The sequence below is a fragment of the Lampetra fluviatilis genome, chromosome 47, assembly GCF_964198595.1.
Source record: "Lampetra fluviatilis chromosome 47, kcLamFluv1.1, whole genome shotgun sequence".
NCBI classification, from domain to species: Eukaryota; Metazoa; Chordata; class Hyperoartia; order Petromyzontiformes; family Petromyzontidae; genus Lampetra; species Lampetra fluviatilis.
The window spans coordinates 2,132,445-2,276,623 of record NC_136321.1 but is presented as its reverse complement, the minus strand read 5'-3'; the positions used below and the strand labels follow the sequence as shown (position 1 = coordinate 2,276,623).

The 144,179-nt window shown below is 47.0% G+C and overlaps 1 protein-coding gene across 1 annotated transcript; it reads right to left on the bottom strand.

Annotated features, from left to right (window-relative positions):
• Positions 1–33,789: 33,789 nt before the first annotated feature.
• Positions 33,790–121,405, bottom strand: ARFGEF3 (ARFGEF family member 3). The gene is made up of 43 exons (XM_078877229.1): positions 121,053–121,405; positions 120,694–120,907; positions 117,211–117,262; positions 111,406–111,487; positions 109,829–109,963; positions 105,279–105,347; positions 102,029–102,151; positions 94,688–94,733; positions 94,081–94,165; positions 93,251–93,355; positions 91,003–91,405; positions 89,878–89,984; positions 89,231–89,630; positions 84,785–84,970; positions 82,148–82,658; positions 80,516–80,682; positions 79,475–79,640; positions 78,222–78,338; positions 75,549–75,764; positions 73,869–73,979; positions 73,054–73,204; positions 72,053–72,269; positions 71,197–71,333; positions 70,179–70,312; positions 65,812–65,975; positions 64,981–65,160; positions 63,947–64,088; positions 62,242–62,364; positions 61,586–61,692; positions 60,135–60,288; positions 59,564–59,692; positions 59,094–59,270; positions 58,284–58,398; positions 57,128–57,230; positions 55,743–55,874; positions 55,030–55,160; positions 52,400–52,571; positions 50,141–50,428; positions 47,553–48,181; positions 46,450–46,625; positions 45,816–45,935; positions 45,003–45,229; positions 33,790–43,245 (listed from the first exon to the last, which is right to left on the bottom strand). Exons 2-43 carry the CDS (start codon positions 120,776–120,778, stop codon positions 43,054–43,056), a joined length of 7,266 nt encoding a protein of 2,421 aa, XP_078733355.1. The 5' UTR covers positions 120,779–120,907; positions 121,053–121,405; the 3' UTR covers positions 33,790–43,053.
• Positions 121,406–144,179: the final 22,774 nt, after the last annotated feature.

The following is a 144,179-nucleotide window of genomic DNA, read 5'->3' as shown; positions in this document are numbered from 1 at the left end:
TATTTGTATGGCTTCGTGTACAAACCTTTGATGGTAGCCCGGAGGTTTGCAGAGAACCTTGGTCTCGGAAAAGACAATTTCATGAGAGCCCGCCGAGTTGTAGCAATGATCGGCAACGGCCGAAGAATCAGTTCTGCCGTGTTTCAGATCTGACTTGTGCTCGCGGACACGATCAGCAACATGACGTTTTGTTTCTCCAATGTAGCAATCACCACAAATGCAACTCAATTTGTAGACTCCAGGATACTGTAAGTCAGGAACGACATCCTTCACAGATGGAATCAGATCACGGATTTTATGCACTGTACTGAATCGGACTTGGATCTTATGTTTGTTTAGAATTTTGGAGATCTTTTTGGTCACGCCTGCTATGTATGGTAACGTGATAGTTTTGGTCAGAGTTTCATGTGGTTGTTTCTGTGTGGTGGGAGAGACAGCTTGGCGGATAGTGCGGTCAGAGTATCCGTTCATCCTGAGGGCCCGATGTACATGTCTTAATTCATCAGTCAGGTGGTGTTGGTCAGAAAAAGCTTCAAATCTAGAATTGATGTAGGTCTCCGTTCGTCCTTTATTGGGTTCTTGTCTCACACCCCGCGGTGTCCATGGTCGGACCCGCACCTCTTCTGCCGTGCACCCCATGCACGCTTCGTGTGCCCCGCACACCCCGCAGCCACACCGCTGCTCCGTGTGCCCCGCACACTCCACTAACTCCTCACACTCCGCTAGCTCCTTACACTCCGCTAGCTATGGCCACCCCACGTACACCGCTGGCCGATGGTGCCGTGGACTCCGACCACGTCGCAAATGGCGCCACTCCTCCGCCACCGCCCAGCGTGGCTTTCCCCGATTTCCACTCTCTTCCAACTCCCAGATCACTTCCGGCTCTCTCCCTATATCCTCCCTATCACGTGACCCTGACCCCTCCTTCCTGTACTGCCCCCGTTTCCACCCCCCGTTCGCCCCGACTCTCATTGGAGCCGAGGTGTGCGGTGGCTCCTCCCACACGCTCCGTCAACCAGGCTCCCCCCCCCCAATACTCCGGCCCGCGTGAGTGGCGCGGAGGCCAGCACCCACCCTGTTCTTGCTCGCATTACACAGTTTACCCGTATTCTTGTACAGGGAAATTGAGTTTTCAGATCTATAGGGCGTGCAGCCGTTTCAATACGGGCAACATTTTTTTCGTCTATTTTTGTATCTCCCTTGTGATGAGACTTTGTAAGATGAATGTTGATATTCATAACGGCACGGGGTGACCAACAAGGTCTGAATTGGTCTGTAATAAGGTAGGCACTAATAAGGGGTTGACAGGTATGATATTCAGTGTTTGGGACATTCATCACCGAGCCAAGTTGGTACACAGATGGTGGTTCAGTAGCTCGCTTGCAATTACCGAAGGACATTGTTTATTGGCGCAATGTGTCATAGACAATGTGTCTTCTTTAAAACTGCTTTTTGTGTTTACTTTGTTATCCTTTCACCTCCGATTTGCACGGTTGGATACGTACAGTCGTGCAAAACAAGTTCAACATACATACAGTATGGATGTATGAACTAACAGAAGTGTAACACATTCATCAATAACACCGTGTGGCCTTAAAGGAAAAATATCAAATAGGCGAGACATGTCCACATTGGCTTTCATCATAGCACATTAACAGAGAGGCAAGAGAGATAGAGTGGACGATAGGAGGTGTCAGTCATGGCTCGGCTTCGCGAACGAAGATCTAGGAAGGACATCCATGTCTTCTGCAGGCACGCTGGTGGCTGACGAGGCCTATGCGGGACAGGCAGGTCCTGCCACAATGGCTGCAAGTATAGGTCTGATCTGGGATGGGTGCTGAGGGGTCACGGTTCTTCCTCCTTCTCCTTTTGTCCTACATACAGGCCCTGCGGGTATCTTCGAAGAAGGAGGTGGCCTGGTGGACTGTATGCCGCCAGGAGTTGCGATCAGCTGCTTGTGTTGCCCACTGACGGTGATCGATGCAGCAAGCAGTGAGGGACTTCTTCAGGGAGTCTTTGTATCGCTTTCGTGGTGCCCCTATGTCGCGATAGCCAGAGGACAGTTCCCCATACAGCACAATCTTAGGTAGGCAGTGGTTCTCCATCTTGGCGATGTGCCTTGCCCAGTGAAGCTGTATCTTAAGGACCATGGCCTCGATGCTGGTAACCTCCACTGCCTCGAGGACTTCAGTGTTGGCAACGAAGTCACTCCAGTGAATATTGAGGATTGTGCGGAGGCAGCGCTGATGGAAACGCTCCAGGAGACTTAGGTGACGACGGTACGTGACCCAGGACTCCGTGCCATACAGGAGAGTGGTCAGCACAACAGCTTTGTAGACGTTGACCTTCGCGTCTCTTTTTAGGTTGCTGTTGTTCCAGACACGTTTGTATAGTCTGCCGAATGCACTGGTTGCCTTGGCCAGCCTGTTGTCGACTTCGTTGTCGATCTTGGCGTCAGACGAGATCACGCACCCCAAGTAGCTGAACTGGTGGAAAGCTTTCAGTTCTGTTTGTTCAATGAAGATGCTTGGTGGATGGTGCTCCTCATGGGGTGCGGGCTGATGAAGAACTTCAGTCTTCTTCAGGCTGACTTCAAGACCGAAGATCTGAGCAGTTTTCGCGAAACAGGACGTAATTAGCTGCATAGCTGCCTCTGTGTGAGCAAGGAGGGCGGCATTGTCAGCAAACAGCAGCTCCCTGATCAGTTGCTCCATGGTATTTGTGTGGGCCTGCAAACGCCTCAGGTTGAACACGCTCCCGTCGAGACGAAAACGGATGTATACGCCATCAGCGTCGTCGAGGTCCTCTGTAGCCTGCTGGAGCATCATGCTGAACAAAATGGTGAACAGCGTGGGAGCAAGAACACAGCCCTGTTTCACGCCGTTTGCAATAGGGAAGGGCTGCGAGAGGTCGTTGCTATGTCTGACTTGTCCAAGCTAGTCTTCATGAAGCTGGACGATCATGGTGAGGAACTTCAGTGGGCAGCCTAGCTTTTCCAGGATTTTCCAAAGTCCCTGCCTGCTCACGGTATCAAACTTTTTTGTCAGGTCCACAAAGGTGACGTGCAGCACTTTGTTTTGCTCCTGGCACTTCTCCTGAATCTGCCTCAGGACAAACACCATGTCTGTGGTTCCCCGGTTGGCTCTAAAGCCACACTGGGTCTCTGGGAAGTGATCTTCAGCTATTGCGGGTACCAGTCTATTTAGCAGTACTCTTGCGAGGATTTTGCCAGCGACGGACAGAAGTGTTATGCCACGATAATTGGAACGATCTGATGTCTCCCCTTTGTTCTTGTACAGGGTGATGATGACTGCATCTTTGAGGTCTTGAGGGAGTTTACCCTGCTCCCAGCAGCAGACGAAGAATTCATGGAGTTTGGTGTGCAGTGCTGGGCCTCCGTTCTTCCATACTTCAGGAGGGATGCCATCAACTCCTGCAGCTTTACCACTCTTCAGCTGTTTAATGGCTTCCTCAGTCTCTTGTAATGTTGGTGCCACATCCAGTTCAGTTTTCACTGGTTGTTGTGGGATGCGGTCAATTGCTGGTTCTTGGACTGAGCGGCTAGCATTGAAGAGTGTGTAGAAGTGCTCAGACCAGCAGTTCAGGTTTGATTCCTTTTTGGTGAGCAGTTCTTTCCCGTATGCACTCCGCAGAGGGCTCAGGATTTGGTTCGAGGGGCCATATATCGCTTTTAAAGCTTGGTAGAATCCCCTGTAGTCGCCAGTATCAGCGCAAACCAGCGTTCTTACTGCGAGGTTGGTCCACCACTCGTTCTGAATCTCTCGAAGCTTGCACTGGAGGGTGCTGCATTCCAGGCAGAAGGCTGCTTTTTTATGCGGGCAGGATGATTGGGCCAGGTGCGCCTGGTGTGCTGATCTCTTCTTTGACAGCAGCTCCTGGACTTCTAAGTTGTTCTCATCGAACCAATCTCTGTTTTTCTTCGTGGATAATTCGAGGGTATCTTCAGATGTTTGCAGAACAGTTCTGATGCGGTCCCACAGCACTTCAGGAACCGGAGGCGAGTCTGCTAGGCAGCTCGGTTCCTCTAGCCTAGATCATAGGCTTTTCTGGAAAACTGCTTTGACTGCGGCAGACTGAAGGCTGCAGACTTTGAGCTTCTTCCTCGGGGCGCCACCTTTCCTTGGTCTGGGCTTAAAGTGGAAGCTGAGTTTGAGTTTGCAGCGGACAAGGCGGTGGTCTGTGTGACACTCGGCGCTGTGCATTACCCTGGTGTGAAAGACATATTTTAGGTCACGCTGGCGCACTAGGATGTAGTCTATGAGATGCCAATGTTTTGACCGAGGGTGCATCCAGGTTGTCTTCAGACTGTCTTTCTGCTGGAAGATGGTGTTGGTAATGGAAAGCTGCTGTTCCGCTCAGAGTTCAAGTAACAAGCGTCCATTGTTGTTGAAGCTGCCCACACCGTGCCTTCCAAGTACGCCTTTCTAGGTTTCCGAGTCTCTGCCCACTCTGGTGTTGAAGTCGCCAAGGATGACAATCTTGTCGTCAGCTGGGACATCCTGCAGAAGGCTGCGTAGGTCGAAGTAAAACTTGTCTTTGTCAGCAGGATCTGCCTGGAGAGTTGGAGCGTACACACTGAGCAGTGTTGCATGTTGCTGGTCACGAAGTGGTAGACGCATTGAGATGATGCGGTCAGAGTGGCCAGTTGGCAGGCATGCAAGCTTGGTAGCGATAGAGTCCTTGATCATGAAGCCGACACCTGAACGGCGTCTCTCTGTCACTGGTTTGCCTGACCAGTAGAGAGTGTAACCTGCGCCATGCTCCCTTAGACTGCCTTCCTCTGAAAAGCAGATTTCGCTGAGGGCGCCAATGTCAACATCCAGCCTAGCGAGTTCGTGTGCAATTACAGCAGATCGTCGCTCAGGTCGAGTGCTGTCAGCTGAGTCTAGCATGGTTCTGATGTTCCAGCATGCCAGTTTGAGTCCTTTCCCACCTTTTAAGGCGAGTGGGATGCGCCGTTGATTCTTTGATATAGTTCGACCACATATGAAGATGCCCGTTGACCGCGGTAAGCCAACTGAGGGAGGAGGAGACGAGCTTTGTTTAGGCCACCTCTTCGAGGCCCCTCTCCGTGTGGAGCAAGCAGTGCTGTCCCTAGAAAAGGCTGCTTGGTCGCTCAGGGTGCTGCCGGGTGATGATGTCGTCTCCAGGTCATTATCAGACAACCACTAGCGCCTGAGCCGCCTGCATGCAGGATTGAGACGGCAGCTGTCAGTGTCATCTTACACCTGCCGAGTTCGCCCCTTTCCCATCGCTACAGGGCTTAGTGAGACCGGGGGGGAGTAGACGTGAGGATTTTCTTCCTGCCTGCGCAAAGGATCTTTCAAGTGGAGTGCAGTGTGTACAGAACTGGCCCCACCCTTTAAACCCGGGGTTCATCTGCCATGGCCTAGCAAGCTGGGACGGTGACAGCGAGGTCCTCGGGCCGTAGGTTTTACATCAGAGTTTCCTTCTCCTAGACCTAGGGAGACGGCCTTCCAAGGCTGACGAGATCCACCTTCCCTGCTATTTCAAACCATAGCTGGTAGGCCACAGCCGCAGTCCACAGTAACGAAGTGGCGCGCCTTGGTCCCGAACACTTGGCCGTTGGGTCCTAACGAGACCCTTCCACCCTGGCCGGTTACTTCGTCGTGGGAGTTCATTCGCCCAGTGATGCAGTGTTGACATCACCCCCTCACATCGTTTAGCCCGTCAGCTGAAGCGGTTTACCGGGGTGGGGCACTAGGAGCCAGACGTGAGAGATTTAGGAGATGGATGAGGACCAGTGTTTCCGTCCACTCAAAAATTGAGTGCAGCTACCAGAAAACAAAGGTACTACCTCTATCTTCTTGGTTCTTTCGGTAAAGTCACGTAGAAGGGAAGTAATAAAATAATATTATGTTTTATTTTTATTATTTTATTACTTCCCTTCTACGTGACTTTACCGAAAGAACCAAGAAGATGAATCCCTGCAGTCACGAAAGCTTTAAATCGAAATGTACTACCTCTACCCAGAGTTCCCTACACCCCTTGGTGGACACTGCACTCATCACCATGGGACCTGATAAGAATAACGTTTCAATAACAATGTTTCTGATGACCCGTTTTCAAATTGGCATGTACATAGATATATAATAGTAGTAGGCTTTGGGTAACAGGCAAACCTTTCAATAAACATATTAAAACATTACTACTAGATAATCTGATTTATATTGTAAGGAAAATTATAAATGTTGCTGGTACACTGCATTGTGGGAGGATTTATTCTGGTGAGGAACATGAGGCGCGATCCACTTAGCGAAGCATTTATGGGGCCCAATCGCCAACCTCAATAAAAGGAAATTAACTGCGCTGCATTTCTGAGCCGCGGAAACGTGAGGAATAAAAGGTGAGGAACGATTTTTTTGTGAAATAGGGATAAGGTTTTGTTGAGCGCTCAATAATATAGAAATTTTTAACTTAACTAAAATTAAGCTATTATGTATTTTTATTTTACCAGGTAAGGTCCACTGAGCTACATTGTTCTTTTTCAGAAGCGACCTGGCCACAATTGATAGCCCAACGAAGTAGCCTATCACATGGACATTTATTGCGGCCAAATGCTCTAAAGGCATGTTGATTCTAAATGTGGAGGGAAAAACCGGAGAACCCGGAGAAAAATACCCGCGACCACGGGGAGAGGGACATGCAAACTCAAAATATACAGGCACCAGGGTCAGGATCGAACCCACGACCTCCTGCATACCAGGCAAGGGAGTTAACATTTCGCCACCGTGGCACCTGTCATATGAAGCTACAGTGTTATTGACGAATGTGTTGACTTTTTTGTTGTTGTTGTGCTCATGCACCACTTCCAACGCAGCATCACCAAACAAACAGTATCAACTCGGGTTATTAAACTTTTTTTTCTGGCAGGCCACAGTAAGTACATTTTTGTGTCAGGGAATCGTGAAGCCATAACGCTTGCACATCATCAGCCACAAACCATGCTGCCGGATATAGGCCACCCCAAGGATGCCACAATCCATCTTCCACCTGCACGTGAGCCGATCTCATCGCTTCAGCTAAGGTGTTTGATCCTCGGACACATCCTCGCAATTGGTGGCATTGTTATTTACGACTAATGGCTACCATCCGTTCTTATGACGTGTCCTATCACGGGTTATTTTATTTGCATGGTCGAGTCAGTCAGAATGCTTTACCGCAAAACACCCGACCTGTCATGTGATTAAATTACCTTGGCTTGTAATTGACTCGTTCCTTGGATGATGTCATGAACTTGACATTTACTGAAGTATTTTTTCTCTCATGTTGCCTTCACCTGTTTTGATACCTTTTGTCATTACCTGGACAAGGCAATGCAAGTGTTCTCAAGCCACCACATCCTGGATTTTTCTGTTTGCGCATAGTCACTTTAAGATGTTTTCTTGTTCATGTTTTTGTTTTTTGTTTCATGTTTTAGTTTTTTTGTTTGTTGCGGTTGCACCCGATTCAAGAGCCGAATGGCTAACAGGGCTATACCAAATAAATGAAACTGAAAAGCCACTTACAATTCCAAATCAAACTTAAATTTCCTCTCTGCTAAAATTGGGCTTTTGCAGAGTTAAACTATGTCAGTAGGCCTGAGCACAGTGGTGTAAAGTCTACATTTACCATAAGCTGGTGTCACTGTTTTGAAAGCTCAGCCACCGGTGACTCTTCACAAAGCGGGTAAACAAAGAATAGAGAGACCTTGGAAGACAAGAGATACGGGATGGATAGGAAACATGGAAAATTACAAAAAGGCAAGCTGGCAGATGCGCAAAGAAGCGTAGAAATATGCACGCTTGGAATGATGCTGAGAAACAGAAGGAGAAGCGAATGGATCAGAGAGGAGACGCAAGTTAAAGACGTCATGTTGACTGTGAAGCAAAAACAGATCTGTTCAAGAGAACACCTGTAAGGTATGTTCTACCTATAAAACGCGGTAGTGGCATTCCTTGATAACGCGTGAGATGCGTACACAGGACAAACAAAGACTTGAGGCGCGTGGGTAGCATCAAGAAGCATCCAGCTGCATGTTTTTACGTATAGTTTGAATTAACAGCGGGAAATGGGTTTACGAATGGAAAATGGAAGTTTGGTTTCGCGTAAATACCCGCAAAACAAATGTCACGGACAACAAGTTCACTTAAAAAGTTGGCGATATCTTTCTAGAGGGACACAACTGGGAAACGCAGGACACCCACTGAAGGTTGAACCGAAGTCAAAAACGATGAAGAGATTAAATAACGAGTACTTTCAGGAAAGCTTATCTTGACAATAAACATAGCAATGTCAGAAAGAAGCAGTGGTTCATCAGTGCATACCATCTACCATGACAATACATCGAATCATTTTTCAGAAACCGAAACTGAAAATTGCACAAAGCAACGTGCGGACGAGATGCACGCTTGGAATAAAAAAAATGCACGGGGTTAGGCAAAGTTAAAACTGTTAAGAAAAAGTCGTGCTCGCTGGGGCGGGACGCGTTGCCGGAATGAACGATGGCGATGGTCAAGCATGGTGACGAGAGTGACGGCCTGGAATGGAACGAGGAAACGAAGCAATGAAGTCCGCTGGGTGTGCAGGTGCCAAGTTGATTTGTTGCACCACAGGTGCATGAGAGGTGGCGGTGACTTGGGGGAGGCCTTCATTCAGCAGCGGATCGATCATGGCTAATGAACGAAGACGACAAAGTTGTTGAGAGAGTTCCTCACCGGCATGAGGGATCACGTGCTACGTGATCTATGTGCTGAAGACGTTCCACATGTAATTAATTCGTTACAATAGGTATCCATTTGTTGTTTGAACATTTGAACACCTCCTCTTTTATACTTTTTGGTTCTTTTGGTAAAGTCACGTAGGTATAAAATAAATGAAATCACGACGTTTCGGGCGCAACAAAAGCGTCCGTCATCAGGTGGGACAACCACAACAAGAAACAACTGCTGTTCCATTCCTGGCCGTCACTCTCGTGTGACCATGCCTGACCATCGGCTGTTGCAGTTGTTTCTTGCTGCGGTTGTCCCACCTGATGACGGACGCTTGTGTTGCGCCCGAAACGTCGTGATTTAATTTATTTGATTTTATACCTACGTGACTTTACCGAAAGAACCAAAGAGTATGGATCCCTGCAGTCACAAAAACGTCAAACCTCCTGTTTTGTTGCCAGGTACGGTAATACCTATTCTTATTTTTAATACTTTGATACTGGCAAAAAGTTCCCATTATATAGCTGCTCACCCCGAGCTATAAATCATCTGATACGTGCATTGTCTTTGTACTGTTCACAGTTTGACGTTCTCTGGGCAGACACTGGTGGTGATGCTGGGCAATGAAGGAGGCTGTCTCGGGTGTAGGCCAATCAGTTTCTAGGACAATTCAAGTATATTATCAGAGCTTGTTTGCATGTTTTGCTACGTGAGGTTAATACAGACTTGATGCCTTGCACAATATATCTATTTGGTGTTTGAATAGCTTAACACCTGTTTGATTGCGAGACAGGGTAAAACCTAATCTTACTTTTCGTAATAAAAGACTGATTTAGATGGTAGGAGCGTGCAAGGGCTGAGGAGTGAGGGACGGCTATGGGGAGAATACTCGTAGGTTACAAAAGGGACAGGGGATGGGCAATAGAGAATAGGGGGCTTTGTCTGGTAGGATGGAGATGGTTTAGTTACATGTGTCTGTGTTTGGGTGACTTATTTGCCTTGTACGTTGCACTGCTATCGTGTTTTCGTATTGTTTGTTGTAACGTTCTTACCCGCCCCGACTGGACATCTGTGAAAAAGATCTTTGTAGTTAATCGTATTTCTCCAGTATGAATAAACATTCTGATTCTAAATTCCTAACTTGGGCGTTTTTCTAAGCAGGGTCTGTATGTTCTCTCTCAGGTTTCCCACAGGTTTCAACAGTATCATCCCATAACCAAAAAAATACTCCATACAGTATAAATATGCTCTTTTAAATTTAGATTGAAATCTAATTTGTTTAAAACGTTTTTGTTTAGTTTGTTGTCACCCCCCCCGCATCTCCGATTAGCACCGTTGGGCTACGTACGGTGTACGGTGCGAAAGAAGTTCAACATACATTTCTTTTTTAGTATAAGCCAAACATCCCATTGTTTAAATATTGGCATTGCCGATTACAACACCATTATACTGTGAAAATAAATATTGGCCGGACCCACCTAAAAAAAGAGAATGGTGAATAAGTTAGACTTTCCTGGGTAACTAAGTGTAGTAATATAAATTAAGCTGCGAAGTAGCATGAATTAAACAAGCGTAGTAACATACATTAAACTAGTGTAATAGCATAAATAAAAAAGTGTCATGACATAAATTAAACAAATGTAGTAACATAAATTAAACAAGTGTAGTAATATTACTTAAACAAATCCAAGGCTCCACAATGCAGTGCATGGTGTTTGACACAGGTGTGGATTGCAGTACTTGTGGGGCTTGGTACGGCCAGCTTTTCCAGTGGTGTCAAATATCAAACATCAAATGGGACACGACGGTGTCACCTCTCATACACAGAGCATACAAAAGGCTTATCACAATTGCCTTCATGGCATTCAACATCGTCCCCCTGCGGTTCACAAGATTGAGTTACAATTCGTCGGTGGTTGTCCGAAGGAGACTGTGTCTTCTGTAAGAGGGCTGTGAAAGGATAAAGAGTAAGAACAAACATACAAAGAGGCCCAGGCTTGTGGAGACCTGGGCCGGCTATGTAAATAACATCTGAATTGTCACGCAAAACGACGAGTCTGTGTACAAAATTTCAGCTCGTTAGGCTTCGTAGATCCTAAGATATTAAGCACCAAAGATTTGAAAGAATTTGTTTCAATGCCTTGCACTGTCTGCTACTATGAAACATAAACCCATTACGTTTAGGCCACTCCTTTGCCTCGGTTCCCTCCCCTTACTCGAGATCCTTCCGAAGGTCACGTCGAATTTAAACTATAAACTCAACTATTTTTTTTATTTTACCATGTAATGCCCACTGAGCTGCATAGCTCTTGTTTCAGAAGCGAGCTGGCTATCACAAATGATAGATCAACGAAGTGGGCTTATCGTGTGGAAATTTACAGCAAGACAATTGATCTAAATAAACTAAAAAACTACGATAAACCATTTTTATTTTACCAGGTAACGCCCATTGAGCTCACGTTTGTTTTTCTTTAAATTTGCCACCCGAAGCAAAGTGTGGCTGTCAACATTCGTGCCCACTCACTTCGTGCCAGCGCTCGGTCACGACGTCAAGTCACCTGCCACAGGCTTGCCCGAAGCTATTGGCACACGGTAGTGGGGTTCTTGCTCTGCTCATATTGCAAAGTGATGGGGGAAAAATGGAGATGCCAAATATTGCAAACCTCTAAATGCAAGCGTGCATCACGACTTTTTCATGATTTGTCAATATTCTTGCCTTGAATTTGAATAACTGATTTTGACACAATACAGTTAATGTATTCATAATGTCTCCCTAATCAAATGAGACATTATCAGTATTCATTTGCAGTGGTGGAAATTCGATATTCCTATGATGAGCTAGTATTTTTTCCATGACACAAACACCGCTGACCGTCCTGAAGGGATGGAAGTTGTCTTAGTTGACATCTGAGAAATCGAGAATTTGACTCAAAACATTTCGATTGTGAATGATGGGAAGGTAATGGAATGTGTCAAGTTTCGTTCATTCCTGGTCTCTTATAACTCTATAGACGAGGATAGTCTTATTTGCAAGAGTGACCTGAGGCATTATTCTGCCAGTAGGAGGTGATGATTGATATGTGTATATTTTTTAGCAAATGTAGACCCTATTGCTGGCACACAATAGCCTACTCTGGCGAATTACATCAGGAAACAATGAATCTGTCTCCCTCATTAACCTCCTTTCATTACTCTCTTAAAGCCTCACCTCTTGTCTGTTGCCCATTCTCTTCCTCTTATCTCGCCCCTCCACTCCTTCTCGTCCTTCCCCTACCCTCTTGTAATCCCTAAGCACGCTCTGCCACTGTCACTCATTCCTCAATCCTTGTAGCACGCCCCTGTAAACTACTGTACATCATTCCATTCTGTCATCGTTGTGTAAGCTCACGTCAGGCACCGTAGGGGCCGTCCATAAATGACGTCTCGCGATTTTGGACGATTTTTGACCCCCCCCCCCTCGTCACACGGCGTCACAAAAAGTCAGACCCCCCCCCCTCAAATATGCCGTCACAAAACTCTGCCCCCCCCCCCAAAATATATATAAAGCATGCTTCAAATCGCTTTAAACTATTGTCATTGTAGTGCGTATTAAATGTGGCGCTGCACTCTGATGTTGTAGGAGAAAACATTTATTAAAAAGTATATTTAATTAAGAAGAACGTGTTGTCTATATTTATATGAAGTTGCGCATTTGATGTGACGTCACATTTATCAAACCCCCGGTGATGAGATGTTAACTACCTCGCCTGATCATCCAGCGGCCACCCTTGGTAACATTTTCTCCGGGTCCTCCGGTTTGTTCCCCTCATTTAGAATCTTTAGAGTATTTGGCTGCTGTTATATATTTCCACGTGATGATAAGCCACTTCGTTAAGCTATCATTTGTGGCTGCCAGGTGGGCCTAACCTGGTAAAATAAAAAAAGTTTAGATTAACATCCACTGTGGAGTAGACCGCGCATATTACGGCTACTACACCCACAGCAATTACCAAGGGTGGCCGCTGGATTCGAACCGTGAACCTCTTCAACGAGCGGTGAACGCAGCGCCACCCCACCGCTGGGACTCGTGAGTGAAGTTAACACGGCACAGCGGTTGAGGATGTCGTAGCGTGCAAAGGGGTCACGGAGGCAGCAAATGAAAACATGTAGATTGTCAGTGAAATGTTCCACGCGAACAATTTCACGTTTGTACGCGTGTACGTTTAACTTCTTTCGTATCGTACGTAGCCAACCGTGCTCATCGGACGCTCGGACGTGTTGTGAATATAAAGCAGCTATTTAATACACACACATTCGCGTGAATGTCATACTAATCTGCTTGCGGGTGAATATAAGTCGTGTTTCAGGTTTTTTTTCATTTGATATCAGAGAGTTGTTTGAGAAACCTAGCCAGTTTGTTCGCCACTCTACGTTTTAGATAAATTTGTAGATAAAGTGGAGTGTGTAGCAATGTGTAGCAATGTGTGGCATGTGTGTACGCGTTTGTTAACCTTCCCCCCACACCAATAATTGGCAAATTACGACATCCACGGTGCAAACCCCATATTATTATTTTTTACAAAGGGTTAAGGTCAGTGATTAATCACCTATAGAATATATATAAATAAAACCAAGTTAGCAAACAGGATTCATCACAATTCAAACGAGGAAACTTGAAGCCGCTGTATTCGCAGGGCCCCCTATTTGCGAGGTGAAAACCAGTCAGGTGGGGTTCTGGGTATGGCACAGCTTGAGTAAAGAAACGACTTGCGCAATAAAACAAATTGCATAACCTCAGAATCAGAATATTTATTTATATTGGAGGAATCTGATGAGATATAAAGCTCGTTTTCACAGATGTCTAGTAGTGTCACAGATGTACAGTAATCATTAAACCTGAAAAGATTGCTCATTACAGCAGCTAAATTGTTTCCTTATTCCCTTTCCCTGTTTACCGGATACCTTAAGACGTATCGTTACCATCGTAAAAACCTTTTCGAGTACTTGATATAAGATACAGTCTGTCATTAAATTGTGCGTGTTTTCCAATGTGTGTATTTATCTGTCTCACTTTGTAATTTAAAGAAAAGTGGGCACGGTATAGGACCCATCGTAAAGGGAAATAAAGGCAGATATTCAACAAAATATATTCATATTCTTGGGTCTTTCGGTAAAGTCACGTAGATAGGTTCAAAGAAATACAATTTACAAAACACTACTATTACTTAGGTTCAAAGAAAACTGTTATTCTCTTTGAACCTATTTACGTGACTTTACCGAAAGACCCAAGAATATGAATTCCTGCAGTCACGAAAGCTTTGAGTCAATAATGATTCATAATAAAGGTTTTTTGGGTTAGATCGCGTGAGTATGTGTGTCATTAACCCGCCACCACCCAACACAGCCAATTAGTAAGGTTTGTCTCGTAAAAAATATGTGCCAATTAGTTTATAGTACAGCACACCGGTGTGTTGGAATGTAAATCCACAACATTTACAATTTGAGTACTGTGACGTTTCGCTGGTAATTACATCCAGCATCATGGGGCGAAATCGCATTTATATTAACGCAATCTAACCCAAAAAAAACCTTTATGATGAATAAGAATGCTCGCCAAAGTCTCCACGTCAAACACTAATTAAGGTAGCACCTCCGATTTGCACGGTTGGCTACGTACGGTATGAAAGAAGTTCAACGTACAGGACATACAAACAAATAAGATATGCCTCTTAAAGTGGGACAGCACTTTGGGTTGATCGGTACCACTCTCACTGATGTAGCTTCATGGCAGGTTGGTTGATCAGTACCACTCTCACTGATTTGGCCCCATGGCAGGTGGGTTGACCGAGACAGCTCAGATGAGTGCTCCTGTAATTGTAGTAGTGCTTGTGAATGATGCTGTTGTTTGTTGTTGTGCCTGTTGTTGTGTGTGTATTTGAGCATTTGTTGTGAGTTGTTTTTATTGTGTGCTCGTGTACGCTTGTTTGAGAGGTTGGAACGTATGGCTCTTGTATTTGTGGTTGATGGAGTTGCGTATATGTTTTTGTAAGGGTCAGGTTGGGGTTTATTGCCTCTAAAAGGCGAAACAAGCATAAACTTGTAAATGCCGAAAGCCAAAACTTAATCTAAAGGGAGTCCACCAGTGCAGACAAACCCAACAGCCACCGATGCACACACGAGTCCAGTCACGGCTTCATTTTCCTGCAGATCTATTCTCAACCTTGGTTCCTGAATTGTCACAGTCCAAATTCTAAATAAACCACGAAGAAAATTGTAAAAAGTCTCGGTTGCTTTTTTAGCGTGGACTGCTCGATCTATCAAGATAATAAAATTCCAGGTCTGTGGGTGAAGGCAAAGAGACAAAATAGGAGAATATGCAATGCATACCAGGGGTTACATTGCAATGAGATAACAAGTCAGATAAACAAGAGCAGTGCTGTCATCAGGCTAGATTCCTTGGTCAGGTTATAACAAGGTCAAGGCAGTCCTACCAGCAAGCGATGATGAATTTCCAGATTCCATTGCTCAAGTCACGGAAGCAGGGGTGTGACCCTAAACTGATGGGGTTCGGCTGCATATGTTTAGGGCTCGCTGGCTGTCGGCCTGCAACAACTGTTAAACTATAAACGAATTTTTTTTTATTTGACCAGGAAAGGCCCACTTAAGCGATGTAGCTCTTTTTTTGATAGCTCATCGAAGTGACTTATCACGTGGAAATCTACAGCACGTCGATTCTAAATGTGTGGGGGGGGGGGACAAGCAAACTCCAAATCTACAGCAGGCGTTAGGGTTGAGATCGAAGCCACGACCTGCTGTATACCAGGCGAGCTAGTTAACATCTCGTCACCGTGGCGCTTGCAGTCGCAACTAATATCTGATGCAACTGACCATAGCTGAACACTCAATGGATTGACAGTGTGAGCGGGAGGTGTGGGATAAGGGGTAGGAGCTCGTAAGGGCAGGAGCCCGAGGGAGAGAGAGTTTGGAAAACCCAGGGGGGGGGGGGGGATTGAAAGTTGGAAGGAACGATGATCACATAATGTTGGGGGAAGGTTGGAGAAGGTACGAGAAAAGGGTGGGTGGGGCATAGACAAGGAGAGGGAACAGAGGGGGAAACCGACTGTGTACGCCACGAGGATCGAAATAAAGACAGCCCTTACAAGACGTCATGGGTCCTTTACATAGGAACAAGTGGAGGCTGCTGTTATTGCAAACTCACGTGTCAGGTCAGGGCTTCTGTACATGTTGCCGACCAGCAGGTGTTAGCATAAGCCGAGCAAGGTGCAGGGGTCGCAAAGTCGCAGACGCAGGTCAAACAGAGGTCGCCGTAGGTAGCAGACTCGTGTGTCTTGGAACAAGCCGAGCAGAGGGTAGTAAGGTCATGAGTCCACAGGGTACAAATAAACGAAACTATTTTTTTACAAAACTATTTTGTATTTTACCAGGTAAGGCCCACTGAGCTATGTAGCTCTTTGACAGCAGCGACTTGGCTATCACAAATGATAGCTCAACGAAGCGGTTTATCAAGTGGAAATTTCCAGAAGTTAAATACTCTAAACGCACGTTGATTCTAAGTGTGTAGGGAAAACCCGGAGGACCTGGAGAAAAATACAAACAATCACGGGGAAAACATGCAAATCCCAAATATACAAGCGTCAGGGCCGGGATCGAACCCACGACCTCCTGTATACCAGGTGATGTAGTTAACATCTCGCCACCGCAGCGCCTGCAGTCTCGGGTACGTACCAAGCAAAGTTTCAGAGGTGACAAGGTTACAAAGCTGAGTTGCACTCGGGGATAGGTCCCCAGGTGTATCCTATTCCTGGCACTGTAACAACACTTTAACATTGAGTTTTATTCTCAGGATATTTGCAGTCACTGACACTGTAATGCTATACTGAGATCTATTCTCAGCGGTATCCAGTCTGACACTGGAGACGCCTGAGAATAACATCTCAGTACGTGTGTGCGTCAGTGGCTGGAGATGCCTGAGAGTAGATCTCAGTGGAGTGTTAGAGTGGCTGGAGATGCCTGAGTGTAGATCTCAGTGGAGTGTTAGAGTGGCTGGAGATGCCTGAGAGTAGATCTCAGTGGAGTGTTAGAGTGGCTGGAGATGCCTGAGTGTAGATCTCAGTGGAGTGTTAGAGTGGCTGGAGATGCCTGAGAGTAGATCTCAGTGGAGTGTTAGAGTGGCTGGAGATGCCTGAGAGTAGATCTCAGTGGAGTGTTAGAGTGGCTGGAGATGCCTGAGAGTAGATCTCAGTGGAGTGTTAGAGTGGCTGGAGATGCCTGAGTGTAGATCTCAGTAGAGTGTTAGAGTGGCTGGAGATGCCTGAGAGTAGATCTCAGTGGAGTGTTAGAGTGGCTGGAGATGCCTGAGAGTAGATCTCAGTGGAGTGTTAGAGTGGCTGGAGATGCCTGAGAGTAGATCTCAGTGGAGTGTTAGAGTGGCTGGAGATGCCTGAGTGTAGATCTCAGTGGAGTGTTAGAGTGGCTGGAGATGCCTGAGAGTAGATCTCAGTGGAGTGTTAGAGTGGCTGGAGATGCCTGAGAGTAGATCTCAGTGGAGTGTTAGAGTGGCTGGAGATGCCTGAGAGTAGATCTCAGTGGAGTGTTAGAGTGGCTGGAGATGCCTGAGAGTAGATCTCAGTGGAGTGTTAGAGTGGCTGGAGATGCCTGAGAGTAGATCTCAGTGGAGTGTTAGAGTGGCTGGAGATGCCTGAGTGTAGATCTCAGTGGAGTGTTAGAGTGGCTGGAGATGCCTGAGAGTAGATCTCAGTGGAGTGTTAGAGTGGCTGGAGATGCCTGAGAGTAGATCTCAGTGGAGTGTTAGAGTGGCTGGAGATGCCTGAGTGTAGATCTCAGTGGAGTGTTAGAGTGGCTGGAAATGCCTGAGTGTAGATCTCAGTGGAGTGTTAGAGTGGCTGGAGATGCCTGAGAGTAGATCTCAGTGGAGTGTTAGAGTGGCTGGAGATGCCTGAGTGTAGATCTCAGTGGAGTGTTAGAGTGGCTGGAGATGCCTGAGAGTAGATCTCAGTGGAGTGTTAGAGTGGCTGGAGATGCCTGAGAGTAGATCTCAGTGGAGTGTTAGAGTGGCTGGAGATGCCTGAGAGTAGATCTCAGTGGAGTGTTAGAGTGGCTGGAGATGCCTGAGAGTAGATCTCAGTGGAGTGTTAGAGTGGCTGGAGATGCCTGAGAGTAGATCTCAGTGGAGTGTTAGAGTGGCTGGAGATGCCTGAGAGTAGATCTCAGTGGAGTGTTAGAGTGGCTGGAGATGCCTGAGAGTAGATCTCAGTGGAGTGTTAGAGTGGCTGGAGATGCCTGAGAGTAGATCTCAGTGGAGTGTTAGAGTGGCTGGAGATGCCTGAGAGTAGATCTCAGTGGAGTGTTAGAGTGGCTGGAGATGCCTGAGTGTAGATCTCAGTGGAGTGTTAGAGTGGCTGGAGATGCCTGAGAGTAGATCTCAGTGGAGTGTTAGAGTGGCTGGAGATGCCTGAGAGTAGATCTCAGTGGAGTGTTAGAGTGGCTGGAGATGCCTGAGAGTAGATCTCAGTGGAGTGTTAGAGTGGCTGGAGATGCCTGAGAGTAGATCTCAGTGGAGTGTTAGAGTGGCTGGAGATGCCTGAGAGTAGATCTCAGTGGAGTGTTAGAGTGGCTGGAGATGCCTGAGTGTAGATCTCAGTGGAGTGTTAGAGTGGCTGGAGATGCCTGAGAGTAGATCTCAGTGGAGTGTTAGAGTGGCTGGAGATGCCTGAGAGTAGATCTCAGTGGAGTGTTAGAGTGGCTGGAGATGCCTGAGTGTAGATCTCAGTGGAGTGTTAGAGTGGCTGGAAATGCCTGAGTGTAGATCTCAGTGGAGTGTTAGAGTGGCTGGAGATGCCTGAGAGTAGATCTCAGTGGAGTGTTAGAGTGGCTGGAGATGCCTGAGTGTAGATCTCAGTGGAGTGTTAGAGTGGCTGGAAATGCCTGAGTGTAGATCTCAGTGGAGTGTTAGAGTGGCTGGAGATGCCTGAGAGTAGATCTCAGTGGAGTGTTAGAGTGGCTGGAGATGCCTGAGTGTAGATCTCAGTGGAGTGTTAGAGTGGCTGGAGATGCCTGAGAGTAGATCTCAGTGGAGTGTTAGAGTGGCTGGAGATGCCTGAGAGTAGATCTCAGTGGAGTGTTAGAGTGGCTGGAGATGCCTGAGAGTAGATCTCAGTGGAGTGTTAGAGTGGCTGGAGATGCCTGAGAGTAGATCTCAGTGGAGTGTTAGAGTGGCTGGAGATGCCTGAGAGTAGATCTCAGTGGAGTGTTAGAGTGGCTGGAGATGCCTGAGAGTAGATCTCAGTGGAGTGTTAGAGTGGCTGGAGATGCCTGAGAGTAGATCTCAGTGGAGTGTTAGAGTGGCTGGAGATGCCTGAGAGTAGATCTCAGTGGAGTGTTAGAGTGGCTGGAGATGCCTGAGAGTAGATCTCAGTGGAGTGTTAGAGTGGCTGGAGATGCCTGAGAGTAGATCTCAGTGGAGTGTTAGAGTGGCTGGAGATGCCTGAGAGTAGATCTCAGTGGAGTGTTAGAGTGGCTGGAGATGCCTGAGAGTAGATCTCGCAGAAAGCCCACCTAACTAGTTTCAGAAAAGTGCAAGGATGACCGCTAGGCATAAGGCCATCCGCAGTCTTTACCAAAAATAAGGTTAGGAAGGAGGCACACACACACATACTCAAAAACAAGATTCATCCGCGGCTCCATAGTTGTCAGTTTCTCTCGATGAAGGTCTCCTTGGTGTCTCTTGACAATTGTCCACGTCGTTTTTCGAGGTCCGTCTTTGGCGACGTCTCGGGGCACAATACTTCCCGCGGGTCATGGACACAGCGGGGTTTCCCGCTCACTGCCAGTGCCGGATGAAGCTCTTGTGGGGCCTGTAGTATATGTTATAAAGTGGCCCTGAATTTTAAAAATCCACGTAAAAATTAAAACACAACTTTTTTTACTCGCATAGCAAAGTAATTGTATTTTTTAATTTGATATACGGCCAGATAATACGACAAATCGCTAACCTTAAACACCCGGTCGTTCATACACGTTTAAGGCGGTATAGTACTATAGTAATATAGCAAGTGCAGAATCACTGAACCGGAACTGATAGCTTGAAAGCCTTTAGTGCGGGGCCCTTGAAAGTGCAGGGCCCGTAGCATTATGATACCTTTGCTACGATGATAATCCGGCACTGCTCACTGCACCACATGGACTTGGTGAACTATATTATGTCATTCTGCTCCCCCACCCGCCATTCATTAACCCACGTTGATCAGCGTGGTGAAGTGTGGTAAATATTCCTCATGGCCACCAAGGTATGGGGAGGTATTCATCCAGCAGTGAAATGACAAGGATGCAGATAAATGACAAAGGTAAACATATTTTGGGGTCATTATTTGATTCAACGATCGTTTTTTCACTTGTTCTTACTTTCTCAGTTATATTATTTATCTCCCAATGCTATTGCCTTGTTTTTATGTTCTATTATCATTAAGACACCTTGCCATATAATTTGCTCTGCTCACTGCACCACATGGACTTGGTTAATGCAATTAAAGCTCTGGTTATTAATGATTGCCGTGTGTGTATGTACTGTATGTTGAATTTCTTTTGCACCGTACGTATCCAAGCGTACTAATATTGCCGTTTCAAATTGATGTATATATGTAGAAAGGATAACGCACGTATACATATTTATATTTTAAATGCATATGTATAAATAATATTAACATTTCTTTGTATTACCTGTCATTGCTTTCGATTGCAAAAAATTAAGTATATTTAATTAAAATAGTGTCATAATTGTTGCGAAATCACAACTCGGTGACCTGTAATCCCCCACACCACTCCGCTACAGAGACGTGACGTGATGGTTATCAGTTTCATACTCGGGAATCTGAGCTCTTATTTTCAGGCATTTGTGATCCCCAATGTGTGTGGTGCGAATTTGTATTTCGCACCATCCGAGCAGTGGCTGGTTGCATGAATAATGTAGGGTTGGGTGTTGTCTTCTTGAGTTACATGCTGTGGGCATGGTCGTTCGTTTTTTCTTCTTCTAATTAAGTGGTCGGTGTGTGAAAGTGGGCGAGTGGTGTGTGAATGGTGGGCAGTAATTGCGCAGGATGGTGGTCGTGTGTGATGGTTCTGGTTGGTGTGGGGGGGGGATTGTGGGTGCTGTATGGAGGTGAGTGGTGGTGTCGTGAGGAGCCAGTGGTGTGGAGGTGAATGGTGGTGTTGTAAGGAGCCAGTGGTTTAGAGGTGAGTGGTGGTGTTGTGAGGAGACAGACCGTGGGGTGGAGGTGAGTGGTGGTGTTGTGAGGAGCCAGTGGTGTGGAGGTAAGTGGTCGTGTGTGATGGGGAACGAAACGTCTCAAAAACAATTATGGATCACTCTATTTGGCCAATGGTGATGTTCATGTTTTGTAATAAAGCCATCGGTCAGATTAAAGCATTTGTGTGTCAGTCAGATTTGAAGCGTCTGTCTGACTTTCGACACCTACTTTCTTCAAACAGGGCACTTTCCTTATGACAGGCAGAGGGGTTACCTGGCGGAAGTGGGAATCGAACCTTCACGTCTTTAAAAGCCGGTCGAGTGGAACTCGCTGATGAAAGGTCATTCGTCTCTGCCTGTATAATTTGCATAAGAGAAAACCAATGACGTGTCCAGCCTGGGGGACAATGTTGCTCAACTTGCTGATGGAAGGACTTGCAACCGTTCACGCGTCTTTGTCACCTTTCTCTCTGACACAACACACAAACTACGTGATGTGACATTCAGACGGTGCAGTCGTGCAGTGGTTCGCGGCACTGCGATTTAAGTTCAAATCCGGGCCGTGGCTAAAATCAATATTTTAACTATATTCTGTCATTCTGCTCCCCCACCCGCCATTCATTAACCCACGTTGATCAGCGTGGTGAAGTGTGGTAAAACAATCCCCATGGCCACCAAGGTATGGGGAGGTATTCATCCAGCAGTGAAATGACAAGGATGTAGATAAATGACAAAGGTAAACATATTTTGGGGTCATTATTTGATTCAACGATCGTTTTCTCACTTGTTCGTACTTTCTCAGTTATATTATTTATCTCCCAATGCTATTGCCTTGTTTTTATGTTCTATTACCATTAAGACACATTGCCATATAATTTGCTCTGCTCACTGCACCACATGGACTTGGTGAATGCAATTAAAGCTCTGGTTATTAATGATTGCCTTGTGTGTATGTACTGTATGTTGAATTTCTTTTGCACCGTACGTATCCAAGCGTACTAATATTGCCGTTTCAAATTGATGTATATATGTAGAAAGGATAACGCACGTATACATATTTATATTTTAAATGCATATGTATAAATAATATTAACATTTCTTTGTATTACCTGTCATTGCTTTCGATTGCAAAAAATTAAGTATATTTAATTAAAATAGTGTCATAATTGTTGCGAAATCACAACTCGGTGACCTGTAATCCCCCACACCACTCCGCTACAGAGACGTGACGTGATGGTTATCAGTTTCATACTCGGGAATCTGAGCTCTTATTTTCAGGCATTTGTGATCCCCAATGTGTGTGGTGCGAATTTGTATTTCGCACCATCCGAGCAGTGGCTGGTTGCATGAATAATGTAGGGTTGGGTGTTGTCTTCTTGAGTTACATGCTGTGGGCATGGTCGTTCGTTTTTTCTTCTTCTAATTAAGTGGTAGGTGTGTGAAAGTGGGCGAGTGGTGTGTGAATGGTGGGCAGTAATTGCGCAGGATGGTGGTCGTGTGTGATGGTTCTGGTTGGTGTGGGGGGGGGGATTGTGGGTGCTGTATGGAGGTGAGTGGTGGTGTCGTGAGGAGCCAGTGGTGTGGAGGTGAATGGTGGTGTTGTAAGGAGCCAGTGGTTTAGAGGTGAGTGGTGGTGTTGTGAGGAGACAGACCGTGGGGTGGAGGTGAGTGGTGGTGTTGTGAGGAGCCAGTCGTGTGGAGGTAAGTGGTCGTGTGTGATGGGGAACGAAACGTCTCAAAAACAATTATGGATCACTCTATTTGGCCAATGGTGATGTTCATGTTTTGTAATAAAGCCATCGGTCAGATTAAAGCATTTGTGTGTCAGTCAGATTTGAAGCGTCTGTCTGACTTTCGACACCTACTTTCTTCAAACAGGGCACTTTCCTTATGACAGGCAGAGGGGTTACCTGGCGGAAGTGGGAATCGAACCTTCACGTCTTTAAAAGCCGGTCGAGTGGAACTCGCTGATGAAAGGTCATTCGTCTCTGCCTGTATAATTTGCATAAGAGAAAACCAATGACGTGTCCAGCCTGGGGGACAATGTTGCTCAACTTGCTGATGGAAGGACTTGCAACCGTTCACGCGTCTTTGTCACCTTTCTCTCTGACACAACACACAAACTACGTGATGTGACATTCAGACGGTGCAGTCGTGCAGTGGTTCGCGGCACTGCGATTTAAGTTCAAATCCGGGCCGTGGCTAAAATCAATATTTTAACTATATTCTGTCATTCTGCTCCCCCACCCGCCATTCATTAACCCACGTTGATCAGCGTGGTGAAGTGTGGTAAAACAATCCCCATGGCCACAAGGTATGGGGAGGTATTCATCCAGCAGTGAAATGACAAGGATGTAGATAAATGACAAAGGTAAACATATTTTGGGGTCATTATTTGATTCAACGATCGTTTTCTCACTTGTTCGTACTTTCTCAGTTATATTATTTATCTCCCAATGCTATTGCCTTGTTTTTATGTTCTATTACCATTAAGACACATTGCCATATAATTTGCTCTGCTCACTGCACCACATGGACTTGGTGAATGCAATTAAAGCTCTGGTTATTAATGATTGCCTTGTGTGTATGTACTGTATGTTGAATTTCTTTTGCACCGTACGTATCTAAGCGTACTAATATTGCCGTTTCAAATTGATGTATATATGTAGAAAGGATAACGCACGTATACATATTTCTATTTTAAATGCATATGTATAAATAATATTAACATTTCTTTGTATTATCTGTCATTGCTTTCGATTGCAAAAAATTAAGTATATTAAATGAAAAGTGTCATTGTTGTGAAATCACAACTCGATGACATGTAATCCCCCACTCCACTCCGCTACAGAGACGTGATGGTTATCAGTTTCATACTCGGGAATCTGAGCTCTAATTTTCAGGCATTTGTGATCCCCAATATGTGCGGCACGATTTTTTTTATTTCGCACCATCCGAGCAGTGGCTGGTGCATGGATAATGTAGGATTGGGTGTTGTCTTCTTGAGTTACATGCTGTGGGCATGGTCGTTCGTTTTTTCTTCTTCTAATTAAGTGGGAGGTGTGAGACAGTGGCCGAGTGGTGTGTGAATGGTGGGCAGTGATTGTGCAGGATGGTGGTCGTGTGTGGTGGCTCTGGTTGGTGTGGAGGGGATTGTGGGCGCTGTATGGGGGTGGGTGGGTGAGTGGCGTGGAGGTGAGTGGTGGTGTTGTCAGGAGCCAGTGGGGTGGAGGTGAGTGGTGGTGTTGTGAGGAGACAGTGTTGTGGAGGTGGGTGGTGGTGTTGTAAGGAGCCAGTGGTGTGGAGGTGGGTGGTGGTGTTGTGCGGGGCCAGTGGTGTGGAGGTGGGTGGTGGTGTTGTGAGGAGCCAGTGTTGTGGAGGTGGGTGGTGGTGTTGTGAGGAGACAGTGGGGTGGAGGTGAGTGGTGGTGTTGTGAGGAGACAGTGTTGTGGAGGTGGGTGGTGGTGTTGTAAGGAGCCAGTGGTGTGGAGGTGGGTGGTGGTGTTGTGCGGGGCAAGTGGTGTGGAGGTGAGTGGTGGTGTTGTGAGGAGCCAGTGTTGTGGAGGTGGGTGGTGGTGTTGTAAGGAGCCAGTGGTGTGGAGGTGGGTGGTGGTGTTGTGAGGAGCCAGTGGTGTAGAGGTGGGTGGTGGTGTTGTAAGGAGCCAGTGGTGTGGAGGTGAGTGGTGGTGTTGTGAGGAGCCAGTGGTGTGGAGGTGGGTGGTGGTGTTGTGAGGAGCCAGTGGTGTGGAGGTGAGTGGTGGTGTTGTAAGGAGCCAGTGGTGTGGAGGTGGGTGGTGGTGTTGTGAGGAGCCAGTGGTGTGGAGGTGAGTGGTGGTGTTGTAAGGAAACAGTGGGGTGGAGGTGAGTGGTGGTGTTGTGAAGAGCCAGTGGTGTGGAGGTGGGTGGTGGTGTTGTGAGGAGCCAGTGGTGTGGAGGTGGGTGGTGGTGTTGTAAGGAGCCAGTGGTGTGGAGGTGAGTGGTGGTGTTGTGAGGAGCCAGTGGTGTGGAGGTAGTGGTGGTGTTGTGAGGAGCCAATGTTGTGGAGGTGAGTGGTGGTGTTGTGCGGGGCCAGTGGTATGGAGGTGAGTGGTGGTGTTGTGAAGAGCCAGTGGGGTGGAGGTGAGTGGTCGTGTGTGATGGGGAAAAACACGTCTCAGAACAATTATGGATCACTCTATTTGGCCAATGGTGATGTTCGTGTTTTGTAATAAAGCCATCGGTCAGATTAAAGCATTTGTGTGTCAGACAGATTTGGAGCGTCTTTCTGACTTTCGATACCTGCTTTTTTCAAACGTGGAACTTTCCTTATGACAGGCAGAGGGGTTACCTGGCGGAAGTGGGAATCGAACCTTCACGTCTTTAAAAGCCGGTCGAGTGGAACTCGCTGATGAAAGGTCATTCGTCTTTGCCTGTATAATTTGCATAAGAGCAAAAGAATGACGTGTCCAGCCTGGGGGACAATGTTGCTCAACTTGCTGATGGAAGGACTTGCAACCGTTCACGCGTCTTTGTCACCTTTTTCTGACACAACACACAAACTACGTGATGTGACATTCAGACGGTGCAGTCGTGCAGTCGTGCAGTGGCGCAGTTGTTCGCGGCACTGCGATTTAAGTTCAAATCCGGGCCGTGGCTAAAATCAATATTTTAACTATATTCTGTCATTCTGCTCCCCCACCCGCCATTCATTAACCCACATTGACCAGCGTGGTGAAGTGTGGTAAAACAATCCCCATGGCCACCAAGGTATGGGGAGGTATTCATCCATCAGAGAAATGACAAGGATGTAGAAGAATGACAAAGGTAAACATATTTTGGGGTCATTATTTGATTCAACGATCGTTTGCTCACTTGTTCGTACTTTCTCAGTTATATTGTTTATCTCCCATTTTTCTTGCCTTGTTTTTATGTTCTATTATCATCAAGACACATTGTCATATAATTTGCACAGTAAATCGTGGATTCTCAGAGACACAATCTTTGTGTGTGTTTAGTTTGTTGTCCTTACCCAACACCTCCGATTAGCAGGGCTGGCTAAGTACGGTGTGAAAGAAGTTCAATATACAGTACATACATGGACGGGTGAAGTGTGGGTTCCCTTCCCCTTCCTGCTCATTAGGCCAAGTGCTGTTCACGAAATATTCACAGCTTTGCCAATAAATTGCTGGATGAAAACCTCCTTATTATCACGTCGGTAATGGGGCCTGTTTGATCACAATTTACTCTGTGGTCGTTAGAGGTTGGTGGTTGGAGGGCATCCAGGACTGGTTTAGATATCGCTTACCAGTGCTGTAACCGTGACAAGGAATCGGACTCACGTTTATCGGGTTGATAACACAACGCGCTAACCACTACACACATCACCGCTTGCCTCTTCATAGCAGGGTGTACTAACCACATGTTCCTTAATAAAATAAAAACCTGATCTCCAGCCCAGTGGCGGCTGGTGATATTTATTTTTGGGGGGGCGCATTTTTTTTATTTTATTGAGGGGGGCAAATAAATATAAAGCAGTACCAAAAACCATTTTGACTACTTGAATATAAATTTTGATGATCTTTATTTACATTTCAGACCAAAAGAAGTACCAAAAAGCATGTTTCCTACTTGAACATAAATGTTTCTCTTTTATATACATTTCAGACCAAAGTACCAAAAAGCATGTTTCCTACTTGAACATAAATGTTTCTCTTTTATATACATTTCAGACCAAAGTACCAAAAAGCATGTTTCCTACTTGAACATAAAAACGTTAGTTTCATGCTATTATCAATATGGCTGCGGCTACTTTCATGACGTTTGCATTTGTCAGAGAGATGTTTGAGGTCTCTTACCCCCGTCGTTGTCCACAAAATTTCAGTGCCGACACTTTGAAATAAAAGACAGGGAAAACAAAAAAGAGAATTGCTAACATCACATCCAGCCAGCCACCTCCGTTTCTCATAACAAGCGCGGGTGAAGCTTCGTGTGTAGCTTCGTCCTCTGTCACTGGCCTGCTGCTGGATTTGTAAATCGGGTTGGTCCGGTCCGAGATCCTTTATCTTTTTTATTTCTTCCAGCGAAAGCCTTGTGAAAGGGTTTTTTTGTAAATAAATTACAGAATTTGGATGAACTGCTGCCATTGTTTACACAAAAAATTTGATCAGCCTAGCAAGTGTCAAAGTGGTGTCGCCTGCGCACTCGCAGTAGTGGCCCAGAGCGTAAATTTGAATGACAGGTGACGAGAACCAATCAGATTGGATAAAATAACATGTATCCAATTCTGATTGGCCAGGGATGCAACGACTTGCGCCCCGAGGAGAATCTTTAAGAAACCAATTAGAGACCAGCTTCAGGTCACATGCTGTCCGAAAATTTAAAGTCTCACATAGACATCCATTTGTCCGGCGCCCCGCATGAAACACATTGAAAACATAGAAAATAGTTGACCGATTAAAGCCAGTTTGTATTAAATGCTGATGCTTTTCTTACTACCAGCCGGCAGATCGTATGAAAAAAATATTTTATTTATGTATTTTTATATAATTTTTGTATATGTATAATCTTGATGGGGGCGGCGCCCCTGCGCCCTCTATTGACGAGCCGCCACTGCTCCAGCGAGATGTTGTTTCACGGGTTTTTCAGAATGTTAAATACTCCCACGCCATTTGTTTGCATCGGTCCGGTTGTCTGCTTGTTTGCGTGCGGTGTGTGAATGTGATAGGGAGTTATGCCCCGTGGTCCCGTGGATTTTTCTCCAGGTCCTCCGGTTTTTTCCTGCACATTTATTAACAAAATATGCGTTTAGAGCATTTAGCTGCTATACATTTCCACATGATGAGCCACTTCGTTGAGCTATCATTTGTGATAGCCAGGTCGCTTCTGAAAAATAGCTATATAGCTCAGGAGGCCTTACCTGGTTAGAATAAAAAAAAGAGCTCAGTTAAATGCGAGAATAGGTTTTCCCCTTTTTTTCTGGCAACAAAACAGGTGTTAAGGTGTTAAACCATCAAACTGAAACCTTTTACAAGGAATCATGTCTGCATTAACCACAATACTTGTGGTCAGAATGCAAACAAAAACATACTCTGATAATATATGCATTGTCTTTGAAACTGATTGGTCCACACCAGAGACAGCTTTCTTTTGAGCCTAGTCTCAAATGCCTTTGCCCTATGGGCATTGGGCATCTCATTTGCACTGTTGCTTACATTTAGCGTATTTCAGGGTTTGTTTCCGAACAGAGATACACCTAAAGATTCGAGTGTGATTTTTCTTTGTCGAAGTGACAGCAGAGTTGGTTATATGTTCTCTAAAAGCATTTGTACTCTCTTGAAAGAATACACATCTTAAGAGGCCACCATCTACCGAGTAGTTTATTGCACAAGGAGACGATGAACTAAAGTTATACATTTGTCCTAATATGAAGGATTCACAGTACACATTTTTGGCTGTTTAAATTTTTTTATTGGTTTCCCTACTCTATAGTAAGAGATAGTCTTGGTGAAGATGGTCTGGTAGCATGAAATATCCTGGAGTTTACAAACTGAGTTGTACCTGCGGTAGCAGTTACATTGGGGAAACGAAACGACATGTCTCGGACCGTGTTCGCGAACACAAGGCAGATCTGAAACATGGCAGAACCAATACCTCTATCGTGGCTGACCATTGTTAGAATGCTGTGGGCTCGCATGATATAGTTTTTTTCCGAGACCAAGATACTCTGCAAACCTTCGGGCTACTATCAAAGGTTTGTTCATGAAGCCATCCAGATATATAAACATAACTTCAACCGAGTAGATGGATACAAATTGAGCAATCATTGGAAGGATGTTATTAACCAGGTAAAACCTTAACTGTTTATGGATGTTCCATCATATCTGCCGGGTACTAGTCTATGTTTCAGAGTGAATTTCCCCCCGCATCCCCATCGTCCCCAGCCTCCCACTTTCAGCCCCGATCACTTCCCCCCCACTTCCCCCCCCACTCCCCCCCCCCCCCGCTTCACGTCCTCTCTCCCCCTAGCGCTCATGCCCCCCCCATCCCCCTGCCCCACACCCCTCCCCTCTCTCTCTCCCCCTTGCTCCTCCCCCCCTCTCTTACCTGTATAACCTCTTGCCACGGCAGCTCCCTCGCCCACTGCATTGGCATTGTTGCTGCATTGGCATTGTTGCTGCATTGGCATTGCTGCTGCATTGGCATTGTTGCTGCATTGGCATTGTTGCTGCATTGGCATTGCTGCTGTATTGGAATTGTTGCTGCTTTGGCATTGTTGCTGCATTGGCATTGCTGCTGCATTGGCATTGTTGCTGCATTGGCATTGTTGCTGCATTGGCATTGTTGCTGCATTGGCATTGTTGCTGCATTGGCATTGCTGCTGTATTGGAATTGTTGCTGCTTTGGCATTGTTGCTGCATTGGCGTTGTTGCTGCATTGGCATTGTTGCTGCATTGGCATTGTTGCTGCATTGGCATTGCTGCTGCATTGGCATTGTTGCTGCATTGGCATTGTTGCTGCATTGGCATTGTTGCTGCATTGGCACTCGTGCACCGCCCATGCTCCTGGTGCTGTTGATACACTTGGGCTATGCCCATCCCCAAACCTTTATAAACAGTTTGCCTTTAGAGGCTGACTCCTTTTCCTGATGATGACTGCTTGCGTTGCGATCGAAACGTCGTGATTTGTTTTATTTTATTTCTAACTAGCGGTAAGTACCCTGCGTTGCTCGGGCGAAAAAGGCAGACACACACATGGACTTACACACAGACATCGACCCACACACATCACCTAAATGTTTGTAACCGGCGAAGATGGTCCATTAGGGGGGTGCACGCTTCGCAAGCGTAGAGAAGGGAGGGAATTATCCCCCACTCCTCCTGATATCAAGGGGAAATGGGCGAGGTTTAGGACTGTGGCAGCTGCAATGGCTGCTTTGGGTACACGGTCCAGACCTCCCCAGAGACCTTGGCTCACAAAGGAGGTGTTCAAGCTGGCTGAGAAAAAGCGACAGGCCCACTATAATCGGCTACAGCATCCCACGTCGGAGAATGAGGAGGCTTACCGCAGCCTTCGCTCGGAGGTTCGGAGAGCTGTGAGGCGCTGCAAGGATGGGTGGTAGTCGCGGGTTGCTGAGGAGATGGAGTCTGCCTCAATGGCCCGCGATCACAAATCCCTCTTTAATTACATAAAAAGTAAGCTGCAGCACCACACCTATTACCATAATTAGGGGAAAGAACGATGATCCAATCTCAAACCCCAGGAACAGGTTTGCAGATTTGCTTAGCATTTCTGTAAGGTCCTAGTGGAGGGGACATACCTCAGCCTGGATAACAAAGTTGGACAAAGTGGGGATGAACCTGCTGAGGCTGCGGTGTCTCAAATATTGGAAGAGGAAGTCACCCCATTGAGTGGCTGGCTGAGGTGCCATCTGTTGAGGAAGAGATGATCTCCCAAGTGAAATGTTGAGGGAGGGTGGCGTTTGTGCACAGTCTGCCCTACATGACATCATAACAACAGTTTGGACTACTGGACGGGTTCCACAGGATTGGAAGGAAGCCCTGGTGGTCCCCCATTGTAAGAAGGGGGACCGCACAGACTGTAACAACTACAGGGGCATCTCACTCCTCAGTGTGCCGGGAAAGGTTCTGGCGAGGATTATTCAACATCGCCTGGCTAGGCACGCTGAGGAGAGGCTTGCGGAGCCCCAATGTGGTTTCAGGAAAGGGCGGTCCTGGCCAGATGCCATATTTTCCGTCCGTCTGCTACGGCAGAGGTATAGGGAATTCCAACAAGACCTGCATCTCTGTTTAATTGACCTGGTCAAGGCCTATGATACCATCAGTAGGCCTGGGCTCTGGGTTGTTCTTTGTTCTTTCAGAGTCCCTGACCCTCTGCTCATGATCATTAAGGACCTTCATGATGGTGAGTGGGCCCGGGTAAAACTACGTGGACGGGAGTCGGAGCCATTCCCTGTACACATTTGGCTGCGACAGGGATGTCCTCTGGCTCCCGCATTATTTAACATATATTTCGACCACGTAGTTCGTGAAGCCTTCAATAGCTGTGCCGGAGAAATTTCCATCTGGTACAGATACAATAGGAGGCTGATCGATGCCCGGGTGCGGTCAAGTGATGGCTCCCTATTGCTCAACCATGTTATGTATGCCAATGATCTGGTAATTGCTGCTCACTCAGAGGACGAGTTGGAGGCGCTACTGCTGAACCTGGAGCTTGCCACTAAGAGGTGGGGACTTACCATCAGCCCCACCAAAACTAAGCACCTGCCTGGGTATTTTCTACCATCGGACACTCCACCCCCACAACTCCCAATTGGTGATAGGGCAGTTGTGGAGAGGGTAGAGATTTTCCCATACCTGGGCAGTGTGCTCAGCTCATGACCGGCTCCGGTTTAACAGCAGAGGGTTCTCACTCCGAATCAGTCGAGCGGCATTATCTTTTGATCGGTTGCGTAATGCTGTGTGGAAGCTACCTGGTCTGTCGCTCCACACGACGCTTCAGGTCTTCTCGGCCACAGTCATTCCCTCCCTTCTCTACGCTTGCGAAACGTGGACCCCCCTAATGGAACATATTCGCCGGTTAGAAATATTTAGGCTGGCCTGCCTACGATCCATCCTGGGTTTAACCAGGCTGGATTGTGTGAGGAGCTCACAAATCCATCGTTGAGCTCCTCCATCGGGCAAAGCTGCGTTGGCTGGGCCATGTAGCCCACATGCCCAGCCACCGCATGCCGAAACAGCTTTTGTTCGGCCGGATCGAGGGGGCTAAATGGGCGCGGCATGGGCTAGAGAAGAAATGGAGCTGAGTGGGCTTGCCGATGACTGGTACCAGCGGTGTCAAGATCGGTCTCTGTGGAGGAGGCTCGTGAAGGACGCTACTGGGCAGTTGGAGGCAGGCGCCCTCCAATAACAACGGAGGGCAGAGGAGCGACGATCACAAGAACGAGCCGAGCGCCAGGTGGCTAAAGCACAGCAAGTTGGCACAGTAGGGGGCACAGGTGGTGTGTCAGCCAGTCGTCTCAGTCAGTCGACCTCTGGCATCTGTGTCTGCCCCATTACCACGTGGCCTCAAGGTGCACATAGCCTGGCACAAGCGACGTGGTGACGTCACCACCACTTAGCGGCGAATGGCGGTTGTTGTTGTTGTGTGTGACAACCGCTGTGTTTGTTTGTGTATGTCCATGTGTGTGTGTGCGGTGTGTGTCTGGAGTCGATGTGTGTGTGCGTAAGTCCATAAGTCTGTGTGTGAGTTGCTGTGTCTGTACATTGATATGTGCGTGTGTAAGTCGATGCGTGTGTTAGTCCATGTGTGTGTGTTAGTCTGTGTGTGTGTGCGTCCACGTGTTTGTGTAAGTCCATATGTGTGTGTGTATGTCGATTTGTGCGTGCCTTTTACGCCCGGGCAACGCCGGGTACTTCCCGCTAGGAATAAAATAAAACATTAAGATTTTTACACTGATCTGTGTTATAACTGTAATTTCTGTATGATTCCAATCATTTTTATAGTCAAAATCGCCAAATTTGCGGAGCTCCGCTGCAAATACAGGGAGGTGAGGAAGCGACGAGTTCAGCCTCCCTTCTGATTGCGTAACCCCTCAGAAACTGAATGGAGCGTGGGCAATAAGCGCGTGCCTTTTACTATCTCCGTATGTCACCAATGTAATGTTTGTAGACCCCTTCATTTCATGTCCTCGCCTTCCATTGTCCAGGTAACTTATTTAATGTATGTGTATAAAGATATTGAGGCTCGCTGGTCTCGTCATAAAACTGCATGCAAAAGCACCAGGGGAGGCAGCTATCACATCTGCCTCAGAGGGGGGCGTGTCAGACACGCCCCCGTCAGTAGCCAGTGCCTCCCAAGCCATTGACCTCACTGCACGTCCTTGGATCTAAATGCCCCACCCCCATAAAAAAACGTATAGCTGCGTAAAAAAAAAATGTATGTTCCACTAATATGAATAATTGTGTATTTCTGTTATTTAGAGATAAGTTGAATGCGTTTAATCGTGGAATGTTTTCATCGGCTGAGTGGTCCGCGGGCCCAAAAAGTTTGAGGAACACCAGTCTAAAATATGCAGTGATAAAAGGTCCTATGTGTGGGTCCCCGGAAATCAGAAACAATGAGGGACGCTGGGAAGGGAGCCCGAGGTTCCATTGCACGGAGTGACGATACCAAATTGTCTCAGGGAGCGTTTTGTATTTTGTAGGTTTCTGTGGTGGCAAAAAAACTGACTGGAGTTTGAGAATCAGAATTCGGAGTGTGCTGATATCTGCCACGAGATTATTGAAATATTTTCCAATTATTCGGTTTCCACCAAAAATCAAGGGTAACTGCCTATCCACCAGCATGTTAAAGTAAAGTAAACTATTTTTTTTTTATCAGGTAAGGCCCACTGAGATATATATATATCTTTTTCAGAAGTGACCTGGGTATCACAAATGATAGATCAACTAAGTAGCTTATCGTCATGTGGAAATGCATAGCAGCCAAATATACTAAACGCATGTTGATTCTAAATTTGGAGAGAAAAACCGGAGGACCCAGAGAAAAATCCACGTGACCAAGCAACTCCAAATATACAGCAGGCATCAGGTCGGAATTGAACCCACGATCTCCTGCATACCAGGCGAGGTGGTTAACATCTTGCCATCTCGTAATTAGTGGTTCTATTGCTCTGCCACATGACCTCCAAGCCAGCCTAATTGATCGTGTAAGTGGTGGATATCAAATGGTCCATGGAGAGTATTACTAGAATGATGAAAGAGGCTTTGAATCAAGAACAAAGTAAACCTTTTGACATGCCCACATATCTTTATTTCATAAATAGCAATAAATAAACTCCGCTGGGAGTACACATAGCCACCAAATAAATACAGCAAATCATTACAATCTATGACACTAAAACCACTTACAAAGCATATAGAGGACAGCACATTGTTAGTCACATGCCATAGAGTACAAGACAATGGCTCGAACACTGTAGGATATCTACAGCATATACAATGTGCGCTCGCACACACACGATGGGCTTCCCTGCTCCGATGATCACAAATGAGAGCGAAGCAAGCAAGCACTTACCACTGTACAACGCTGTGCTTATCCTAGGATACACTCCCGACTAAACGGCAAATTCTAAACACGGCGGTGTTAGATTTAACACAGACACGATCAACAACACCTTAGACTCAGATTGAGGCAATATTTTGGTTTTCAAGGCCTTGTTTTAAAGATAGCATTTTTTTTTCTATATCGGTCACGTACCTTGTGGCGCATTTTAGCGCGTAAGAACTTGCAATGCATTGTTATGCAAACGCACACAAAATGTGCAAAAGAAAACACTTAAGATTGCTCCGTACGATGGGAAACAGCCAGAGTATTGTGGGAAAAGCTTGATCCCACAGATGGTGTATGCATGCAAAGCAGTCTGAACTAACCTGCAGCGTGCCATTAGACACTTGATGTTAGTGAAGCTAATCTGCCCCGGTCTCACTCTGTCAAGGTTCACCAGTGCCACCACCCATTTTATTTGCAAGGTATTTTTGCCGTCGTTCGTCGTGACCTAACGTATTTCTACATTCAGTGCATTGAATATTTAAGTCTAGGAATGCACACGTTATTTTCTCGCCGATTCTTACCAACATTAAGCTCGTTCATGTAAACAATGTCACTTCAAGGTCCTTGAAATTGTTTCAAATGTGCCACGTGATCCAGGTAAATGTTTGCACAAGCAGTGAACATTGGCAGTAAAAAACAGAAGGGGAAAAACCTATTATCATTGGTAGTAGACTTAAGGTTGAGGACTTGAGGAGACTGTCAGTATAAACGGGTACGTATTAGGACGGACTGTGTTTCCATTTAGTATTTTTCTTTAAGCTAAAGCAATGCACTATGTTCATGAAAGTTAAAGGTGCAGCCGTGCAATTTCTTATTCGTGCCATTGCTGCCGGAAAGGCCTCCACTAAAGGGAGCTCTAGAAAAGCCCCAACGGTGGCCAAACGTCCTGGGAAAGAGCAAGGTCTAACATTACAATTGTCAGTCCCAACTCTTATACTAAACAATCCCTTCCACCTCTTTCACAATGCAGGTAACCGTAGTCCAACATATTTGCTAAGAATACTAAAATTCATGCCATGAAAAAGTTTGTCAGGTGAAATTTAAGAAAAATGGCAGTTTCTTCCATAACACCTGGGCCATATGATAAGGAAATACGCCGTGCTCTGGTGTGCCCCCCCACCCCGCAAATCCTGAAAGGCCTCCGCAACATTCGGCTCAATTTGTGTCCGGAAGCGTGTTTCCCCTAACACGATGCAGCAAAAAGGGGGGAAAAAAAGAGTGCATCAAAAACACAAGGCCACAGCAGACTAAACAGAGCATTAAGGACCAGCAGGCACAAGCACTTCATGCGAATACAATCAACGGCAGTGAAGTGTTCAGGAACCTGAGGAATACGATCCCATGACCGAGAAGAGCCAATTAGAAATTCTGCTAGCTGACTGTATATGAAGTCTCGATTTAAAACGTCCGATTCCTTTCTACATATTAAAAAAAACTGCTTTGTGGAATCAAAAGTGGTTTGGAAGCAACGAAGCAGCACTGCCGATCGGGGAAAACGTAAATCCACACACGTAAATACGGTCTCACGTATTAAGACTGTAAAAGTGCCACTTGCCAGTCAGACAAAAAAATAAGGCACTGGCGCTCCAGTTTCTGTTTTAGTTTGCCAAGCCGTATAAAAGTCGACAAAAGTTACGATTGTTAACGAATAGATGTGTTCTAAATAGTTTTTTTCATCAAAAGGCCATTCGTAACCCTTTCACAAAGCACGACGACCACGTAAGCACGTGGACATTGTTAGACCAATTGTAAGAGAACAGAACGTGGCAGTTGTTGAATCAAGGACGTCTTTTCTTGCTGTATTTGTTGTAGGAAATGTAGAACATGGCAGTGCACCGCCTCATAATGTCTTTTCTCCGTGGTCAATGTTGGGATTAGGGGCATCTGTAGGTGGATTTATTCCAGCACTTGATTTTATCGTTTTTATTCATTTGACGCACGTTACATAATTTTTTTAAAAGCAAAAAAAGAATAACCGGTCGAACCTGTCGCTGGAAAAACTGAGTAAATCAGATATATATATTCTTACTTGGCAATCCACTTCATCGATAACATTCATGAACATGATGTAAAGCGTGCCAATAAAATGTTTAGCGTTGCAACGCACGACAAACAAACCAGCGTATGGCACAATTGCCAGAGGAAACCCATGACGATCATGGGCCTTGCAGGAGCTGGCATTATCCACGTGCTGTGACTCAGCTGGGTCTGTCAGCTTGGGAACTGAACTTGTGACCTAAACACGCTTGGGAGGGCGAGTGAACAAACAGCCCACCTTTGTGACAGTCCTCAAAAGGAACACTACACGGACCTGCAGGTCAGCACCACGCTCTGTTGCCGTCACAGGACATTGTTAACATAATTCTCGGTCGGGTAACTCACAACTCTCATATCCCACGGAGCACGGGCGGCAGCATTCAGGTGCAACCACAAGGACGAGATGGCCGGATGTGTGACTGTGGACGCACAAGACGAGTGGCTTATGCCAGCCAGTCAGCCTCTGCTCACAAACCCTACAATTTCATTCACAGCTCCAAATTTCATAATGATTTCATTGATCATGAACACATTCACTGCATTCCCATCATGTTAATAAACATGATGGGAATGCATTGCCATCATGTTAATAAACATGTATCATGGTAATAAACATTTACAGGAATGCAGGGGCAGGTGGCACTGGTCACCTTTTCAGCAGTGGGGGGAGGTCATGTTCCGTACCACCTCACATTATTATACATGGGTCCCCGTGGCTACCCGGTTTTCGAACATAAAAATAATTCCCACGTACCGGATCAACACTGATGAAGTATGGAATCCATGGTCACCGGATGAAGACAGTTATGTAAACCGCAGTTTGATATACATCGCGGTTTGATGTCCGTAAAGGTGTGGCAGTGAAGTACGTTTTGGTATTCGCACCGTTCCTATGGCACTAATGCCATCACTCGAAAGCGCTACGTTTGTGCCTTGCGAGCTGCCATAGATCAGGCTGACAATCTATTAACAGTGAACCGGCAGCAGAGCTCCGTGTAGATTTTGCCGAACGGCGCAAACCTACGGAGGCCGTGGCCTCGAAGTCTCGGCGCCTGGGAACGATCGGGGACACTCTGCGCTGGCGACAACCGGAATTGCCGTAAACTCCGGTTATCGTCAACTCGGGTTGCCAGTTTGAGCGAAGTCATTTAAAACTAAACACACACACAACTTGTGTAAAGATTTTATGACTTATAATTGAATTCTTCTACACCTGCCCATGTCCGTCACCATGGCGATGGCTTCGTGGATCGTGCATCGCCCCAGGTAGTTCGTTTGCCAACATCTCGGCTGGAGTTCGCTTTCAATGCTTCCGTGCGTTTGCGTTCCCAAAGGCCGCGCAAGATTTTCTGTTTTGGAAACGTAATGATATCACGGACGTGTTGCCGAGATTCCAACCGGTCACTATTGCCATCTATGCCATTCAGAGACGGATGATACACCTCCGTGCATGCCTCGTAAGCTTTGTCTTGTGTTTTGACAACTGTATAAGTTATGTAGGATAGGATATTGTCGTCTGGGAAACGTTGTCATCAACAGGAAGAAGAGGAGTATCGACATGCCTTAAATCATTGAACGTATTGGTTGTCATAATAGCAATAAATTAATGTAATGTTAAAACTCAACTTCATGTCTTTCTGTAGCACTGCTTTTACCAACAACCATGGACAATACAAACAAAATGACTGTTCACTTATGTACATACAGTAACGCTATTTAATAATAGGATGTGACGGAGTAAAAAGGGAACCTAACAGCATACAGTACATTATTTAAACTAAATTAGTTGATTGTCCTTCCCCCACACCTCCGATTATCACAGTTGACTTCGTAAGGTGCGAAAGAATTTCAACGTACATACAGTTATGCTTTTAAATCTTAACCCAGCAGAGCCTCACCGAATTCTCAATGCTGTTTGGGGAGGGGTTTGTTGGAGATATTTAGTTTGTTTTACCACAGTAATATAGTGCATGGGGAAAACAGGGTGCATGGAGATAACCCACGTATGAGTGGTCAACTTTTTTCTTAAAAAAAAAACAATTTGGACGCATTGGCAGTACACCGGTGCAGCATAACAACACACCGGTCCTCATAAAACAGTCTCGACGATGTCGCTGTTGCCCTTGAGCAAGCTCCAGGACTCTCCATCAGAAGTTGCACTCAGATTCAGCAGCTGCTGTCCCCATTCCAACGTGACACTACGAGTCATCATCTTTTGATGCCACCGTCCGCACAAAAAGAGATGATTCCGGAAATTAATCGAGGAATCGTCCGACCAAGTCTAGGGCACCAGGAGTCAAATCTTGCCTTTGGAACACCGATCCGATAATCACCAGGCTGGGTGCTGCTGTACGGCGACAGACTGGACCTTCGCGTTCTTCTGACTGCTTCGACATCACGAGAACTGATTTTGACGCACCATCCCGCAAGATTTTATGACCGGGGTTGCGAATCACGGAAAAATAATTATTACGAAAAATTAGCTTCTTTGTTTTTTTAATACCGACGCACTAGCGGTGTACCACTACTACGTTAATTTACCGAAACCTGGAGCCGATATTTCCATCAAATCAAAACTTTTTGGTCCCATAATTTCCAACTCTGCACCCATATCGCTGTCTGCCCCTACCCACCCCCCTACCTTTTGCGGCAGAGCGTGCAAGCCAGGCATGGTGCACCCTCTTCTGGCCAGAAATCTTGGCAAGGTCAGGGTGGGGGTAGCGGGTGAAGAAATGGGAACATAAACATTTTTCCTAAAACGATATTTGTGCAGGGTGAAAATTATTAAAGTAACAATCGTTACAAAGCTAGGCATTGGTTGACACCATCAATACTGATTAATTATAATGGTCTACATACTCAACATTAATAACCACAAGTTCCCCTGGACTATATAAACACTGCCAGCTCAGAAAATGAATGTAATTGATTTCGAGACATTTTCCTTTTGTTTCTGCTGCAGTAAAATCTGTCTTAAAAATAAGTTATCAGATGATGGAACGTGCACATTTAAGGTTCGCATAAAACATTATTTAAATACAAAGCTGTAAATAAAACACACAAACCAAAATGACCTTGCACATTAAAAAAAGACAAGCCAATGAATTATTCAACAACATTGAAACTCATGAAATGGCTAAATCAGCTTAGCCAATTGAAATTACCTCCGATGAAAAAAAAACATCGATACAAAAATAATTTTAAAGACAAAGCCGAATCCGTCACATATATCCGCTTAAGCACGAAAAGTAAAGATGCGCGACCAAAACATTACAAATGCAAAAAAATTAAAAGCAAAAGTTCATCCAAATAATGATGAGATACCAAACGCTGCCAAACAAGAAAAAAACACCGAAAAACCGGGGCCGACTTGGCACCGTTCTAAAATGTGGGCAAATGCTCGGCACTGCTGCCCTTTTCAAGCGCTGTCCGACTATGGGAAGGCTCCTTCCATTGGCACCGCTGGACAAGCAATCGGTAAGAAAGGTTAAACGACGGAATACATACCCCAACGACAAGAGCCAAAATATGTAATAATTATTATGTACGGCATTCACGTATGAAAGGAAAGCATCGCTAAGCCTCAAGACTTTTCAGGAGCATCTTTACGAGAGGATGTTTGTCGATTTCCACGGTTAGGAGTGTTTGAATGTATGTTATGTATGCGAGAAAGCCTGAGTACCCAGAAGACAAAAAAACCCCACGTTTACAAGAAGATAACGGCAAAAAGATCTGAACGGGCAAGTTAACGACCCATTTGCTGTACTGCCGTTGCCTGGCCATACCCAAATGGGATTTGGGAGTTTCACAGCTTTTTATTGCGCATTTAAGTCATATTCTTTGGGTCTTTCGGTCTTGTTTTAAATGGATTAGATTACAGGAAATGACCCCAGTGTAACTTGTAAGCCTAATGGTTTAAGAATATGCGTGCACACTTCCCGATTTAAAGCCACCAGCTTCAAAAGGCACAGGAAGCTCCGTTGGGTTTATATTCCTTGGCAGTAGTAACTCAACACGGCACATGTATACTACCTTCACACTCACTAGGGATTATCGGCGCAGCGTAAGCTCGTGCAAGCTCGAACGGTATAGTTTGTGCTTTGTGTTTTTTTCCAATGTAGCTATGTTTTCACATTCGTATGCCTCATTGCGATCCATGGGAGATAGCTCCGGAGGTGTCCACTGCACATTTCGTCACTGGTTTCCACTTTCCTCTGTCTTGTGCCAATATGCTCAAGTAGTGGCCACATCTTTCTGACACCGACCCCTCTTGTGTCGTCAAGCCATTCTCTCGTATGCATTCGTATGCACTGATATCAAATAAATTCCATGTTTTTTCCTGGCTGCGATTGCCAATGACCTGTAACCAAATCAATGGTTTGACTATATCAATGAAAATCTGTTGCTTTGATGTTAACTTATACTTCATACAGTGGTAAGAATCTACTTAAGGGACACCGCAGTACAGAGAGTACTTGATATTAAGGGATCTTCAGCATCTTTAACGACCGTTTTACAGCAGAAGACACCCTGGTAATTAAGATAACACCGATTTTTGCATTGTCATGGGAAAACACACTCGTGCACACACTCACAGGATATAGCCAGGCAGGAGATGTATGTAATCCAGGTTGCACCTTAACCCATGATCATTTTAGTTGTGGCTCCAAATTTACACGACGAGGAAATACTGAACATTCTATGGCCTTGTTCGATCGCATTTGGCTCTGGATTTTGAGAGCAGACACCCACCTTCTGGCTAGTAATATTGTGCCCGTGGGGGGGGGGGGGGGGGCAGTACAGCAAGTAGGTTCACGACCGGCTGTCCATGCGATATTGAGCATTCTCCATTCACGTGCCTCTGGTTTCTCCTCACAACTCCCCTTTTTATGCAACGTGTATTAAAACACTCAAGGAATTGGTCCCACGGCCCAATTATTATCCCTCAGCGTCAGTTTTGAAGACTAAATGAGGATTACCTCGTGTAACAATAAAAAAAAATAACAAAGGTAATTTGTTACACACAAGCAACACGGCTGCTGTTGCTGCACTGGCAGTAAACACAAGGCAGTAAACGTGTGTATCGCTATTTGGTGGTTCGCAGTAAGAATGTCATGGAGTGACGTGCATTATTCACTTCATAAAATGTCTCTGCTGTTTTGTACGTATTCAAATCGTTCAACAGAAAGAAACACAACTGAAATCGACAATTTGTATTTTACCAGGTAAGGCCCCTTGAGCTATATAGCTTTTTATATATCAGAAGTGACCTAGCCACAAATGATCGCTCAACGAAGTGGCTTATCACGTTGAAATTTACAGCAGGAGCCAAATACTCCAAACGCGTGTTTCTGAAGTCGTCACAGTGGGCGTGGGGTTGGATCAGTAGGCAGCCCGAGCCACAGGTGGGGGTGGACAACGTTGGAAAGTTGTAGTTGCTGTGGAAAGTGAGCCCCCTTACTCATCACAAGAGGCCACGAAGCCACTGCCAGTCCCCAGGAGTGGCTTTGCTCAACGTGGATGGATTCCGAGTGAAATGCGCCGCCGCTACAGAACGATTCAATGCCCGCGTCATGCTTTGCCACAGCACGGACGGCATGATTAGGTGGCCGATACGAAAATGCTAAATTGTTCAGGGCACGGCCACGTTTTTCCACGTGGTTACAAAGCTTAAAAGAATAAATCCAGAAGACGGGTGGACAGCACATTGCTGAGACACATGCAGAATGTGTCTCTTTAGACAGTGCAACGTGTTTGAAACTGTATGATTGAAAACTGTGCACTTTGAAAAACGGAGTATGGAGATGTGGCATCTCAAATGGGAACTTTTCACATCCATCAAGTGTTGTGTCCAACATAAAGGCTCTCAGTAAAGCAAGAGAGTGTGTCGGCATCACTACATAAGCAAGAGACCACCCCTGGCAAACTTGAAAAAGTGCGTCAATCGATCTATCTCAAGGCTCAACGCAGGAAAGCCCAGGCAGTTTCAACTGCATCAGACTGACGACACAAGTGTCGTGCTTCATGATAACTCTTCCTACAAAGTGGTATTCTTATAATCTTAATTCATCATCGTGCTTCCCACCAAATTCCAGTTGCGATTTGGGATTTGCGATGTAAAACTGCAATTTTTCTTCACGACAGAAATGTCCTTATCCGATATTTTACGACGAGTGTATCTATACATAACACTGTGGCTGCTTTCCCAGTCTCCTCTTTACCCAAAGGAGGTACCCAACTCAATTGCACATTCAGAATCCCCGATGAGGCAGCAGGCATCAGTGTGGGGTCGTCCCCGCACGGGATCCGCCAAGTGGGTCCATGAGGGGGAAGCCGTTTCTGTAAAGCGGATTCCGTTGCACCTGTATTTACGACTACACAACTGCTCGTTCATTATTAGTTGAGTCCCCACGAACAGTGTTATTGTAAGTAATCTGTTATAAATCCAAAATATTATATTTTTGGGGAAAGTGTGCTTTATGTGCAATATATGCAGTGGAATTTCTACGAATTAATGCAATAATAATATCCTATATATATTCAGGGAAGTCTCAGGAAGTTTCAGGAAGGTCCTGGCATTGAGAGATGTTTGGCCAACCCCTTGCTAACAACGTTTGCGAGAGAATAACCGAGTTGTGTGCAACGATGGTTTCACGAACCCACCTTGTCGTACGACCACCTTCTGGCCACCTCGCAGCTCAGCAGGGTTTGAGACTGAATACGAGAGACGCAAACCCCTGCCTCCCAAGTGCTGATACGAGGCGCATGCCACAACACGCCCAGCAAACGGGCTCAGAACCCCTCCGGGCAGTGCGCGTGTGTGTAGGTGTACGCGCGTGCGTGTGTGCGCGTGGGGAAACGGGAATGGGGTTAAAAGAGCAGAGGACGGTGGGGGTGGCGGGGGCAAAGAGGCTACGCGATGATGCTGTAGACGCGGCCAAGTCGGCCGAGCCAGTCGCGCACGGCTTGGCGCACGCGCGAGTCCGTCACGTGGCACGTCAGCTGGCTCAGGCTGGGGAAGATGGCCGGCTGCAGCGCAACGAACGCCGGCTCGGGCAGCCCCAGCAGCTGGTTGAGCAGCATGAGCACCATGTTGGTCCACGCCTGAGAATTGGGCAGCGCGGAGATATTCCGCGTCAGCAACCGTTCAAGGATAAGGGATTGCACGTACACAATGGGTGGCTTGATTGACTTCAAATCGGAGACTCAAAAGCGCCTCACACCACATCTCATCTGAACCACTCCAATGGCTATGCTGCAGTCGAGCCAAGGGAATCCCAAAAGGGGGAAACTGTCCCTGTGTGGCTTAAGTTGTACACCCATCACCTGCCTACAAACGGGAATTATTCTGCCATTTAGGGTTTTCCCAATAAAGTATTTAAGTTACCTGAGAAAGTATTTTTTTCCAATCAAATTCCAGACAGTGATGCTAAATTATCCACTCACAGTATCAACTAGCGTGGTTCGCGAGACTCATACCACAAACCTCTGAAACAAGCGGAAAATGCACGACACCACTTGGCCACGTCATCACCCACGACGACCTGTTGTGCATGGTGGTCGTGTATCAGAGCGCTCGTTGAATATGCATTGTGTATGTATGTTGAACTTCTTTCGCACCGTACGTAGCCAACTGTACTAATCGAGGGTGCCTTAAGGCCCCAGTGTGCGTGTCTATAAAATCGGTCAACCCAGCAACATTTGTTTAACGGGCCACACGCTACTATAAAGGAGGATCAGCGAAGTCAAAACTGGTCCAAAGTTTGCCCCGTTTAAATGAATAACTCCCCCATACATGAACTAAGAAAAGGGTCCATGTCACAGGGTTTCCGGATCGCTTGCAGGCAGGAGAGATCATCATCACCCAGCCTGTGCCGTATCCTTACTGGCCGGTCTCAGTCGTAGACCCCCTTTCACGCGCTTCTTCTGCGCCAGAGCCGCTCTGGGAGGAGCAATGTTCAACGACCAGCTTCTATCCCCACTGCGGCCTTGTGGTCTCTGCTCCCAGTGTCCTGAGCCTGGCCTTTTCAGATCCATCCCTGGGTCTCGCAACCCATCACCAATATCATAATCGAATCGGTCGTGCTGCACACTTTCTTTTTACCGAGAGACTTGTGGTGCCCTCATTCATTTGTAACTCATGCAGACTGGCACATCGCAGTGACTCAATCCACATGCAACACCTACGCCAATCGCTTCCAGTCCTTTGTTCTGACTGCTCACCAAACGAACGTTGCACCCTCACATGACACCATTAAACATTCTCAAACCTTATAATCCTACCATCTCGTGACGACACACACGAACAAAGAGAGATTCAATTGACACACAAGTCTCAATTGCAAAGAGCCTTGGATTACAAAACAAAGATTGCACAGTATATAATTACTTTCAGGCCCAAAAGGAATAACATAATTACTTGGTCTCCAAGGGCCTTGTGGTTAGCAGACCATTTTGTTTCAGTGATGAAGAAGATGCGTTCTCTGTTCGTCACCTGCCTATCTTTCTACATTTCTATATGTTTACATGTCAATATATACGTTTTATGTAATTATATCTAAATGTCGATCGCAAACCATTTGATTGTGAGCCACAATCTTATCTCACCAAGCAGAGCTCTCCCGGCCAGAAGCAATACAAATCTATGAACGTATGTTGAACTTCTTTCGCACCGTACGTAGCCAACCGTGCTCATCAGAGGTGCAGTGAATGACAACAAACTAAATGCAAAAAGCAGATCTAGAAAAATTCGTTTTCTTTAGAACTGCTTTTTGTGATCAAATCTTCAACGACAGAGACCGTGTTCAACACTCTCGTTCCACCCGAGCCCGACTTCTCCCACGCCCCCTCGCCGCCCTCACCTGCAGCTGAGCTTCGGAGTCCCGCGAGGCTCCGGACGGAGAAGCCGAGCTCTGGCTCGCTGAGCGACTGCGCGGGAAGCGCTCCGAGCGCGGAGTCTCGGGGCCGCTCGTGGACGAAGATCGCCTTGGGGGGAGCGGCCCCCCCTCGCCCAGCGGGCCCAGCCCCCCTGGGCCCGGCAGCCCCGCCAGGCCGGCGGGACGGACGCCTTCACACGGAAGCCCGGGCCCTGGAAAAAAGAAGGTTTCAGCGGTTGTAGTCGATTAGTGGAGCAGCGGTACAGGCGTCGAGCCGCGAGTGGGAGAATTGATTCGTGGGATGATTTCAGTCACTGAAATGTGTTCTTGCCCATCCTTCCCCTTCACAATAACCGTCAGGATGTGAATAGGACGAAAAAATGGGACAGCACAAAGGACAGAGACACTAAAAACGAAACGCAGCACAGATAAGGTAGACGATAGGCATTACCAAAGAGACAACCACGTGTGAAAAGGGCAGCGAAAGTGATCCAGAATACAAGGATGACGCAATTGATTCAGACGGTCCAATTGACAAATGAAACCGATGGTGCAAATGTGAATGAGATGGTTCCAAACGATACAAATAAAAAATTAACAAACAAGACAGATGGTACAGACATGATGACTGAGGAAATACAAATCAAACTGGCAGTGCAAATGAGAAAGACAATTCGGACAGAACTGTATATACAGGAAAGAATGATCGATACAAAATGATTCTTGAATCATGACAATTCACCATATAATGACAAAGCGTGGGATGGTGCAGGGCGGGCTAGAAGGTGGGGTACATGCCTCCTAGCGGGGCAACAGGGCCCGTCGTGCCCTCTGCCTGCTGCTGCGGCCGTGGGCTCAGCACCAGTGACGACCTCTGACCTCCTGTAGACTGACACGGGTTCTTCACTGAGGATCCATCTGTGGAGGAGGAAAAAGATCACCAGTGTACAAAGAGTGAGCGGTAGGATACTCAGCGCACGCCGTGTGTGGTGGTGGAGAGTGCGGCACTGTTTACACAAATACTACCCACACATTCCAATTGGATCTTGGATTTAATTGGCATAACTCACTCACCTAACCAGCCACTCGTTCACTCACTCACCCACCTACACAGCGTATCAGTCATCCACCCATCCATCCACCCACTCACTCATTTAGTCACTCAAGCATCCATCCACTCATCCATCCACCTACCCATGTCCCCAGCCACTCATTCACGCACTTATCTATCCATTTATCCACCCACCTACCCATCTACTCATTCACTCATCCATTCACCTACCTACTTGTGCACCCATCCACTCATTCACTCACTAATTCATCCACACACCCACCCACCTACTCACTAATCCATCCATCTATTCACCCACCATCCACCCACCCACCGACCCGTCAGTGTATATTGGACGTCGCGATGCTAGGAGGTGCTCACCTGCATTGGCGGCGGGGCCAGGGCGCGTGGGCTCGCGCACAAAGGTCGTCAGCGTGTGCTGCTGCTTGCGCCTCTTGTACTCAGCCACGAGCTTGCTGATGGTGCGATCCGTAGCCACTGTGTAGATCTTGCCGCCCGTGCTCTCCCACCACTCGCGCTGCTGCCGCCGCTTGCCGCTGCGCATACGTGTGCGTGTAGACACGGCAAAAAATAAACAAAGACCCTCCCCCATCCCCGTATAGCCTTCACATACTGTTGGGGCAAGTGCTGTTAGCGAACACCTATGAAGGTCAGCACGGCACACGAGGGGGTGGGTGGCCAGCATCACGCCCGGCCACCTTTGTCTTCCCAGGAGCGATGTTTACACACCGCACCAGGTACACAATTGAGGCCGAATCGATTTAGGTTAGATATTCGTCAGTGATGTTGGCCGTGAGCAGCAATTGAACTCGGGACGCCAGGTTCATCATGCAGGGCGCTAACCGCCACACCACAGCTCCCCACGCAAGTACACACAAACTCGTAAAAATACATTTGTGTGTTGTCTCATCAGCTACCGGCACTGCAGGCAACAACTCTTTTCTTTCTGCTTCTTTCATCGCAGAGCTCCACAGTTTGGAATTCCCTCCACCATCGTCTCTTCCCCCCCCCCCCTCAAGTTCTTATAATAACCTTGCTCAATGCAATACATGTGTTACATTCTTATCTATAACATATCTAAGTCGTGTTTATTGTTGGTTGCTTGACGGGTAGAGCATTTGAGCCCTGTGCTCAGCAATAATTTTGGCTATTTTATTTATTTTATTGACTAGATAAAGCCCACTGAGCTATTAACTCTTTTTCAGAAGCGTAACGATTGCTCAACGTAGTGGCTTATCATGTGAAATTCATATCAGCCAAATACTCTGAATGTGGAGGGGACAATGTGGAGGGGAAAAAGCGGAGGACCTGGAGAAAAAAATCCACGCGATCACCACGGGCAGAAAGAGCTGCTGCGAACTCGAAAATATACAACAGGCGTCAACAGGGTCAGGAGGAAACCCATAACGTCCAGCATACCAGGTGCGGGCGATAATAAAAAACTCAAACCCATTATCACTCACTCTTTGTCGGCGTCGGCGTCGACGGCGCGGGGGCTCGTGGGCGGCCCACCCCCACCGGCTCTCTCGGCGTCCACCTCCTCGGTGACGAGCGACCGCACCGTGTCGCCCGACGAGAAGCTCTCCTTGCTGGTGGACGACAAGGACGACGCCGCGGGCTCCAGCGGGAACACGGGCAGCAGGAAGAGCGTCTCGGGCGCCACCGCGCCCCTGACGCCCCCCCCCGCCGCCCCAGACGCTCCGTCCCCGTCCGCGGCGCCCTCCAGGTCCAGGTGCATCTGGATGTACGTCTGGCAGAGTTCGAGGCACAGGCGGTGCAGCCGCTTCACCAGCCAGCACCAGTCGGCGTTGTTCGCGGGCTGCACGCCGAGGGAGGGCGCGCGCCGGTGCTGCGGCGTGGCACGCGAGCCCACCCCGCGCTGCCGCCGAGCCGGCTGTGGCTGCGGTGGCTGCGGTGGCTGTGGCGGTGCTGCCGCCAATACGGAGAGTGGGGTCACCACGGTGGTAGATGTGGTGATGATCGGGGCTGCTGGTGGCTGCTCATGCTCCTCATCCTCCTCTTCCTGCTGCTGCTGTTGATGATCCTCTTCCGATGGAGATCCCAGGGATGAGTCGGAGCTCTCATTGTCCTCCTGAGACAAAGTCAAGAGTCAAAGTGTCCGTCCTGTGAAATTTGCATTGCTGCAAATTGTTCTCACGTCGGTAAAATTACACGCATATTTAATAATCGTGAACTCTCGATTTTAATTGCATAAATGAAAACAAATCTCAGTGTTTCCCTGGACAAATGAGTAAAGAGTAGCATTACATCCCAGTGGCGTCCCTGAGCTAAAGTGGTTAAAATTCCACAATTCCAGTCTCTCCGTAGGACGATCACTGTTGACTTCACCACAATGCAGCGTGCATTTATTGACCCCGAGAGGAGTCTGGGTCAATCATGGGACAAATGTCACATCACAAAACCGAGCCAGGTTTTTTTGTGACCCGTCATTAAACTGGATCTGAGTGAAGCAAGTTGAAGGTCCGAGTCTGGTCACAAATCACTGCACAAAAAAACATCACGTAATATTTAGCTTTAAATAAGTTGGCAAATTCCATTTCTGAGAAACGAAATGTTTCAAATGTGTTTGCCATGCAATAAAATAACTTCTGCAGCAAGACACACGAGAGGGGGTGCGCCAACTTCGAAGCAGTTCTATGATGTCATTTTTCCAGAGGCCGTTCTCGATAATATAGGGTGATGATCTTCTTTCTGCAAGAGTTCCCAATAGAAATGCATTCTTTTCATGACATCACGTCGAATGCACTATTAGAATTGGGATATTGTTTTTAAGCATCAGGGGATGAATAGCTGAGTCAACTTCCGACCATGATTTTAACTTGATTGCAAAGATAATGATTGGCATTTATAGGGGGTTTAATTGCCTCAGCATATATTTTAAAATCAATAAACTGAAGCTATTTTTATTTTACCAGGTAAGGCCCACTCAGCTATACAGGTTCTTTTTCAGATGGAACCTGGCCACAAATAATAGCTCAACAAAGTGGCTTATCATGTGGAAATTTATAGCAGACAAATAATCTAAACGCATGTTTATTCTAAATGTTGAAGAGAAACACCGGAAGACCCTGAGAAAAATCCACGTGACCACAGAGAAAACATGCAAACTCCAAATATACACGTTTCAGGGTCGGGATAAAATTTACGACCTCCTGCATACCAGGCGATGGAGTTAACATCTTGCCACCACATCTCATCTCAATCTCAGAGGCCCAGGACGATTTATGATTCTTGCCAATAATGTGACGCACGATTGGGAATATAACTTAAGTCGTTGGGTTCGTAGCGCAGTGCGCTAACCGCTTACCTATGACAAAGATTCCCCATTAAGTCACACAGACAGTTGTGCTTAGTCTTGTTGGCGAGGAACCTATGAAGGCTTCACCCCTGACACAAGCGACACGGGGCACGTATACTAGCACCACCCTTGCTGATCTCATCAAGGAGCATAAACCATCATGCAAACTCCGGTCACCCTCGCAGCAGCAGCTTTTGGCTAATCATCGGACAAAGACGGTCACCGCATCGCACGCTTTTAGACGCATTTCTGCGGCCGTCTGGAATGCTCTTCCGATATTAGGAAGCCACTGAAGCTATGCTCTTTTAACTAATTTATATTGAAAACTAATTTCTTCAGAAGTTTGTTGTCCTTCCCCTGCACCTACAATTAGCATGGTCAGATATGTATGGTGCGAAAGAAGTTCAATGTACAAAGATCCCCCATATAGCCTTAACAGACTGTTGCTGTTAGCAAGCACATATGAAGGCCGGTACGGCACACAAGGGGGTGGGTGGTCAGTACCACGCCCGTCCAGCTTCGTCTCCCCAGTGGCATGGCCGAGGTGTTGTCCGTGAGCGGGAATCGAACCTGGGTTGCCGCGTTCGTGGACACAGCGTGCTCACCGCGACTACACGACCGCTCCCCACATACACACACCAATACCGATACCCACGATACGCCACTTAAGCGACGGCGACGTCACTGCGGCGCCTGTGTAAACACACAAGAGACGCACACCCGCGCATGCACCTGCTCGAGCTCCGCCACGATGCGCTTCACTTGCTCGGCACTGAGGTCATCGCGCGCCAGCAGCTGCAGGGCGGCGAGCAGCGCCTGTCCGTACACGCCCAGGCTCATGGCCGCCTGGCGGTAGAGGTTGGCGGGCGCGCCCATGCCCGACACCTTCATGAGCAGGTACTTGAGGCCAGGCCTCGTGTCGAAGTCGCGCGCCGCTCGGTACGAGTCGAGCAGCAGGTCGAATACAAGCGAGAGGTTCAGCATGGAGATGTGGCGCAGGAACGGGGCCGATGTCACCACCTGTGACAGTAAAAAAAAACAAGACAAAGATCCACCCCTCTCCCCCGTAAAGTATTTAACAGACTGTTGCGTTGCACGGATTTCCGAACCTCCAAGCAAAGGCTGCGGTAAACCTCATTCTCGGATGAGGGATGCTAACACACGGAAAACAAAAATAAAGAAAAACCGACACTTTTTTCAAATTGTATTGCTGTGGATTTCACACCTGATGACGATTGCTTGTGTTGCAGTCAAAACGTCGTGAGAATTTGTATTGTTTTATATTTATACTATTTTATTATTTCCCTTCTACGTGACTTTACCGAAAGAACCAAGAATATGAATCCCTGCAGTCACGAAAGCTTTAAATCAAAATTTAAAGATTCCCTGTGAAGCCTTAACAGACTGTTGGGACAAAGTGCTGTTAGTGAGCACCTATGAAGGCCGGCACGGCACACCAGGGGGAGGGTGGCCAGCACCACGCCCCGCCACCTTTGTCTCCTTCGTGGCAATGTTTTTACACACCGCAACAGATACTCATTTGAGGCTGAGGACCAGTTAAGATATTTGTCACTGGTGTTGACCATGAGCGGGAATCGAGCTCGAATCTCCATGTTCGTAGTGCAGCACGCTCATCACTACAACTACCGCACACACACACAGAGTTTGTCGTTTGTTCATTTTGTTGGGTTTGTTTTTCAAATAAATAATTTTAGAATCGTGGATGCTGCCATGGCTTATCGGTTAGCGTAACGGACTTCCAGAGGCGGCCAGTTGGAATAAACTGACGGGGAAGGTGAAACAATGGACACATTTCTTAAATCAACCCACCACCTTTGTCCACCCAGTAGTAAATATAAATGGCTGAACCAAAGTTAGTTCACCTTGCAGGTCAAGTGCGGTGGGGTCAACTGCCACCCCATCTACGTACAAGACGCCGGGCCATCGTGGTAGAGTAGGCCAATGTCACTAGAGGGGCTCTCTGGACATCCCCCCCCCACCCTCTAGTGGACGCTGTTCTGCCAGTGGTGGAGTGAGTAAGCAATTGCAAGACTCCACCTTTATTTATATATTGTAATTGTGCTCCTGGTGTCCTGTGCTAATGAGATGAAGACGTCTCTATTCGGTACGAGCAGAGGGCAATTGAACATCACCTCTCGTCAGCAAGCAGGCTCCACAAGTTGCCATCACAGAACTAGAGGCGGTCTCCGGTTTACGACAGTCCAATTTACAGCAATCCACACTCACAACGCCACCATGGATCAAATTACGATGCATCTTCCGACATAACTCCGAATGCATTTGAACAGTCAGTCTGATTTCCAATGTGACTTGGCGTGGAGCTTTTGTTATTCTCAATTTTTTTTGTGAATTTTTACCCATTAAACCCCGTTCAATACGACCGATAAAAGGATGTTTCTATTATCTATGGGAAAACAGGGTCTGATTACGACGATCCAATTTACGGCGGCGTTTCCGGGAACGCATTGCTTCGTAAAAGCGGGGACCGTCTGTGCTTATAAAAGCGGGGACCGTCTGTGCTTATAACTGCAGTCCCTTGTAGGTATGTTGAACTTCTTTCGCCACGGTGGCAAGATGTTAACTTCCTCGCCTGGTATACAGGGCATGGGTTCGATCATGACTCTGATTCCTGTAAATTTGGAGTTTGCATGTTCTCCCCATGGTCACGTGGATTTTTCTCCCGCGTCGTCCGGTTTTTCCCTCCACATTTAGAATCAACGCGCACTTAGAATATTTTGCTGCTGTCAATTTCCAGGTGATAAGCCACTTTGTTGAGGTATCATTTGTGGCCAGGTCGCTTCTGAAAAAGAGCTACGCAGCCCAGTGGGCCTTACTTGGAAAATAAAATAATAATAGTTGAGCCTAGTTTTAGTTTTGCACGTAGCCAGCCATGCCTTTCATTCTCACTGCACTCCCTCGCGCGCCCTGTCGTAGACAGAGGTGCCCTTCGCATCGCAGCCAAAACCCGACCTGCAGCGGAGCCACCACGGAGACGGGCGAGTGATCGTCACACGTGCCATCCAGCGATCGCGACCCCGAGCCCGGCGGCACCGCCGGCTCGTCCAGCAGCAGCAGCTCCAGCAGGTTCTGCAGCAGCACCTGGTGCGACAGCAGCCGCACCACGATGCTCCGGAAGGGAATCCTGCAGTCACGGTGAGGGGCGGGGGGGGGGGCGTGCGTGTTGGCGTCAGCAGTCACCACCGGTTTCACGGCGATCAATTTTAGCCCTGGCTAGGAGTCGGAACTCGGGTTGCCAGGTCCGTAGCGCGCTACACTTACCGCAAAGCAGCTGCTGCAACCAATGGGTATAGCAAACGATCGATAGAATAATGTTCTTCTGCTTGCTTTCATTCTTGTATGACAGGAATGAGAGGTAACGGGGGGGTTGTTTTACTAAAATTGTATCCACTGACATAAAGAGATTAGAATTATGTAGGGACAGTGCCTTTTGATGTTTTCTGTCAACAGTGTTATCGGTGGGGAGAGACTGAGCTCCATCATGTAAAATATGAAATTTCCACTTATTTGTGAATTTTGGCTCAGGGTTACGAATGTGATTTGATGGGAAAACCAACTCTTTAACGAACGGTGAAACCTCTGACATATGAGAGAAACGGGTGTTGAATGCAGTGCTCCTGTGCGGGTTTGAGTGCAGACAGGGACACATGCCCTGACAAATCGGTCCACACGATCCCTGCCACTGCCAGGACAAACCTGTAAGGCCAGACAGTGATTGCGGCCATCTGGCCAAAAACGAAGAACGTAACCACCAACGGCTGCTCCAAAACGACTTCCCTGATTATGGGATGAAAGAGAGTGGGGGGATGAGGGAGGGGCAAGGTGGTGGGGGGGGGGACACGAGGAGGGGGAAGGGGGGTGCACGTTCTCAAGCCCTTACCCTATTTTTCTGTCCCGATGGAGGCAGCACGGAGCAACACAAACACAGGGTAAGTTCTCGACGACACAGCACGACACACACACAGACACGACTGTGGAGACATCACGAGCACGGGTGAAGCGATGGGGCTCGTGCGGTCAGACAACGGTGCGAGCGATGGGGAGGCATCGCCAACCGAGAACGCAGCCGCAGCGGTCATTGTAGTACCGGTAATACATTGTGCTAATTCTGCTTGCACAGAGTAGACAAATGGCAAATATTTATGTTATTTATGATAAAATCACTTCATTTAGAATATAACGGTTAGTTTTACTAGAAGGCAGGTGTTTTGGGATATCATCTGGCAGATAAATCAGTCAGAAGAATGGTAATGCAGCAGCATAGGGGGGTGATATTTATTTCCTCTGAAAGGTCAGTGAAAAAATAAACAGCTCTTATGATGTAGGTACACTCCTTGGCTGCCTTTAATGTGTTTTTTTTAAAGCCAGAGCTAAGTGACCGAGTTAAATGAGTCAAGTGCAGTGAGTTAAGCTAAGCGAGTTAATTACATATGACTGAGCTAAGTATATAGCAACAATCATTTATGTATTTTGGAACAATAATTTCGTGGCCAGTCTGATTCTGTTTGTTTACTAGGTCAAAGAGCCCATTGGGCTCATTGGGCTCGTTAGGCTGATGGACATACAATATATCTCGTCACAGTGGCGAGATGTTTACTACCTCGCCTAGTTTACAGCAGGTTGTGGGTTTGATCCCGACCCCAACGCTTGTATATTTGGAGTTTGCATGTTCTCCCCATGGTTGTGTGGATTTTTCTCCGGGTCCTCCGGATTTTCCCTCCACATTTGGAAACATGCGTTTAAAGTAATTTGGCTGTGGTAAATTTCCACGTGATGATAAGCCATCTCATTGAGCTGTCACTTGTGGCCAGCTCGATTATGAAAGAGCTACATAGTTCAGTGGGCCTTACCTGGTAAAATAAAAACAGTTAAATAGTGTAGTATATAGGAGTAATTGGCCTTTGAAAAACCAGCTGAGATTTGTTGGCACAATATTTATTGACCAACCCCACACTGACCAGAGATTTGGACATTTCTTAACGAGTTGTTTTTCTTTATGTGTGCGTGGTAAGAAATCAAGAGTGCCTGCAGAAATTCCCCAAATAACAAGAGCCAAGACTGGAGGACAAACCCAGTACCCGTTCCAAGCGATGAGACACCGAAATTGACCTAACCTGACCCGACAGGTTACCATTTGGGTCACTGCCGATACAACAATATATCTTTGACTCGTGCTGGATGCACACGGAAAACCGCACAAACAACACAGTAAAAATACAACGAAAAAGTTGTGAAAAACTAATATCGTGATGATCATGGTGTCCTTAATATCAGTATCGTGTCGTTAAAAATAATAGTATCACTGCAGCCCTAGTCACGTGACACAGAGAAGCCAAGGCAGGGGCACTGGGAAGGTCTGGGCACATCCATACCCATGAGCCCCGCGTATCTCCACACTACCCCATGACAAAGTCTCCTGCTGTTGCTGCTGCATCAGAATCAGAATATTGATTGACACGGGAGGAATCCGATGAGCTATGAAGCTCTTTTTTACAGGTGTCCAGTAGGGGCACGGGGTCAGAACGTTATAGCTGCTGCTATAGCTGCTGTGAGCTGTAGCAGCGAAGGGGCGGTCCTCTCACCGCTTCTGCAGGGAGGCCCGAGTGCCGGCGTGCGAGAGCACCTCGATGATGAGCACGCACGATTGTGCGTGCTCCAGCCCCTCCTTGCTGCTGGGCGTCTTGGCCACACACTGGCTCTCGAGCAGGAACACCTGGGGCCGGGCGCAGCGATCACAGTAGGGGGCAATCCGGATTAGGGCAGGTGTGTGTGTGCGTGTGTGTATATCTGTGGTCGGGCGTGGTACTGGCCACCTACCCCCTCGTATACCGTGCCAGCCTTCATAGGTGCACGCTAACAGCACTTTGCCCCAAAAGTCTGTTTAGGCTATACTGGAGATATTTGTCTTTGTATATCTGTGTGTCACAACCTGTGAATGGGGAGCGGTTGTGTAGAGGTTAGCAAGCTGCGCTATGAACTCCGCGGTCCGAGTTCGATTCCTGCTCATGTCCAACACCAGTGACGATTATCTGAACCGGTCCTGGGCCTCGCCTAGGTCGATTCAGCCTCAAATGAGTACCTGGTGCAGTGTGTAAACATGGTCACTGGGGAGACAAAGGAGGCCGGGTGTGGTCCTAGCCACCCACCCCCTCGTCGTATACAGCTCCGGCCTTCATAGGTGCTACTCGCTAACAGAATTTGCCCCTAAAGTCTGTTGAGGCTACCAGGGGGATCTATAGCTTTGTTTGTATAGACGTGTGTGTGTCTGTGTGTGCTTCCGAGGTTGGAATGCCACCTGCTGAGCCATGGCGCGGATCCTCCAGTACTCGGCCTCGACGCTGTCCGAGTGGTGAGGGGCCGCCACCTTCACCTCGCACGCGTCCCCGCCGAAGCTGTCAGAGCCCGACTGGAAGCAGGAGAGCAGGTCCTGGTTGACAGCCAACGGCAAGAGCGTACAGATACACACACACACAGAAAGAGATCCCGGGTGCAGCCTACACAGAGGGTCCCGCGTGCAGCCTACACAGGCTGTCGTGCCAAGTGCCGTAAGCGAGCACTCATGAAGGTCGGAACGGCGCACCAGGCGGTGGTGTGGCCAGGAACCACGCCCGACTGCCTTTGTCTCCTCAGTGCTGATGTTTAAATATGTACTCATGTAAGACCGAGTCGTCTTACGAGAGGCCCAGGATTAATTTGGATATCTGTCACACACGTTGGCCGCGAGTGAGAATAAGACTCAGGTCGTTGGGTTTGAAGAGCAGCGCACTAATCACTTCGCTATCACTCCCCACACATACGAAGACAAAGATCCCCCGTATAGCCTTCACAGATTGTTGGGGCAAGTACTGTTAGCGAGCACCTATGAAGGCCGGCACGGCACACGAGGGGGTACATGGCCAACACCACACCAAGCTACCTTTGTCTCCCGAGTGCCGAAGTTTACACACCACACTAGGTACTCATTTGAGGCTGAGTCGACCTAAGGAAGGCCTAGGACTGGTTCCGATAATCATCACTGGTGTTAGCCGTGAGGGGGAATCGAACCCGTGTCGCCACGTTTGTAGCGCAGTATGCTACCTGCTACACTACCGCTCTCCATTGATACACACGGACGTACACTCGTGCACATTTGGACAAACAGGCACAATGACATGTACATAGGAAAAACATGCACACTGTCTTCATTATACACCCACACAATTTAATATCTTTATCCAGTGGTAACGCAGCCTGAAACTCGGTCCTCATTCACTTGCAACGGAGATGAGGTGATGAGATCGGCTGGCTGTAGTGCAGGTGCCGAGTTCATTGCTGCATCGCTGCACTGTGTGGGATGGCGATGGCCTTCACCCAGCAGTGGATTGAACATGGCTGAAAATATATTTATGTATAAATTATTTAGCACCGTACATAGCCAACCGTGCTAATCGGAGGTGTGGGGGATGGACAACAAACTCAACACAAAAAGCACTTCTGAAGAAATTAAGTTTTCAATGTAGATTTAAAAGTGCATAGCTCCAGCAGCCTCCTAATATCGGACGGAAGCGCGTTCCAGGCGGCCACAGACAACAAAAATGATGACGGCGACGATCGATTACGTATACGCATTTAATTTAGCAGGAAACCCGCTATGACGTGGACCGTGTGGCATTTGAGAGGTCCCAGCCAGGGGAGTGGTACCTTCACGGGCTGCAGCGTGGCTGCAAACGCATCCTGGAGAGCGGAGCAAGCGAGCTTCCACATCTCATCCGTGAAGACTGGACCCGCAGACACGAGTAAGTAGCTGCGCCACCACGCACCCGAGGGGGGGGGGGATGAGAGAGAGCAGAACACAGAGAGACAGTAGAAGACATCTTTATCAGGATGGCAATGACGAGCTTATTGCGGATAATCGTCACAGGTGGTAGCCATGGCGGGGAATCAAGCTCGATCCGCCGGGTTAGTAGTGCAGGGCACTGACCACTACACCACTGCTTCCCACATAACAACAGCTGCCGTTCAACACTTCTTCTTCTCCTTTTCGTATGGCTGATGTAGATGCAGAGGAACAACTATAATTTCACATTCGGGTGGTCAAGCCAGACAACCATGTCAGGAGCAGCTGTGATGTCTCCTTCTTATTTGTGCATTGGGCATTGCAACGTTATACGTTCTACGGTCTGTTCTGGATGTCCACAGTCGCACGCTACTGGCGAGTTTTTAATTTTCAAGGTATCTGCATCTGCCATGGTTTGTGCAGATGTAGTTTCGGGTGGACCATGAGCTTCGTGGAAGATCAAAACCAGGGATGTTCTGCGTTGAGTCAACACTAAGTGATGGTGATATAACCACAGCGCTTGTGCCAAGAGAAGTAGACTAAAATTTCAGGTGATGTGGCGAAGGCTCGCTGGCAGGAGTTCACGGGACACCAAAGTGATATGGATTAACTGCTCTCCGTTGTGCCAGCTTGCTGTGCTCCCAAAAAAACACAAACACAAAGATCATTCGTATAGCCTTAACTCACTGTTGGGGCAAGTGCTGTTAGCGAGCAACTATGAAGGCCGGAATAACACACGAGGGGGTTGGTTGCCAGACCCACGCCCGGCCGCATTTGTCTCCCTAGTGGTGATGTTTAGATACCACACCAGGTACTCATTTGAGGCTGAGTCGACCTATGGGAGGCCCAGGAGCGTTTTAGATAATCGTCACCGGTGTTGGCGGGTCTGAGCGGGATTTGAATTCAGGTCTCCAGGTTTGTATCGCAGCACGCTAACCGCTACACCACCGCTCCCCACCAATCTGTGGGAATAGAAAGCGGCCGCTGCTGCGGCTGTCTAAGTTGGCGGTTTCCACGCACCGTATGCAGGAGCAGCCAACGCGGGAGATGGCCTCTGCGGGCTCGGAGATGCAGGCGACGAGCAGGCGGAAGAGCTGGCGCAGCATCGCGCTCACCATGCCCTCAAAGCCGATCTCTGCAGCAGCAGCAACAGCCAACGCAGCGTACGGATACAGAATCAAAGGAATTATTTTATTCATTCAATAAGCCTATGTTAACACATGGTTTGCAACATCTGAAAATATTGCTTCTTACCGACACAATTCAACGCGTGGACCATGAGCATGAAGAGGAAATATTGATCGTTGCATCGATGCATTCTTACACTCACCCACCAAGTCCCATCCCTGCTCATTGATGCATACTCACCCCTTCCCTCACTCACAGTTTCTTCCCACTCACCACTCACCCGTCCACACTCACCATTACCCTGCCCACCATCTCCCCGACTCACCCATCTATACTCACCTCACCCTGTATTATCATCTCCCCCATTCACCTATTTCTACTCCCCTGCCCAATATCTCCCTACTAATCCCTTCCACATTCACCACTCATCCATCCACACTCGCTGACGGTGCATGCACATCCACACTCACCGCCCCCCTAACGAGCACCAGCTATAGCTCCTCGCGGATGGTGGGATGGGGGGCAGGAGAGCTGTTGTGTGTGGCAGGAGGCCACGATAACAGCGATTCACCGCTCAGGAGGAATATGGGGGGCCCTGCGGCCATCGAATGCCCCTTTGGTAGCCCAAAGGAACACTCAATGGCCACAACACCGCTGCCCCCGACCCCCCTGCCCCCCCCGTACCGCGCGCCCCACGCTCACCCATCTGCGTAAAGTTGTGCACATGCTCCACGACGAGCTCGGAGCAGAGGCCGATCGCGTGCTTGAAGTTGGCGGCCGCCTCCTCCCAGTAGGCATGGCTGCTGTGCGAGCGCTGGAGCCACAGCGTCATGACGGGTAGCAGCAGGTGCGTCACCGCGTACATGCCAAACTTGGGGCCTTGTCCACCACGATGGGAGATAAGGGGGAGGGGCGGGGGGGCGGGGCGGGGGGGCGGGGCGGGGGGGGGGCGGGGGGAGGGACGGGGGGGGCAGGCGGGGGGGAGGCGGCACGGCAGACGATGCTCGTAACTGGAGCTAGGGACAGTTCATCGGTCTTGATACAAAGAAGAGGTTAGCGAGGTCAGGAGGTTAGTGATAATTTTAGGAGGTTAATAGAGAGATACCTGGAGGCTATTAATGCCCGGGAGGATGTTAAATTATGACAGTGATATCCCCGGGAGAGGGAGATACCTGGGAGGTGCGCGACGGCTCTAAGCAGGTAGAAGAGCAGGCTCAGGGTAGGGGGCTGGTTCTGCCGAGGGCACGCGGACACCGCGGACGCCAGGTGCTCCAGCAGCAGGCTCCACACACAAACGAGGCCTGAGCACAGGAACACACACGAACATACGTACACAAAGATCGGCCGATAGCCTTAAGAGACTGTTGGGGCAAGTGCTGTTAGCGAACAGCTACCAAGGCCAACTTGGCATCGTGGATAGCACCATCCCTGGCCACCTTTGTCTCCCCAGTGGTGATATACACTGCGCTAGGTCCTGTTCTGATAGTCACACGCGCACACAACACGTCCCATGGAGTTTCTCATAATGTTGGGGGCACGTGCTCTTAGTGAACGCATGTTTGTTTTTCAGCCATCTCCGGTGGCACAATGGAGGCCAAGGAGCGGTTCCAATATTCGCCATCGTTGTCAGCCGCGAGTGGGATTCACATCCAAGGGAGTCGCCCAGCCAGGCAGGAAGCTTTCGGGGGCTCCAGGGAGGTATGAAGGGGAATCGGGGAGGGTCCGGTGGTCGTGGCGCGTTACCGGAGCCGTCGTCGAACTCGCCGGGCGTCTCGGGTGTGTCGGGGCTGTCCTCTGACGTGCCGGTGCCCGTCTCCGCGCCGTGCAAGGTGAGGCCGGCGAGATGAGCGCCGTGGAACATCGGCCGCGACGGCATCTCATAGATCTTACTCAGCAGCTGATACACACATGCAGACAAAACATAGATAAAGATCCCCCCCACCGCCATGTAGCCTTAACAGTCTTTTGGGGAAAGTGCTGTTAGCGAGAACCTATGAAGCTTGGCACGGCACACAAGGGGGGTGGGTGGCCAGTACCACGCCCGGCCGCCTTTGTCTCCCCAGTGGCGATGTTTACACATCACACCAGGTACTGCTTTAATTCAGCCTAGGGGGGAAGGCCCGAGACTGATTCCAATAACCATCACTGGTATTGACCTTGAGTGGGAGTCGAACGCGGGTCACCGAGTTCGTAGTTCGGCACGCTAACTGCGACATACACACACAGTGGCACACAGAGATATACAAAGACAAAGATTCCCTGTATAGCCTTAACAGACTGTTGGGGCAAGTGCCATTAGCGAGCATCTCCGAAGGTTCACTCGGCATATGATGGCATGATCTGGCCAGACTTCTGGATGACTTAAATCTCTCGAATGATTCTGTTCACACAACACCAAGTGTCATTTAAATCTGAGTCAATCTAGGGGAGGCGCTGGATAAGTTAAGATACCACTTTACTAAGTAGACGTAGCAAAATGTGCGATCCACTGCACCACCACGATGCGGCTGGTGCTATTGTCAGTTCTGCTGGGGTCTGGCCAGGGTATGGTTGTGGTCTGGCTGGGGCACCGTGATGGTCCTTGACACCCGTGGGTCGCCATATGGTAGATGTTAACTACTTCGCCTGGTATACAGGAGGTCGTGGGTTCGGTCCCGACCCTGACACCTATATTTGGAGTTTGCATGTCTCTCTCCCCGTGATCGCCTGGATTTTTCTCTCTCCCGTTTTTTCCTCCACATGCGTTTAGAGTATTTGGCTGCTATACATTTCCACGTGATAAGCCACTTCGTTGAGCTGTCATTTGTGGCCAAGATACTTCTGAAAAAGAGTGATATAGCTCAACGGGCTTACCTGGTAAAATATACACTTTTTTTTACGAGGTCTGGCCGTGTGATTTCGGCTGGGTTTAGCTGAGATGAACTGGGTCGGGCTGGAGATCTGGCAAGGTTGAACTGGGTCGGGCTGGATCTGGCATGATTTAGCTGGGTTGAACTGGGTCGGGTTAGATCTGGCTGGGTTTAGCTGGGTCGGACTAGATCTGGCTGGGTTGAACTGGGTCGGGTTGGATCTGGCTGGGTTTAGCTGGGTAAGACTAGATCTGGCTGGGTTGAACTGGGTCGGGTTGGATCTGGCTGGCTTTAGCTGGGTTGAACTGGGTCGGGCTGAAGATCTGGTTGGGTTTAGAGCAGCACCTGCGAGCACTGGCGGAGGTAGTCGAGGGCTGGGAGGCACAGGCCGAGTGAGGAGTATCCAGAGGAACCCTGGGCGTTCGAACATGACTCCCGGCCATCGCCCTCCCCTGCACGCAGTGATGGGACACGTGACATTGTGTCCAGTGTTTCACTACGATACAAATGCATCACAAAGCACATCATCAGCTACGAACCAACACGAATAAGCCGGCTGTCAAGAGGCGCTCTCAGACGCAACGTCTCTCCGCCAAAACAAACACAGGGCGGCACTCATCTCTGTCGGCGATCCTGAGCAGTGATTACATTCCACATTCATATGATGAGATTAGTATTTCTAGTCCCTGACGATTGCTGAGTTCCCAAAAAGATTTACTCATTTTATTCACACTATAGGAATGAAGGTGAGCTGAGTTGACCCCCAACCTTGACACGAATCACAAACTCGGGATTGCGAGTCCAGCGTTCTGATCATTTAGCATGGTTGGCTACGTACGGTGCGACAGAAGTTCAACATATGTACATACATATATACAAAGCGACACCAGGCCTTGAAATCCTGAACTGAGCATTGGGCAAATGTTATCGAGCAGGGCCCTTAACTGAAGATGTGTCCGCCCAGCGGTGCGCTCGTTGCCAAGTGGCAGCGGTGAACCCACCCAGGCCTTGCACGAACTTGATGAGGCAGAGGATGCAGTCGACAGCTGCGTTGGCAAACACCTGCACGCTGTCCGTGCTCAGGAACGCCTCGAACACGTCGAAGACAGGAGCCCGCGACTTCCCTGCGCGCACCACACAGACGCGGTCATTCAGTCAATCGCTCGCTCAGACGGTCGTTCACTCAGCCGGTCGTTTACAGGTACACAGGCTTAAGGAGGAGCGTCAGTCAGTATCAGAATATATATTTATACTGGAGGAATCCGATGAGCTATCCAGTAGGGGCACGAGGTAAGAACGTTACAACAATAAAAACAGTACAAAAACATTATAGTAGTGCAAAGTACAAGAAAGGTAAACAAATCGCCCAAACACATACAAATACAACTAAACCATCCCCATCCTATCAGGCAAAGCCCACTGAGGTATTAACTTATTTTTAAGAAGCGACCTGGCGACAAATGATAACTCAACAAAGTGGGCCATGATTTAATACATTTATAGCACCAAAATAATCTAAATAGTAATAATCTAATAAATCTCGTTAGTATCTATGGGACCACGGCAACACTGCTTTGCAGAGGTTTATAAACAGTATTTGCAAATGAGTAATAACCACCCTCTTCTAAAAGTTAAAAGATGCAGCCTTGCATTTGCTTGCTCACTACTGGCAAAGGAGCCTCTACTAGGGAGCGCTTTAGAGAGCCCCTCAAGTAGAGGGACTTTTTCCATCTATCCCAAGCTGGCCAGATATCTTGTAAGTGCTGGGAGTACACAAACTCCACCACGCCACACACAAACTGCTGATCAATGCACCGTTGCCTTTGTAATGCAGTGCGCTATTGCTGCTTTGGAGAGGCTTTTGAATGTTATTTGCGAATAAAAACTATATTAGTTCCTGACAAAGGAATTACATTGACCACTCCTTTCTATGCCAGGCTATTAACATAGTCTATCACCCCTAGTTGGCCTCAATTAAGCTCCAACCTTTGTTCATTGATTCCTAGGCCTACTGTTAACATGCCTCTCCCAAATACTTTATCACCTTTTATAATAATAATAATTTTAATAAAAAAACATTTTAATTTAACCAAATTCCATTCATCATCTCAAGTTGCTGGGAAAGGCTAACCCCAAGAGAACATATTCCACCAATATTTGGCAGAAAAATGGGTATACTGGTCATAATAACTGTCTGCATATGTAGCCTTTATCAACCTAAAATTGGCGAAAACTCGTGTGAATGTCCATGCACCAACACGTGAATCAAGCCCCAAATATCTGGTCACTGTCTCCCAGGCCCAATCTTAGCCAGGCGTCCCTCAGGCCGATGTCCCAGGCCGGCGCATGGCTTCACCATCATCATCATCACGATCCATGTGCAGATGGCACGTAGGTGTCCATAACACATTTGCTCATTTGTTTCCACTTTCCTCTGTCTTGTGCCAATATGTTCAAGTAGTGGCCACATATTTCTGGCACCAATCTCTAATGATGTTGTCATCAAGCCATTCTCTGTTAGGTCTTCCTCTCTTTCAGGTTCCTTCCATTTTTCCTGAACAACAACGTTTATCATGAACCTGTTGTTGTCCATCCTACAGAGGTGGTGTTCAAATAGTGCCACGGTTTCCTTCTCATGTCTGCATCATCGGGTCCTTCTTCTACGCGCAACCTTTTCCTTAACTTCTACGTCGAAGCACGGCTTACCCATGGTGTATTCTCCGATGAGGTACTCCTTGGCATCCGGCCGGCTGGCGTGGACGGTGCGCAGGGCCCCAAACAGAGGCCTCCACCCCGATTGGATGCGCGAGGCGCAGGCCTCGACCAGTTCCCCAATCGATGTGATCACCTGCGGGGGCACGCGTGGAAAGGGCCGGTGTGCCACAGCGGGTGAATGGACAGCGCGAGGAAGACACGTTTGACCCTTTCCCATTCTGTGTACGTCATCGGTTTTTCTTCCGATTCCGGTCCGAAAGCGTACACGTCTGTCATTGGAATGTAGTCGAAATAACGGAATCGGAAGAAAAACCAAAATAAAATAACTTTATCGGTACCGAGGCTCCCACTCGGCCATGCAGGAGGGCGTGTGGCATAGTTTGGCACCAGCTATCGTAGACTGCGATCGTGTTGCGACAGTTCTTTGCGGTGAGCACATCTTTAAAAACGTCTCTACGCCTTTCTAAATAAAGTTAAAAGCTTGCGCATTCCGCGATTCAGTGGTGAACGGGACACCCACCCCCTACAACTTGTAGACGTATCGGAAAAGGTTAAGTTTCAGTCCTGTTTGGTTAAAGTGCAGCTATTTCAAGGGCAAAGGCAGTCGAAAAGCAAAATGTACCACCCACAGAACGTAGACCAAACAACTTCATGCATATGAGGGCGCCGCGGCAGCGAGATGTTAACTACCTTTCTTGGTATGCAGGAAGTCATGGGTTCGATCCCGACCCTGACACCTGTATATTTGGAGTTTGCATGTTACTCTCCCCATGGTTGCGTGGATTTTTCTCCCGGTGCTCAGCATTTATAATAAACATCATGCTTTTAGAGTAATTGGGCTGCTGTAAATTTCCACATGATAAGCCCACTTCGTTGAGTTATCATTTGTGGCCAGGTCGCTTCTGAAAAAGAGCTGTATAGCTCAGTGGGCCTTACCTGGTAAAATTAAAAGTGTAGTGTTTGTATAATAGGTTGGAAGCTCATTGTCATCTTAATCAGCCGTGATCGATCCACTCCTGCCTCACCTGGTCCTGCACGTCCTCGTCGCACAGCTCCAGCTGCATGATGTGCTGGAAGGGCCGAAAGAGCGCCTCGCCCATGTGGAAGTGGGGCAGCTCGCTGCGGCTCGACAGCACCTCGGTCAGGATATCGTGCAGGAAGGAGACGGCTTTCTGGGATACGTGCCGCTCCTTGTGGCAGGCGGCCTGGGCACACGGTGGCGACGCAAGGGAGCACCGATGACGAGCAACAGGGAGCGATAAGTGGCGTGCGCGATCGCTCACAGCGGCCCTTTCGTTAATCCACTGCCAAACAAGGCGCCTCTGCGCACCGTGCAGGTCCGGGGAGAGGTATACGGCCATACTTCACCACGCTGATCTTTACGGGTTGGAGCAGGTGGAGAGCATAAATGCGAGAGCGTAGAGGTACTGTACAGCAAGATATTGTGGTCCTTCCGCTGCTCACTATGTAGCTTCACTGCCTATGACACCTGTTGTTCATAGTAATCGCCCACCTAAGCACTATCCAGGTTCAACTTGGCTTAGCTTCCAAGATCTGATGAGGTCCGGCACATAACAGGTGACAGGCAGAAGAAGTAGCAATAACAATAGTGCATGTTGTTTATTTACTTCTCCATGAAATTGTCACTAAGTTGCAGAACTCCTCGGGAGGGTCCTGCATTGCGATGTTTTGGCCAATTTCTTCGCAACGTTCTGCATGTGTGGTAGAAAACTAACATGCACAGTGCCACAGTCGCCAATCTTGCGTTCAGGGAGATGCTTCGAATGGCGGTCTAAAACCCGGCGTCGCGAACCCGGCCACGTGAATGGCGACGAGGCACAGCAAGCGGCGCTCACTTCGACGAGGTGGGGCGCCACCACGGCCCATGTGCGGAAGAGGTGCAGCAGCGGGCGTCGCGAATCGCGCACCACACGCAGCATCGTGTCGCCCAGCCGGAAGAGGTGCAGGGCGCTGCGCCGGCCCTGTGTCGACCTTGCCACCCCCTCGGCACAGCACAGAACTGCGATGGGAGGGGGGGATGGGTGCGTGGGGGGCACACACAGACGGTGACCTCGATGCAAAACGCGACCAGCTGGCGCAGAGTTCGTAGCTCCAGTGTGTGGAATGCTCGAAGACACCAAATCGAGAACCTATCACCTCGGGCTCGATCCTCTAAGCGTGACCTGAAAGACACATTTACGTAGCGTGCGAAAGAAATTCAACAACATATGTACAAACTGAAAATCAGCACGGTTTTGCATTGCTTAAATGACTTCCGCTTACACAGGGGGTGTCTCGGGCAAGTGAGGGAGGAGCAACAATGGGGTAATCTAAAATTAAGATAATCAAAGCGTTTAACAACCCATCGATTAATAAAATTAAATAGATTCGTACACTCGTGATAGGTGCATCGAGAGCCATGCTTGTGAGAACGATCGTTTACATTCGTCCATAATAGAGGTTTTTGGGTTAGATCGCGTAAATATGTGTCGTTAAAACCCGCCAACCACCTGACACAGCCAAATAGTCAGGGTTGTCACGTAAACAGAACATGCCAATTCGCCACTAGTACAGCACACCGGTGTATTGGGGAGCCAAGCCACAACATTTACAAACTGAGTACAATGTTTCGCCAGTAATTACAACTACCTTCATCAGGCGACAGCCAGATTTGTGGAGAAGTCTTACTGTTTCGTTCCTTATATAGAAACGTAGATGTGTTGACCACCCTTCTGCGCTCTTGCACAATGATGACCTTCCTGTCTATTGTGTTTATTAAAATAGCCCTACCAACGGTAATCCCTACTGAAGTACGCTGCCCTTTGTAGGCATACATTTGTAATGCGAGCGTAATTGGCCAGGCCGGATGTGACGATCCGCGAGGGAGGAGTCAGGGTCACGTGGGAGAGGGAGGAGTCAGGGTCACGTGGGCAAGGGGTTATAGGAAGGAGACCGGAAGACATCTGGGGCAGTCGAGGGATTGAAGAGGGAGACCACGTTGGGTGGCCGCCGTGCCTCAGCCTGATGGCTGAGGGGCTCATCGGACGGCGCCAGCCAGCGGGGTGAGGAGAGAGCAGAGTGCGCGGGGCGCACAGGGCGTGCAGGGGTTGCACGGAGCAACCGAGTAGCTGCAGAGCTAGCGGAGGCTAGCACAGGGCGTGCGAGGTTGCACAGAGCAGCCGAATAGCTGCAGAACTAGCGGAGGCTAGCAGAGGGTGCGAGGTTGCACAGGCAGCAGAGTAGCTGCATAGCGGAGCAGCAGAGGGGCTGCATAGGGAGCAGCAAGGTAGCTGCAGAGTGCGCGGGGCGCAAGGAGAGACGACGCTGGGCCGAGGAGGAGGCCAGCGGGGTGAGCGGAAGACGAACACAAATAAAGGACCGACGGAGATCAACATCGTGTGACGGAGTCCTTTATTATACATTTAAATAATGTATTATTTGATGATTCGCTTCCATGCAGCACTAAGACTGTAGCTATCCGAACGGTTAAAGTAATTTTTATTTCTTTAAATTTCGATAAGATTCTGTAATTAGTCTTGGCCAGTAATAGCTAGTTTTGCACAAAATTTTAACATTATCAAAATCAATTGAGTGTCCTTGTTGGCACGCGTGTTCTGATATTGCTGACAGTTGCATTTGGGAGAATTTAATATTTCTCTGATGTTCTTTGTGTCTCGTGCTCATAATTCGTTCTGTTTGCCGAACATAACACTTACCACACGTGCAGTTAATCATGTACACACCTTCTGTTGATAGCTTCGGTAATACATCTTTTGTACCAGTTATAAAATTTTGTATTTTATGTACCGTGCCAAATCTGACTCGGATGTTTTGTTTTTCCAAACATCTGGATACTTTATCAGTTACTCCCGCAATGTACGGTATTTTGATCGTTTTAATTACTTGAGAAATTTTAATTCTCTTGTTATTTGATTTGGTTTTGGTATCCAATGCCTTGTTGATTTCTGCAACATTATAACCGTTAATTTGCAGCGCTTCTTTAACATGCTGAATTTCACTTCTCATACTGTCACCATTTGACTTAGCTCGATGAATGAGCGTCTTGATAAGAGCAGATTTCTGTGCGGGGTGATGGTGTGGCTCTGCATTCAGATAGGCGTCAGTATGCGTTTTCTTTCGGTAAACACTGTCTGTTATTTTACTATTTCTACTCCGTCCGAGCAGAATATCCAGAAATGGTAGAGTTCTGTCAGCTTCCACTTCCATGGTGAACTGGATGGATGGGTTTTGCGAGTTGACATGATTTAGATATGCGTTGAGTGTATCTTTGCCATGTGGCCAGACCACCAATGTGTCATCCACATATCTAAACCAAGCAGATGGCTTTAGAAGCTATTGTTTTTGTTTCAAAATCTTCCATGTACAAATTCGCTATCACAGGAGACAAAGGGGAGCCCATTGCTGCTCCTTCCTTTTGTTTATAGAAGTCACCTTGCCACAAGAAGTAGGTGTTCTTTAGACAGTGTTCAGCTCGTCTTGGGATATCTTTGGCTAAACCGTTGTTCGTTACCAGAGTGTCAAGTAATTTAATTGACTCGTTGACCGGAACCCTCGTGAACAGAGAGGTTACATCAAAACTTACGAGAATATCATTAGGATTAAGCTTAATATCTTTAATTATATTTACGAGATGTTCAGAGTTTTTGATGAACGAAGAGGTCGTACCGATGAAGGGCTGTATTTGTTTTGTTACATATTGTGCTAATTTGTACGTGGCAGAGCCTATTGTACTAACTATGGGTCTTAATGGGACATCAGGTTTGTGAATTGTTGGTAGTCCATAAAGTCTTGGTGGCTTTGAAGCCCTTGGTTTGATCAGGTATTGCTCTTCCTTGGGAATTGATGACTTGGCAATGATTGCCGTTGTTTTACGTTTCAAGATGCTGGTTGGGTCTCGTTTAATTTTAAGGTAGGTACCTTCATCGAGTAAATCTTTAATTTTATTATCGTAGTCCTCACGGGGCATCACCACAGTCGATCAGCCCTTATCAGCAGCAAGAAATTGGATATCTTTATTTGCTCTCAAATCTCTTAAGGAATTTGCTTCACTGAAGTTAATATTTGATTTTGGCACTTTGCTGTTCTCAATAATTTTGGCAACCTCGTGCCTAGTCATCTCAGCTTCATTATGAGGGAGATGTCTAACTGCTGATTCCACTTCAGCAATTATCTCATCGACAGGGATTGTACGTGGGGCAACAGCAAAGTTAAGACCTTTAGACAGGACTGAAACCATTTCGCTGGATAATTCAACGTTAGTCATGTTGATAACCGTTTTGTTTAGTTTAGAGTTGTTTGTTAGTTAGTCTAGCAAATTTGTTAATTTGGGTAGTATTAGTTTGGTTAAATACATTATCAGCTGATTGCTGTGTAATTGTGTTGATTATATTCCAGTGATCTGTAGAAACACTGTTACTCATTTTTACGTGTAAGGACATCAGTGATTTAGAAGTGTGACTTAGTTCACTTCTATTATGCTGTATTCTCAATAGACAGGAAGAACAAGTTCAAAGGGCTCGCATAATGCACATGCATAATGTACGTTGCCTCAGTAACCCCCCCCCCCACATTGTGCAAGAGCGCAGAAGAAGTACGCCTTTTGTCGTCCTCTGGTCTAACACCGGGTTGAGACGAGGCTCGAAAGAAAGCTGTCTCTGGTGTGGACCAATCAGTTTCAAGGACAATGCATATATTATCAGAGTATGTTTTTTGTTTGCATTCTAACCACAAGTATTGTGGTTAATGCAGACATGATTCTTTGTAAAAGGTTTCAGTTTGGTGTTTTAACATCTTAACACTTGTTTTGTTGCCAGAAAAAAAGGGAAAACCTCTTCTCAGCGCAAAAGGGTGGTCAACACATCTACGCCTCTATATAAGGAACGAAACAGTAAAACTTCTCCACAAATCTGGCTGTCGCTTGATGAAGCTAGTTGTAATTACTGGCGAAACGTCGTACTCAGTTTGTAAATGTTGTGGCTTGGCTCTCCAACATAACCGGTTAGTGCTGTACTAGTGACGAATTGGCATGTTCTGTTTACGTGACAACGCTTACTAGGTCGCGAAAGCCTATGTGTTTACATTCGTGTATGTTAGTGTACATTGTGGAGAAAAGTCAATGTTGCACAGTGTGGTCTGTTCCCATTCTTTGGCTGCTGAAAGCAGCCCGATGCCATGGTGGCCGTGTGGGCATGAGGGCCGGTACCTGGCATGGCGAGGGCGTAGTCAGTGCTCTCCGCCACCGAGTCGAATAGCTGGGCCTGCGACGCGCGACGCAGCTGCTGCAGGAAACCGACGAGGGCGGCCAGGTTCAGCTTGTACGCCGCCTCCTCAAATAGCCTGCCACCAGCCAGCAGCACAGACGAGCACAACCGTCATACGGAGCAGGCAGGGGTGGCGGTGATGTGACCCCGGCGCTACAACATTTAGGGGCAGAAGGGGTGGGGGGGGGTTCGACCCCCCGTGGCCACCCTAGTTAACACTGTGGGTGTATTGACCATAACATAAACGTGCCGTCTGCTTCGCAGGTTACGTTGAAGAGGGGAGTGGGGGGTGGAGGGCGGTGGCCAGTGTGAAAAAAAACAAAACAATGCTGATGTTCACGCACATTACGAGGTGTTCATTTTAGACCGAGTAAACCTACAGGCATCCAAGACAGCTATCTCCACAAATGCACAAAAATTATCTATGTACTTCTTAAGACTGTAAACTGCAGGTGCCGTTAGCCAGCACCTGCCGAGGTTGGTATGGGGTACAAAGAGGTGGGTGTGGCCGGTATCATGCCCAGCCACCTTTGTCTCCGTAGTGTTGGTTACGCACTGCAGTAGGTATTCTAAACGAAACTATTTTATTCACCAGGTAAAAGCCCACTGAGCTATTAGCTCTCTTTCAGAAGTGACAAATGATATCTCAACGAAGTAGCTAATCATGTGTAAATTTATCGCAGCCAAATAATATAAAAGAATCGTACACCGTGCAGGCCTTAATGTACATATGTATGTTAAACTTATTTAACACCGTAAGAACCCAACCATGATAATCAGAGGTGCGGGGGGAAGGACAACAAGCTAAACACAAAAAGCAGTACTTTAAGAAATGAGTTTTCAATATAGATAATATGTGTGTTGGCTAATAGCGCTTGTCCAAACGTTCTGTAATACATTTTTAACACGGGAATCATGGCCTTTGTGGCGCAAGCTTACGACTGCCCGGGGCTGCCTCACCGGTCGACCTCGGTGGACAGGCTGCAGATGACCTTGGCCATGTTGGCCGGGGTGAGGACGCCTCCGTTTCCCCCAAAATCAAAGCTGCCACGGGGTCTCACGGCGCTGTCCCCGATCAGCTCCTGCACGCTCGGGCTCTGACGGGCGGGAAATCATTCAGTTTAGCATGGGGGAAGTCTAACATTCAATCTAGCATGGGGACAGTCTAACATTCAATCTCGCGTAGGGACAGTCGAACATTCAGTCTAGCGTGGGGACATTCTAACATTCAGTCTAGCATGGGGACAGTAACAATCAATCTAGCGTGGGGACAGTCTAACATTCAGTCTAGCGTGGGGACAGTCTAACATTCAGTCTAGCGTGGGGGCAGTTCATCAGTCTAGTATTCGGTCAAATCAACATACATATGGCAGAATTCAGAGCAGCGCTCTACCCCATAGCATTGTGATTCAATTTAATAATTCTCCTATGCCTTGTTTTACTGTCTCATTTGTATTCACTCTATGGTAACACAGTTACACTGTATGAGGTCGAAACAGGAGGATTTCTTCACAACTCTGGCTGTCGCCACGGTACTCGAATTGTAGTGGGTTTACTCTCCAACACACCGGTGTGCTGAACTAGTCACTAATTGGCAAGTTTTGTATACGTGACAAACCTTACTAATTGGCTGTGTCCGGTGGTGGCAGGTTTAACGACACATTTATATTTACGCGATCTAGTAGTAGGCGAAAGCCTACTACATGTTAAATAGGTAACACAGTCCCTTCCTATTTGGCGCATCCCACTCCCCCCGCCCCCCTCTCCTTCCACGGTTAAGCACCGTCGGCGCGATCCCCATGTGGCAAGCGCTCACCTGCGGTCCGGGGAAGGGCCCGGGAAAGCCGGAGGAGCCGAGGCCGGGCGCAGGGCCGGGCGTGTGGCCAGGGGAGCCCGGCTCGTCCAGGAGGCGGCCGGGACTCGTCGCCGCCAGTGGGTCAGCGTCGCGCGGCGGGCGTGTGAAACCACGCGAGGTCGACGTGCCGCCCTCGCAGAAGTGACTGTGCTCCAGCGCGCTGATGTACTCGCACACACTGTGGCAGACGCGCGCGGGCACGGCGCGTTTATTAAACCACCATCACGTGAACTGTGGTCATCCTCACGGCGGCGGCGGCTTTCGACCGGCCATCAAACAAAAACAGTCACTGGACCGCGTGCTTTCAGATGCGCTTTTGCGGTCGTCTCGAACACCCTTATTTCCGATATAAGGAAGCCACTGGAGCTATGCACTTTCAAATCCAGATTGAAAACTCATTTCTTTAAAACTGCTTTTGTGTATAGTTTGTTGTCCTTCCCCCATACCTCCGATAAGTGCGGTTTGGCTATATTTGGTGCAAAATAAGTTCAACATACGTATTTATGTATGTAGAAATTATTTCGTACCATATGTAGCCAACCGTACTTGAATTGTTAATGTTGTGGGTTCACTCTGCAACACATGGTTGTGCTGAACTAGTAATTAATTGGGCCGTTTTTATTTACGTGACAAACATTACTAATTGGCTGTGTCTGGTCGTGGTGGGTTTAACGACACATTTATAAGAATTGATGTATGTATGTTGAACTTCTTTTGCACAGCACGTAGCCAACTGCGCTAATTGGAGGTGCGGGGAAGGATAACGAGGGGCGGAACAAAATTGGTATCAGGCCGCGGCGCAGCTCAGGGTGAGCTCGCCTCTGCTCGCCTCGAGAGGGAGACACGGTGAGCTCGAGTCGAACACGGGTCCTCACCGTGCCGGGCTGCCGCAGGCGTGCGGGCTGGAAAGAGGAGGTTGTGCCGGGGGCTTGTAGCCAGGGAAAGTGGGCGCGGGCACTCACCGGAAGACGTGGTGCCAGCACTCGGACGCGTGGCTCCCCATCTCCAGCCCTACGTCCAGTATGGCCTCCATGCAGAGGGCGTGGGCCGCGTGAAGCCTCACGCCGGCGGGGCGGCCCATCTGCTCAAGTTTCTGCTCTACCTTCTGTCTCACTGCACACACAAATGCGCACAAAATATCCCCCGTGTAGCCTTCACAGACTGTTGGGGGCAAGTGCTGTTTTTTTTCTAAATTGAAAACTCATTTTTTTTTAGAACTGCTTTTTATATTTCGTCTGTTGTATTTTTACCCTCGCGCCTCCGAATAGCACGGTTGGCTACTTACGGTGCGCGTTAGAAGTTCAATATACATGCGTACATAGCGAGCACCTACGAAGGCCAACATGTCACAGGAGGGGGTGGGTGGCCAGCACCATGCATAGCCACCTTTGTCTCCACAGTGGCAATGTTTACACACAGCACCAGGAAGCCATTTAAGGCCAAGTCAACCTACGGCAGGCCCAGGTCCTTTTCCGATATTCACCACTGGATCTGGTCGTGAGTGGGAATCGACCTCGGACTGCTGGGTTTGTAACACAGCATGCTAATCGCCACACTAATGCTCACCACAAAAGAAGTTTAACACACATACATATTTATGTGCCCACTGTCATGGGGGGGAGAGGGAGGGAGGGCAGTCAGGGAGGGAGAGAAGGAAGTGAGGGAGGGGAGGGAGGGAGAGGAAGGATAGGAGGGAGAGTAGGGAGGGGGGGGATTGAGGGGGGGGAGGGAGTGAGGGGGAGGGAGGGAGTGAGGGGAGTGAGGGAGGGAGCGTCACCGTGGGAGATGGAGTCGGATGGCTCCGTGATCTCGCGCTCGTCCCGTTCGCTGAGCACGCACGACGCGTCGGCCATCTGAGCCAGCGCCGAGGCGCAGTTCGCTGCCACTCCTATACGAAACGAGACAAAGACAAAGATTCCCCCACATATTGCCTTCGCAGACTTTTAGGGCAAGGGCTGTTACCGAGTAGCACCTAAGAAGGCCATTGCCCCAGATACTCATTCGATGCCGAGATCACCTAGCGGAGGCTCCGGATTGGTTCAGATAATTGTCACCGGTGTTGGCAATGAGGGGGAATCAAAACTCAGGTTGTCGAGTTTACAGCGCCCTGCCATAACCGCTAAACTACATACATATAAATACACATACAGTTGATCATCGATTATCCGGCTGCTTCCAACATTGCCCGGCGGTCCAGGATGATCCGGCGAAACCGGAAAAAACGTTCCAAAAACTGTACCAGTCTGGCGATCGGCACCATGTGCGTGACAAAAAAGCATCTATCTTTGATTTCAGTGTCACATATTATATACAGTACATTTCACACTATATACAACAATTTAAACAATTAAAATACTGCACGCATATATACACATTTTTCATGACGAATAACTAAAGTACTAAAAACAGAAAAAGTACAGTGCGATCCAGCGTAAAGTGTGTGTAAAGGCTGCATTAGTCCGGCGATGGTCAAACACTTGTTGTTGATACAATTGCGTAGTAGTGTGTACATGACCCCATGCAGTCTTTGATAGTACAGTGGTAAGTATGGTTCAGCAACTTTTTACAGTGGGATATTTATTTTTGTCTATTTGTACGTTAATTTGTTCCAATTTCATATAGTAAACAAAATTAAAACACTAAAAAACAGAAACACACAACACCAAAAAACTTTACGTTATAGAAGAATGCGCAAAAATAAGCTATTTTAAATCATTATTATATGGCTTTTTGAAAACCCGGCGCCTCCTTCCCTCCGAAGCCGCTGGATAATCGATGATCCACTGTACATACGTACACTTACAGATACATAAACAGAGGATAGATGCCTCCACTCAGTTTTTTCTAGTCGACGTATATGTGCAATTCTCTGCCTGCATGTTTTATGAAAGGTAGAGAGAAAATGGAGCCCTTGAAAAAAAACGTCTGTTCACGAGTCAGTCTGCGTATCTCAGTCGGTGTTAGCCGCTGAGATCGTGACGGGTTTCTCCTCTCATTCCTGCTGCTCCGTGCCCCCTTGCGTCGTAATGTGCACCGACGCCTACTTTATCGAAGCCGATATTGGCCTTTTAAATCGAGATTTATTGATTTATTAATCTCGTATGTATGAGCACGTCAGTATATCAGCCTGTCAGTCTGCCCGTGAGTGAGTTTTTATGAAAGGACTACTGCTGTGGTGTCATCTTGGTGTGGTCTGCGACTGTTGATGTTTTTTCGACCTTGCCCAATCTTCATAAATCGGACTTACGTAACAAATTGATTCAAAACTTATTTATATTTCGTGTTTTGTTGTATTGTTTGCTGTTGTAAAACTTGCTGACCACGTGCCCCCTACTGGACATCTGTGAAAAAAGATCTTCATAAGCTTATCGGATTCCTCCTCCAGCCTAAAATAAACATTCTGATTTTGAGTGAGTGAGTGAGTTCGTCCACCGACACACGTGCGAAGCCCTCTCACCGAGCTGGCAGCTGAGCCGCGCGGCTTTGCGGAGTCCATCCAGGCTCAGGCACACGGCCTCGCGCTCGCGCTGCCGCTGCTCGCGAGCGCCGTCGCCGCCCAGCAGGGCCGAGAGCCCCCGTGTGCCGCCCCTGCTCCAGCCACCCAGCGGCGCCGACAGGATGTCGATCAGGTTCCGCCAGCAGCCCACCAGGATGGTGCGCGCAAAGCTGGCGCCTGCAGAGGGAGCGGGGAGACGAGAAGAGGGCAGGTGTGTGTGTGTGTACGTATGTTGAACTTCTTTCGCACCGTACGTAGCCAACTGTGCTGATCGAAGGTGTGATGTTTTGTGGAGTACGGTGCAAAAACAACCTCACACCTTCTCGGTGGTGCCAGATGGTAACGCTGTCGTGGCTGTGAGCAATGCCATTGGGGGGAGGCCGATTCTAATCGACTGTTCGCCTCATGGCGCTTTGTAGCCACCACATCGGCAAATGGGGGCTCTGAATGGGTGCGAGGGGCTGGTGACCCCTCCACCTTCAATTCAATTACCACAAGACCACGATTAAAATATCATATTAAGCTTCTGCCGGAGGCCCCAAGGGGATAGGCATCTATGACATCTGCTGGCCAAATCCCATTTGGCGGTGCTAGTAGACTGAACCGCACCCTCAGGGTTCCTCCAGAAATGGCAAAAAGCCACCACGAGTGGCCACGTTGAATGTTCGGAGGAGAGGCTGCCACTCCTCTGCTGTGAGCTGGACCAGTACCGCCTTGATCTCTGTGGTATTCAAGAGGTCGGATGGACTGGTTCTGGCTCCAGTCACTATGAGGGGTGGATAGCAATCTACTTGGGGCAGGAAACTGCCAAACAACGTCGAGTGGTTCTTCTTCTGAACAAAAGAATGAAGGGGGTGTGGAAACGGGGCGGTGAGGTGTGGGAAGTTGTTAGTTCGATGCTGTTGGCACGCCTCCCCATCAATTGGAGGTGGGGAGTGGTGGTGGTGGCTTACGCCCTACCAAAGATGACCTTCAGAGGAGAGATTCCTGCAAGGCCAAATGAATTAGATGCTTTCTATGACCTGCTGTCACAGGTGCTAGCTGAAGTGGTCCCTCAGGATAGTCATCCTGTTGGGTGACTTTAAAGCCCGAGTTGGTCATGACGCAGGCGTCTGGGCTGAAGTGATTGGAAGGCATGGGCCAGATTAGCTCAATACCAATGGGAGGAGGCTGCTACACTTCTGTGGAGCCCATGGGCTTGTAATTACCAACACACATCGGCGCATCCACACATCATGAATGCATGCCAGGTCCAAGCAAGAACATCTGCTGGGAGTATATAGTGACGGAACAGCGGATACAGGCCCATGTCCTTGACACCAGCACCTACCGTGCAAGCTGATCTGAACTGCTTTTGTGTTTAGTTTGTTGTCCTTTCCCCGCAACTCCTATTGCATGACTGGCTACGTACGTATTCTTGGGTCTTTCGGTAAAGTAACGTAGATAGGTTCAAATGAAATAACAAAAAACTACGACGTTTCGATTGCAACTCAAGCGTTCGTTTTTTTCTTTTCCTGAAGATGACCGCTTGTGTTGCGATCGAAACGTTGTAATTTTATTATTATTTTTTGTTATTTTCTTTGAACCTATCTACGTGACTTTACCGAAAGACCTAAGAATATGAATTCCTGCAGTCACAAAAGCTTAAAGTCAAGATTTGGCTACATACGGTGTGACAGAAGTTCAATATAAATACACACATCCTGGGTTTGCAGGCTGGATTGTGTGAACTCACAAATCCTTGAAAGATCTGGAAACAGTCCCATCAGTTAGGCTCCTCCGTGGACACGCAAGGCTGTGTTGGCTGGGTCATGTAGCCTGCATGCCCAGCCACCGCATTCCCAAACAGCTTTTTCTTGGCCGCATAGAAGGGGCTTAATGGACGCGCCATGGGCTAGAGAAGAGATGGACTGATATGGTACAGGAGGATATGGAACTGAGTGGACTTGCCGATGACTGGTACCAGCAGTGTCAAGATCAGCGTCTGTGGAGGAGGCTCGTGAAGGACGCTACTGGGCAGTTGGAGGCAGGCGCCCTCCAACAATAGCGGAGGGCAGAAGCGCGACGCTCACAACAACGAACGGAGCTCCAGGCAGCTAAAACACAGCAAGTTGGCACAGTAGGGGGCACAGGTGGTGCATCTGCCAATCATCTCAGCAGCCAACCCATGGCACCTGGGTCTGTCCCGTGGCGTGCACATAAAGTGCACATAGCCTGGCACAAGCGCCGTGGTGACGTCACCACCACTTCGTGGTGAATGGCAGTTTTTGTTGTTGTTGGTGTATGTAACACATTGGTTTTCTAAATGCATTTTCGATGCGAGAAAATGAATATGAACACATAGAACAGGGAACATACGCAGATAGACTGTCAAAAATACTAAGTGTGTTTTGACAGGACATGTTGCTAGAAAAGATCATGGGCAGAGAGTGAAACTAATGATAAGAGTGGAAACCAAAGGAGGGAACCATTGCCCGAATGGACATCCACCACAGAAATGGAGTAATACGATCAGCTTATACGCAGGTGCTAGATGGACTGTTACATCACTAGACTGTGTGTGTGTGGCTTACGCAAGTGTTTATCGAGGTTTGTCATGTCAGTGTGCTGCGTCCAATGCTATGAAATCGTTACCAGCTGAGACGGAGTCACACTGAGCCTCGGCGTAGCGGTTGCAGGCCAGGGGAGAGTGACCCGACACCTCGAACACCATTTGTCCTCCGATCAAGTTGCTCCCAAGTCCGTCCAGATCTGCAATGAACAGCAACAAACACTCTTCGAGGCAATGCCAGCCGGTCACTGTTCATATGTTGCGGTTCGAGAGGGCAATCGAAAAGGTTCAAGCTTGAAACTCATTTAAGTCTCGGTGCGTAGCTGCAAGGTGAGAGCCGTTTGTTTTGACTGCATATTCGTTTTTTGAGGTTTGTGCTGTAATGCTGTCCAATGTTATTTTGGGTTGTACTGCGCAGCGTCCGGCACAATTTCACTCCACGTGCTGGAAACTGAAGCTCGCAAGATGTAGATAAATTGTTTTATTCTGAATATATTTCGCCTGGAAAATCCCTCGGGATGGAACATGTCGTTTGCAAGAGTGGTCCAGGGTATCATGTCGGAAATGATACATTGAGACACAGCAGGAATCATGTCAAACAACAGGTGGTAACCATATCACATCGGATTCCTTTATGGGTGTTTTTGTTTTGGTTTAATTGTGTCTGAATCGAGGAAGCTCTACTCAACCAGCCACTGCCCCCCTTCTTCCACCTGTCCCTACGCCCCCCTGCTTTGGTTAGAAAAGGAACCCGGTACACCTGAACTAGTCCCTGTTTGGGGAGATAGGACTACCCAGAGAGCGCAATCCCTGAACTGATTTTTATGTGTCGAGTTTGTTGTCCTTCCTCCGCACCTCTGATTAGAACAGTTGGCTACGTACGGTGCGAAGGAAGTTCAAAAAGACAAAGATGCCCCCGTATAGCCTTAACAGATTGTTTGGCGAAGTGCTGTTAGCGAGCAGCACCTATTCAGTCCAGCACGGCACACGAGGGGGTGGGTGGCCAACACCATGCCCGGCCGCCTTTGTCTCCCCATTGGCGATGTTTAAACATCGTACCAGGTATTCATTTGAGGTCGAGTCGACAAAGGGGAGGCTCAGAACCGGTTCAGATAATTGTTACTGGCGTTGGCCGTGAGCGGGAATTGAACTCTGGTCGCCGGTTTCATAGAGCAGCGTGCTAACTGCTACACTATCGCTCCCCACAAAAGAAGTTCAACACACACACACATGCATATGCATGTTTACGTGCACTGTCATAACTGTTGATCCGGTTTCAATAAAATCTACTAGGACTGCAATGGTGCAGGCTTCCTGTCCGCGCCGGCGCCCGCACCGGTGAGCATGGTGACGAGGGCGGACGCGTTCTCCTGCGTGCTGCTCCGGTAGCCCGCCTCGCCCAGAAGGTTCCTCTGCCGCACCTGGTTGTAAACTTCCTCCAGCCACGTGTTGGACAGCACCAGCATGATTCCGCTGCACTGCAGCTGCTGGGCAAACTCCCTCTGCCGCGGGGAAACATTCGGAAATGCATAGGTCAGAGGGCAAGGGGGTAACCGGGCATGCATGCTGAAGGGTGGGTGAGCAACTAGGTGGGTAGGTAGGTGACTGGGTAAGTAGGTGAGTAGGTAGGTATATAGATGGGTAAGGTAGGTAGGTTAGCTAGGTGGGTAGATGGGTAGGTAGATGAGTATGTGGGCAGGTAGATATATAACTGAGAAGTTAGTTTGGATATTTATCCAGGTGACCTACAGGGCTAGTGAATAGGTCATCAGTTAAGTTTTGGCAATGTAAATAAAAATGAACAAGATGAGTAGATCGATAACATTGCAAATGGTGTAGGATACGTTGGAAGGCGGATGTGTACGTACATCTGCACAGAAATATTTATCATACCTGTAAACCCATACGGTTTACCCGTATTCTTGTAAAGGGGAATTGAGTAAAATTTATTTTGTTTATTTGTGTTGTGTTTCTCCCTCTTGATGGGACTTTGTAGGATGAACGTTGAGATTTATAAGGGCACGGGGTGACCAATAAGGTCTGAATTGGTCTGGAATAGGGTAGGCAGTGATAAGGGATTGACATGAAATAATGTATGTATAATTAACCAAAGCACTTGTCTCATTGACAAATGCAATCGTTCAACTTTGATATCGTGGTCATCGTGCCCAACTCGCAATCGAGAAGTCGTGAGATCAATCCCGAGTTGGGGGACCAACCCAAGCTCATCATCGTTCCTCTGAGCCCGACCTAAACGAGTCCCACAAGCTCCCGTTGAAACATCTCTGCCGCGTTCGACGGCAGCATTCCCTGCAGCGTAGGGTGGAGGCAGGTGAGGATGGGGGGGGGGGGTGCGATGGGGGGGATGGTGGCCCACCTGAGAGACGGGTGCACGCGCGCACCGTCCGCGGTAATACTCGGCGTGGACGAGCTTGAGGTTGAGCAGCAGGGTGAGCAGAGACAGCGCGTAGAGGCTGTCCCCGTTCAGGAGCAGGTGGTTGGGCGCGGAGCGGCCCGCCCGGCTCCTCGACGACGCCAGCATCCCTGAGCCATGGGCCACCACGGTGGGGTGGGGGGTTGGCACGGGCGACGGCGGTCACAAAGCTGCGAGTTGCGATGACGGCGCAGTGCAATTTTCACGTCGTTTTCTCAGCGGCTTCCTCACTACCAGCGGTCGTCAATCTGTGACTCCGGAGCCAAGCGCTGCTCTTTAAGGACTGCTTCCTGACGCTATTCGTGTGCATTGCGGCACTTGAAATAGTTTTTACCGAATTCGAAAAAAATGGCAAGTTTGGTTGCTGACGCCCATTACAGACAATTATAAGTTAAATAATTTATATGTCCAAATAACCCAGAATGTATCCGATCCCCTCAGGCCTAGCAAGCTGAGCACAATTGGGTCTGGATCATACTTGTAGAGGTGAACAAGCAAAACAAACGTGCAGCAGCCGTTGTGAACAGTAGAGGGCAGCACAATACTGTACATCGTTTATTTCCTCCAACTTCATCAACCCGCGCTGACCATTGTGGTGAAGTATGGCCAAATAATCCTCAGTCCCAAAACATTTGACAGAGACTTAGAGGGCCAGATTGTCATCCTGACAATAGGTAACTTGTCAGATTTTTTGTGGTGAAAATGTGCCAAGATCACCCATAATCAGGGGCCTGGTTTGCCCAGGCGTTGTGTTGACGCACCTGTCCTGGAAAAACTCTGTAGTCTTCTCAAAACCTTAAAAGTCCTAGTTTTTGTCAGCTGCATAATCACGAATCACTCAAAAGAATGAATTTATATGCAATTTGTTGTCCTTCCCCCACACCTCCGATTAGCACAGTTGGCTACGTATGGTGCGAAAGAAGTTGAACATTCATTGTAATTGTGAGATATTATTCCCATGTCGGGTGTTTTTTTGTACCTCAAAGGCGGAAACCCTAAACCCTATCCACAACGGTACAAACCTCCAACACTGTGCACAGCAAACGAACGTGGCCCTTAATTAAATTCCAAACTTGATCGTTCACACAATTAAGTTCATGGGACTTCCCGAGCTCTCAATGTCCTGACAGGGGCGTTGTCTTTGTGCTGTTCGCCTTTTGGCGTCCCCTCGTCTAACGCTGTTTGCGACTAGGCTCTAAGGAAAGCTGTCTCTGGTGTGGACCAATCAGTTTCAAAGACAATGCATGTACTACCAGAGCATGTTTTTTGTTTGCATGTTCACAACAATTATAAGTGGTTAATACAGACATGATTCCTTGCAAAAGGTTTTAACATTTTAACACCTGTTTTATTGCCAGAAAGGGTAAAACCTATTCTTACAATTAAGTTCGTCATTTTCCCCATCCCCAACCTCGCCCCGTGCCTACGGAGTCCACAGCGCCCACCGGCGGTGAAGGTTTTAACATCTTAACACCTGTTTATTGCCAGAAAGGGTAAAACCTATTCTTACAATTAAGTTCGTCATTTTCCCCATCCCCAACCTCGCCCTGTGCCTACGGAGTCCACAGCGCCCACCGGTGGTGAAGTTCGATGCCAGCGTCTGCAGCTGCTGGTCGATGTCCTCTGCGCTGGCGGCCTGCAGCATGCGGGGCAGCACCGAGGCGAGCGCGTGCACGAAGAGACGCGCGTTCTCGCACTCCGCCTCCATGTCGCGCAGCAGCTTCTGCGACAGCCGCCCGTGGTGCGTGTGGTGAGAGCCGCCACCGCCGCCGCCGCCGGCTCCTCCTAACCCTCCTGCGCTGCCGATGCCGCCCCCGCCGCAGCCGCCGCCGGCCACCGCGCAAGAGCCGGCGGATCCGGCCGTGCCGTCGTCGTCGGCGAGGGAAATGTTCTCGGACGAGCCGAGCTCGGAGAGGTCGGAGCGAGCCGAGTCGCGCTCCACCAGCATGGAGTAGCGGTCGCACGAGTCCAGCTCGGCGCGGCACAGGTCGTGGTCGTCGTGGCCGCACGCCACGCCACCCATGCCCGAGACGGAGGCCGGCACGCAGCGCAGGCGCGAGCTCACCGACAGTAGGTTGCTGATCACCTGCAAGGTCAGGGAGGGCGAGGTAGACGCTGGTTTGCACCGTGGTTTTTGTGTTTGCATTCGGGCTGTCGGAGCGGCATTGCGGTTACACACTGCGCAGGCTGCGCATTTTCGGCCTCCGTGTCTATGCTCAGCAACCGTAATTCATAAAAAATTATAATAATTAAGTCACGAGCGCTCTGGGGTCTTGATCCTGAAAGGTACCAAATGTGATTTTGCTGCTAGTGTTGCTGATGAGTTAACATTTCGAATTGGCAGTGACTGTCACAAATTGGAAGAAATGTTATCGACGCTCCTGAGTCAGTAGTAAACGAGGCTATCCATAGCATCAATGCTGTTGAGCAGCTTGGGCTGTGTGACCCGGGAGATAAATCTGTCGGAAGACCCTTGGTTCAAAGCAAGAGTTTCAGCTGTCTGTGAATTAGCCAGCTTCTCAAGTACAGTAAAACCTCGTTATTTCAGTATTTGATCAGTCGTAATTGTGGAGAATTCGGCACAGCTGCACTTTCGGCATATGCTGTATATTAGTAATTGTCCATGAGCCGAATTACCATACCAAATAGCCCAATTTCGGCATAGCACGTGGAGCAACACCGCGCGCCACGACCAAAACAATGACTCCGTCTAGTGGCGGGGCGCGTGGTGAGCGTTAGTGCAGACCTGTCGCGTCTGTGCAAGCCAACCCTCTCATTAATGTCGTCATCACCTACATCAAGTCGTAATAGAAAGGGACCGAAGTATAAATCCCTTAGTCTGTGAGACTAATCAACATTTTTTTATTGAATTGATGCAGGTGTGTCAATGTGTATGGTGTGTGAAGAATTTGGGAAACAAATTTGGATTTTTTGGGGGGGGGCAGAAGGCACTGGGGAGTACCATTGTACATAATTCGGAATATTGGATAATTCGGTCCAGAGCTCCATAACGTGTCAAATTAACAAGGGTTTACTGGAAAGCAAGTTGATGGTCTCAGCCCGGTCACAGATGACCGCAGAAAAAAAACTGTCACGTTAAATTTTCCTTTTCACTTCGGCATTTTCTATCTATGAGAATGAAAATGTGTGGTTTGATTGAGATGTGACAAACACCATGTGTGGGTGTGCCCCATGTGTTCATGACGAGGCCGCCCGAGGTGACGTCAGAAGTAGTTCTTTGATTCAATCTTCCTAGGGTCATTCCTCGATACAAGTTAGTGCACCGCTCACTGCATGAGTTTTTCATGGAAATATCTTCATTTCATGCGAGCACAATGTGGATATAATTATAATTGGACAAAAAAAAGTTCATGAATGTGTACTATTATGTGCCATTACCATCTTGTCAAAAGACAAGAATATGTCTGTTATTAACTCGTACAGAGAGCACTGATGTCGTATCACGTCGGAGAATGGCCCCAAAAGACGAGACATTAGATGCCAAGGAATCGTCTAATGGTGATTCCTGTAAGCACATTCAAGCTAACCCTGTAAGAATGAAATTGAATCTAATGGGTTTTTTTATACATGGGAATCTTCCATGGAAAAATGCGATTCCTGCGAGGTCTGCCCAAGGTGCAACTGTGAGATTTGAATCTGAATTCCTGCATTAATCACCACCACCACCACTCATGCCAATACCACCATCACTGTCACCAACACCACCACAGTCACCATTGCCACAACCACACCATCAATGCCATCACCACCACCAACATCACGACCATCCTTAATAACAATAAAAAGGATTGCCCGTGTAGCCTTGACAGACTAAAGGAGCAGGTGCTGTTAATGAGCACCTATGAAGGCCGGCACAGCACATGAGCGAATGGGTGGCCAGCACCACTCCCAGCTGCCTTGGTCTCCCTCCCCAGCGGCGATGTTTACACACAGCACCAAAAACTTACTCATTTGAGGCTGAGTCGACCTTGGGGAGGTCCAGGACGAGTTCAGATAATCGTCACTGGTGTTGACCGTGAGCGCGAGTCGCCGGGTTCGTGGCGCAGTGCGCTAACCGCTACACTACTACTCTCCAATAACACCATCATCACCAACAGCATCACAACCAACAGCACTGCAATAACCACCACCATCACAAAATCACTATCACTACCACCAGCGGCATCAACGTGTCAGATAGTAGTCTGTGACCTCAGTGGGCAGGTGGATGCTGTGTCCGCGCTCCTCCAGCCTCGACTCGGCCCCACAGCTCCCACTGATAATGCTGCCCCCACCCCCTCCTCCTGCTCCCCCTCCCCCGCCACCACCGCCACCGCCAACCCCTGTGTGTCCTTCTCTGTCGAGGCTGGCGGCATCCTCGCTTGGGGTCTCACGCTCCTGTAGCACAAGGGCAAAGGAAGAGTCGAGTGTCATCCCCTCGTGTGTGTGCGTGTGTGGGTTTCTCCAGGCCCGCTGGGTTTTCTCTGACATGCATTAAGTAATTACTAAACTATTTTTTATTTCACCAGGTAAGGCCTACTGAGCTGTGTCGCTCTTTTTTAGAAGCGACCTGGCCACAAATGATAGCCCAATGGAGTGGCTTACCTTGTGAAAATTTATAACAGCCAAATACTCTAAACGCACGTTTCTAAATAACCAAATGTCCAAAATCATGAACCTCTTGAAAATGTATTGAGGCAGCAGCGAGGCTTCCCTGGATGGAGATTATCATTATAACTACATCAATCGAGTGAAAGTGTTGCACTACTTAAATGAGCAGTGTTAATAAATCCACTGTCGGCTTCCAACAACGTGGTACTCATTTATCGACCTTAAATGGATAATTACGATGGGCTTAGGGAAGCATTAGTAACTTGGCAAAAGCAATTACACAATAAAAAAAAATGCTTGCGTATGGCAGTATGCCCTTGGGCTAAATGCCAATGTTGAGATATCCAAGCCACGAGAGAGGAGAGGGCTTCAGCAGAGAGTTTGTGTCATTTTGCTCTTCCTAAATTGAAGGAGCAACCTCGTGCCAAAATTATTGAGAACAGCAAAGTGGAAAAAACAAATATTAACTTCAGTGAAGCAAAAGCCTTAAGAGAATTGAGAGCAAATAAATATATTCAAATTTTTGCTGCTGATAAGGGCCGATCGATTGTTGTGATGCCCCATGAGGACTATTTTAATAAAATCAAGGATTTACTTGATGAAGGTACCTACCTTAAAATTAAACGAGACTCAACCAGTACCTTGGAATGTAAAACAATGGAAATAATTGCCAAGTCATCAATTCCAAAGGAAGACCTGATCAAACCAAGGGCATCAAAACCAACAAGACTTTATGGGCTACCAAAAATTCACAAACCTGATGTCCCATTAAGACCCATGGTTAATACAATAGGCTCTGCCACGTACAAATTAGCACAATACGTAACGAAACAAATACAGCCCTACATCGGTAGGACCTCTTCGTTCATCAAAAACTCTGAACATCTCGTAAATATAATTAAAGATATTAAGCTTAATCCTAATGATATTTTCGTAAGTTTTGATGTGACCTCTCTGTTCACGAGGGTTCCGGTCAACGAGTCAATTAAATTACTTGACACTCTGGTAACGAACAACGGTTTAGCCAAAGACATCCCAAGACCAGCTGAACACTGTCTAAAGAACACCTACTTCTTGTGGCAAGGTGACTTCTATAAACAAAAGGAAGGAGCAGCAATGGGCTCTCCTTTGTCTCCTGTGATAGCGAATTTGTACATGGAAGATTGTGAAACAAAAGCAATAGCTTCAAGCACACTAAAACCATTTGCTTGGTTTAGATAAGTGGATGACACATTGGTGGTCTGGCCACATGGCAAAGATACACTGAACGCATTTCTAAATCATCTCAACTCGCAAAACCATTCCACCCAGTTGACCATGGAAGTGGAAGCTGACAGAACTCTACCATTTCTGGATATTCTGCTCGGACGGGGTATAAATGGTAAAATAACACAGAGTGTTTACCGAAAGAAAACACAGTCACACAATAACCCCGCACAGAAATCTGCTCTAATCAAGACGCTCATTCAACGAGCAAAGAAAGTGTTAGATGGTGACAGTCTGAGAAGTGAAATTCAACATGTTAAAGAAGCGCTGCAAATGAACGGTTACAATGATGCACAAATCAAGAGGGCATTGAATACCAAACCCAAATCAAATAACAAGAGCATTGAAACTTCATCATGAGGCCTCCTTTGCCATTAGCAAAATATAATAATAGTTTTTTTTACCCTTTTTCATGCCAACAAAACTGAAACCTTTTTTTACAAGGAATCATGTTTGCATTAACCACAATACCTGCAGTCAGAATGTAAAAAAAACCACACTGATAATGTATGCATTAAAAAAGGTTTCAGTTTTGTTGACAGAAAAAAGGGTAAAAAGACCTATTATTATATTTTGCTACTGGCAAAGGGGACCTCATGATGTAAATACTTACCCTGAGCCCTCATTACTCTGATAGTGCGTTGTCTTTGAGTTGTGCGCCTTTTGGCGTCTTCTGGTCGAACACCATATGAGACTAGGCTCTAAGGAAAGCTGTCTGGTGTGGACCAATCAATTTCAAGGACAATGTATACATTATCAGTGTGTTTTTTGTTTGCATTCTGACTGCAGGTATTGTGGTTAATGCAAACATGATTCCTCGTAAAACAAGTTTCAGTTTTGTTGCCAGAAAAAAATGTAAAAAACCTATTATTATAGCATTGAAACTGCCCAAGTAATTAAAAGATCAAAATACCGTACATTGCAGGAGTAACTGATAAACTAGCCAGATGTTTGGAAAAACAAAACATCCGAGTCAGATTTGGCAGGATACATAAAATACAGAATTTAATATCTGGTACAAAAGATGTATTACCGCAGCTACAGAGTTAGACTGATGGCCTTTATCTAAGTTGTCTTGTGGTTGTTGTTGTTTGACTTGCATCCCACTGGGAATTTTGCACGCAATGTTGGTGTACGGTGCTTTTTCTTTTTTTGGATTTTCTGTTTGCACTCAGTCACATATTTACTTTAAGATGTTTTTTGTTCATGTTTTTGTTTTTTGCTTGTTGCGGTTGCACCCGATTCAAGAGCCGAATGTCTCACAGGGCTATACCTAATAAATGAACTTGATCAACAGAAGGTGTGTACAGGATTAACTGCACGTGTGGTAAATGTTATGTTGGGCAAATAGGACGAATGATCAGCACGAGACTAAAAGAACATCAGAGAAATATTAAATACTCCCAAATACAACTGTCAGCAGAAGCAAAACACGCGTGCCACTCATTATCTAAATCAATTGATTCTGATAATGTTGAAGTTTTGTGCAAAACTAGCTACTACTGGCCAAGACTAATTAGATAATCTATCGAAATTGAAAGAAATCAAAATAACTTTAACCGTTTGGATAGCTTCCGTCTTCGTGCTGCGTGGAAGCGAATCATCAAATAATAAATTATTTAAATGCATGCATACAAAGGGCAGCGTTCTTCAATAGGGATTACCTTTGGTAGGGGTATTGTAATAAACACAATAGACAGGAAGGTCATGTTCAAAGGGCTCACATAATGCACACGCATAATGTACGTTGACTCAGTAATCCCGCCTCCCCACCCCCCATCATTGTGCAAGAGCGCAGAAAGGTGGTCAACGCATCTACGCCTCTATATAAGGAACTAAACAGTAAGACTTCTCCACAAATCTGGCTGTCGCCTGATGAAGCTAGTTGTAATTACTGGCAAAACGTCGTACTCAATTTGTAAATGTTGTGGCTTGGCTCTCCAACACACCGGTGTGCTGTACTAGTGACGAATTGGCATGTTCTGTTTACGTGACATTATTAGTTGGCTGTGTCGGGTGGTGGAGGGTATTAATGACACATTTATATATTCACGCGATCTAATACAAAAACCTCAATTATGGCAAAATTACTTAATAAAAATTACCTCATAATTTCACAATATTTCTCTCCATCAGGAGGCCGCTGAGAAAATGAATCGCAGAACGACTCGGGGTCACAAGTTCACTGCTGGTCGTGTCACGTGTTTGTTCAATTTGGGTATATTGTGGCTTACTTATTCTCAATGCTGAGTTTAATTCAGGATGTGGGCCATGGTACAAACACACACACACACCCAAGCGGGTGGTGCTATGGGTGTGTGTGCCCATAGCACAATCTGAATTATTATTTAATCTGGTAATACCCTGGTTTACGTCGGGGATGCGGCCCTGAAAGGTGTGACGACGAATATCGAAGCAACGTAAATCTAAGCGATTTACAGGGTAGTAATAGTAAGTGGGTGGTGGAGGTGAAGGATGACGAGAAAGGATGGACGATGCTGTCAGTGACGTAAGTGTGGGTTGAAATGATGCAAATCGGGTAGTGGTATTCATAACAAAGTGATGACGTGTTTGCAAAAGGGGAGACGTTTATGGGGGTATTACTCACTGTATTAGTAAGGCTTCAGACATTACGACTGTACAGACTAATTTTAGTCGATGACAGCAAACAAGCAGTGGTTGTGATCACGACAATAACGACTTCGTCACAAGTGAGCAGCCGCCGCAGCGACAGCGGCGTGGTGGTTATTCTGCTGGCCCCCGGTGGCATGGTGCCGGTACCTGCTCGCCGAGGGCCTCGTCGCTCGTGTCGCGTGCCACGCTGATACTGATGTCGGGGCTGCGCTCAGCGCGCTCATCACACGGCTCCGACGGCGACGGGAACTCGGAGGCGTAGAGCCGGCTCAGCCGCAGCTCGGACGCGCTGCCTCCGCTGCTGCCGCCGCTGCCGCCGCTGCCATTCCCGCCTCCTCCTCCTCCTCTCGCGGCCGTGCCTGCATCTGGGCAGCCGTCGCTAAGCTGCTCGCGCTGAGCCAGCAGGAAGGCGGCCCGGTCTGCGCAGAGGCCCTGCCCGCGGCTCAGCGAGTCGAGGGAGCCCAACAGCGCCCAGACGCAGGAGACGGCGGCGCAGCCGCTCTCCACGCCGCCCTTCACGCACGCCTCGCTCACCCCATCCATTATGCTGCGGGGGCACGCGGGGACAGACGGGCGGTCAGTTCGGTGTCCACGGAGAGCGACTGGGCTGCTTGTCTACGTCTAAACAGTACATGAGATGCCAGTTTGTCAGATTATCGTTGTCTATTGATCCCACAAGAGAATGGTCCTGTCGGTTTCCTCATGTATATACACTTCTGCATAGACCGCTCTGTCAGCTGCCAGCCTAAGAGAGTATATAAATCGCGAGCGCGCCCCATGTGCCTGTCACTCACAGCTTGAGCAGGTCTAGGTGGGTCTTGCGCTTGAGTCTCCGGCGAGTGACCCCATCCGGCACGGTTGGGGCCGCCAGCTCAAACAGCCGCTGGGGGCTCGACAAACTCTGCACGGGGAGCCCCATCGCACAGCAGCAGTGAGCAGTGAGTACAAGGCACAGCACAAGCCAGCTCTCCGAGACGCCGAGCAATACAGACATTTCTCCTGCGTCATACACCTGTCACCTACACACTACGGCGTGTCTGCGCATTACTCCACGAACATTCACAGCCCTTTGTCAAACGACTGCTGGATGTAGGCCCCTTCCCCCCCCCCCGCTGCACCGTGTTGGACGTGATGTCTGTTCAATCATACTTCAGCACGGGTCGGTGATGATATTGAGCCCAGGAACCGGTCAGATACCACTCGTCGCTATCAGCCGTGGCAGATCGCACTGCAGCGTGCAAACCACTGCGCCACAGCTCCTCCTCTACACGACGTACTCAGACACTGCTGCTTCACGCACACCCGACTCTCAAAGTGTGTGACACCAGAGCTCGGAAGTCACACTCCAAATGCCCAGACACCTGTCCCTTAAACTTGTAACACCATATTGCATAAGCTCAAGCTCCCGATACCCAGAGCGCCCACCATCCCCTCGCCACGCGACACTAGCACCACCTGCACTCCCCACTGTATCAACTTGCTGCGTTTTAGCCGCCTGGGGCTCAGCTCGTTGTTGTGAGCGTCGCTTCCTCCACCAATGAACTCCAATCATCCTCACAGCAGCGGCTTTTGGCTAACCATTGAACAAAGACGGTCACCGCATCGCGCGCTTTCAGATGCGCTTCTGCAACCATCTGGAATGCTCTTCGTTCCGTTAAAAAGAAGCCACGGGAGCTATGCACTTTTAAATCATCTAGATTGAAAACTAATTTCTTTAGAATTGGCTACGTACGGTGCGAAAGAAGTTCAACATACATACATACACAGAGCACGGTTAGCTAGGTATGGTGCGAAAGAAGTTCAACATACATACACATAATACAACACGGTTGGCTATGTACAGTGTGAAAGAAGTCCAACATGCACACACACACACTAAGCCGTGTGAGCACCGCTATGCACGCGCCGGGGGACCGCACCTCGCGCAGGACCTTGAGCGCCTCGATGCGGTGCTGCGGGGGCGGGTAGAGCAACATGCGGTGGTAGAGCGACTGCAGCACGGGCCGCAGGGACTCGAGCGCACCCACCAGCCGCACCAGCTCGGCCGCCAGGCTGCACACCGTGCGCACCACGGGGGCCAGCAGTGCCGGCGCCGTCCAGCAGCAGCCCGAGCCCCTTCCCTGGTCACTGACCGTCACCGCCAGCGGAATGGGGCCCCCCGTGACCGCGACGCCCCCCACGAACCCGCTTCCGCCGCCCCCGACAAACGCTTCGGCCGCCCCCGTTGCGTCCGACTGCTGCAAGGCATTGTGGGAGGAGGCGACCACCCGGTCCTGCATGGGGTTTCCTAGCAGCACCACGAGAGTGGGGCACAGCTGCTTCCTGTGGGGATAAGACACGATGCGCAAGGTCCATAGATATTAATTATTCATCTTCATAGTCATTAGCCATTGTCTACTCCCCGCTGGATGTAGGGTGCTTGAACATGCACTGCTCGCTGTGAGAATGGAAATTCCATATTTCTACGCCAGTCTTTAAGGAACAGTCACTGTCAATTTCCCATAAAGTGCTACTAGCAATAATAATGCCCTTTGCAGCAAGTCCTATATTTACATAGGAAATGCGTCCCGGGAAAAAGCAATCTTAGGCGAAGCAACGTAAACCGAAACCTGTTTTACCATTGACTAAATAATATACATTTAGGATACGATATTAAATAACAATTTTAAATATATTAGTTAAAGCAGAGTACTCACAAGACATGGCAGCGGAGATTGTATTTAGAGAGGGTAACAGAGAGTACAGCAGCGGAGGGCGACTCAGATTAGTCGGTGGGTGACAGGAGCAGCCCTCCTTCACCCCAGTGGGCCACAAGCTTGACATCGTCCTTGTGAATTCCGTATGTTGAACTTCTTTCGTACCGTACGTAGACAACCATGCTGTATGTATGTGTGTATGTATGTAGAACTTATTTCGCAACTTACATAGCCAAACGTGCTGTATGTATGTGTGTATGTAGAACTTATTTCGCAACTTACGTAGCCAACCGTGCTAATCGGAGGTGCGAAACACTAATCACGACCCCACGCTTCACCCTAGACACACTGAGACCAGGCTACCACGAGGTGCGGCACGGGACGCATGCGGCACAGATGCCGCAGGTTGCCCACTGTTGGTGCACAGAGTATGGCGGCGACGTAAACACCGAGGCCTGGGCGCCCGCTTTCACGGTGCCCTGGCCTAGCGTGTCATCGTCATCACACACGCTGCTCAAACCACTGCCTTCTTTTGTTTATACTTTTCAAAATAACGTTGAAGTGAATCAATGCGTTATAAGTCGAATTACGTTCCTTAATTCGTTGGCGTCGTTACAGTGAGACTAAACAAATTTAATTTTACCAGGTTCGGCCCACTGAGCTATATAGCTCTTATTTAGAAGCGACTTGGCCACAAATGATAGCCCAACAAAGTGGCTTATCACGTGGAAATGTATCGCAGCCAAATACTCTAAACGCGTGATGTTGATTCTCAATTTGGGCCGAAGATCTTCAAAATTATTTCTATGACATCATCTTCCGGTGGGGGGGGGGGGGGGCTGTTATCTGACATGATGTAACGCACTGCTCACTGTGAAGAATTCCAAATGGAATTCCCTCACATCATGATGTGACGCCAAGGTGGTGAGATGTTAACTAGCTCGCCTGGTATGTAGGAGGTCGAGGGTTTGATCCCGACCCTGATGCCTGTATGTTTGAAGTTTGCATCTCTCTCCCCGTGGTTGGGTTGATTTTTTTCTCTGTGTATTCCGGTTTTTACCTCCACATTCAGAATAAACATGTATTTAGATTATTAAGATAATTTTCCTGCTATAAATTTCCACATCATAAGCCACTTTGTTGAGCTATCATTTGTGGCCAGGTCACTTCTGAAACGTAAGCTAATAGCTCAGTGGGCTTTACCTGGTAAGATTAAAATAGTTTAGTTCTATTTGTCTATTTTTAAGTGATTTGTTTACCTTCCCTATAGTTTGCACTCCTATTATGTGTTTGTATTGTTTGTTGTTGTAATGTTCTGACCCGCCCCTACTGAACATCTGTGCAAAAAGAGCTTTATAGCTCATCGGATGCCTCTAGTGTAGATAAATATTCTAATGGGAAGTGTAATTAACTGCGTGGCCACCGTTGACGCCTGGCCAGGAGCTACAGCGAGTTGCAGGATGGCGCTTACCACACGAGGTCGGTGAAGCTGCGCTCGATGTGCATGCTGGACGAGAAGTTGCTCAGCAGAGCCAGGATGCACTCAAGGTACAGCAGTTGCATCTGTTGGCTCCCACTGCGGTCACAAAGACAAAGGTCCCCCATATAACCTTTAACAGACCGTTGGGGCAAGCGCTGTTAGTGAGCACCTATGAAGGCCGGCATGGCACAGGAGAGGGTAGGTGGCCAGCACCACGCCCGCCTGCCTTTGTCTCCTCTATTGACAATGTTTACACACACCGCACCAGGTACTCATGAGGCCGAGTTGACTTAGGGGAGGACCAGGTCCGGTTCAGATATTCGTCACTGGTGTTGGCCATGAGCGGGAATCAAACTCGGGTCACCTGGTTCGTAGCGCAGCGCGCTAACCACTGCACTACCGCTCCGCACACTGTGGTCACCACACACGCACGGGCGCTCACACGTGCACATGGCAACACGAGAGCGTGACAAAAGCATGAATAGAGCATGACAGCAGCATGGCGACAGCACGAGAGCTGCCCAGTGTTGGGAGGGTCACAAGAGGTGTACAAACCTGGTCTAGGGTCTCCCCTATGTCGTGTGCACAAACAGCTCTTTTCCCAATACACTGCTGGATGAGGGTCTCCCTGTGTCATGAGTAGGATTTGAGAGGCAATTATTAATCAGGGAGTTAATAGTAATGTTTCCCAAGTCAACTTATTTCCTCAAGAGTTAATGCAATACCTCCGAATTGTGTGTGTTCCCCGTCCCGTGCGTTCCTCTGTCTCTCAGGGTAACTTTCAAGTGTCAGGGCCGTGTGAGGTGTAGCGCGATACTCACTTCACAACTCCTTGTAGTTTGTCACAGAAAATGGCGAGCACCGAGACCACATCATCCCTCAGGGCCATCAGCAGTTTCATGTTTCCTGCACTCGCACGCAGCAGCAACAAAATCAGTGCTCCGGGGCTGGCGACCGTGGCACTGCTCATCGGTCTAGGCCAGGGGTCGGCAGCCAAAATATCAAGAAGAGGCCGTTTTTTTCAAAATTTGATATAAAAAAAAACCTCTATTTCAAGAGCTGCCATGTAATGTGAATACGAGACGGTGGTGGTCCTTCATAAATTACGTCATGAAGCAGCCTTTAAAGAGCTGCATGCGGCTCCGGAGCCGCAGGTTGCCGACAAACGGTCTAGGCAGTCAACGTAAAGTTTTTGCTCCGCTTCAGGGTGGCCCACTCTTCTCCACTAATCGCCTTGAACCGGTGGTTGAAATTTCATACAAAACCAGCTTTGACTTCCCACAAAGCGGTACTCATTTGATTTGATCCCGCCAGGATAATGGGTTGACTCTACGCTTGAGTAAGGGGGAGCCATGAACATACAATCCCCCCTAATGTGCAATGTGGGGAATGGAGATTTCAGTCCATAGGCCCTCTCGCAACCTGTACCTGCATTGGCGACTTTCTCCTCGTTTCTCTCTCCATCTGCCTCCTGCTGAGACAGGATTTTCATCGGTAAGCACAGGCACACGCCTGCACACATGTGCTTGTGTGTTCATGTGAATTTGTGTGTTTTTGGTTCTAGAATACAATACGAACAATTCTGGTCGGATACTTTGCATCGTGCAAATTGGTAGCAATGAATGGCCAATTCTCATTTGAACCCTCTTATTCTTTGGTTCTTTCAGTAAAGTCATGTAGATAGAAAAAAATAAAATAAATTGAATAAAAATATCACGACATTTCGATCGAAACACAAGCGGTCGTCTTCAGGAAAAGGGGTTAGCCTCTAAAGGCAAACTGTTTATAAAGGTTTGGAGATGGGCGTAGCCCAAGTGTATCAGCAGCACCAGCAGCATGGGCGGGGCAGCAATGCCAATGCAGCAGCAATGCCAATGCAGCAGCAATGCCAATGCAGCAGCAATGCCAATGCAGCAGCAATGCCAATGCAGCAGCAATGCCAATGCAGCAGCAATGTCAATGCAGCAGCAATGCCAATGCAGCAGCAATGCCAATGCAGCAGCAATGCCAATGCAGCAGCAATGCCAATGCAGCAGCAATGCCAATGCAGCAGCAATGCCAATGCAGCAGCAATGTCAATGCAACAGCAATGTCAATGCAGCAGCAATGCCAATGCAGCAGCAATGCCAATGCAGCAAAGGGCCGCCAAAAAATAACTGCACCCCGCTCCACACACCACACTGCTGACAGTGGAGGTTGATTAACAAAAAAACACAGGTCAAGTCATGACCCAAAGTGGTTGATGACATCTTTCTAATGATTGCCGAGTCTATAACCTTCTTTTCAGTTGAAATTGTGTCCGTGTCTGCATATATGGATGGCTTCATGAACGAATCTTTGATAGCCAGTAGGCTTGCAAAGAGAGAAATCAATTTCGTGTGAGCAAGCCGCATTAAAATAATGATCAGCCACGGCAGACGTATTGGTCCTACCGTGTTTCAAATCTGCCTTATGTTCACGAACACGGTCCGAGACATGTCGCTTAGTTTCCCCAATGTAACAACTGCTGCCGCAGATACAGCTTAGTTTGTAGATGCTGGGATATTGCATGTCAGAAATCTTGCCCTTCACAGATGGAATAAGATCACGAATTTTATGTACTGTGTTAAATCGGACCTGGATCTTGTGTTTCTTCACGATTTTGGAAATCATTTTGGTTACGCCTGCTATGTATAGTAGGGTGATGGTTTTGATTGGATCCTCAGATGGCTCCTTCCTCGCAGTTGGGGTGATGGCTTTGCGGATTGTGCAGTCAGAATATCCATTCGCCTTCAGAGCTTGATGTACGTGTTCGAGTTCAATGGTTAGGTGTTCATGGTCGGAGATACATTGAGCTCTATTGTGTAGCGTTTTGATGAGGGAATTCTTCTGGGATAGATGGTGGTGGGAATCAGGTTTTAGGTAGGCAACAGTATGGGTTACATTCCTGTAGACAGAATGACTCCTTGAGTCATCTGGTCTTTTTTTGATTAGGATATCCAAGAAGGGTAGCATGCCATCCTTTTCTATCTCCATGGTGAATTTGATGGCTGAGTGTATGGAATTGATGTGGTTGAGGAATTGGTTTAGAGCCAGTCGGCCATGTGGCCAGATGACAAAAGTGTCATCCACGTACCTCTTCCACAAGGACGGGTGTCGAGTGGATGCCTTGATGTCATCCGTCTCAACATTTTTCCATGAAAATATTGGCTACAATCGGAGATGCTTTCAGTTTGTTTGTCGAATGTTCCATTCCAGGTGAAGTATGTATTGGTGAGGCAGTGTCTCACCAGGGCCGGTGCATCAGCATTCAATCCTTGTTGGACCAAATCTTCAATGATTGCAATGGTATCGGGCAATGGAACTTTGGTGAACAAAGAAACTACATCGAAACTGACGAGTAAATCACCTGGGGACAGTGAGATGTCTTTAATTGACGATACCAGGTGAGCTGAGTTAAGAACAGAAGAGGTGGTCTTACCAGTGAATGGCTGTAAGGTCTCAGACAGCTATCGGGCAGTTTGTAGGTGGGTGAGCCAATGGTGGAGACGATGGGACGAAGGGGTGTACCTTCTTTATGGATTTTTGGTAAGCCATATAATCTGGGTGGCCTAGCAGCAGAAGGTTTTAAGGAAAACCGTTTGGTCTGTTCAATTAATGAAGCTGAATCAGTGATACTGTTCATTTTTGTAACAAGGCTGTTGGTGGAAACTAAGCGACATGTCTCGGACCGTGTTCGTGAACATAAGGCAGATTTGAAACACGGTAGGACCAATATTTCTGCAGTGGCTGGTCATTATTTTAATGCGGCTGGCTCACACGAAATTTATTTCTCTAAGACGATGGTACTTTGCAAGCCGCCTCGCTATCAACAAAGATTCGTTCATGAAGCCATCCATATATACAAACACAATTTCAACCGAGAAATCATTGGAACAATGTCATCAACCACTTTGGGTCATGACTTGACTTGTGTTTTCTTGTCAATCAACCTTCACCGTCAGCAGTGTGGTGTGTGAAGCGGGGTGCAGTGATTTTCTGGCGGCCCTTTGCTGCATTGGCAATGCTGCTGCATTGGCATTGTTGCTGCATTGATATTGCTGCCCCGCCCATGCTGTTGGTGCTGTTGATACACTTGGGCTACGCCCATCTCCAAACCTTTATAAAAGTTTGCCTTTAGAGGCTAACCCCTTTTTTCTGATGACGACCGCTTGTGTTGCGATCGAAACGTCGTGATATTTTTATTCACTTTATTTTCATTTTATTCTAATTTTTTCTATCTACTTGACTTTACCAAAAGAACCAAATAATATGAATTGCTGCAGTCACGAAAGTTTTAAGTCAAAATTTAACCCCCTTCTCCCCTAGTTCAAATCAGACATAACTATCTGCTGAGTGACCATCAGCAAAGCAGAGATGAAGTTGACCAGGTGTGGTGGTGTCCGCACCACCCTTTCAAGTGCAGCTCCAGCATTTATTGGCTCTTGCCCATAGTCTGTGTGGCTAAACAGGGGATATGTCTTTGTGCGTGCGTGTGTTATCTGTGCAAGAGTTGTCTCTGCCAGTCATCCCAATCTAGCAACCCACACCTCCTGGGTGTGTCCTTTTACATCCTGCTGGTGAGCCTCTATTCAAAGTGGACCTATCCTGGCACAGGTGCCATTATGACATCACTGCCACTTCGTGGCATATATAGGTTTTAGATTATGGGATGTATGGAGAGCGGTGGCATAGTGGTTAGCGGCACTGTGCCACAAATTCCAATGAACCGAGTTCGATTCCCAGGCACGGCTGACATCAAGGCCCTCTCTGCTGGCCTAGAAATTATCAGAATCAGAACATTTTATTTTCATCAATGCTATATGTATTTTACAAAGTTCTTTCTTATGAGTCTATTAACGTAATTTTAATGTTACTCTCTCCCTCAGTTGCGCTGCTTCCAGTGCAGCTCATAAATGAGAGCTTTTATCCAGTCAGATTTTCTACCTGTGCTGACTCCACCTCTCCAGGTGAAAAATCTATCCTGAGGCCTTCAGAATGTCGAGTGAATCCCCTCTGCTGTTGAAGCAAATGGGGACGATGTTGTTGATTGTCATATTCTTTATTAACCAATCAGATGTCGAGTTTGCCATGTTGGGCGTATTCAGCGAGCTGGCCTAGCCGCCTACGTTAGAATTTTTTGTGTGGCGTGATCGGAGGGGCAGTTAGCTAACTGAAGTAAAACTAGCTAGCACGTAAAGTAACATCATCTAAGATTTATTTCAACTTTCTTTCATGACGTTTAGATTTTTAGATGTAGTGCTTTAGATTTTTGGGTTTTTTTCTGTGGGGAAGCCTGTTGAATCCTGATTGTGTTATTTGTGTTTTATGGCATTTTTGCTTGCTTGGTGGTCGTATGAGTAAATGTGACTGGTTGTTGCGAGTTTGTTCTTGTTTCTTTGGTAATGACATTGATTTAGGCTATGCGATGTCTATTTGTGATGCAGCATCCTGTCATACTGTGTAATAGTGGTACATCCTTGATGGTTTCAGTCACCATGTATTCATGTCTCTGGAATTAGTGTATTTTAACTCTCATAGGTGTTGAGCCTCATGTTAAAGACTTTATTCCATTTGATAAACGTCACTGTCACTGAATATGGGGTGGTTACGTCGAATGACAATAGCCTATAGCCCTAGTGTCATGGTGAGGTTATTCAAAGGCGCTTTAATTGTGGGAAGATAGCACTAAAGGCCTAGGTGTAAAATACACGGCCCGCCACTGTTGGCGAGTGATATCTGGCCTGGTTCTGTGTCTCCTGTAGGTTGACTCACCATAAAATGAGTAACTTGTGTGGAATGTTAACATCGGAACAGGTGACACATTACCCAAATAGGTGCCCCGCTAAACACCACTGGCAACAAACACATGTTAAAGGCTATATGGCAAGTCCGTATCGATGTAACATGTAACATGTAAAAGTATAGCCCTTTTTTAAATCTAGCGAGGGCCTACCTATTGTCACGAGGGTCGCTGGAGTTATTTGATTATACTTCACACTGACTAGCCGCAGGGTTGTTGGAAGGCGGGGAGAAAAAAGGCACGGGTACGCTCATGAATTTGCCATGCTGTGTGGATTGGATGAATGCAGGTTAAAATAGTGAGCTAGTGAAGGTCTCAGACACTGGGTGTGATCGTGCCGCATAAGCGGGGGGGGGGGGGTGATATACGGGTTTCATATTTCACAACGGGCAGCAAAAAAAATTCCATTTTTTTTCGCAATTTAAAGCTGGCGAGCCAGGGAACAAGGCCATTTATTCCTCAATGATTTCTCAAATTAACACATCCTTGCAGGATTGTTGACTGTGTAGTCTCCAATAGTGTGCAGGTGTAAGGTATAATGTAGAATACAGATTTTTGTGTTAGGTTAATCGTGTAACTTAATAGGTGTGCTTCTTACAAGAACAAAACCAACCATAACCAACCATCGTGGTGTATGATTAATGTCAATCACAAAGACAAGGCCTTCAAAACATAAAACAAATGGTGTAAACATGCAAATTCAATGAAAGCATGTTAGTTGCAGAAAATCAATATTTCACTGCAAAGCGACCCCAACTATAACAATGGTTTTCTCCGCAAGAAAACCACTCTTTCTACACAGAATGCAGACATAAACATCATGTTTGGAGTCTTCCATTGCATTGTGGGGGTCACTTGCATGTGAAAACACCTTTTGGTTACAGGTACGTGTTAGATTTAAACTCGTGCTTGTTAAAAAAAAACAGGCAGCAGATTTTGTCAGAAATACAAAGAAAAATACATTTGAAAATAAAACAGGGCAGAAAGTAGGAAGTTTAAAAAGCAGGTGCGGAGGATAGCAAGTTGAAAAGTCAAAATTGAATTCGTGGTTCAATGTTTATCTCGTCAAAAATCCCGGTGAGACGTATTATCTCGGCTTAAAGGAGATCTGATTTGTTGTTAAAGCAAACATAAGGGACTGTTTCTGGCAGCCGTGTGCAACCAGAGAACATAAACAACACCTCATCACCGCTGCCATCATTAGCACCGCCTTGTAAAGGTCAGCGTCCCAGGTGGCGAGCGCGAGCCTTCGGTGAGAATTCCACATTCCTATAACAAACCCAGTCCCATCCTGCCATATGAAAAATATACAATAGGCTTACATTTAGGAAATCGGTCTTCTCAGCTCCCTATTCTCGGTAGAATGTTTATATTATGTGTCGCAAGTAACGGTACCGGGAGGTACTGTTAAGAATAATTATCTAACATTGACACATACATACTATCAATGAAATAATTGGAAGAAAAAAATCTACGTATATCAAACACTGTTATTGCTGTTAACCGTGAAAATATATTTAATTCAGTGTAAATTATCATATTTTCAAATGCCATGTGTGTGTTTTTGTTTTCAACTCAAAACTGAGCAATTTTCATAAAACGTACTCGCGCTCTGCAGCCAGGGCACACAACGTCCTACTCTTGCGAATGAGGCCAAAGCTACGTCTTTAACGTCTCATTTACAGGGAATGACACGGTCTGATAATTCCCTGCATACAACATAAATAACCGGGTGCCTGTAGTGGGAAAACTAACTGCCGAGAGTCATTACAAACGGGCTCAGTGACAGGCGCTCTGGCTGCAAATGCTGATGTGACACACGAGGTCTGTGCAGGGAAAGTCTCACTACACCCACACGGGAACAGATGAACACAGGCAGAAGGAATAGGCGATCAGAATGAATCAACACCTGCAGAGGTTGTGGGGTGATGGGACCAGTCCTTTGGGGGGCGGGTGGGACAGCAGTGACACATGCATGCAACAATCGAGCCGGCTCAACCCAGCCATGTAAGCGAGCCTTCACCGTGGAAGAAACAAAAAAGCCACTTGTGGAATGTAACCAATGGCATGCTATGACCTACCACGTATCGCAATGAAGGTGGTTGCGATAAACAGTGCTTTCACTACAAGATGCTACACGGACATATGGAAGCTTGTAAGAGAATGTCCAGTCCATTACGGGATATCGTGGGTGTATTGAGAACTGCTCTATTAGATCATCAATTATTGCATCTCACCGAACAGCAGGAGTATAATAAAAACTCTTATTCTTAAAGAAATGTTATTTGGGTGTGTTTACTATGCACCTGTGACTGTCAATTGTCCAAGTATCACCCAATAAATATGGAAATGCACTTTGTACAGTCGAGAGCCCACTGAGAGTAATTCTGCTGCATTGCGATGGTGATGCAGCAATTGGGTTTGTGAACCCCATCTCAAGCCTCTGAGTATTGTCCCATCAAATGCACGAGATTCAAATGAGGCTTTTGCAGATAGATTTTATTATTAGGGATGTCGAAGTTGATACAAGTCAACAGTGCTTGTCCTATGGATAGACTCAACCCTATTATAGGAATGTGGAATTTCCACCACTTGCTCAGGGCTGAGCAACACCTCAATGCTCATTTCATCAGGGGAAGATACAAATCTGATCAGGCTCTTACCTGGTTAAATAAAGATACCAATCTCCCAGCCCAGTTAACTGTACCTCAGTTTTATTGGTCACGTAATGGCAGTGCCCTGGTTCACATTGCACAGCGAAGGCTCATATCACAACACAAGGCAACGAGTGCTGGGCACGGGGGGGGGGTTAGTCTGGAGGCATGCACGATCTTGCACGGGGGGGAAGGCATGCACGGGGAGGGTGGGTGGTGGGGGGTAGCGTCGGATACGTGGTGGTGGGGGGCGGCTTAAAAACCATGCCCCGCCCCCCCTCTCCTCCTCCTCACCATCTCCTCCTGCTTCTGCCGCAGACTCTGGCTCAGGTCGCCCAGCATCTGGCTGAGCGTGGCTCGCACGGCCGTGTTAGTGCTACGCAGGTGGCTGTTTGCCACGTACGTGTCAACGCACACCTGGGAGAGACGGCGGCACGCGCGTGGGGTGGGGGGGGGTGGCGGTTAAAGGAAGACGAAACCTGTACAACGCTAACGGCTCTTAGCTTGTAGATGCACGCCTAGCCTGTGTCTCCCAGCGTGCTAGACACACATCCGAAGCTTCGCTAAAGTGAAAGTTAAAGGTGCAGCCCGGCAATTGCTTGCTCCTGCCACCAGACACCAAAAGTGTCTGGTGGAAGGACCTCCACTCCCAAGATAATTTGGCCTACCCTTCCAAGCTAGCCAGATCTCACACTTGACTCCACCACACACGACTGGCAAATCAACTAGCCGTGGGGCACGCATTCATACTGCTGGCCGTACAAAGACCAGAGATTTAGGAAAGCAGCCCATTGTTTCAACTGCCACACCTGGAAGCTTTATAAGAAACGGGCTTAAAAATAGTGATCAGGCAGACCATTATGGCACGCTAGTGACACCAGGGACCTGCACCACTTTAGACAAAATAGAGTTACGTCATGCCAGCGTTATCACAGAGTTACGACCGTTATTTCTAAGTATTTATTTCCAATTAAGAAACCTTTAGTCAGTCAATCGGCAAGTCCTGAGTGGTGACATAAAATGTGGGTGTTCCTGCCTTTCCAGGCTGTCTGGTCAGAGTGGAAGAATAGGCCAAATGGCCTCTGCAGGGCTCTCTGGATCTCCCATGAGTACAGGACATTCCAACAGTTGCAGCAGGGCCGCAACTTTGTCGAAGAACACTTCAAAACTTGCGTTGGACAGCCCGAGACACACGAGAGTTCGTGTTTACAAGATAAGAGCCGCGGATGGTTTTGCAGGTTTGCGCGCTTCCTTCAAAGGCCCTCGACACAGACGGGGAACATCCTCAGCGTGGTGAACAAGGAGGACCGAACACACCGGCTCCAGCCGGGGGCATCGCCTGTCCGCTTGGGCAGAACATTAAATGCGTAAAACAAGAGCACGGTGGCAGTGCAAATCAAGTAATGCAATTATTTGAGGGGTCGAGTTGGTGGGTCACACAAAGAGACTGCTGCATACTTCACGACTCCCAACCTCCGGGGCTGTAAATTGCCAAGGAGATGGAAAAAACTACAAGTGGGTTTGTGAGCCTGTCTGTAGGGAACTTTAGAGTGTTATCCCTTATATCGATAGATTTTTTTCTGAGTACTTGGGCTTTCACCAGCATGAAAAAAATTGAATTGACCAAATACAGTAATACCCCAGTTTACGTCGGGGACTGCATCCCTGAAAGGTGCAACGACGAATATCGAAACGACGTAAAATCAAAGCGATTTACAGGGTAGTAGTAGTAGAGGGTGGTGGAGGCGACGTAAATCAAAGCGATTTACAGGGTAGGCGACGGCTGAGAGGTGACGGATAACGAGAAAGGGTGGACGACGATGCTGTCAGTGACTTACGTGTGGGTTGAGGCAATGCAAATCAGGTGGCGGTGTTAATGAAGTGATGACGTATTTGTGAAACAACGTAAAAGGGGGAGACGGAAATTGGGGTATTACTGTATCCCAATGCAGGATCCCCCTTACAAATGCTTGACACTCAGCGACGCGATCCTAGATCATAAAAAAAGGACGTTATTATACGTGTGTGTGTTTGCGTATTCTGATATGATTTCAAATCTCACATATTCAAGTGAATCACACTTGCGGTGCATGCCATCATGAGAAACCGCTGTAGTAAAGCAACAACAGGCCGCTCCTAAGTACACGTACAGTCGTGTCATCAATCCACTGCTGGATGAATGCCTTTCCACGCTGTTGTGCGGATTGGTGGAGCTGATAGAGCATAGAGCTTGGAACATAGAAGTATAGCACAACAATTACTTTTGCTGCACTACACTCTTGCTGCCCACTGTGTATCTCCACTACTTCTATACTGCATGTTAAGACAACCATTGTCTCCCTGCTCATATGAGCAACATAATGTGATGCTTTATTCCAACTGTGCCTCCGACTTGGTGGTGGAAATTCCACATTCCTATGGTGGGGGCCAGTTACTCCACAGGTTACAGAACATTTAATGTCTGTCAAATGGAATCAGCAGTTAAGGAGGTTTGTTTAAATCACTTGCAAAGACCTACATTAATATTCAGGACAACACTTTACTCAATCAGCAAAAATAACGCTACTCATCCATTTTCAATGTAATGTTACAAATATGCCGGCTCCCCTGCTGTTCACAACATCAGGGCATCCAGTGGCATTGTATTATGAAGCAACATCTTGCTAACGAGAATGAGTTGAAACAAATCCAAGGTGACCTTGTTGAATGGACGAACACAAGTGAGGAATATTGATCTAAGGAAGACACGTGGGCAAAACGATTAAATGTTAACGCAATCGTAAAAGAACTCCACACAAGCTCTCACGCTGTAGGCACACCCGGTGGGGGGAAGGGTCCCTAGGCTGCCCAACACGGCTGAGATTAAAGTTGTGAGAATCTGGAAAACGACATGATCGCTACACCCGAAAATCACTTTTAAGTTTTCTTCTTCTTGAGCTTTAAAATTGTGTCGGGCAGCCAAAAACAAAACGACCTGGTTGTGTTTTTGGGTTAGTCCTCCGTTGCATGAATTCCCTTTTGCGTTCATTCTTTTGTATAACTTTTTTTGTTATTGTGGAAGCTTCCAAATCATGTCGCACAACTCATGACACCCGGCCTAGGTACGTATACGCAAACGCTGTTTGTTGTTTGCGTTGCACGGTGATTTTGCACAAAAGCTAGTATCTGTAAAAGGTACGTTTTTATCACAGTCAATATTATGATGAACAATTGATTTTTAGATCAACCCAAGTAGTGATCGGGCCAATTTTTTTGGTACAAGACCATCCACCCGACATGTACCAGGGTTTAATACCCATATTATTTTTTTAGCTCACGTGGGTGAGTTGAATAACAATCATCATAACCATATTTCGCAATTAGATACGACATTTTTCTTGACACTGCATCAAACATCTTCAGAACAGAACCCAAGACAGTATATTTACATTTACAATAACCTTTTTGAAAGAGCACATAAAACTATCGCCAATCACACAACGGGCGAGTGCCTGCGAAGGAGCTCTCCGCTAGCTTACGCGGAGCTCAGGGGAGCCACACTCACCTCGGAGATCTGCAGTAGGGACTTGCCGTTCAATTCAAACGTGGACGAGCAGGCGAGACACAGCAGCACCTAGGCACGTGAGACAATCACAGCGGTCATTACAGTTCCAGCACGTGGACCGCAACGTCGGGCATCCTGCCGGACGGCACCAAACACAACCCAAAACACACGTGACGGTGCCATGCAGCACAACCGCAAACACCACTGCGTACAGGTTTCCCTTGCTCTATGCGGCCGTAGTAGATGCGTTCCAATAAAAAAAGGGGCTCACAAAGCGAAACCGCACAAGAGGCAGCTGCCTGCCGAGTAGCGCATGGTACGCACACGACGTTGTCCCACAATCTGACTGCATGGCCGCGTACAAGTGAATTCAAACCGCTGTTAGGCGAATTTTAGGTAGAAGTAGATTAGCCACATATACACGAAATCGCAAAAACCGAACCCGCATAGAGCGAGGGAAATCTGTACGTGTGATAGGATTCTATTTTAACACGAGACCACAGGCAGCTGTCCTTGATGAAGTTACTTTTTTTTATCAACAACAGCGACATCCCTGGTGCCGTTTCCTCGTCACCACAGCAATGTACACACGAAGACTGATCCTGGTACAGGTTGAGGTTTTCAAGTTGGAAGTGGAATGGTGGACTCTCTCAAACCCTCTATGCCAGCGTGCTTTTGGGAAGGAGAGGGGGAGATATTTTTGCTGATTTCTGGTGTATTCCTCATGCTTGTAGCTCGTTTCTCATGTTACAAGTCGAATTTCAGTTATTTCAATAAATCACCGAACCTTCACCTGTATCGGATCATCCATTTACCTCATTACAGACTTTAACGTTTTCAAGCTGAGGTGGAAAGCATTCAAAGCTTATGCTAGATGTTCAAATTTTGCAAAAGAGCATTTCATCAGGATTCTAAGGTTAGATTGGAACCGGCAAAACCTGGATTCCAAGGCGTATGTACGAGATATGAGACCATTGTACGTCTGTCATATTAAAAAATATATATATTTATAAAGACAGAATTTTTTTTACTAATTCCATATAGTACTCATCTGCAAGCTTCCATCGTGCTTAATCTTGCGTATCGAAAAGAGGATCTTTTTGCCTTCGAGCCGTCTATGTTTGCAGAGTGCTTTGCTCAGTGATTTAATAAAGTGCCCACAGCAGACAACTGCAATTGTAACACACTGTACATGAATATCATGACGGCAGCAATTACTGGGTGACTTTGCTTCAATTAGCCTCGGGACTTGTGACACGGTTTCTGGGAATTCCAGCAATGCAAGGGGCACGGTCGACATGAAAACCATATTACTACGAGACAATCAATTTAAGTGCCATGTGTTCATTGTCCAAGTTACGTTTGTTTTGCTTTTTATTTCTCTCACAATCTTATTCCAGCTGTTCACGTCGGCGGTATCTTAAGAGGCAGGAAAATTTCTACGTCGTTTGCTCGCAGCCAGCAATGCATCAAGTTGAGTCAAAGAATGGCCCAAGAATAAAAGGTGAAAGTTCGACTGTACCACTGAAGCTTTTGCAATACACCTCCTCATACAAACTCGGGGCACACCTTTTATATGCCCTGTGAAGAATTTCTGTGGCGTGTCAAACGCAGCGTTGTAATTTCCAAGCGTGAATATGCAAATAAAGTGACGGAATAAATGTTGTGGGTTTACTCTCCAAGAAACCGGTGTGCTGACGAATTGGCACGTTTTGTTTACAAGACAAACCTTACCAATTGGCTCTGTCGGGTGGTGGCGGGTTTAACGGCACATTTATATTTACGTGAGCTAACCCATAAAAAAAACCTTTATTGTGACATCAAGTTTCATTCAAAAAGTTCCATCACGATTCATCATCGTCTGTCGAGCCGATATTAAACAGTTTGTAATATATTCGTATGAGTAAACCAGTGTGCCAGTGCTCAGCTGAAATCCACAACTGACATTACCTGCAACTGAATATGGAGAAAACATTCCAGTGTGTCGCTATAGTAAGGCAAGTCTCTTTTAACATATTCTTAGGTTTTTTCGGTAAAGTCACGTAGTTAAAACATTAAAATTAATAAAAGTAAATTGTCTAATGCAGCTGAATGGGATGTCTCCTGCATAATTATGAAAACGTGTTTGTTATTTTCTGCTGCATTTATTCTGATGCACAACACATTTATCCAGACAGCCTATATAACGCTTTTTATGTACGGTGGTCACCCATTTCAGCAATATCCAGGCTCATTCTGTGCTTAGCTCTGTGCTCCGGAGGGATCGAGCGTATTCTCGGTGATTTTGGCAAAGGGCGGCGGCCACGCAAGTAAAACCCAACATTGGCAAGGACGACAAAACACTGACTCAACACCGCCAGGTTCGCATTACAACTCACTTTGTTTCCAAATAAAAAATGTTATGCAGTCGACACATTGTTAGTTAATTGATATAAGCCAAACATGAGGACATATTCCATACAATTGCAGTTATAATCAGAGTTTTAACATAAAAACAATGCGTTAATCAAAGCACTCGATGTCAAACAAAGGAGAGAAAAAAAATCTGTTTTTCAGAGCCGGTACAATTTTCAACCCATTCAAATAATAAGTATAACCCGTAAAAACAAAGTTTTTCACTATAAATCCTATATATGCGTGGCAGCGAACTTAATATAAAGGATTTAAAATATATATTCGCCTGTGGAGGACGCGGGGATCGATCCCGCGACCTTTGGCATGGGAAGCGAGGGCGCTACCAACTGCGCTACTCCGCCACGGCCTTGTGGAGGGGTTACGCTCTGGGCTCTTACACTCTGACGTTCAGCCAAAGCCATGAATGAGTTCTATTTGAATATATGTAAAATAAATTTTTTTGCCTAAAAAGTGTAAAATTTTGGGAATTTTTTTTCACGAACATTAATTGTCTCGCACAACGAGTCTGTGTGGAAAATGTCAGCTCGATTGGATCACGGGAAGTGGGTTAAAAAACGACCGAAAGATTTGCACGGTCGTAGGCAAGCAAGCAAGCACGCAAGCAAGCAAGCAAGCACGCGAACTTAATATAAAGGATTTAAAAAGAGGGCAATTTCAATTCAATACGGGAAGTTATTTCTCCTTCTTCTTAACAGAAACACAGTGAATAATGGCTAAGTATCCACCTTATTTACTGCCCCGTTCAAGCGCAGTGTCAAATGTTTATACTGGTATAAGCGGAGTGAAATTTAGACTTTCCTGTTCTGGTAAAGAATGAAATGACAGAGTGTAAACAATACAAGCAACCACTGACCCTTATTGACCCTGGCTCATGTGAGGAGTGACCGAAAAAAGTCTGTGGCCTGACACACAAACCAAAGACAGACCACTCTTTCTATACTTGGCCTAATCTTCCATGCTGGCTAGTCATCTCGGAAGAGATGAGAGCACCCACACTTTACCCCACCACACGGGATCTGCAGACCATCGATTAACTGTGGTGTACCCATTTATACTGCTGGATGGAGACCAGGGAGTTAATACAATACAAAAAATGTCCATTGTTTTACTGCTTAGTTTCAAGTTTAAACTGATTTACCAAGATGGGGGATATCGAACCAATGACCTCTGTATTGCAAGTCCAGTGTGCTAACCATGACATCACGGCACCATTCCCTATCTTAACCAAGAACACAAAATGTAATAGGCTTCGCCAAACAACCCAGGGCAGCATCTTCGGACTCACCGTAGCTTTTATGGGTAATTAAGGAATTATTATAATCACTTTTAGAGAACCCTTTGCTCTACAACAGAAATAAGAGCTCGGTGTCTTTAACATGCGCTGCTCACAATCCTGTACTCAAGGAGCTCTACAATTAATCTGCCTTTTTAAGTAATACAATGCCAAAATAACACATACTGAGGTGTTTTTGTTATATTCCCCGGGATTTAAAGAAAATGTTGGCAAAAGTATTTAATCAATAATAAGATCATAAACTGAAAAGTTAGAATAATTTTAAATTCACCTAGTCAGCCTTCTGTATTCGTGACTCCCACCCACAGTGTCGCTATTATGTCTTCCGTACTTCTTCCGCCAATTAAATTCAACGTGTATTTTTAGATATATAAGTTAGATACATAGGAGTATGATATATGTTTACAATATTGTGAGAGTTTACTTTGTTTTCACGTTTAAATTAGCCAACAAACATCTTAAAATGTAAAAAGTGGATTTGAACCTGGCCCCCCATAACTCAGTCACCGGTGGTGACGTCACAGGGCTTCACGTGGTAGTGGAGCCCCGGGAAGGAGAGGAGCCCAGCCAGTAGCCAGCCAAGATACTCGAGGCATACATCATTTTTAATAGTAGCATGATTATTGAAGGCAAAGTGAATATTGATCCCCACTCTTTGGTTCTTTCGGTAAAGTCACGTAGGTAAAAAAAATAACAGTCACGAAAGCTTGAAATCAAGAATATTGATCCCGTTTCGCGACCAATATCAACTATAATACAGGTTTTTTGGGTTAGATCGCATGATGGATGATATTGATCCCACACAGAGGAGACTGCAGTCCACAGCACCACGAGCACGCACCTTCATGACCTCCACCTGCAGGTCCTCGTGCAGCGCCGGCGTGCTGTGCACCGTCTCCAGCACCTGGCTGAGCAGACGGTGCTCCTCCTTCTCCTCGGGTAGCCTCGACACAAAGCGCTCCTCGGCCAGCAGCCTCTGCGCACCAGCAGAAAGGAAGGCAGCTGCGTCCACCGGTGTGTGTCTGGGTCACTCCGCGTGAAAGCAACACAACTGGACGCACAGGGAACGGAATGGTGGCGTGGTGGTAACACCCGTGCCACGCGGCCAAAAGGGCACAAGTTCGATTCCAAACTTGGACGCTTTTTTTTCTGCGTGGGGTTCGTATTTCTTTCCCCCTGTTCTGCATTGGTTTCTTCTAGGTTCCATAGTTTCTTCCCAAAGCTAAAAAAAACATACCATGCAACTGGCACTGGCCAAACTTTCCCATGCTGAATTCATACCTGCAAATTACTCAGTTGGAATCACACACAGTGGTAACATCGCCCCTGACCACGAAACCATGGCAGGACCCTCCTAAAAAAGATTCTTGAGACTCAGTGAGGCTTTCCTGGGTCAACTAAACTCTATTGTTTTACCACGTAAGACCCACTATATAGCTCTTTTTCAGAAGAGACCTGGCCACAAATGATACCTCAATGAAGTGGCTTATCAAGTGGAAATTTTGTGCAGTCAAGTACTGTACTCTAAACGCATGTCTCTAAATGTGGAGGGAAAAACTGGAAGACTCGGAGAAAAATCCACGCGACCACGGGGAGAACATACAAACTCCAAATATACAGGCGTCAGGGTCGAGATCGAACCCACGACCTCCTGAATACCAGGTGAGGTAGTTAACATCTCACCACCGCGTCACCATTATCAAAGGTAATTAAACAAGCGTGACAATAATAAAACTCACACAATGCTTCAGACAGCCTGTAAGGTGGCCTACAGTTATTAAAGCCTAGGTGGGGTCTTCCGGCTCGGGCCATGTGTTGAGCTTTTCTTCTTTCAGGCTTTTGCCACGCATTACTGCGGGAATCTTCAGAAGTTGAAGTTCTTGACCCAGCAGTATGCAGTGAGAGATAAAATGCTCAACATGCGACCTAACATGGAACACGTTACTTTGCTTACGGGCTTGGTGCAGAAACTTACAAACTAAAGCTCGACAGCTGCTGACTAAATCACGCGGAATGCACCTGATCTTGTCAGATCTCGTAACCTAAGCAGGTTTGAGCCTGGTTAGTGGTTGAATGGGCCACCACCACACACAGACGGTTGTTGGAGGAGGTGGCTGGGGGGCTATGTGGTGAGCAGCAACATAAATACGGCAAATGACATTGCTGTGCTATACTATGCGTCTGCAACTATGCTTCCCACCTTCACCAACCAGCACTGAGCAGTGTGGTGAAGTATAGTAAAATAACCGCATGGCTAAGATAGGGTGAAGAGGACTTCATACAGTACTGGCTTGACAAAGCACTGAATATGCTTACGAATACCCACACGAAATTAGCCAAAAACACCCCGGAGTCTATACTCAACGAGGCCTTTCTCGGTAAACGAATGCATCCTGTTATGGTTGTTGTCATTGGTACCTGCACTCCGGCCAAGGCATACTGCGAGAGCTTCGTGTTCTTGGATTCTAGCGCCAGTCTGAACGGAGTGAGGCATTTCTCCCTGCAAGACAGCCAGACACAGTGGAAAAATGCATTACACAGCACAAAACATCATTGAGAGTGGGGACACATTCAGTTTACAAGGGGCGCTCTGTGGGTCTGTAGTGAAGCTGGTTCTCGAGAAGATGCTCTTGAAGTGCAGTCCACCTGGTCCATCATATCTGCCTCTGGGCATTAATCCCCTCCATTCCCTCACTTACATCACACCTACAACATCAGCTAGTTGCTCTTAAACTAGTCCTGAATACCTCCAAAACCAAGGTGCTATGCTTCTCACCAGGACTAAAGCAGGAAGTTATTTTTCCCCAATTACATTCCTTAAATAATTATCAAATAGAGCAAGTCAAGATCTATAAGTATCTTGGGGTCATTCTTGATTCAAAATTGAAATTTGAAGATCACATTGATTATATTGGTAAAAAGACAAAAATAAAAATAGTTTTTCTGTATCGACACAAGCGCTGCTTCCCCCCTATGTTCCGTTTGGAATTGATAAAAGCTACCATACTGCCTCTACTTGATTACTGTGACATCGTGTATAAATCAGCCCCAAGTACTGTACTGAAGAAGCTTGACTCAATGTATCACTCGGCCTAAAGACTTGCATTGAACTGCCCATATAGGACTCACCACTGTGATCTCTACATTGGGTCAAACTTAACATCTCTCAATGTTCGACGGCTTGTGCATCAGATCTTATTTATTCATGATGTACTTACAAAAAAATCTGCAGATTACCTGCTGGATCTCCTCTCCGTTTCAAAGAACATATTTGACCTAAGGTCTTCGCTCATTTACCAGCTTCACATTCCCTATTGCCGTACAAATACTGGAAGGGCCTTTGCTATTGATGCCCCCAGGGTCTGGAATGCTATTGCCAATAAACTGCAACTTGAATCACTACCTATGAGATTTTCACTCAAAACTGCTCTAGAGGAGTTGTACACCCCTAGCTGCCACTGCCATTTAGTGGCCTAAAATACAATGTTTCGCTCCGGATGATAGCTGCAAAGTATGATCTGTGTTTTGATTTAGTGTGCTGATCTTAAAGGTGCATTGAAAAATGTTGATACTCTGACTGATGCTCCTACTGTTGTGGAGTGACTCATGCAGCCAGCTATGGCTGCAGAGTTTGGTAGTACATGTTGTTAACATCGTTTATTGTCAAAATTCGGTCACAGTTCCTATGACCACTGTTTCATTGCTTGTATGGCTTTATTTTGGTGATTTTCGAAGTTTTTTGGTTTGGCCATGTTTGTTTGTTGTAGTACAGAGTTAGACTGGTGGCCTTAATCTAAGTTGTCTTGTGGTTATTGTTGTTTGACTTGCATCTCACTGGGATTTTTGCACAGTGTTGGTGTACGGTGCTTTTTCTGCAATATTTTGCTGTCTTTTTTTGGATTTTCTGTTTGCACTCAGTCACATATTCACTTTAAGATGTTTTTTGTTCGTTGCGGTTGCACCCGATTCAAGAGCCGAATGGCTCACAGGGCTATACCTAATAATTGAACTTGAACTATATAAGAAGGGTGCCACAATGGTGAGATGTTAACTCCCTCGCCTGACATGAATGAGGTCATAGGTTTGATCCCAACCCTAACGCCTATATTTTTGAAGTTTGCATGTTCTCCCCGTGGTGACATGGACTTTTCTCCGGATCCTCCGGTTTTTTCCTCCATATTTAGAATCACAAGTATTTGGCTGCTGTAAATTTCCACATGCCAAGCCACTTCGTTGAGCTATCATTTGTCGCCAGGTCGCTTCTGAAAAGTAGCTTAGTGGGCCTTACCTGGTAATATAAAAAAACATAATGCTCTATGTCATCATAGAATATAACAATGCTTCCTCTGTAAGTAGTTATTTAACGGTGAAGACACGTGGGAGGTGAACAATGTATTCTGAGTATTGTATGTACTATGTATATGCAAATTCTTTCGCACCGTACGTGGCCAACTGTACTAATCGGAGGTGCTGGGAGAAGGGCAACAAACTAAACACACACAAGATAATGGCGGCGGGGTCGGTAGCGGTAAGGGAGACATGGGCGAAGGGGTTAGAAAGCAACAATGGAACGCAGCAAGCGTGGTCCAGCACCAATCAGAACAATAAGCCACAATTACTGTGAGAAGGCAATATAGAAAAGTGGATTGAATCCATCCATACAAAGCTCCGTGTGGTCATCTCGTATGTGTGGTGGGCTTTCTCCGGGGTACTCTGGTTTCCTCCCAGATGGCAAATTCTTATTAATGGAATTGGCCAAACATTCTAATTGCAGGACCCTCCAGAAAAAAAGTCTTCGTGAGGCTTTGCTTGGAAAATAAAGGATAATTATGTTTCATTGTTAATAATATTATTGCCACTGCATGGGAAATGAATGGTGGTTGTTCTATAATAATGACAAGTACATGGCACGGGAAAATGAGTACAGCCCCGAAACTAGTTTGATCGGGGAAACACTTTGACTTTGACTCCACTGACTGTGATAATTATGAAAAAGTTATTTTCGTGGTGAATTGAATGACATTAAAGATAAATAAGACCGGCTCCAAAGGAGAAATTAAGTATGGACTGAGATGAAAGTGCTTGTAACCCAATTTGTACGGCATCTCAAGATTCATGTATGTGTAGATGCTTGATATAACCAATTTGCATTGCGCTGTCGTACAATCCTGAGTTCCTTTGCAGAAACAAACTAATGTGGCTACCATATGTACTGATCGAGAGACGACTATATTTGATTAACTACAATAATTGATCTTGTGTACAAGGAAAACTCATTATTCGTCTATGATGTGTCTGTTATGTACATTAATTGTATTCCTCTGTGTTGAAGCCTGCAGAGTTACATCATCTCTAACGGGAGACACGGAGAATTACCGCTGTGCCAGTCAGAAATCTGTTGAGGTACAACTGTAATAAATTACTTGCAGAGAGATTATGCACATCGCAGTGCTGTTATGAATTAAAAGTCACGACTATTGTTAGAATTACAGAAGAATATACAAGTACTGTGTTAAACTTCGTTAATTCTCCACAGAATTTGTTGAGGCGCCTGAATCAGGCATAAAACCGTCAATCCATGCACGCTGGCTCAGTGGCCGAACGCTTTGACCGCTAGGCTAAAGCAGATGCCAATGCGCGTCGATACAACTGCACTTCCCCGAGCCCAGAGCCACACGACGTGCATGCGTCTCATTGCCAACACATTTGGATAATCTTTAGACAATGGCATCAGTGACGACAAAGCGGTTACCCTGGTGCCTGGGTACCAGCTCTCAAACAGTCCGCTGGCTCGCTGAGTTCAATGGTATCCTGCGCTCTCGCGGTGGACTTTAGTAAGCTGCGCATCGGCATAAAATTAATCGGTAGTGAACCAAACGCATTGGCATTGTAACATCGAGCTACCAGAGCAGAATTGTATCATTTGTGACACTGGATTTGGGACTGTGGTTAAAGGAGTGATGCTCTACAGCTAATCGTTGTGAAAAAAGCAACTGTTACTTTAATTCACAGCGAAACTGTAGTCCTTCACATTTTTGTCATCTTATTCCCACCAATCATGGACATAATAAGTGTGAAACCAACATTTTAAAATTGGTGTTTAACAAGATGAACACTGTTTCTAGGGTATGCCAGCCCTTGTTCAATGAAACAATATAAATATAAACATAACTGAAAGCAACATTATTACACAAATGTGTCTTTTTCATCTCATGAAAGGAAACAACAATAAAAAAACTAATTCAACTCTAATATCTTTAAATGGTATCACAATATGCATGTATGTGATTCAATGCTAACATCTGTAGGTGGTGCTGAGTCCATGATTGGAATTCAACATTATTATGGCAGGGTCCAAGTTCCCTAAAAACAAATGACAGGGTATTGAACTTGTAAAACCTTCCAGTTGTGAGATAAACGCTTTGCCACATCACACAGCCTAATAAATTAACTGGCGATTAATTAAACCAGTTTCTGTGAGAACAAAAATTATATTCTACATCTCCAATCACACAGTTCACTGCTTGAACACTCAGATGTTGCCAACCTCCAACACTGGCTTCACCATTACTGTGGATCATCAGTGTGGTAGAGCTTGCCACTGTGTAAGCGTGTTCTAGAACTAAGATTGCCACCTTGATCAGGCTGCTGTAGATACATGTGCTCTGCTAAGACTTGAAAGGCACGGTAAGACATTTCGCTGGTAATTACATCCAGCATCATTGGGCGATTCGCCAGAATAGTGAAACAATTCACCAGCTTCCGGTCTTAAACAGAGCAAGGTGACGTCATCACTGTGAACCCATAAGGTGCAGAGATCAGAGGGGGAGGAGGGGGGGTTATTGTAATTAGATAATAGATTATAACATGAGTTGCACAAGCTATTTCCAGCTCTCGTGTATATGCTGAAGGTGTGTTCCCAATGTTTTTATTCATCCGGAATATCTGAAAATGAGGTCTTGAAATTTGAGATCCGAAATATTTTTGGATTGATGTGACATTATGATAATTAAACTATTAACATATAAACATGTTTGAATTTAAGAGATGTTTTACGAATTGAACCTCATGTTACAAACTGTATTTGAATGATTACAATACAATAAAAGTTAACAAAATGGAATACATTCACATACAATACTAAATAAAATACAAAATTAGACCTAAAAACACAAAAATACAGATTCATTACATGCGTGTTGATGACATTGGCTCATATAAATCACTAGGGCAAACAAATCATCAGTTTGGGAATCAAATTTTGACCCCTAATAGTGACAATTCATCGACCTGTGCACGTGGTGACTCATGCCATGCTCCATTTTTTCACCTTCGTGTGTGCTGCAGACATCTATAATGGCCCTATCAGAAGCAAAACAACTCTGCAGGGTATGTCTAGCCTTCGTGCCAAGAAAAATGCATCTGTCACAAGAGATGGGCTGAGGCAGCCTCGGCTCAAGTGCCCCACGCTACCCAGCTGCAGGCAGAAGTGGCGTCGCGACAAGGGGCTGTTAATGCAAACAGCTCGATTAATGCAGAGTATACCTCGGAGCTTGCAAACAAAACACTGGAGGCGTGTCTGCTGGTAGCACTCCATGCAATTTTTTTATTGCTACATTAATCAAGCTCGCAATTTACCCGGTTAGCTTGCGCATCAATGTATACAAAAACACTAACATAGAATTGGCCAAGCGTTCAATGCGGGGCCTTCCTTAATACGCATTTCCTCGATATATTAATGCATTATTAGAAGAATTTGATTAAATAGAAACAATATGGACTGATTTCAACGTCACTATGTCTCAGCATGAGTCTTTAAAAGCTGCCACAGTCATGTGATAACTGTACTGGAAGTCATCATAACGGAACCGGTAGAAAAACTAAAATAACTTTATTAGTACCGAGGCTCCCACAAGCCCATGCAGGAGGGCGTGTGGCACAGTTTGGCGGTCGTGTCGCTACGGTTCTCTGCGGTGAGTACAATGTCTTTAAAAGCAACGGCGGTATGCCTCTCTGTAAATAAAATTAACGCTAACCGTTCGCGTGTTCCGAGATTCAGCGGTGAACGGGACCCCCCCTGCAACTTCCAGATCTCTCGGAACGGGAAAGGGTTCAATTGATCTCTCACTGAACACTAGATGCTGCTCCTTCATGCTGTATACTAAATGCCACACAGTGAGTGTGGTGTGCTGAGTGGGTGTGTGAGATGGGCAGCTGGTTTACCTGAGCTGATGTGGGGGGATATCAGTTCCGTTTGTGTGGGAGTCCAAGGTGTCTGCACACAAGGGCAAAGGGACAGCCACTCATAAGCATGTGCACGCACACCCACCGTGGTCCGATTAAATATGCAGGCCCATGCCCCTTACAGACGATGCTATTTTAATAACGCATTGCCAAGGCAACTTGAGCTAAAATCTCAGGGACTGTGATGGTGTCAAAGGGCAGGCTGAGAATGCACTGCCACCGACAACATGAACAGATTGCCTTACATCTTTGTTATAGCATTACGAGTAACTGGTGGGCAACATTTTCCCAGGTGTACATTTTGTAAAATCAATACACACGTTAATCACATGCACATACAGTACAAAGATCTCTTGTATGGCCTTAAACAGACTGTTGGGGCAGGTGCAATTATAGAGAGCACCTATGAAGATCGACACGGCACACGAGGCGGTGGTCTGGCACCACAGACAGCCACCTTTGTCTCCCCAGTGTTGATGTTCACGCACTGCACAAGGTACTCATTTAAGGCCAAGTCGACCTAAGAGACGTCCGGGACCAGTTATAATACGAGTGATATAACTTGCTACAAATGTTAACCATGGCTGGGAACCTAACCCAGATCACCCAATCACTTTTGCAAATGAGACTATCCTGGTCTCTTGAGTTCTCACCCGATTAAACAAAAATAAAGCCAAGTGGCCAGATTTTTAGTACAGTGTGCTCACTGCTGCGCACCACTTCCTACTTTTTGTTCTTTCACATAGTTCATACAAAGACAAAGCCTGAACAGACTTTTGGGGGAATTGCTATTAGCGAGCGCCTATGAAAGTATGCAAGGCACACGAGGGAGTGGGTGGCTAGCAACCACACCTGGTCGCATTTGTCTCTCTAGTCACGATGTTTACACACTGCACTAGGAATTGGACTTGGTTGAGGCCGAGTCGACCTAGGGGAGAACCAGGACCGGTGTTTGCCGTGAGTGGGAATCGAACTCGGGTAGCCGGGTTCGTCGCACAGTGTGCTAACAGCTACGCCACCGCTCCCCACAAAAATACATACCCACAAGAGCCGCCATTCGCCACAAACTGATGTCACCATGACGCCTGTGCCAGGCCAGGTGCCATGGGATGACTGACTGATATGACTGTCAGATGCACCAGCTGTGCCCCCTACCGTACCAACTTGCTGCATTGTATCTGCCCAGAGCTCCGCTCGTTGTGAGCATCGCTCCTCTGCCCTCCGTTTTTCTTGGAGGGCGACTGCCTCCAACTGCCCAGTAGCGTCCTTCACGAGTCTTATCCATGGAGGCCAATCTTGACACCGCTAGTAGTAGTCTTTAGCAAGTCCACTCAGCTCCATATTTTCCTGTACCGCATCACTTCTCTTTTCCAGCCCATGTAGTGCCCGTTTAGCCCCCACACACACATACTTTCACGTACATAACTGGGCCAAGCCTTTGTAAAGCTCAGACTATCCCGGTCAAACCAGAATGTTTGTAAACTTTACAGTGGCCTACTGGCCTGTATAGAGAAATCCATGCAGCCAGGACTGCTCTTCTTCTCTGTAAAAAGCCACGTGGCTCTTGGAGTTAACGCCTGCCCCAGGGCTTGACAGTCTGATCACACTAATGCGCTCCAACCACACACACACACTCTCTCGTTATACACAGGTACAATGGTGAGCGGTGGCGCAGTAGATAGCACACTGAGTTGTAAACCCTGCCTAGCCACAGTTCGATTCCTGGCGAGTGATATCTGAACCGGTCCCGAGTCTGTCCGTCTCTTCACTTGACCGACCCGCAATGACCAGGGTGGTGAAGTCTGGTCAATCAAGCTGATGACCGACACGGGGTGGGGAGGCCTTCATCCAGCAGTGGATTGACAAAGTCCTGAAAACGTATATGTTATATACCTATACTGTAGATACAAAGACAAATAGCTCACTATAGCCTTAACAGACTATTGGGGCAAGTGCTGTTAGCGAGTACCTATTAAGGCCAGCAAGGTACACGAGGGGGTCGGTGGCCAGCACCACGCCCGGCCGCCTTTGTCTCCCCAGTGCTGTTTACACAATCGCACCGGGTACTAATTTAAGGCTGAGTCCATTCACACGTGAATACGCATACAGTACAGACCCATACATCGTGCATACACTGTACATACAGATGCACCTCCGATGAGCACGGTTGGCTACGTAGGGTGCGAAAGAAGTTCAGCATACATACTGCACATGGTACAGCACTGACACGCATATATTGGTCACGAACTTGCGGTGACGTTACCACTGCGCTTGTGCCAGGCTAGGTGCACTCCCGAGGCCACAATAAGTGGCACGGGACAGACCCAGATGGTGCCACGGGTTGGCTGAGACGATTGGCAGATGCACCAGCTGTGCCTCCCCCCCCCCCCCCACTGTGCTAACTCGCTACACTTTATCCGCCCGGCGCTCCGGTCGTTGTTGTGAGCGTCGCTCCTCCGCTGTTGTCGGAGGGCGACTGCCTCCACCTGCCCAGTAGCAGCAGCAGCGTCCTTCACGAGTCTCCTCATCTATACACACTAACACACTCGCATACTCTACGCACAGAAGACTCATCATACATTCTGTAGACTATAACGCACAGAGTATTGGACATACACAAGCACACACTCACACAGAAAGACAAATATATCCCATGTAGCCTTATCGACTGCTGATGCAAGTGCTAATACACAGACAGACGCTTACAACAAAATCCCCCCATATAGCCTGGCCGACACGGCACACGAGGTGGTGGGTGTACAGCACCACGCCCGGCCGCCTTTGTCTCCCCGGTGACGATGTTATACACACAGCACGCTAGGTACTCATTTGAGGCCGAGTCAACCTAGGGGGAGGCCCAGGACCGGTTCAGACAATCGTCACCGGTATTGGTGGCCGCTCACAACTCACATGCAACTACTGTACGCACATTCATACATGACACACGGAACAGAAACCAAACATTCCCATCGTGACCTCCACATCCCCATGATAACTCCCTCTCTGTAACAACACTGAAGTCACTCCAGTGATGGTGATCATGGTGGTGATGTGGGGAGCGGTGGTGCAGCGGTTAGCGCTACGCTGCGCTACGAACCCGGAACACCCGCGTTCAACACCAAGTGACGATTATCTGCACCGGCCCAGGGCCTCTCCCCTAGGTAGACTCAGCCTCAAATGTGTACCTGGTGCGGTGTGTAAACATCGCCCCTGGAGAGACAAAGGCGGCCGGGCGTGATGCTCACCACCCAGCACCCTTCGTGTGCCGTGCCGGCCTTAATATGAGCTCGCTAACAGCACTTGCCCCAACAGTCTGTTATGTCTATGCGGGGGATCTTTGTCTTTTTGATGTCGGTGATTATGGCGGTGATGAGGATGATTATGGTAGTGTGATGATCGTGACGATGATCATGGTGGTGATGAGGATTGTGATCATAGCGATGGTGGTGTGGCTGGCCTCACCGCAAGCCAGGCAGCACGCCTCCCTCACAGCCCTGTGCTTGTTCCCGCTAGCCTCCTTGGCCAGGCTCTTCAGGGCCTCCTCCATCGCCTATTGATCTTCGCTCTGCTCAAATATCTTCTCCTCCTCCTCCACCACCACCTACTACTCCTCGTCCTCCTCCAGCGAGCAGCAAGAAGACCATGGGGTCACAGGACCCAGGCGGTGACCGTGGCTCTACAATGTCGAGAAGCAGCAGCAGCAGTGAACAGCGACTGTCGTAGAGGATGCTGATGAATGATGTTTATCAATCTACGACGACAGTGATTAATCTACGATTATGAGGAATCTATGCTGAAAATAGTGGGTGGTGATGCTGTACCTGCGATGATCTTCGGTGATGAATCAATGAAGATGGGCGATTATTAATAAACGCCAACGATTATATTGGCGATGATGACGTTTTCTTTAAGATGATGATTATGCGAAAATAATTATGGCAATGTTGAATTACGGCACACATACGTTGACGATGATGAATCTGTGTGGACGACGTTGAACCGATGCAATTGATGACGGTGTATGATGGAGTCTATGATGACGAGTCGATGATGACACTGATGAAGCCTTGATGTTAATGATGGTGATGATGCTGATGGTGATGCTGTACTGTATATACAATCACACAGCTGGCAGATGGCGCAGACGCGGCAATGGGAGCCGTGGCAGGGCCGGGCCGCGTCTGACCAATGGGGAGGGGGGACAGGGGGCGTGAGCTGGGATCAGCTGTGCCGGGCTGGCACCACCCACAAAACACGACTCAACACAGACAAAGATCCCCCGTGTAGCCTTTCACAGACTGTTGGGGCAAGTGCTGTTAGCGAGCACCTATGAAGGCCGGTACCGGCACGCCGGGGGGGGGGGGGGTGGCCAGCACCACGCCCGGCCGCCTTTGTCTCCCCAGTGACGATGTTTACTACACACTGCACTAGATATCCATTTGAGGCTGAGTCGACCTCGGGGAGGCCCAGGACCGGTTCATATATTTGCTCCACCAGCATCACCAACAGCGCAGGAGCACATCAGCATATGATCCAATCAGCTGGGAAGCTAAGCGGGATTTGATCCTGGATAGTTTCCATAATGCATTAAACAGGTGAAAGTATTCTGTGTGGGCAGTAGAGAGCACTACTTTTGTATGGCCGATGTACATGGTGATCAATTAATTGACCCCTAACATGTTTGTTCCTTTGCATATTCATTTCTATTTTAAATAAACCTTTTAAAATATATAGAGGATTGCATGGGGATCACAATACATCTGGACCACCCAGTAGATACAGAGCAACATCTACAATGTCACATTCGGGTGGTCAAGCGAGATAACCGCGGTGGTGTCTTCTTCATATTTGTGAATCGGGCATTGAATCGTGAAATGTTGTATGGCCTGTTCTGGATGACCACAGTCGCACACTGGAAAGTTTTTTTTTTACTTTCAAGTATACGCATCTGCCATGGTTTGTCCACTGAGATCACTGGATGAATTGCACCTTATAAATGTGTATAATTATAAAAAATCAATCGCTGTTCTATATTTCCCCCCATGTGTTCTGGTCCATGTTCCAGCACGGTGAAGTATGGCTAATTTTCCATCACTGCCTGCTCAGCGTCGGGAGATCACATGTAATTGTATGTTTAACTTCTGTTTCACTGTACGTAGCCGACTATGCTAATCGGAGGTGTATGATGCGCGTCAAAAGATATATGTTTTTACGTTTCAGTGCTCGAATAGGTGAAATAAAGTGGCAAAATTAAACGTGGTGTTTTATTGTTGTTAGTCACTTGGCTGAGACCATTATTAGCTTGGATATTCACATGAGTTGGCTGAGACCTGGGTTCAAACTTCAAAGCCATGGTCTCGGTATTAGCCTCTTGAGCCACCAGCCACATCACGAGCAGTAACTTCTGTAAGGTCACCGCCACCAATGCTACCTACTATTACGATACATCCTACGAATGTTACCAATACCAGTCACTCCAATACGTGTGTATTACAGGACTACAAAAAGACAGATCCCCTGTTTAGCCGTATACACAATGGAGACAAATGTTCGATTTCTGCTCCCCGGTGTACGCATTGACGACACCGGTGAAAGCAAGCAGGTAACAGAGTTATCATGGGAGTAGTTATGGAGAATACGCTACTCAGTAACAACATAAATAAGAGGACCATATACCTCTGTCCCTCCACATTAAATGTTTTTTATACATCCCATCAGCCACAGCGCCTTCTGGTAGTGCACAATTTCCACAGCAGTCACTAACAGTGGCAATAACAACAGCATAGGAGGTGGGTGAAAATATTAATTTAGGGGCTCAAATAAAAACAATTTATGGAGGGCTAAGTACAGGATATGTAATGAATATGTTTGTTTCAACGACTTTAGAAATGTAATGTAAGGTTGCCTCTAAAAGAACACGTGGAGGACGTGGGTTAACCGTTTGCGTCAGTCTAACTTGTTCTCTGCGAGTATGGTACCTTGCGCTCTCTCAAACTAAAAACGAAACTTTTTATTTTACCAGGTAAGGCCCACTGAACTATATCGCTCTTTTTCAAAAGCGATCTGGCCACAAATGATAGCTCAACCAAGTGGCTTATTTTGCGGACATTTACAGCAGCCAATTACCCTAAAACGCACGTGGAGGAAAAACCAGAAAGAGAAAAGTCCACGCGACCACGGGAAGAACATGCAAACTTCCAATTTAAAGGCATCAGGGTTGGGATCGAACCCACGTCCTCCATATCAGACAAGGTAGTTAACATCACGCCACCACGTTGACGAGTCCAGCTTCGAGAGGGATTACTGCAGAGGCTGTTCGAAATCAAGCTGGTTAATACGTTTGAGGAGGCTTAGCACTGCATGTTAGCCATAGCCACCCACCCTCTATGGTGGGGGCAAGTGGAAGACCCTGAAGAATTGTATTTTAATTATTTTAGCAGATAATACATTATTAATATAGGGCCAACGTGTGATTTTTGGGGGACCCATGAACTGAGAGTAAGTAGTCCAGGAGTTGAGCTGGAAGCTTATTTGAGGGCGCGCGTGTTCATTGGTCCCACGTTCCACTGTCACAAGACGCCCTCCTGGTGCAAAGTTCCGCCAGCTCTGAGGCACCGGGACTTTACACACGGGGACGGGCATCTGTCAGCTGTGCAAACTCCCGTCGGATCAGCCTCTTGGCCACCCTCATTTTGGCAAACGTGGAACTTGCAGCAGCTGGTAGACATTCCAGGCCACAGGGATCTAAGAACTTCTCAATGGAGAGCCACGGTGGCGAGATGTTAACTACCTCGCCTAGTATGCAGGAGGTCGTGGGTTCGATCCCGACCCTGATGCCTGTATATTTGGAGTTTGCTTGTCTCTCTCTCTCTCTCCGTGGTCGTGTAGATTTTTCTCTGGGTCTTCAGGTTTTTCCCTCCACATTTATAATCAACATGCGTCTCGAGTATTTGGCCCCAATAATTTCCACATGGTAAGCCATTAAGTTGAGCTATCATTTGTGGCCAGGTTGCTTCTGAAAAAGAGCAATGGAGTTCAGTGGGCCTTACTTGGTAAAAAACAAAAAAGAGTTCAGTTTACGTTATTAATAATAAAGCACTGCATATATTTTTTCCGATAAATATTAATGAATACCAATATTCCGAATTTAAACGGAGAGCAGTGGTCACGGAATCACGAAACAACGTTTCATATCCGCAGTGATGTGTTAGACCAATATCATGCATATTATTATCCTTGGGATTAATCCACAACTTTACTGCACTTAGCAGACAAATGAGAATTTGGATTAATTTAAGAATAATAGGAAAGGGTCCTGATAATTTAAGTTTTTGCGGACCCTACATCTCACCTGGATTATAATACATTTTCCAACATTTAATATTTTACGTGTAAAAGGTCAAAACACTCCCCTGTGATGTGGCATCAGAGACTGATATCTCACGCCCCTCTCTGACCACGCCTCTCGACCCGCCCACCCACCCCCGCGTTGCACGCGCCACGTCAGCGCGCGCCCCACACAGCTGTTGCTATGGCAGCAGCACGTGACCGTTTTGAGTTCTTGGGTTTCAAAATAATTCCAGTCCTATCGTACCTATAAACAACTTTAATTTATGAAGCAGTGAGGCCATCACATTGTGCGGTGTGGTTATTTAATTGGCATCAGCAATAGGAACATTCGTCCCCTACTGGCAAACTAATGCCCATTCGCAGGCTGGTGCTGCGTTCACCCTGTGACACAGGAACAAGCTGCCATTAGGGGGTCCCCTAGGCGAAAAAGATGTATCAATACTTTGTGACTGAAAAATAGCCCCAATTATTACAATATAAATCCTAACTAATTGTGAGTATTTGTTATCTTGCCACTATCTAAGTGGTCAATATCATATACATCATCTTGGTGGTCATTCTGATGAGGGTTGCCACCTATCCTGGTTTCCCCAGGATCACTGGCGGAGCCAGTGGGGGGGGGGGGGGGGGTGGCACGTCCCCCCCCCCCAATGGTCCGATCGAAATTTATAATTTATAATTTCGATCGGATCATTGGGGTTTATTAGTAACAAATTGGCATTTCGCGGTCCCCACTGCCACTGTGTAGCATATTATTACATGCCATGGACTCTATGAGATGATAGCACAATTGTCTGAGTCCATAATTGGCAATAAGTAACGGCAAAGCAGTAATAAGTGACTCACATAATTGTGTGCAGTTGCGTATACAGTACACGACTTCCCTGAAGGAAAACACCTTCAGCCAATGCGATGCCGATCACACACGGTTCGAATTCGACCCTCGATCGATGGCTGCGCCATCGCCGCACACGCGTCGAATAAAAAGCAAGGGACAAGTCCTTACTTACTTACTAACAACTCCTATCATTTTTCATTGCTGGAGGGGTTGTCCCCCCTACCTGAAAATCCTTGCCCAGGATTGTCATTTCTTGGAAATCTTGAATCTTCCCAGAACATAAAAAGTCTGTTTTTTGACAATTGTGCAATAATACATTTGTGAAGACAATGAATGTTGATGCAGAGTTCTCCCCCGTTGCTGGTATTGAGATATACTTCCCATTATATGTTCCCTGATTTTCGCACCTCAGTGGTGGCAACTCTAGTGTACCACATAGCAGCATGATCTGTATAATTTTACATTACGGTGTGCTCTGTGCATTTTGACATTGCGGCATGTTGTGTAATGAATTGGTATATCAGTGTTGTCCCCCTTATGTACGTGGGTTTTATCTGGGAACAAGATGTATTCCTACACAGCTATCCATAAAGCAATATATTTGCCAAGCATCCCAAGCAGAGCTTCACTATAAAATGGGTTGTAACCCGTTGAGGCTTTCCTGGGTTAAGAAAAAAAGTGAATTACAATTCTGTATTGTACACTATTGGAACTCCCATGCTGTTCAGCAGCGAAATTCTTCATTCTGGTAACACCGGTGAAAACACGGGCCTTTTACCTGAGGGATTTAGTAAATGTCACAGTTGGGTTGGGTAAGCACAATCGTGTGACAGATTAAATCTACTCCACATCTCGGTGAGGCTCGAAGGGGTTCCTCGAAAACTTTTCACGGCCTCCTAAAGTTTCTCACAGCACATCCACCATATCCAATTTGTGGACGTGGCCTTTGCCACGTGGGGATTTTCGAATGCTGAACGGTGAAATTGGGACCCAGATTTCTGAGGTGGCTTTTTTTGGGAGGGTGTTTTAAGTCCCGTAAATTTTCGAGAGCTTTAAAATGGCACACATTCTTTAAAACCATTTTGGCAGACCAAGAGCTGGGGGCACCACCACCACTCTTTACACATTGTACATTGAGGAAAGAACTACGTTGTACATTTTTATTTTGGATATTAAATGACAAGGTGCGTTGACATGTAATTCGGTGGGAAGCCAGATATGGAAGAAGGTAAATGTGGTTTTAGGTGTGTGAGTGAATAGGTAGGTGAATATGCGGATGGGGGAGCGAAAGTGCAGCGGTTAGCACACCGCTATGAACACGGTGACAAGGGTTCGATTCCCGCTCACGGTCAACACCACTGCCGATTATTTGAATCGGTTCTGGGCCTTCCCTAAGTCGAATCAGCCTCAAATGAGTACCTGGTGCAATGTGTAAACATCGCAACTGGGAAGACAAAGGCGACCAGGCATGGTGCTGGGTAAGCCACCCCCTCGGGTGCCATTCCGGCCTTCGTAGGTGCTACTAGCGAATAGCACTTGACCCTAAAAGTATTTGAAGGCTTTATGGGGGATCTTTATCTTTGGTTAAGTATGGAGACCTTCCCACATGATCACTGACTGTATGGAGGCCTTCCCACATGATCACCATCCTTTATAATTCTGCGAAGCCAAAATCCATCTCATTCCTGGGTGCTGCTGGAACCTGTCACATGCAAAAACACTCGTAAAACGAAAATTGGCAGGTATCCCAATTATTTTCTCTATATTTATGTGCTTTACAGAAGGTCCAATTCCTTAAACGTTGCCTCTTATCTGTTTACTTTTAAGGCGGTGTTACAGGCGAATGTGTATAAGAGAAATTTCTCTTATCTGACTTATTTTATCCCAGAAAATGTACAGATTATAAGAAAAATAATCCAGCAGTGGATAAAAGGATATTTAACGGATTCATTCCAGGATTTGTGGATAAGAGGGTCAGAGATTAAATGTGATTATACATGTGTAGGGACAGCGCTGGGCACTTAGCGCACATGCCGCTGAGCATTTATGTGGGTATGCTGGGGGGGGGAGGAACTGGGGCAAGGGTCATGGTAGACCTTGTGGGGAAGCCTCTGGAACCCTCTGGTGGGTTCGAGAAGGGAGGCGCAGCTAGGGTGGAGGCAAGCTGTGCCGAGGAGAATATAAGCAGCGGAGAGCGAGAGCTCCAGGTTGCCAGTTTTGGGATTGGACTCGTCTCGTTGTTGCTGTCATCATCGCCGCCCTCATCGCTGCCGCCTTCACACGATCATTGCACGGCTGGACAGGAGTTGGATGTCCCGGTCGACGCTGTCGTGCGGCAGCATGGTCGTGAGAGAAAGGGGGCTTGAGTGGTGGCTTGCACTCAACAACAATAAAAGGGGAGGACGGTGCCTCCTGTGACCACCTCGTCTCCGACTGAGTGTGTGTGCGACGCACGCCAACTGCACGCACACACAAGCCTCAAGCATCGAGTAGAAGAAGAAAAAGAGACGCACTGACCGTACATTTGGTGTCAGGAGTGGGGTGAGACGGTTGTCCCTTCGACAGCCCCGGGACCCGGGAACCCGGTTACGAAGCACGTGGCTGCTGGGCGGGACAGCTGCTACGTAAAATTTGCGGGGTGAGCAGCTGTGCATCCACTGAGGAGAGAGCGGCTGGGCATCAACGGAGGGAGCGGCTACACCAGGAGGCAGGAGCGGCTATGCATCGACCGAGAGAGAGCTGCCAGGTATCAATGGAGAGAGAAGCTGCACGTCGATGGAGAGAGAGCAGCTGAGCACCGACGGCAAGAGCAGCTGCACCAGGTGGCGGGAGCAGGTGAGCGTCGACGGAGAGAGAGGCTGCGTTTCGACAGAAAAAGAGTGGCTGCACATCGACGGAAAGAGAGAACGGGGGCTGCACGTCAACGGAGAAAGAATGGGAGCTGCACGTCGATGCAGAGAGCGGCCGAGATTTTCCCGTGGTCAAGCACCAACCAAGCAGCATGTGGAGAGGGACGCGAGGTGCAGGGAAAATAGAGCGGGAGATTCCGTGGGAGTGGGAGCAGGGGCTCCAGACGGGGGACTACGCACATGGTGGGCACCATTTTGTCATCGGAGGACCTCCAGTGGCTGAGGGTACCATTTTGAGGTGAGTGTGGGAGCGCGCGGAGGAGGCGCGGCGAGTGACGGAGCTGCAGGAGGCCGCTCCTGATCTGGCACGGGAGGCTCGCACAGGATTCCTCCAGAGGAAGAGGATGGAGGACAAGATGCCCAATGCCTTCCAGGCAGCGCTGCAGATGCTGGGACGTGAGGCATACCCACTCGAGGGTGAGGGGGCGCTCGACCATAGAGTGGCGGAGAGGCTGCGGGAGCTGGCGAGGACATTGAGGGTTGACCTGCCCTCTGCCGTCGGCACAAAGATTTCATCCTCAACGGTGGCCAGAACCATCCAGGTCTTCGAAGAGCAACAGCAGCGAGCAGGGTGGGAGGCCACAGCATGGAACTTGCAACATATGGTGGCGGCGGTGGAGGGCAGGTGGGTTCCAGAATCAACACCCCTGCGGGAAAACCTGCGGCAGGGACAGTTCCCTCTGCCTTGGAGACCCGCGCCTAAATACTTCATGTGTGGTCGGTCGGTCCCCACTGCTGCAGAGTGTTGGGGTGATGATTAGGATCTGTGGAGTCACCCGTGCTCGTTGGGCCGCCGGCACAGTCAACTCAAGCCCCATCGGACCAAGTCTCTGAAGCCTACCGAGACCGCCAAGTGCGAGGCCTTGGGGACCGGACCTGGGTGGGTGATGCTGAGCAGCGAGGGGTCACGCCCTTTGAGCCGAGGACTTTGTCTCCATCGTCTCTTGGCCCTCCGGGTTCCGGAGGTGCAGGACCCCGCTGGGACGGGGGTGACTGGCGCAATGGACCGGATCACGTGAGCTATGTCCCGGATTGGGGGTCTCTCCCTTGCACTGAGAGGGGACCTGGGGGTGAAGGGGTGTTGGGGCTAAGGGCCTGGGTTAAAGGGAGATGGAGGTGATGTGCCGATTCGCGAGCTCAGGGGCGCCGCATCATGTGTGGCGGGGTCGCCGATACGCGGATGGGGGCCTGTGAGAGAGTGCCGATTCGCGAGTTTGGGGATGCTGCGTTCTGTGTGGGGGGGTCGCCGATTCGCGGATGGGGCGCTGTGAGAGAGTGCCGATTCGAGAGTTCGGGGACGTCACGTAAAGGGAGTGTTGGGTTATTATCAGGGGGCCATCGGGGAGCAGTGGAACATGTTGTTGATTGCGGAGGATGTCACGATTGAAGCGGGATTGTGAGGGAGTTTATTTTTTTCTTGTTGAGGTTCCTCGAGTCGAGAGGGTTGCCCTGCCTGCCGGTTACTGCTGCTGTGTTAACAGCCGGGACGGCTGTTTTTTAAAATGGAGGGATAATGTAGTGGCATTGCGCTGACTGTTGTACAGCAGTTGCAACTGCAGGTGGGCACTTACAACACACTCCGCTGAACATTTACACGGGTATGCCGGCAGGGCGGAGGAACTGTGGCAAGGGTCATAGTAGACCTCGTGGGGAAGCCTCTGGAACCCTCTGGTGGGTTCGAGAAGGGAGGTGCGACTATAGTGGAACCAAACCACGCCGAGGGGAATATAAGCAGCGGAGAGTGAGAGCTCCGGGCTTCCGGTTCTGGGATCGGACTCGTCTTGTCGTCGCTGATGTCGTCGCTGCCGCTCTCGTCGCTGCCGCATTCGCCCGTTCATTGCGCGGCCGGACAGTAGTTGGCTGTCCACTAGATGGAGCTCAAAAGGACCTCTCGACAGGGTATTTGGCCTACTCTTCTTGCATAATTTCTATATATACAGGGTTGCCCGAAAGTCAGTGCACATAGAGTTCCGATATTTATTTTTTTTAAATCACATAAGATTATTAAATATATTTTAACTAATGTTCCAAATGACTTCCATTAACACTTATGCACGCATTAATTATCCAATTAAATTAATTTAGGACTTTTTTTAAAGATGACAGGTGTAATATTTGAACTTTCAAAAAATCATATTTCGGCAATGAATGACCCCTTCCCACAGCACATTAACAGAGGCCAGATAAAGCTAATAAGGCCGTGCACAACACTATGATTATCACAGTTGGCGACGTACGGTGTGAAATATGTTAAACAAACATTCATATATACAAATCACATCGGAAAGCCGTACAGCACAACCCTGAACACCTATGCAGTAATAACTTAGTACAGTACTCGGAAAATCGACCCTTTGCATGCAAGGGCGACATTGAGACGAGGAGCCAAGGGCTTTGATACTCGACAGGAAACTATCTTTATAAATATATTCTTGTTCTCACCATAAAAACGCCAAATCGTGCACGTACAGACCACCTCCTTTCATATGCAGTTCGATTCCTGACAACCCTGAGGATTCATGGAAACTCCGAGGCCATAATATAAGGGGGATAAAGAAAAATAATTTCGCGAATCAAATGGTTGTGCCAAATCGCAACAATTCATGCAGCAAGGGAGGGCGTGAATTGTTACATTTCTCCCTGATACTCTTGCCCTGTGCACATCCATGGCTCACTATTTGTGTTTAAATCATAGAATGAAAACACACAGCAGTCTTCTATTAAAAATGTATAGGTTCAAGGCTTTGAGGTCTTATTGTCACACGTGCATGATGTCGCCATGGGGATTCATAACTCTTGCAGTATTATTATCCCAATGTCAAAGAGTCTCTATATGCATGGCCATTGTGTATCATGAAGAACAAAGAAATTGTACGTTTGTATAACCGAGTCCAGTCTATCTGTTGACTACGACCAATTCACCCTAAATGCACCCAATCTCGTGGGACCCCAGGAGTTAAGTCAGTTTTAGCATAGGGCTGCGAGGTGACCAGGAAACATACAAATACACAGGCAATGCATAGCCAGTACTTAATCGCCAAAATAAACTGTTTAATCGCGTTATTTATAAATGTGTCGTAACCCTCCACCACCCGACACGGCCAATCAGTAAAAAAAGGTGTCACATTGGCAATAGACAAATAGTTCACTACTTTAGCCCACCGGTGTGTTGAAGAGTGAATCCACAACATTTACATTTGCCCGATGATGCTGGATGTAATTACCAGCGAAACGTCGTACTCAAAAATTGTAAATGTTGTGGATTCACTCTTCAATACACCAGTGGGCTAAAGTAGTGAACTATTTGTCTTTAGTCAACGTGACACCTTTTTTATTGAGTTGCCGTGTCGGGTGGTGGAGGGTTACGACACATTTGTAAATAACGCGATTTAACCCAAAAACGTGTATTATGAATAATATTTGTCGCGAAAGCCTACGTGTTAAACTAAACTGTTTAAGTCCACCTATTAATGGGTTTTATCCATCAGTGGCTTGACAATGGGCCATAAACTGTTATTATTTTAATGCATGCAGTACTTGGCCAGGCAGTGTCAAAAAAGTGGCAGAGGTGGCGTTCGGGGTCGGACTAGTACTCGTGGCTGGTTGGCTAATCAGCTGTAATTAGGGGCAAGGCTAACAATTGATTGGCTCGAGTGTTCAACCCAGAATCTGTCTGCGCCTTCTCTCCATTGCTATGTGCAGCCTTCTCAGTTCTTGCAGTGTTGTGGTTAGTGAGTGGCTTGCACTCAGAAGATTGATAGTTAATCTTGGTCATCATCATCATCAGGCATGAACTGCTGGCTGAAGGCCTCCCCAAGCTGTTGCAACCCTCCACAGTCACGCAATGCAGTGATCTATTTATCTCCTGCACATGAGCTGATCTCATCACTAATCCTGGAGAGGACAATATAATGAGTACCACTTTATAGGATGTCAGTACGTATTGTCCAAGTGATAGATTCACCCACGTCATTGAAATGGGGAATTTTCCACCACTAGTTTAAGGGTCTAATTAGGCATTGAGTAGTGGGCCCATCGCTTCGACTTTTTAATACAGTCAGGGATGGAATCAAATTCACTTGGACGATGTCGAGTGCGAATACAGACAGGCACGTGGATGAACCGAGAGGTATGGTGCCAAGACCTCTGGGCACATGGAGAACATGACCAAGATATAACTGGCCATGGAGACGCCATGCATATTCTTGTTTTTAATGTGATTCCAAATTTATGGAGGTTCGACCTTCAGGCACGATGCTTTCCCAGCCCCTTTATGCATACCATTAGCGGTGATATATTGCCACGTTACAACTGAAATTACATTCATGGCAATTACAGTTCGCAATCTCACAGTGCCTCAAGTTAATTGTTGATGCATTTTTTTCCCTTGTATCGAACTCTAATGAGGGGGTTCGATGGCATAAGTCCCATAATGAGAAGGTAACAGAGCATTTCATCACACGTTTGCCTTCGTTCTCGGTGATAAGCAGCCTGTGGATTGTGCACATTAAAATACTATTGGATGTTAGAATTAGAGAAAACGGGAAATTTGTTCAACAATCAGCTTAGGAAAATGTATTAACTTTTTTTTACTTTATATTATTTCGCCATACCACGAACCTCCTCTCCCCTCCCTGGTGAGTGGATATTAAGGCTGTTAAAGCACTTGCACTCGAAACCCAGATGTATTCTGAAGAGTAAGAATTCTAGGCTTGGACCGAGTTATTCTCAGAGACATTCCTGTCAACCCCTTATCAGTGCCTACCTTTACACCATTAGAAGGGTAAAAAATCCAATTATCAGTGCCTACCTTATTACAGACCAATTCAGACCCGTATTGGTCACCCGTGCCCTTAAACATCTCAACGTTCATCCTAGAGAGTCCCATCACAAGGGAGAAACACAGATATATTTTTTAAATATGTTTTTGCCATTATTGAAACGGCTGTACGCCGTATGGACCTCAAAACTCAATTTCCCTTTACAAGAATAGCGTAAACCGTATCGGTTGACAGCTATGTAGAGATGCAGGCTCGGTGTTCTGATATGGATATCAGAATTTTGAAAGACACCAACCTACACCCCCCCCCCCCTTCCTGTAACCCAAACGTAGAATCTTATAGGTGCTGGCTCAGCTTCTTGATAGGAGCCAAACTTCCCCCGTTGGGCAAAGAAGCCTCAGGGCTAGGAAACCATGTCAACCTCGCTATCTTGTCTTCGGTGGATAATGGCAGTGAGTTTTTTTACTTGTTATTTGCTTTTCCAGTTGGATCATCGATATTCCGGCTGCTTCCAACATTATCCGGCGGTCCAGGGCTTTATTTCAGTGTTACATATTATATATATAGTACCTTATACACTGCATACTTAAACAATGAAAACACTGCACGACTAAATTTCGATTTAAAGCTTTCGTGACTGCAGGGATTCATCTTCTTGGTTCTTTCGGTAAAGTCACGTAGAAGGGAAATAATAAAATAATAAAAATAAATTATATTAGTATATTATATTATTACATTATATTTACTTATATTATTGTATTATATTATTTTATTATGTTTTATTTTTATTATTTTATTATTTCCCTTCTACGTGACTTTACCGAAAGAACCAAGAAGACTACACGACTACACATGCAGAGTCTTCGAGACTGGAGTAGTAAGTACGGTACAGTAAATACGGTAACTTTTTAGAGTAGTATATTTATTCGTGTCTATTTGTATACTCTTTGCTCTTTGGTTTTTTCGGTAAAGTCACGTAGGTAAAAAATTAAATAAAAATAAATTAAATCACGACGTTTCGGAGGCAACACAACAACAACAAAAATACACGCAACACCTAAAAAAATGCTATAATCGGTGATCTACCGTATCATTTATTTTATAAGCATGCAACTTATTTTTGTTGTTGTTGCTTTTTTTAACCACACAATTCCAACAGTACTAAAGGCAGCAGCAATGTCATGAGACATTGCTGCTGCATTGTCTCATGACATTGCAGCATGTGGGCTCACGTTTTCTACAATTGCGCTAGAATAGAGGTTTTTTGGGGGGTTAAATAGCATAAATATAAATGTGTCGGTAAACCCGCCACCACCCGACACAGCCAACTGGTGAGGCTTGTCATGTAAACAAAACATGCCAACTCGTTACCAGTTCAGCACACCGGTGTGGTTCGCCGGTCATTGCAACCAGCCTCATCTGGCTGTCACCTGATGAGGCTGGTTGTATTTACTGGCGAAATGTCATACTCGAATTGTACATGTTGTGGGTTTACTCTCCAACACACCGTTGTGCTAAACTAATAAAGAATTGGCACGTTTTGTTTACGCGACAAACCTTACTAATTGGGCTGTGTCGGATGGTTACGGGTTTAATGGAACATTTATATTTACGCGATCTACCCCCAAAAAAACCTCTACCGTGGATAATATTGGTCACAAAAGCCTACTAAAGTGTTAGACCTACAATTGCACTGTTATCCACACGAGGGGCGCCACCTGTTCTGTGCCATGCATGGCAACCAAACCCCAACACCTCTTGGAACATTGCAAATGAACAGAAATACTCTGGCAATTGTGCTGTGTGAAGCAATTGATTGGTAGGCCCGAGACCTTCAGAACACGACATCAGATAACCCTTTCCAGTCACAGGGAGTGGGTCTGGACTCGAATCCATGAGTTTTGAAGTTCGAGTTTGAGGGCTTTGACAGGGAAATCCCTAAAGCGCCAGCATTCGAGGTAAACGGGAAGCTTCCATTGGAAAATAAATCACTATTATAGAAAAAATTCCTCCGGCCGGAACACTGTTCGGACGATAATGATACCGTCTGAAGAATACACCTATTTAAAGATACATGTGTATTGTAATTTTAAAATGTATACTTATCCGTTGTGTAGAATTGAGTGAACCCGTTTGCTTGGATGCTACATGGCTCTGCTTGGCCGTGTCTCGTTCTTTCACCTTTAAACGTGTATCTTACAAACTAAATAAATGTTTCAAGGACATCAGGAAATATACGTAACGATTCAACACCCAGTGAACATTAACTTTAATCCTCTGCTTCATGGAGATTGATTAAGCTGTCCAGTTCCAGTCACAGTGCTTTTTAAAGCTATTAATGCGTTGTAAATTAAGTAATTATTATTAATTATTTAAAAAAATTCTTCGATGTTAATGGAATATAGAATGAAGAGTTTCTTCATAGTTGAATTATTCGCAGGAATAAACTAACTACTATTATTTACTCGTATTTTACCAGCTCAGGCCCGCTGAGCTATATAACTTTCTTTTCAGAAGCGACCTGGTCACAAATGTTAGCCCAATGAAGTGGCTTATCATGCGGACACTTATGACAGCATCCAAAAACTGGAAACGCATATTTATAAATATGGAAGGAAAAACAGGACCCGGACAAAAAATCAACGCGACCAAGGTGAGAGAAATACATGCAAACTCCAAATATACAACAGGGGTCATGGTAAACATCTCCTTCGCCTGGTATGCCCCATTTCAGCCTGGCTTCGGGAGGTTTTACTCTTGTAGCCTCCTGAGCTACCGAGCCACCAGGGTTGCCACCACTCTGGGTTGGTCCCGGACATTCTATGAATTTGCATCTGCGTTCTGGTGGCAGGAATTTATTTGTACCAAGATCTTGGTACCGATGTTGTGTTGTATGTATGCTGGACTTCTTTCGCACCACACAGCCAACCGTGTTAATCGGAGGTGTTGAACTTCATTGCACAGTTTTGATAATAGGCTTGGACTGAGAAATATGAAACCTTACGAGCAATTCATGTGTTTTTTTAAGGCTTAAACAAAATACACCCCGTATTAATATGTGGGGCTACACTCTTGATTGTTAAGGAGCAATCCGTATTTGTTTGACACGTGGTTTCTGTTGAGGTGATGGTGTACAGATGTATGTTGAACTTATTTAGCACCGCACGTTGCCAACCGTGCTACTCGGGAGGTGTGGGGAAAGGACAACAAACTAAACACAAAAAGTATCTCTCAAGAAATTAGTTTGCAATATAGATTTAAGTGCATAGCTCCAGTGGCTTCTTAATATCGGAAGGAATAGATTCACAGAGATTCAGAGACTCATATAGAACCATAGAGACCCATAAAGACCCACAGAAACCGAGAGACCCATACTCGTATGTATGTTGAACTTCATTCGCACTGTTCGTAGGCAACTGTACTAATTTGCGGTGCAGGGGAAGGACAACAAACTAACCACAAAAAGCGGTTCTAAAGAAATCAGTTTTCAATGTACATATGTAGAACTTCTTTCACACCGTACGTAGCCAACCGTGCTAATCGGATGGGGCACAATGGGTAAAAGGTCCTGGTGTGATCGGAAAGGGACATGTCCCTTTCACCTCCAGTAGGGGAGGCTACATACACATCTAAGCGCCACAAAAGCGAGAAACCATTCCCGTCTTTGAGCCCATATTAATTAGCACAGCCAATTAGGAATGCTTTGCTTGGATTCGCCACCCAGTGCGTATCACTAACAAGCGCTCATTTGGTTTTACACATACACAGTGCGAATTACAGATGCAAAATTCGATGCATCATGTACTGTGAACACTATGAAAAAAATTGCGATTCCATTAATTTTTCGTGCCATATTTTTGCTATTATATCGGAGTATATACACTGTAAGCATGCTCCTTATTTAAAGTGACGCTACTTCAGAGTTGTGTGTGCAAACAGCTGTGCTCTTTGTGTATGTGTCTTGAAATTATAAGCAAGCATGATGCCCATATATGCCACTCAACAATATCCTACCTGGCTATACTCAGTGGCCTCCGCCATATGTCTATAATGTAATTTGGCATGAAGATTATTATACTGTCATCCCCTGTTCGGGGAGATCTATTCGCATGCCAGCGAGTCGGATTGTGGGGCGCCACGGTGGCTAGGTGTTAACCACCTCGTCTGGTATAAAGGAGGTCGTGGGTTTGATCCCGACCCTGACGCCAGCTGTATATTTGGAGTTTGCATGTTCTTGTAGATTTTTCTCTAGGTCCTCCAGTTTTTCCCTCCACACATAGAGACACGCGTTTAGAGTATTTGGTTGCTATAATTATCCACATGATAAGCCACTTCATTGAGATATCATTTGTTGCCAGGTCACTTATGAAATAGAGCTCGAAAGCTCAGTAGGCCTTACCTGGTGAAATAGAAAAAAGTTTCATTTTAGTTTTTAGTGAAATCAACGAGCATTTCCCGTGCATTTGCGCGGGATATAACTTAAGCGAAATCCATAGTGCTACGGATTTAACGAATTCCACTTGAAATCTATAAATGGAGACGTTAGTGTCACGATTTTCCGAACAATCTAATTTGGTTTAAACGTTTTGACCAAAGAAAGTCGCATTCACTAAAACGCCGTGTTGTGTACACTTTTACACGGCACCACACCAGAGGTGATGGAGGGGTCACGCGGGGACGAGAGACCACACCAGAGGTGATGGAGGGGTCACGCGAGGACGCGGCACCGCACCCACGGTAAAAGAGAGATGGCTGTAACGAAGGCACGAAAAAGGAGATTTGGGGATTGGAGGAAACCCAAAAGAGAGATATTTGGCCGGGAAACAATGAGAACGGAAGGGGCTGAGAGAACCTTGTGGAAGGGTCCAGAAGGTGGGGAGAGAGAGGATAGATAAGGGGGGGTGTAGGGAGCTCGGGGCTTCGGAAAAGGATGGCTGAAGAGAGAGCTTCCTAACAGTGCACGTTACTGGGAGTGTGTCGGGCGTGGGGAGCGGTAGCGCTGTGGTTAGCCCATTGCGCTACGAACCTGGCGAGCCGAGTTAGATTCCCGTTCATGGCCAGCACCAGTGAGGATTATCTGAACCGGTCCTGGGCCTCTCCTTGGTCGGCTCGGCCTCAAATGCGTATCTGGTGCGGTGTGTAAAAACATCGGCACTTGGAAGACAAAGGCGGCCCGGCATGGTGCTGGCCACTCACCCCCTTGTGTGTCATGCCTGCCTTCATCGGTCCTCCCTGTATGTGTGAATGTATGTTGAACTTCTTTCGCTAACGTACGTAGCCAACCGTGCTAATTGGAGGTGCGGGGAAAGGATATGAAAACAAAACACAAAAATCAGCTGTAAAGAAATGAGTTTGACTAACAGCGCTTGTGCCAACAACCTGTGTGGACTTCCTTTCAGCTGTAAAGAGGGGGTGAGGTGTACTTTACTAAGTGAACCTTGTTTTTTTTTCCTTCTTGAAATTAAATTATTTCATTGTGAAATCGTTCACAGCGAATGTTTATATGTCGGCTCTGTAATTGGGAAATATAACAAAAAATGAATCCCTTGAAGAATGTTCTTTCCGTTATTACAACCAAAATCATTGCACACCAGCAAATTAAATCTGACATCATGGACATAATCAGAACTCAAAGGCGCTAGCCATTAGCTTCCCACTGACACGGCTGGCCCACTTTCAATCACCCATTGATCATTGCATTTCACTTTGAACAATGAAGTGCAAGGAGCGTTCCAACAATGACTCATTTACAGATGGGGGGTATTTGGATGTTGGGAGGTGTTTGTTTAACATTTTATTTCGGGGTAAAAATGTTGGTTATTCGCAATTTTCCATGAAGGACCCTGGCAAGAGAAACATTTTTAATTCGTGTTTCCCACCCACATACCGTGTGGAATAGACGGGACGAGCGTTCCTGGGTAGTGGTAGTGTTATTTCCTAATTGCTTATGCCTCAAAAGTAAAGAAAATAGTTATTATTCCCCACAAACTTTGATTTTGTGACCAGGACACAAAAGCAAAGTTAATAATCCACTCCATTAATAACACTGTGTAACAATTATTTTTTGTTCCTGGGTAGTAAGTGTTATTTCCTAATTGCTTATGCCTCAAAAGTACAGAAAATCGCTATTATTCCCCACAAACTTTTATTTTATGACCAGGACAGGGATTTTGACTTAAAGCTTTCGTGACTGCAGGAATTTACATTCTTTGGGTCTTTCGGTAAAGTCACGTAGATAGGTTCAAAGAAAATAACAAAAAACTACGACGCAACACAAGCGGTCGATGACCGCTTGTGTTGCGATCGAAACGTCGTAGTTTTTTGTTATTTTCTTTGACTTTACCGAAATATACCCGGGACAGTGATATTTAGAATTTTACCATTTTTCAATGAGAAAACGTGTGCATCTGTGTCTTTCGTTCACGTAAAGTCCTGGTCACAAAAGCAAAGTTTGTGGGGAATAATAGCCATTTTCTATACTTTTAAGGCATAAGCAATTAAAAAATAACACTTAGTACCCAGGAACAAAAATTGTGTTATATAGTATTATATATGTAGTGGCATCGCTGGATGTCAACAGGCTGTGGGTGCAGTACCGGCCCTAGAGGGGCACGGCGTGCGGTGTAGCGACATCGCCGGTTACCACAATGGTGTGGGTGTAGTACCGGCCCTAGAGGGGCCCGGTGTGCGCTGAATAATAGCGCTGGTTGGCACCACGCTTGAAGTGCAGTGCCAACCCTACAGAATAGGGTGTGGGGGTGCCGACCGAAGGATGAAGTTGCGTGATGCCATGGCACTCTGGTTGACCTGGGAGGACAGGTGACTGGTTAAGTTGACAAAGGGGCCCCAAGAGGGGGCTAGGGGGGGGTCACGTGATTAGGACCCAGATCCTTCCAGAGGATTCTGGAAGGTGGACGTGGCCAAGGGCAGACCCTGGCCACGCCACAGATAATATGAGCCGGGTCCCGAGAGGGACCAGGGTTGTTGTTCATACTGGAAGAAACCCTTCGTCTACGTTCTCCGTTCAACGAGTCTCCAACACGTGGACCCGGGATACAGTCGTTGGTCCCAGTCCGTAGTAGCAGTTTAGTTGTAACTAGTGTAGTTAGCCTGGTGGTCACCACCTTAGGTTGTTATTCTGTTAAGGGGACGTTACCTCATGTGATGGAACTGAATAAATGTCTTGCCTCCAAGTCTACGTCTGCGACACAATTGAACCCATTACATATGTAGGACTTGAGATAACACGCGTCACGCGTTTGGTTGTGATACGGACGTGCGGCAGACAGTAAGGGCGAACAGGGACACAGGGAGCGGAGCGCGCGATACAGTTGTTGTTAATTAAGGGATGCTGCAGGTGTTAGGGGTAACTGAGGACGCTGGCGGGTGATTGGTCGAGAGGGTGAGTGATTGAAGACTGGCGCCGGGGTGTCTACGATAACAGCATCACGTGAGGCTGGGGGCCTGGGGGCGAGTAGCGAGGCAGGGAATAACATAATTAATTGGGGCTAATTGGTTCGGGGATAAAGGCAGAGAGCGTATGGAGATACGGGAGTTGTTGTTAGTGTTGGAGTCGCAGTTGGAGTTAGCGTTGGAGTTGGTGCCTGGGACAAGAGTGTATAGTATAAGGTAGCAGTGTACAAGAGTGTATAGTATAAGGTAGCAGTGGACAAGAGTGTATAGTATAAGGTAGCAGTGGACAAGAGTGTATAATATAAGGTAGCAGTGGACAAGAATGTATAGTATAAGGTAGCAGTGGACCAAGAGTATACAGTATACGGTAGCAGTGGAGAGAGAGTACGGACGGAGTAGCAAGGACGGAGCGAGTACAGCATAGCGAAGCAGCGGAGTAACGGACCTTGGTGGGGAGAAAGAGAGCGAGCGAAGCAGCGGAGCGGAGCGAGCGAACGGAGGGACATTGAGTGAGGTCGATGGAGAGCTGTGCATTGAAGAATATGGAGGAACATTGAGTGATGCTGTCGGAGATGTGAACTATACACGTGAATAAAGGAACGAGAAAGACAAAGAAGTTGTCGCGTCAGTACGAGTCCTACACATATATATATAGATGCTCGTTGCGTACACCTCTGTAAGATGACTGAAGTCTGTTTTGTGTGTTGCCATAAACCTCAGATTAGCACGGTTGGCAATGTACAGAGCGAAAGAAGTTCAACGTACACACATACAAAATCAAACGTCCTTCGCGCTCTACAGTTGTCTACATGCATAACCTAAGGAAACAGGAGAAAGAGAGAAAAAAAATTGTTGCACTGTAATTAGGCTCCCAAGGCGCCTTGATTAATGCAAACAAAAAGAGCGCGATAGGAGGCCATGATCGGAATTAAGTTTGACAGAAGGAGGACGATGGTGAGAACAAAGCAATTAACTTCACCTCTCTTTCATTTGCCCCCAAAGTGGGTCAACGGCTTGGCCGTGCTCCCGGCAGGGTGTGAAGGTGGAGGGGGGAGGTGGGGGTGCAGACATCGAGCCACGGACCCGTAAACAAAACAACGGAGGGCAGCGCTTCCTTCACCAGTGCCTTCCCGCCGGTGTCCGTCCCGCTCCGGAGAGAGAGATGGGGAGGGGCTCTGCCAATGGCGGAGTTTCCAGCCAAGGCGCCTCTCGAGGGGGCCCAAGGGTGACGGGAGCGTGAAAAAGCCCCAGTTTAGGATGTCAATTCACAAGCGCAAAACCACCCATTGATTAAAACCTGGGACTCATATTACGGGCATTTTCTCTTTACATTTCAACCCAAACATATTCCGACTGGTAAATGTGAAATGTCATGTTTGAAGCCCCCACACCTCAATCCCCACCTGCGGTTCCATGTGTTTATTGGTTCAACCAGGTGAGATTTGATTAACCAGGTATAAACTCAAGAGACAAAGTTCGTCTCATGTGCAAGTGTTCATATATAGATGTATATATATATCACACAGATACTCACAAAGACTCCCCGTATAGCATTAACAGACTGTAGCGCCAAGTGCTGTTAGCAGCACCTATGAAGGTTGGCACGGCACACTAGGGGATGGGTGACCAGCACCACGCCTGACCACCTTTCTCTCCCCAGTGGTAATGTTTGCACACCGCACCAGGTATTCATTTGAAGCTGAGTCGGCCTAGAGGAGGCCCAGGACCAGTTCAGATAATCGTCACTGATATTGGCCATGAGCGGGAATTGAACTCGGGTCGCCGGGTTCTTAGCACAATGCGATAACCACAACACTACCACTCACCCACTAGACACAGATACTACACGCAGGCACACATGTAAACTACACAGCATCCGGTACAACCTATAAGTACGCATACACAAGCAAAAATACACTTTCACGCACACATTTTGAATTAGCATGTATTTGCTTTATTATGCATGTCGGCCTACAGACCACAATCCCTGGAATCTATTTGGTTGCAGCTGGGAAAAATCTGTTGATGGGTTCGTGTTGATGTTTGTTTTTGGTTCATAATAGAGTTTTTTGGGTTAGATCGCATAAATATATAAATGTGTCGTTAAACCCGCCACCACCCGACACAGCTAACTAGTAAGGGTTGTCACGTTAACAGAACATTCCAATTCGTTACTAGTACAGCACACCGGTGTGTTAGAGAGCCAAGCCACAATATTTACAATCTGAGTACGACGTTTCGCCAGTACAACAATCTCCTATAATTAGTCTTGGCCAGTAGTAGCTAGTTTTGCACAGAACTCCAACATTATCAAAATCAATTGAGTGTCCTTGTTGTTTGTTTTTGCTGTTTGTTGAATGTCCGGGTGGCCTGGTGGTCAGAGCGCTCGCCACTCAACAAGTTCGCCAATGAACATCGCCGCCAGACAGGAATCCACCCAAGCCATGCAGCCAGAAAGCGTTTCTTCTAATAAAGTATGATTATTATAAATGATAAAAAATATAATATCTCCTGTGTGTATTGAAATGGTATGTTTTTGAAAGGAGCTGTTTGCCAACATTTCATTGTTATTTCTGCCTTTGCCTGAGTTTTCACAGGATATCAGCCTTCCTCTGAAAAATACATGTTGATCGCTCAGTGATGATTTTTTGTTGCATACAATATTAATGTACGGCGATATATAGTTGTATCATCCATTATCCGGCTGCTTCCAACATTATCTGGCGGTCCCGGGCCAATCCGGCGAAACCGCAAAACCGCTCCAAAGGCTGAAACCCAGTCCGGCGATCGTCAAACAGGTGGTTGTGTTGAGACAAGAATTTAGTAGCGCGTACATCACCCCATGAATAGTGTCCGAGATTTGAGTGTTAAATAGGGTACAGAAAATAGAGTAACTTTTTAGAGTAGGATATTTTTTTTGTCTATTTGTATGTTTATTTATGCCAATTTCAGATAGTAAACAAATTTAAAACGCAAAAAACATACACAACAGCTAAAAACATTTTGTTATGTCAGAATGTGCAAAAATAAGATGTTAAAACAAATATGATTAAGAAAATCCGGCGCTGCCCTTCCCTCCGAAGCCGCCAGATAATCGATGATCTACTCAATGTAGCCTTCCCCAACCCACGCTGAACAGTCCTGGGCAACATGGACAAATCACCTCCATGACCGGGATAACGTGAGCAGGCCCTCATCCGAGAGGAGATTTAACGAAAGGTGCTTCTTACTTTGGACCGTATCTTCCAGATTACAAGACACTGTCTGAAAGTAACATGCACCGCCAACTTGTGCCCACGTGTCAACAATGTTACGCAGTACAATCCCGTGCTGGCCACACATACACAGCCACTGAATTACGCTGTGAAAATAACTATTTTATATTACCAGGTAAGATCCACTGAGCTGTATACCTCTTTTTCAGAAGCGACCTGGCAACAAATGATATCACGTGGAAATATTTAGCAGCCAAATGTGGAGGGGAAAAACGAAGGACCCGGAGAACAATCCACGTGATCACGGGGAGAACATGCAACCTCCAAATATACAGGCATCATCAGGGTCGGAATGGAACCCATGACCTCCTGTATACCAGGCGAGGTACGTAACATCTTGCCACCGTGGCGCCACTGTGGATTGTAGATGCACCCCCCACTT

Bases quoted from the DNA above. Each gene is read 5' to 3' on its own strand.
- ARFGEF3 (XM_078877229.1), bottom strand. From the start codon at position 120,778: ATGGAGGAGGCCCTGAAGAGCCTGGCCAAGGAGGCTAGCGGGAACAAG. The intron at 111,488-117,210 runs GTAAACCAGCTG...GCTGTCTTGCAG, and splicing joins ATCCCCCCACATCAGCTCAG to GGAGAAATGCCTCACTCCGT. The intron at 65,976-70,178 runs GTACCGGCCCTC...CTCCCATCGCAG, and splicing joins CTACGCCCTCGCCATGCCAG to TTCTGTGCTGTGCCGAGGGG.